This window comes from Mobula hypostoma, chromosome 12, assembly GCF_963921235.1.
Source record: "Mobula hypostoma chromosome 12, sMobHyp1.1, whole genome shotgun sequence".
NCBI classification, from domain to species: domain Eukaryota; kingdom Metazoa; phylum Chordata; class Chondrichthyes; order Myliobatiformes; family Myliobatidae; genus Mobula; species Mobula hypostoma.
Window position 1 is genome coordinate 82237453 of NC_086108.1, and position 103244 is coordinate 82340696.

Consider the following 103244-nt stretch of genomic DNA (forward strand, 5'->3'; position numbering starts at 1 on the left):
GAGATCACCTACCCTATTCTGTACACTGACTGCATTCAGATATGACACCCTCAGTCTTGTATTCATCACCCTTTTTGATTTTGCTCCCACATTACACTTCAGCTCATCCCACTGACTGCAATTTTGCTCTATCACCTACCTGACTATCCTCACAGTCTCACTACACATTGCATCGACTTGTATACCAATTGCCCCATCCTCAGCCCTGTCCCTCAGTTTTCCATCCCCCTGCCAAGTTAGTTTAAACCTTTCCCAACAGCTCTAGCAAATATGCCCGGAAGGATATTCGTCCCCCTTGGGTTCAGATGTAATCCGTTCTTTTTGTACAAGCCAGAAGAGATCCCAATGATCCAGAAAACTGAAACACTGCCCCCTGCACCAATTCCTCAGACATGCATTCATCTGCCAAATCATTCTTTTCTCACCATCACTGGTGCATGGCACAGGCAGCAATCTAGAGATTACTACCCTGGAGGTCCTGCTTTTCAGCTTTCTCCCTATCTCCCTATATTCTCTCTTTAGGACCTCCTCCCTTTTGCTACCTATGTCCTTGGTAACAATATGTACCATGACTTCTGGCTGCTCACTCTGCCCTTTTACAGTGCTGTAGACCCAGTATGAGACATCCCTGACCCCGACAGCTGGGAGGCAATACACCATCCATGTGCTTCTTTCGGAGCTTGTCTGTTCCTCTAACGATGGAATCCACTACCATTACTGCACTCCTCTTCACCCTTTCCTTTTGAGCCACAGAGCCAAGCTCAGTGCCAGAGATCCGGCCACTGGGGCTTCCCCCTGGCAGCTCTTCCCCTCCAACAGTATCCAAAGTGGTGTCCTTATTATTGATGGGAATGACCACAGGAGCACTCTGCACTGGCTACCTGTTCCCTTTCCCTCTCCTGATAGTCACCCGGGTACCTGTCTCCTGTGACTTAGAGGTAACTATCTCCCAGTAGCTGCTATCTATTCCCTCCTCATTCTCCCATATCAGGTAAAGGTCACCCAGGTATAATTGCAGTTCCTTAACACAATCTGCAAGGAGCTACAGCTCGGTGCACTTCATACAGATGTAGTTATCAGGAAGACTGGACGTCTCCCAGAGTTTCCACGTCTCGCATGAACATACCACTAACCTATTATTACAAACTAGTTATGCATTAATAGACAAAGACAGAAAGAAAATGTAATAGAAACTTGCTTGGAGCCTCTTCCTGTTGAGCCAATGCCTAACCACTCCAACAATGGCCGGTCCACTTACGCCTCACTTCTTTATGTTGGCCTTTGCTGAATACCTAAAAATTGTTATGATTGCAGACCGCCAAAAATCTCGAATAGCTCCAAGCTATATTTAAACCTCGCACTGCCTCAGCCAAACAAGACATTGCTCACGATTGTTGTAGCCCACCAAAACCCTTGCAAATTTCTATAGATTTATGGTGGAGAACATTCTGACTGGTTGCATCACTGCCTGATATAGTCATAGTCATAGTCGTAGTCATACTTTATTGATCCCGGGGGAAATTAGTTTTCGTTACAGTTGCACCATAAATAATTAAATACTAATAAAACCATAAATAGTTAAATAGTAATATGTAAATTATGCCAGGAAATAAGTCCAGGACCAGCCTATTGGCTCAGGGTGTCTGACCCTCCAAGGGAGGAGTTGTAAAGTTTGATGGCCACAGGCAGGAATGACTTCCTATGACGCTCTGTGTTGCATCTCAGTGGAATGAGTCTCTGGCTGAATGTACTCCTGTACCCACTCAGTACATTATGTAGTGGATGAGAGACATTGTCCAAGATGGCATGCAACTTGGACAGCATCCTCTTTTCAGACACCACCGTCAGAGAGTCCAGTTCCATCCCCACAACATCACTGGCCTTACGAATGAGTTTGTTGATTCTGTTGGTGTCTGCTACCCTCAGCCTGCTGCCCCAGCACACAACAGCAAACATGATCACACTGGCCACCACAGACTCGTAGAACATCCTCAGCATCGTCCGGCAGATGTTAAAGGACCTCAGTCTCCTCAGGAAATAGAGACGGCTCTGACCCTTCTTGTAGACAGCCTCAGTGTTCTTTGACCAGTCCAGTTTATTGTCAATTCGTATCCCCAGGTATTTGTAATCCTCCACCATGTCCACACTGACCCCCTGGATGGAAACAGGGGTCACCGGTACCTTAGCTCTCCTCAGGACTACACCAACTCCTTAGTCTTTTTCACATTAAGCTGCAGATAATTCTGCTCACACCATGTGACAAAGTTTCCTACTGTAGCCCTGTACTCAGCCTCATCTCCCTTGCTGATAAATCCAACGATGGCAGAATCATCAGAAAACTTCTGAAGATGACAAGACTGTGCAGTAGTTGAAGTCCGAGGTGTAAATGGTGAAGCGAACGGGAGACAAGACAGTCCCCTGTGGAGTCCCAGTGCTGCTGATCACTCTGTCGGACACACAGTGTTGCAAGCACACGTACTGTGGTCTGCCAGTCAGGTAATCAAGAATTCATGACACCAGGAAAGCATCCACTTGCATCGCTGTCAGCTTCTCCCCCAGCAGAGCAGGGGGGATGGTGTTGAACGCACTGGAGAAGTCAAAAAACATGACCTTCACAGTGCTCGCTGGCTTGTCCAGGTGGGCGTAGACACGGTTCAGCAGGTAGACAATGGCATCCTCAATTCCTAGTCGGGGCTGGTAGGTGAACTGGAGGGGATCTAAGTGCGGCCTGACCATAGGCTGGAGCAGCTCCAGAACAAGTCTCTCCAGGGTCTTCATGATGTGGGAGGTGAATGCCACTGGTCTGTAGTCATTGGGGCCGCTGGGGCGTGGCATCTTCGGCACAGGAACGAGGCAGGACATCTTCCACAGTACAGGAACCCTCCGGAGCCTCAGGCTCAGGTTGAAGACATGGCGAAGTACTTCACATAGCTAAGGGGCACAGGCTTTGAGCACCCTGGTACTGACACCATCCGGTCCTGCAGCCTTGAGATGTTTCAGCTGTCTCCTCACCTGTTCCGCTGTGAAGCCCACCGTGGTGGTTTTGTGTGGGGAAGGGGTATAGTCATGAGAGCAGGGTGGGGGATTGTGAGGAGGGGTAGGAGGGGAGAGTGGAATATGTGTTGGTTGGGGGCCGACAACAGATGACTCGTGGGGTTAGGACAGGGGCCACAATGTCAAATCTGTTAAAGAACAGGTTAAGTTCGTTGGCCCTGTCCACACTGCCTTCATCTCCCCTGTAGCTAGTTTGCCGGAACCCAGTGATGGTCCTCATCCCACTCCAGACCTCTCTCATGTTGTTCTGCTGGATTTTTCACTCAAGCTTCCTCCTGTACCTGTCTTTAGCCTCCCTGATCCTGGCCTTCAGGTCCCTCTGTATTGCCCTCAGCTCCTCCCTATTTCCATCTCTAAATGCCCTCCTTTTAGCGTTCAGGATGTCCTTAATGTGCTTTGTTACCAATGGCTTGTTATTTGAATAACAAAGGACAGTTCTTTTCGGAACATTGCAGTCCACACAGAAGTTGATGTAATCAGTGATGCACTCTGTGAGCCCATCAATATCCTCTCCATGTGGCTCACAGAGTGCCTGCCAGTCTGTCACCTCAAAACAACCCTGGAGCGCCTCATAAGCCTCCTTCGACCATTTTCTCACTATCCTCGAGGTAGCAGGTTTACTCTTCACCAGAGGCACGTAGCAGGGTTTTAGATGCCCCAGGTTGTGATCTGACCTTCCCAATGGCGGGAGGGGAGAGGAGCTGTATGCACCCTTAAAGTTAGCGTACATCAAATCCAGAGTCCTCTCCCCTCTGGTTGTACAGCTCACATACTGCGTGAAGTTGGGCAGTGTTCTAGCCATGGTAACATGGTTGAAGTCACCCGAGATGGTAATGAGGGCACTCGGGTGCTGGGTTTGTAATCTGGCTATGACGGTGTAAATGATGTTACACGCCGACGTAGGGTTGGCAGAGGGAGGGATGTACACAACAACCACAACTGCATGTGAGATTTCCATTGGCAAATAATATGGAGGCTCCAACAGACAGGATCAAAAGAGGGTTATAGACTCAGCCATCTCCATAACAGGCATAACTCTCCCCACCGTCAAGGACATTTTCAAGAGGTGGTGCCTTGATTAGGCAGCATCCATCACTAAAGACTCTCACCATCTGGGCCACGCTGTTTTCTCAGTACTACCATCATCGAGGAGGTACAGCAGCCTTAAGACCACACCCAGCATTGTTATAAGACTTTTAAGTGGTTCCCTAGTGTGAACAAGTAGATTATAGACCTCACAATCTACCTCATTATGATCTTGAATTTTACTGTTTACACTTTATCTATAGCTGAGAAACACCAGACACTTATTGGATGAAGGGTCTCGGAAAGGTCGACTGTTTTATTTGCCTCCATAGATACTGCCTGACCTGCCGAGATCTCCAGCATTGTGTGTGTGTGTTTCTCTGTAGTTGTCACAGTTTATTCTGCATTGTTTTACCTTGTTCTAACCCCATACATTGTGTAATGATTTGATCTGTATGAACATTATGCAGGACACGCATTTAACTGTATCTTGGTACATGCGATACTGATAAACCAATTCCAACTTATTTACTTTATAACAGTTCGTAAATTGTCATTACTATTCTTTAGCGCTACGCGGAGTTTACGGTGTTAATTTGCACACTGTAGTCGGTTCTATTAAAGGAGTGTCACACATTTCACACCATCACGTACTGTACTTGCCCAGCGATACGTTACTAATCATTAGCGTTGTTGCGGGTCGGAACTGGAGTCCGGGGCCACGGGGAACGAGATACGGGACGGTGCAACCGGAAGCACGCTTTCCTGAATGGGACCAACTGCCTAATCTCCAGTGTATTATCTGTGGACGTCCTGCTGGGGCCGCGATGGCTTCTGCGACTGTTCCAGAGGAAGAGGATGGCATGGACGAGTTCATCGAACAGTTCAAGGGGAAGAAGTACAAAGATGGTTTCAATGAGGATAATTGGGAAGAGGTGGGATTTGGAGAACTGGCCAGGAATATGTGAGGATGTGATTTTTTTTTCAACGATCATCATACTGAATGGTGTGGTAGAAACGAGGGGCCGAATAGCGTTTCAAACAATGCAGAATTTCATGTTTAGAAATACTGGTACAAAAGGGTTTGAAATACTACTGTAAAATCATCAGCGATGGCTTGTAACTTGTTAGCGTTTTGTAGATGGCCTGACTTCAGGATTATAACAAGTTACTCTGATAACAGTGATTGCATGTTCTGCAAATAGTGGCAGTTTTTGATTTTCAGTATTGTCGGAATTCTTTGAGATGAAACGTTACCAAGGTCCAAAACTTCCTGACAACCAAGCCATAGAGCCGCTTAGGTATCTAAATGCCTGTGATTGTAGCCGGATAAGACTTGATCCGTGTCGGCCTCAGCATCCTTGCGCATAACCTGATAGAGTGTTCAGGTCACTCTTCCGCTGCCCCTCCGAGACGCAACTAAATCTCAGCTGGTGGAAGATGTGACCCAGCTTCACTGTTTCACATTGTCTCTGATTTTCAGAGAATAATTAGTCGTCAGCAACGATACCACAGATCTCCCTGATGGACTGTTGAGAATAACTTGACTTGATTAGATTCAACTTAATTTGTCATTGTGCCGAGTACAGATACAAAGCCAATGAAATGCAATTAGCATCTGACCAGAAGTGCAAAAGAATAGTGTTATTTACAAAATAACTGCGAATAAAAAGTAAGCGCTACAGCATACAAATATAAAAGTACTGAGACAGTACAATATGGGTGCAATACTGCTTAGCGCTGTGATGTGAGGTTCAGCAGGGTCACAGCCTCAGGGAAGAAGCTCTTCCTGTGCCTGCTGGTGCAGGAGCGGAGGCTCCTGTAGCCCCTACCGGATGGGAGGAGAGTTAAAAAGTCCATGGTTAGGGTGAGATGCATCCTTGATAATGCTTTTCACCCTGTCCAGGCAGCGTTTATGGTAGATGTTCTCAATGGTGGGCAATTGGGTGCCGATAATCCGCTGGGCAGTTTTCAGCTTTGCGGTCCGATAGGGGACAATTGCCATACCACACTGAGATATAGTTGGTGAGTATGCTCTCAATGGTACAGCGGTAAAAGTCTGTCAGTATCCTGGGACAGAGGTGAGCTTTCTTGATGCTCCACAGGAAATAAAGGCACTGTTGCGCCTTTTTGATCAGGATGGAGGAGTTCAGGGACCAGGTGAGATTATCAGAAATATGGACACCAAGGAATTTGAAGCTTGAATAATTTAAAAATGATCAGAGAAAGGAATAGTAATGTTTAAGAGCACATTTAGTTGGTAGAAAATAAGTTAACATGAAAACAACACAATACTTAATATTGCTTACCTTCCGATAGCAACAAAATTCAAGTGAATGACATGGGCTGTTGTGAAACTGAAAAATCACCTGGAAGGAATCCAGTTTAAAGTAAATTTATTATCAAAATACATAGATGTTACCATATACAACCCTGAGATTCATTCTCTTGTGGACAATCACAGTAAACATAAGAAATACAATAGGATCAATGAAAGACTGCCCCCAGTAGTACGGACAGCAACTCATGTGCAAGAGACAACAAATGGCAAATACAAAACAAAAAAAAAACACTGGTCTTGCAACTGATTGTTCTGTTTCCAAATTTCTTTCCCTATTGGTTGTTGAACATACTATTTAGATCAAAATCCATGGCCACTACCTTTCCCATCACTCCAGATCCAAATTTCTCCAATCAGTTTTCTACTGCTTTAACAGCACAATCCTAATCAAAATCACAAATTAGATCATCTGCATCTTAACTGTATTTTTTAAACTTCTCTATGACATTTCTGCCTACTTTTATAAAGCAGTTGAAAACTCTTTATTGAATATAGAGTTCATTGGAACTAACTTTGTTACTTCCGGTCTTGCCTGTATAATTGAGTCCAGAAGATCTCCAGCCATTGCCTCTGGAATATCTTTGTCACTATGAATTATCTGCTGACAGCTTCCACAGGATTACTGGTAGTTCTAACCTTCAACCACCTCATGATCCTTTCCATTCTTTATTAGTGACACCTTGGGATATTGAGAGAGCCAAACACCAATTTTTTTTTTAACCAGAGAATCGGTCTTCATATTAAATTTCAGTTTAAAATAAAATACTGCACTTCCTTCATTGTTAAAATACCCATCTTTATACTACTTCCGATTAAGTATGGAAATCTTACCTTGTTGATAAAAGTGAAAAGGTTTCCGTTTGCCGTGAGAATAGAGCTAACTTTGCATATTATATGCAAATTGTGATCAAAAATAGGAGACCCCTTTCATCTCAGTTTCTCCATGTAGCAACCTGGATCAAGGAAAGAATATCAGTAGCAGGAAACTAAGGGCTTGGTTTTAATCATATCCGTATAATTTTTCCCATCAAGGAGTTTGACAAAATTCCAATGTTTATGAAAAAGGCACCAGAAGAACTTGATCCTATGGAGCATCCAGAACTTGCCTGCATCCAAACTATATTGTACGATGAGGATCAATCTCCAGAAGGTACGTGCAAAATATACAAAATTCTAAATTTCCTCAGTGAAGAACAATGACACATTAGTTCCTCACAGAAAATGTTATACCCTGAATAAAGTTTTTCTATCAATGACAAGTTATTCTGTATTCTACACAAAGCCGGTAAAATGATAAATTTTCTAAGCTGTACTCTTTCAACTATATTCAATGTATCTTTTCCAAATAATAGAAAGCAGGTAATCACCTTAGCTTCAATTTAATTACATTTCTTTAATGTCGATAATGTTAGAACCATAAAACTCATGCAGAAATATTGAGAGGACTCTCAGGCCAACCCTTGAAATGAACGAGATTGCTGGGGTCTTAACAGAGATCCTTGTATTCTCTTTAATCATGGACAAGGTACCAGTAGACTGGAGAATAGCCAATGTTGTTGCTTTAAGAAGGGCAATGGGGACCGTCCAGGAAATAAGAGGCCTAGTGGGAGGGAAATTATTGAAGAAAATTCTGAGAAAGAGGATTTAGTTGCATTTAGAAAAGCATAAACTTACTTGGGATAGTCAGCATGGCTTTGCGCAGGGGAGTTGTTGTCTTTCAAACTTAATTGAGTTTTGTTTGAGGAAGTGTCAAAGTTGATTGAGGTAGGGTAGTGACTTGTTTACCTGAACTTCAGTAAATCATTTCTCAAGGTCAAGAATATTAAGTAACATGAGATCCCTAGTGGCTTGGTCTTATAAAACAGAGGGATGTTTCTCTTTCAGGAGGTTTGTGACAGATCCCTGATCTGTGTTTGTGATTCAGGGATCATAAGACCATAAGATATAGGGGCAGAGGCAGGCCATTCGGCCCGTCAAGTCTGACTGCCATTCAATCATGGGCTGATCTAATTCTTCCAGTCATCCCCACTCCCCTGCCTTCTCCCCATACCCTTTGATGGCCTGGCTAATCAAGAACCTATCTATCTCTGCCTTAACTGCACCCAATGGCTTGGCCTCCACAGCCGCTCGTGGCAACAAATTCCATAGATTTACCACCCTCTGACTAAAGGAATTTCTCTGCATCTCTGTTCTAAATGGACATTCTTTAATCCTGAAGTCATGCCCTCTTGTCTTGGACTCCCCTACCATGGGAAATAACTTTGCCATATCTAATCTGTTCAGGCCTTCTAACATTCGGAATGTTCCTATGAGATCCCTCCTCATTCTCCTGAGCTCCAGGGAATACAGCCCAAGAGCTGCCAGACGTCCCTCATACGGTAACCCTTTCATTCCTGGAATCATTCTTGTGAATCTTCTCTGAACCCTCTCTAATGCCAGTATATCCTTTCTAAAATAAGGAGCCCAAAACTGCACACAGTACCCTAAGTGTGGTCTCACGGGTGCCTTATAGAGCCTCAACATCACATCCCTGCTCTTATATTTTATACCTCCAGAAATGAATGCCAACATTGCATTTGCCTTCTTCACCAACGACTAAACCTGGAGGTTAACCTTTATGGTATCCTGCACAAGGACTCCCAAGTCCCTTTGCATCTCTGCATTTTGAATTCTCTCCCCATCTAAATAATAGTCTGCCCGTTTATTTCCTCCACCAAAGTGCATGACCATACACTTTCCAACATTGTATTTCATTTGCCACTTCTTTGCCCATTCCCCTAAACTTCTCTGCAGGCTCTCTGTTTCCTCAACACTACCCGCTCCTCCTCCTATCTTTGTATCATCGGCAAATTTAGCCGCAAATCCATTAGTCCCATAGTCCAAATCATTGACATATCATAAAAAGCAGCGGTCCAAACACTGACCCCTGTAGAACTCCACTGGTAACCGGCAGCCAGCCAGAACAGGATCCCTTTATTCCCACTCTCTGTTTTCTGCCGATCAGTCAAAGCTCCACCCATGCTGGTAACTCCCCTGTAATTCCATGGGCTCTTATCTTGTTAAGCAGCTTCATGCGGCACCTTGTCAAGTGTCTTCTGAAAATCCAAGTACACCACATCCACTGCATCTCCTTTGTCTACCCTGCTTGTAATTTCCTCAAGAAATTGCAGTAGGTTAGTGAGGCAGGATTTTCCTTTCAGGAAACCATGCTGGCTTTGACCTATCTTGTCATGTGCCTCCAGGTACTCCGGAATCTTATCCCTAACAGTCGATTCCAACAACTTCCCAACCACTAATGTCAGGCTAACAAGTCTATAGTTTCCTTTCTGCTGCCTCCCACCCTTCTTAAATAGCAGAGTAACATTTGCAGTTTTCCAGTCATCCAGTACAATGCCAGAATCTATCGATTCTTGAAAGATCATTGTTATTGCCTCCTCAATCTCTCCAGCTACTTCCTTCAGAACCCGAGAGTGCATTCCATCAGGTCCAGGAGATTTATCCACCCTCAGACCATTACGCTTCCTGAGCACCTTCTCAGTCGTAATTTTCACTGCACATACTTCACTTCCCTGACAGTCTTGAATGTCCAGTATACTGCAGATATCTTCCACTGTGAAGTAAGGGACTTCTATTATATAAATAATCTGTTCAAAAGTACTGATCGGCTGATTAAAGCTTTACAGATGACACAAGAGTTGGCAAGTTGTGGATATTGAGAAGATTCAGTTGGATATAGACGGGTTACAATTGTGGTAAGAGAAATAGTGGATAGAGTTTAATACTGGCAAGTGTGAGATAATGCATTTTGGGAATTCAGATATAAGAGTAAAGACAACAGCAGGACCCTTGGGACCGTGAATGATGGGATCTTGGGGTACATGTCCACTGAAAGTGGGAACAGGGATGGTGGTAGAAATATTGGCATTCTAGTCACTTTCATTGAGGAATTTAGTATAAAACTGGCATTCATCTTTCAGCTGCTTTAAACATTGGGAGTATAGTTGTACAGTTCTGGTTACCATTGCAATAAGAAGAATTTGGGTGCATTTGAACGGTGGCAGAAGATGTTCACAGGATGTTGCCTGGATTGCAGATTATTGGCTACAAAGAAAGGTTGGACACAGTTGGACTGTCTACTCTGGAGAGTTGGAAACTGAGAGTGACCTGATAGAAATATAAAACCTTTTAAGATTCATAGATGGGGTAGAATGTTCTAGGCTGGAAATATCAAACAGTAGAGGGCATAGGTTTAAGATGAGAGGGAGGAAAATTGAAAGGAGATTTGCAGGGCAAGATTTTTTTTTTACTTAGTGTGGTAGTTGTCTGAAATGCACTGCCTGACCAGCAGATAAGATAGCAATGTTTAAGAGGCAGATGAGATTAGTTTGGATTGATACCATGAGTGGCGCAGATGTCATAGGGCAAAGGGCCACGTTCCTGTGCTGTACTGTTCTCTGTTCTTTGAAACTGTTTGTTGTTCTTGCAAAATTAATCAATTGATCAGATTTGTCTATAATGGGTCTGAATGATGATTTTACTATATTTACATAGTGTAACGCGTTCCTAAATGATGTTTTACAGAACTTGCAAAAACATACAAGAATGAAGGAAACCAGTACTTCAAGGAAAAGAATTATAAAAAAGCAGTCGTCTCTTACACAGAGGGTCTGAAGAGGAAATGCTCTGACACAGAGCTAAATGTTATACTTTATACAAACAGAGCCGCAGCACAATTTTACTTGGGTATGACTTGTTGGTACTTTGCAAGTCTGTGGAGGGAACATGACTAGGATGAATGATTTATTTAGAAGCTCAACACAGAGGATTTAGATTTAGAATTGATTGGGATTAGAGTAATGTGATTCAAGTTTTGAGTGTTGATGGGTTTTGGGCTGAATTTTATTTCTTCATGAACAAATGTTTGCAGACTAAATTAATGATTTGTTATTAAAACCATAAAAATGAGAAAGAAGTTGCAACACAAACAGACCATTAAAATCCCTGACAGTCTGTTCATAAAGCTAGTAATCTTACTTGGAGTAGAAGCAATAATACTTGTGTTTAATAGAATTCTTTTATAATGCAGTTGAGTAAGGTGAGGCAATACATTTTAAGCATTACTCTACTACAAAATTAGCTCTCAAAATAATAACAAGGCATAAATTAGAAGGCTCAGCTAAGAAGATGATAGCTGGTTATGTAGTTTTTTCTTCGAGAGAATTCACCCACTACTGGCTGCTAGTTGGTAAGGAGAAAACAAAGTGAAAAATAATACTAGATTTGATATTCTGTCTCCAGGTAATAATCGATCAGCATTAAATGACGTGATTGCAGCTCGGAAACTGAAACCAAATCATTTGAAAGCAATAATCAGAGGTAGGATTGTAGTAATCGTTTTGTTTTATTTTTCTTCCCATCCCTTCCAAGGAGAAGTATGGCCTATAACCTAACACGAGGAATTCTGCAGATGCTGGAAATTCAAGCAACACACATCAAAGTAGCTGGTGAACGCAGCAGGTCAGGCAGCATCTCTAGGAAGAGGTACAGTCGACGTTTCAGGCCGAGACCCTTCGTCAGGACTAACTGAAGGAAGAGCTAGTAAGAGATTTGAAAGTGGGAGGAGGAGGGGGAGATCCAAAATGATAGGAGAAGACCGGAGGGGGAGGGATGGAGCCAAGAGCTGGACAGGTGATTGGCAAAAGGGATATGAGAGGATCATGGGACAGGAGGCCCAGGGAGAAGGAAAAGGGGTGGGGGGAACCCAGAAGATGGGCAAGGGGTATAGTCAGAGGGACAGAGGGAGAAAAAGGAGAGTGAGAGTAAGAATGTGTATGTATAAATAACGGACGGGATATGAGGGGGAGGTGGGGCATTAGCAGAAGTTAGAGAAGTCAATGTTCATGCCATCAGGTCGGAGGCTACCCAGACAGAATGTAAGGTGTTGTTCCTCCAACCTGAGTGTGGCTTCATCTTTACAGTAGAGGAGGCCGTGGATAGACATGTCAGAATGGGATTGGGATGTGGAATTAAAATGTGTGGCCACTGGGAGATCCTGCTTTCTCTGGCGGACAGAGCGTAGGTGTTCAGCAGAACGATCTCCTAGTCTGCGTTGGGTCTCGCCAATATATAGAAGGCCAATAGGGAGCACCGGACGCAGTATATCACCCCAGCCGACTCACAGGTGAAGTGTCGCCTCGCCTGGAAGGACTGTGGGGCCCTGAATGGTGGTAAGGGAGGAAGTGTAAGGGCATGTGTAGCACTTGTTCCGCTTACAAGTACCAGGAGGGAGATCAGTGGGGAGGGATGGGGGACAAATGGACAAGGGAGTCGCGTAGGGAGCGATCCTTGCGGAAAGCGGGGCGGGGGGAGGGAAAGATGTGCTTAGCGGTGGGATCCCGTTGGAGGTGGCAGAAGTTACAGGGAATAATATGTTGGACCCGGAGGCTGGTGGGGTGGTAGGTGAGGACCAGGGGAACCCTATTCCTAGTGGGGTGGCGGGAGGATGGAGTGAGAGCAGATGTGCATGAAATGGGGGAGATGCGTTTGAGAGCAGAGTTGATGGTGGAGGAAGGGAAGCCCCTTTCTTTAAAAAAGGAGGACATCTCCCTCGTCCTGGAATGAAAAGCCTCATCCTGAGAGCAGATGCGGCGGAGACGGAGGAATTGCGAGAAGGGTATGGCATTTTTGCAAGAGACAGGGTGAGAAGAGGATTAGTCCAGATAGCTGTGAGAGTCAGTAGGCTTATAGTAGACATCAGTAGATAAACTGTCTCCAGAGACAGAGACAGAAAGATCTAGAAAGGGGAGGGAGATGTCGGAAATGGACCAGGTAAACTTGAGGGCAGGGTGAAAGTTGGAGGCAAAGTTAATAATGTCAACTGCTACCAACCTTATAGTTCCCACACCTCGCACTTCCCGTTTCTACCTCCTACCCAAGATTCACAAACCTGCCTGTCCTGGCAGACCTATTGTCTCAGCTTGCTCCTGCCCCACCGAACTCGTTTCTGCATACCTCGACACGGTTTTATCCCCCCTTGTTCAATCCCTTCCTACCTATGTTCATGACACTTCTCACGCTCTTAAACTTCTCAATGATTTTAAGTTCCCTGGCCCCCACCGCTTTATTTTCACCATGGATGTCCAGTCCCTATATATTTGCATCCCCCCATCAGGAAGGTCTCAAAGCTCTCCACTTCTTTTTGGATTCCAGACCTAATCAGTTCCCCTCTACTACCACTCTGCTCCGTCTAGCGGAATTAGTCCTTACTCTTAATAATTTCTCCTTTGGCTCCTCCCACTTCCTCCAAACTAAAGGTGTAGCTATGGGCACCCGCATGGGTCCGAGCTATGCCTGCCTTTTTGTTGGCTTTGTGGAACAATCTATGTTCCGTACCTATTCTGGTATCTGTCCCCCACTTTTCCTTCGCTACATCGACGACTGCATTGGCACTGCTTCCTGCACACATGCTGAGCTCGTTGACTTTATTAACTTTGCCTCCAACTTTCACCCTGCCCTCAAGTTTACCTGGTCCATTTCCGACACCTCCCTCCCCCTTCTAGATCTTTCTGTCTCTATCTCTGGAGACAGCTTATCTTGTTATGTCTATTATAAGCCTACTGACACTCACTGCTATCTGGACTATTCCTCTTCTCACCCTGTCTCTTGCGAAAATGCCATCCCCTTCTCGCAATTCCTCCATTTCCGCCGCATCTGCTCTCAGGATGAGGCTTTTCATTCCAGGACGAGGGAGATGTCCTCCTTTTTTTAAAGAAAGGGGCTTCCCTTCCTCCACCATCAACTCTGCTCTCAAACGCATCTCCCCCATTTCACGCACATCTGCTCTCACTCCATCCTCCCGCCACCCCACTAGGAATAGGGTTCCCCTGGTCCTCACCTACCACCTCACCAGCCCCCGGGTCCAACATTATTATTCTCCGTAACTTCCGCCACCTCCAACGGGATCCCACCACTAAGCACATCTTTCCCTCCCCCCCACCCGCTTTCCGCAAGGATCGCTCCATACGTGACTCCCTTGTCCATTCGTCCCCCCCATCCCTCCCCACTGATCTCCCTCCTGGCACTTATCCGTGTAAGCGGAACAAGTGCTACACATGCCCTTACACTTCCTCCCTTACCACCATTCAGGGCCCCAGACAGTCCTTCCAGGTGAGGCGACACTTCGCCTGTGAGTCGGCTGTGTCCAGTGCTCCCGATGTGGCCTTCTATATATTGGCGAGATCCGATGCATACTGGGAGATCGTTTTGCTGAACACCTACGCTCTGTCCGCCAGAGAAAGCAGGATCTCCCAGTGGCCACATATTTTAATTCCACATCCCGTTCCCATTCTGACATGTCTATCCACGGCCTCCTCTACTGTAAAGATGAAGCCACACTCAGGTTGGAGGAACAACACCTTGTATTCCGTCTGGGTAGCCTCCAACCTGATGGCATGAACATTGACTTCTCTAACTTCTGCTAATGCCCCACCTCCCCCTCATACCCCATCCGTTATTTATATACACACATTCTTTCTCTCACTCCTTTTTCTCCCTCTGTCCCTCTCACTATACCCCTTGCCCATCCTCTGGGTCCCCCCCCCTTTCTTTCTCCCCGGACCTCCTGTCCCATGATCCTCTCGTATCCCTTTTGCCTATCACCCGTCCAGCTCTTGGCTCTATCCCTCCTCCTCCTGTCTTCTCCTATCATTTTGGATCTTCCCCTCCCCCTCCAGCCTTCAAATCCCTTACTCACTCTTCCTTCAGTTAGTCCTGACGAAGGGTCTCGGCCTGAAACGTCGACTGCACCTCTTCCTACAGATGCTGCCTGACCTGCTGTGTTCACCAGCAACTTTGATGTGTGTGGCCTATAACCTAGTTTTTTTTTACTAGTATTGTCTTGGTTATCTGCTAGGAGCTGCAAAAGCTTCTAAAACAGGTTTTGTGTTCTTTTTGTCCCTTCCCTTTAGTCTTTAAGTCCACAATGACTGCTTGGAAGCATTTTTACAGTTTCTTTTTCCACTCTAGTAAAAACAGGAATATTATTGAGAACTCCGTAAGCGGTGAACCAGAAGAGTGAACACAAATTCCACAATGGCACAGTACAGCTCCAAAAATCTGTAGTGCCCTGAAATATTGACTGGTAATTACTTATGTGGCAGTGTTTTATTCCACAGTTTGTTTTAGATTCAGAGAGTTATTCAGCACCGAAACAAGCTCTTTGGCCCAAGTCATCCACAGTGACCCCGGTCTATCAAAGCCAATCCCACTTGCCTGTGTTTGACCCATATGCTTCGAAACCTTTCATATCTGTGAACATGTTGAAATGATTTTTAAGTTTTGTAACTGTACATGCCTCTGCCACCTCCTATGGAGGTTAATTCTACATTTGTATGTACCCACCACCCTTCTTTCAGTCAGGGCATTCAGTATAGGAGTTGTAGTTTCATAATATGTTGGTGAAGCCACACTTAGAACATTGTGTACAGTTTTGGTTATACTGTTATAGGAAAGGTGTTACTAAACTAAAAAAGAGTGCAGCAAATATTTACCAGGATATTGCCTGGATTTTTGGGGAGGGAGGATTGTGTATAGACTGGGATTTTGTTCCCTAGAGTGGAGGAGATTGGGATGTGATTTCATAGAGGAACGTAAGATCATGAGGTGCATAGACAAGATGAAAGCATGTAGTTTTTTTTTCCCCCCGGGGAGAAGGTGTTAAAAACAAGAAGGCATAGGTTTCAGATCAGACACAAGAGATTTAAAAGGGACTTCAGGGGCAGCTTTATCACACAATGGGTGGTGCTTATTTGGAATGGGCTGTCTGAAATAGGGTTTGAGGCGGGCACCTTATTCAGATAGTTTTTAAATGCTGCTAAGTGTATAGATAGGAGAGATTTAGAGGGCTATAGGACAAACACAGGCAGATGGGATTAGCTCACTGGGCAACACAAACAGTAGGGATGAGTTGGACAGAAAGGCTTGTTTCCATGCTGTTTGTCTCTATAATTCAAATCCCTTAAAAATGTGTCCACTCTCACCTATGTCCTCTTACTTTAGACTCACCTACCCTGGGAAAATAATATGACTATCTACCCTCATAATTTATGTAAGTCTATACGGTCACTTCTCGGCTGCCTTTGCTCTAGGAAAGACAGTCCCAGTGTATCCAATCTCTCCTTGGAACTCAAGCCCTCCATTTCAGCAACCTCCCTTTTAATCTTCTCTGCACCTGCTCTAGTTTAATCATATCCTCCTTATTTGTTTCTACAAAATGTTATAATTTAAAAAAAGTGAACAAGGCTTCAATCAGAAATATTTGGATAAAGTGGTGCCGCACAAAACCTACCAGGACTGTGCTGGCTGATTCTCATTCCTTCCCCTTTTCAATTGTCATTCATTGTTTCACCTGAACAATACTAAAAATTGCTTTTTGTTCGAGAACCATTTATTTTGGTGAATATCTGTGAGACTGCACGTTGATAATTAAAAGTAGTGCAACTTGTTTTGATTTCATAATGTTTCAAAATGATTTTCTGATTGGTAATAATCTTTTACACAATGATTTTGTTATTTATTCTAAAGCCTTAAATTTTGATTCTTATTTTGACAGGAGTTCTTTGCTACACTGAACTTAAAAATTACAGTAGTGTAATAGCTTGGTGTGATGAAGGCCTCCAGCTTGAGCCAAAAGAAAAACAACTTATTGAACTGAGGGCCAAAGCTGATAAACAGAAGGTATGTGTTAGACATTGACTATAAGAAGTACTGTTATTAAGTGGTTCTGAATGCAGGAGATATCGTCAATTCAACATACTATCTCTGGTAACTAGAATGTACACTCACTGGCCACTTTATTAGGTACTATACACCTGCTCATTAATGCAAACATCTAATCAGCCAATCATGTGGTAGCAAGTCAATACATAAAACCATGCAAACATGGTCAAGGGGTTCAGTTGCTGTTTAGACCAAACATCAGAGTGGAGAAGAAATTGACTTTGACAGTGGAATGATTGTTGGTGCCAGACAGGGTGGTTTGAGTATCTCAGAAACTGTTGATCTCCTGTGATTTTCACAGATAACAGTCTTTAAAGTTTATAGAGAATGGTGTGAAATCAAAAAAAAATCCAGTGAACAGCAGTTCTGTGGGCAGCAAATGCCTTGTTAATGAGAAAGGTCAGAGTAGAATGGCCAAACTGGTTGACAGTATGGCGACAGTAACTCAAGTATCCACCTGTTACAATGGAGCAGTGCAAAATGGCATCTCTGAGAACACAACATGTTGATCCTTGAAGTGGATGGGCTAAAGCAGCAGAAGACCATCAATATATACTCAGTGGCCTACTAAATGTATGTAGTTCTGCAGGGCAGCAATGACCTTGCTGACTTGGAACATGCTAGCTGATAACATTTGTGAAGTTCTTGCATGACTTTATAATATCAGAGTGGTTTGTTCTGCAATACTTTGCTCAGCAGGAAACTCGTGCAGATTCTAAACATGCAAAAATCCTAAAAAAAAATTGTAGGTGCCGGTTGAATTTAAGCCACCATTTTTTAATTGATGTTAAACCCAAAGGTCAGATTATTTTCTGACTGATTATGCCATCTAGTGTTAAATTACTGATGCGATTTATTTTGATAGCGTGTTGAAGAGCGTAATCTAAGGAAGGCAAAGTTGAAGGAGAAAAAGGAACGAGTGCAAGCAGAGGCTTTACTGAAAGCCATCCAGGTAGGAAACTTGGAAAAATGAATAGGCAATATGTTTAAAATTAAATGCAAGTTTCACATTGTACATGTCTTAAGTATCTGATCTTTTGATATACTTCCTGATAAATGATGTAATTATGCATTTCCATACTTTGCTTTGTTTTAATTGCCTTTTTAATGCCCTATAGGAAAGAAATATCAAATTATTTCAGCCTTCAGAGCTGTTAAGTCAAAACTCTGACGATGAAGGTGATGAAAAGGAGGGTGACAGCATATTAAGGACACTGCACAATGGAGTAAGTGCTGAGTGCGGCCAGGTAGTGCACCTGGATGAAAATGGCAGCTTACATTGGCCTGTACTGTTCCTATATCCAGAGTATGAACAAATGGATTTCATCTCAGCTTTTCACGAAGATGCCCGGTAAGTATTAAAGATAAGCTCCCTTTTCATTTTTAAGGAGTGATGCCATTAACCTTTTGAGAGTAGAGTTATCTGTTGTGATTTAAGTATGATAGTGGTGGTGGGGGTGTGGAATTAATTTGGTATGTAGTCACCCATTCACATTTTATAAGGACTGCACACTGACAACTCTTGTGTGAATGAGCAACACCTACTTGCAAATTATTTTCCTCCTTATTGAGTATATTGTGTGCACACAGCTGTGTTAGTTCTTGTGTGTTGGGGCAATAGGGAGCCTTGTTTTCTTTTGTGGGAGCTCTCACTTGGATCTCTTCTATAATCCTGCACTTCTGCCCTCATCCCATGCCCTCCCTCAGGCATAACAGGGATGGTGTTCCCCTAGTTTTTTTCCTGTCACCCCACCAGTGTATGCATCCAATTTAACATTCTTTGCAACTTCAGCCTTCTCCAGCAGGATACCACCACCAAGCACAGCTTCCCCTCTTTGCTTTCTGCAGGGATCACTCTGTGACTCCCTTGTCCAGTTGTTTCTCCCAAGGCACTCGTCCCTGTAGTTGTAGGAAGTGCCCTTATACTTCCTCCCTCGCCATTATCCAGGGTTTTAAATAGCCCTTCCAGGTGAGGCAGTTTCTTACGTGTGAATCCCCTCAGTCCATTTATATTAGGGAGACTGGATACAGATATGGGGAACCTCTTCATTGAGCACCTTTGCACCATCTGCTTTGCCAGCCATGCTCTGATGGCCAGCATTTTCATTCTACTTCCCACTCCCACAACTACGTGTGTGTCTGTGGCCATGGCCTTCTCCACTGCAAGCCAAGGCTAAATGCAAATTAAAGGAGCAGCGCCTCCTACCTTCTAGGTAATTTCCAACCTGCATGAACATTGTTATGTAACCGGCAACAATGAATATCAATCGAGACAGGTTAGATAAAAACAACCAAACATTTATTAAACACGTATAAACAATAAAGGAAAAAAAAAGGAAAACTTTAACCGGAGGTTAACAGGTACGCAGCTGTTCACCAACTCCACTCGGCTCTGGTTCTTAAAGCGTTAAATGCGAAAACAGTTCTTAAAGCGATACAGTCAGATATAGTTCTTAAAGCGATAACTTCGAAAATCCAACAGTTTTACACATTCAATTGGGAGAGACTTCTCTGGAGAAGGATTTCTTCACAGATGCACTTTTACCGCTGGTTCTGTCCACAGGATTCCCGATGCCGAAAATAAACAGTTTAAATCGACTGACCTTAAATTCCTTTAGAGAGAGAGAGCACCTTTTTGCATGAACTCATTGCCCTTTTGCAAGAGTTATCTCGATGCAGGTTCTCTCCAACGAAGACTCAATAAGGTCGATTCTTTATTAAACTGCCAAACGATGCCGACTTCTCTCAATCCTTCACTTCGATGAATTCTTCACTCTCCCTTCAAAACTGTCGGAATTGAGTAAATTGGCACTTCCAGCCACAAATTCCCAGTCCAATAATACAATAGCTTGTAAGAGAACACCTTCCTTTTTAAAAATGAAACTGCCTCACAAAAACAAACACGCAACAGAAACGGAGGCACAACACATTCTACCTGGAAATCTACAAACTCAAAAACTAACTGCGTCACCTGGGTCGACCCTTATATAGTCACGGGGTACATGTCATCACGTGACCTCACATCGGCGGGAAAATCACATCAGGTGACTTCCAAAAGACCATTACATCATTCTCAAAAAAAAACCGGATCTCCTTGAGCATTTAACAACATCCAATTCTCAAATTTCTGTTAACTGCTGCCTTTTGCTTTTCTTTCTCCCAATCCACCTGACTCGTCAATGTCTTTCCACTCCCTCCGCCCATCCCACCACTCACTCCTCTCGTTGGTTCCCCCTCCCCACCTCTATCCCTTTGTTCCACGCTCAACTGCCCTCTCTTGTCAGATTCCATCTTTATTCACTTGTCATCTCCTAGCTTGACACCATTCCCACTCTCCTCACTCCCTAATCTGCCTTTCCCTACCTCCCCCAACCCCACCCCCAGACCCGGATCCACCTATCACCTGAGTTTTTGCTGCACCTTTTTATACTAGCTGTCTTTGCTCTTTCTTTCCAGTCCAGTTGGAGTGTCTTAACCCAAAGCATTGACTGTCCATCCCCTTCCACAGATGATACCAGCCCCTTTGTGCATTGCTGCAGATGTCCAGCATATGTGGTATTTCCTGTGTCGTAACATCAATTTATCTTGGTTATTGTCTCTATTGGAATGACTTGAGTTGTGTTGCTACATTAGAAGTAGTATATCCCTGGCAGTTGTTGACAACCATTAAGTATTTTTGAAATAATGTGAACTGAGACCACAAGAGATGGATCAACAGTGAATACTGAGTGATCATGTCATTTGGCACCCTTCACACAATTATCTTTTTGTGAAGTTTGAGGGTGAATTTTTATGCCTTAATGTATTACAGGTGCACATTCCTTTATCCAAAAAGCTCGGAAAACCTAAGTTTTTCTCTCCAACAGCTGACGTCACTCAGGTGTGACGTGGCGGCACTAGCAGAGGCCGCCAGACGTCAGTTGTGGCTCAGCGCTCGTACTGGTTACACGTGCATTTGCTGTTCGCTGACATTTTGTGTTCACTGTTGACTTCGTGTTTAATTTCACTGTGAAAATGTCAAAAAAAGCTGCAGATACCCCTATGGGTAACAATGAGAAAAAGAGAAGGAATCTTCTCTATCAGTAATGCAGAAAGTGGAGTTATTGCAGAAGCTTGATCGTGGTGTGTCTGTGCGGCATCTTACTGAAGAAAATAGTGTCGGAACTACCACTGTATATGATTTAAATAAACAGAAAGACAAGTTACTGAAGCTTGATAGTGACGTTCTACATTTATTCCAATAAGTCATTTACCATGTGTTTGATTCGGTTTGTTTGAAGCTGTATATTTTTATGTTTTATTGAATGTTTTTGTTGGAAGTAAAATTACTTGTCATTATTCCCTAAACAATACACTATAACAATTATTTACATAGCATTTACACTGTATTAGGTATTATAAGTAATCGAGAGATGATTTAAAGTATATGGGAGGATGTGCATAGGTTTTGGTGTGCCGCTGGGTCTTTAGAGTCCACCGCACTGAGACAGGTTAAATAAGGGACTTGAGCATACGTGATTTTTGGTATCGGGCGTGGGGTGGTCTGAAATCCAAAAAAATTCTGAATTCCGAAATGCAACTGGCCCCAAGGATTTCGGATAAGGGATTGTGGACCTGTATTAACATTAGTTATTCCTTTTCAGGTTTATTGATCATTTATCGGTAATGTTTGGTGAGAACTTGCCGCCTTGGGATACTGAAAAAAAATATGAGCCAAATAATTTGGAGGTATGACTTAAATAGTGTTTAGTAATTTGTCCAGATGAGAGAGTAGTACTGGATCTAATTGGAGTAGGACTGTATAAAATTGCCAGTCTGGACTTTTGACTTTCTTGCACTAGGTGGCTTGCAATCAATTTATCTTTGCTTTTAATTGCTGAATTAGAAAGGAAAACTTTTACTTCTGATTAAACTGTAATCCACTTCATCAGCAAATTTTAATAACAGGAATTCTAGACCCCTACAGAGCTCCCACTGTTGCCATATTATGTTTGAAGCAGGAAATGTCTTAAAACAGGCAGTGTGGGATAGAAAGTAAAGAAAAATTCAAGTTGAAGGGGCAAAAATGATTTGCATATCTGTAAATGTAGCCTCAGAACATGCATTTAGTAAAGAACTGCAAGTCTAAAATATGTTTTAACACTGGCTCTCATAATCCTTGCTGCCAAGGAAACCACTGTACCATGTGAGCTTGTAGATACATACATGCTGCTTGGCTAAAATCACATAATATTTGTCTGTCTTTGAAATGAATTGGTACATAAGGCAGGCATGTCTTCAGCAAAATATGAGGTAGATGGTATCATTCTCATATACAATTATTTTGGAGTGAAATAATGTAAAAGATTCATATCCTTTGCTACTTGGCAGAACTAAAGGACAAAACTTGTAATATATTTTTAATGAAACAGTTTTATTTCAATTTTTGGAGGCTAACCACATTCTGAAAAAGGTAGCACACAATAGTCTTTGTACTTCGGGATCTTGGGATGGTCTTTGAGTCAATAATGATCCATTTTGGTAATACATGTTTACACATAAATGAGTTCAAATTCTGTCACAAGTTCCAGAGAACCAAGACTGCAGGGCATGCATGAGCTTGTAGTGACCTGTAAGCTGTAGAAAGGAATGCTTGATTGTAAGTTCTGTAACCTAATTCCTTACAGTGCTGTAAAATCAAGGAAGGGATAATATTAATGTATAATTGAAGTTATGTTATTAATTTAATGTGCTTGGAATATTTGTGGCTATAGCTGTATTTTGAAGATGAGCAGTCTGGAGATCTTTTCTTGGTGGACCCAGTGTGCACCCTGCGCCAGGTGTTAAGTCATCCCAGGTGAGTAGAACGATGATCTTCCAACCACATATACTGCTTTGCTGACACTTTTGCCTTAAATAGTTATGTTGTATGAAATAGTTTTTACCGGCTTTAAAGCATTTGAATATTCTGTGAAATGTGTATTTCAAATCTGAAAGAGCTAGGGAGTAGTGTAATGGATTAGATCATTGTCTGTTGGACTTAGGCCCCTTTGAATTTTGATTTAAAACTTCAAACATTATTGCCAAAAGGGCTTATTCAAGCTAAGTTCATGGTAGGAAACTGGGGCTGAGAGAGATAATAAATCAGCCACAATTGAATGGTAGAGCAGACTTGATGGGCCAAAAATGGCCCAATCCTACTTTTGTGTCTCACGTATAAAGAAAGTTCACCAGGCATCTTGGCTCTTAAATTCGACAGATGTAAATATCTATTGAGACTTACTGTATTTAAAATGTTGGTAAAGATGGTGGTTTTGGCATTAATCCATACTTCTCACTATCGTTGTCTCTAGATATGTTGTGAAGGCTGGCAATCCACAAATTATCATTCTGGCTCGAGGTTCATCGTTCTGTGAAGACTTTCTATCAGGGAAAAATCTTCAAAATTAAATTGTGTAAATTTGTATTTAAATCAAGTCTGCAACGGGAACTGACTACTTGCAGAAAATAAAGAAATGGTCCTAAAACAGTCCTTCATGCTGAAGCAGTGATTCACTGTTTACACTGTGTCCTCTTGTACAGTGGAGAGATTAAATGCAGACTGGGTGTTTACTGTGTGGAGCACCTGCAAGGACACCCAAAAACTGGTTTAATTTATCTCCCATTCCCACACTGAACTGTCTGGTCTGCATTTATAGGATGCTGCTATACACCTCTGGAACAGTACCTCTCTATCCGGGTACATTATTGCCAAAAGGACTCAAAATCAAATTCTACAACTTTTAGGTAATTTGCTCTGTCTGTTCCAAAACTGGCTACTTCTGTATGTCATCTTTGGCGACAGGGGTCAATTTTATTTTACTCTCCATTAGCACTTAGAGCTCTGCATTTCAGATTCAGTTGTGTGTATTCTCACTAACTGTCCCATTAACTAGTGTCTCCTCCCTGTGCCAATTGTAGCCTTAGCCTATGAGAGATATTCCCTCTGCCCTATTCATTCCCCTCTTCCCTCTGTTTATTGTCTCATTGTTTATCTTTCCACAGATACTACCTGACCTACTGAGTGTTTGCTGCAATTTTCAGTATCTGCAGTTTTCTTTTCATTAAGTGCTCATTACTGCACACAGGTATCTATGGAATTTGACTCGGGAGACAACTATTCACCAAGGATGTAGTCCTGCAAGTATCCTTGCACATATTAATTAAATATGGGTGTTTTTTTTTCCTACCATCTTTTGCAGTGTTTCAAATACTCGCTCCTCTAATTGTGGGGAAAATAAATCCTCATTTCCTCCCCCATCCCATATAACTGTTTCCTATTCTTTTGAACCCTCTGTCAAGGGAAATGTATCCTTCGTATTTTCTCAATCTGGGCCCTTTATACAGTTCCCGGAATAAATTGAAAATAATTACCATTGTTCTATTACAAAAGTGATTTACCGCAGGTGCTGGAAATAGGCTTCAGGTGAGATATTACCTCTGGAGAGAAAAAAAAAAGCAATGCTAACATTAAGTTTGATAATAGTATATTGTGTCATAACAGTTCTAATGTAAGGTTACCTGGCTGGACATTGAATAGTGAGTTTGATGAATATTTAAATTGCAAGGAGGCAACTAGCAGAATTTATCTTCAAAAATGGGATGAAAAGCCTATTTTTGTGCTGCACCATCCTCCAAATCTGACTCCTACCTTTGCAGTGTTACCAAAAAAGATAAACCTCATTCATAGACCTGCTGTATAAACCAATCTGCCACACTTGTGTAACTGAAGCAATATCAAAATTATATATCATGTGGGTAAACAATGTAAAATATGTACAACAGTAAATCTTTCCATGCACCACACCTTATAACTGAATTTTTATTCAAATAAACAGAAAAACAGGTAAATTGTATTCATTATACATAATTTTAAATGATTTAAAAACTGTACAAGTTGACCTATGCAGAACATGTGGAATAGATAATTGTACAGTACATTTTTCAAATTGTAGCTACCACATAGTGCTGATGCCAATGTCAATAGCCAACAATGTTTTATTAAGGCCTAACCAGATGGACCACTGTAGTTTCTTCCAGTACCATATTACATATGAACTATTCTAATCAAATAGTCTAACTTTCTATTTGAAAATTTCCAGCTTTATATATTGGTCACCAGTGTACATAGACACTTATAACAGTTCATGAGAAAGTTCTAACATATAGTGAAGGAATTCTCTAGCATGGCCCAAGTGGGTTTATCACTGCTTGCCTAGTCCCATTAAATTGAAAGTAGGAAGAATTAAAGTCAATATGTATTAGCCAAGCAAGGATAAAGATGGACAGAAGTTCCACCACCTCAAATAATCCTAACTGTCCTATAACCAGTAAGATATATGGAGATAAAAAAATGTCGATTTCTTTAATTTGTGTGATTACCTACTCTAGGTGGTGCTGTTGACACTTACTCCATAAGTGTGCAAAAGGTGCATTTGGTTTACTGCTCACCAAGCAACAATACGAAGTGTCTTACACCTCACATTCTGGTTCAAAAATAACCTTTATATGACATCATTTCAATTATTTTATTCTTACCATCTTTATAATGTGGATAAATTGGTTGCTATGTAGTACAAACTTATCCCATTACAAATGAGACAGCACAGGTTACATAAAGAGGAGGCATTGTGATACATTGCAAGTTGCTTTGCAAGTTCCTTGTATTTGGGTTTACTCTCTTTCAACTGGTTATAGGCCTCTCTGTTGGTAGACAATCCAATATCCTGTCCGAGCCCACAGCTCCTTTCAATCAGATGCATGTCAGTCATGATTTCAGAAGTTATCTGCCCAAACCATTGAGCATTGAGTGCAGCAAAAGTAACACAAATGAATAAAGTTATAATCTGCAAAAAATACATAAATGTTTTGAATCAGCACTGCTGAAAATCTTACTCAAGATTGTTCCTACACTGCTGTCAATTTAGTGAAGGGCATTTTCTACTGTGGGTTAATGGTTATTACAAATTCATGAAATTAGCAAAGGCATCTCACTTAAAGTTACATTAGCAAGGATGGTGAATTAAATAGCACCTCCAACTAACTATGCCAGCTAATATCCACTTTTTAGGTTATTACATCTTTTTCAAAATAGACCAAGAACGTGCCAGGCATCTGCATAGCTTGAGTTCATATAACAAGCACCTGTGCAAGTGAACAGCCATTATAGTTAACAGTTCATATTATGATTATTGCAGTTGACATAAAAACAAACCATCCACTTATTGTTTAAGGAAGCACAATGTCTCAAAACCTAGGCTAGAATGACAGCCTGTACATCCTTTCCTAGTCCTCTCAAGTCAACTGCAGAAAAGGATTCTGCAGAAGATCTAGGGAAAAAAGTTATAAATGACGTGCTGACCTCTGGTCAAGAAATTCAACAGAAATCTTCCAATTTGAACTTGCGCATCCCAACTCGACTTTGTGATACAATTAGATACAGGAGAGCTTTGCAACTACAGCAAGTTGTGTTAAAACAATTGCCTGTGACTGAGGTCATCTCAGTTAAATGCATACAGGGGAGGATCATTTCCATATGTGCAAGAAAATGAGCTTCAATCCTTTAACACCCACATATGGTTCAATGTTACACAGCCTGTATAAAAGATGTTATATGCCTTTATGTACAATTCAAATTCAGAAAAAAGGACAGAATGCAAGCACCATCTCTACAAGATCAGAAGGTGTCCCTGTCGACACTTTCCCTATTACTAGCTGTCTTTACTTCAGTTCATTCCAAATTTCTTATGCAATGATTATCACTGTGCATGGTACCTGAAATGTCTCCTCTGGATTTAACTGCTCACTGGGATGATGGATTGCAAAGATCATTAAGTTAAAGAAAGCACAGGCAGATCCGAGATGAAAGTAGGATGGAAAGAGTTTGCTCTGGATGAAGCCAAATGTGTGTCTGGTGAGATTGCTGCCCATGATAAAACCTGCAAAACAAAAACAATGATACTGATGTTGAGGAGAATTTTACAAAATAAACTATTGCTTATAGAGGAAGGGGAGTCCCCATTCCCTCCTCTAAAGAGAAAAAAAGTAAAAATCTATTGCAAATGTAAACAGAATACATTACACCCATAAAGCACAAATACCCTCCACCTTCAATACTAATGAACTAACAAAAATTCAATTATGCATGTCAACTAGGACAGCTTTGCAATAACAACCAAAAATTAATTTAGCTTAGCACCATGGGTTTGTTTTGATGTCAATATTAAACTGGTTGTGGGGTAGTTATTTCTAGATGGGAAATAACCACATCAAGGCACCACATTCCTCGAGTTGAATTCTAAACAGAGTGTAGCCATTTTAATATGGTGTGCAATCAAGTCAGCAGATGCAAACTCATTTAGTTTGGAGAAAGGATAGTCTTTGCAACAGAACCAGCACAAACCCCTCTTTCTGCTGGCCTTAAAACACACAATAACCAATATTGAATGAATTCTGGTAGATTCCTGAATCATTTCTTCCCCATTTCAAAAGCTTACCCATGGCCCAACCTGCCCTGCTACTATTAACATAGTAATAATGGGAAACACTGAGTTAGCTGGTTTGATATGTCGGCTTGGTTGCACATGCAATGCAGTGAGCTGACCTGGGCTTTCTTTCCCACACAAAAGACAGATTTCCCCCCTCCCCATTTTAAAATCAGCTACAAGTGCATGAGAAATATTTTGGCCTGGAATCAACAAAAGACGATAAGAACAAATTACAAGAGAACTCAGGGGCTCTTAGTAATAATTAAAATGTAAATTATAGGGCTACGCACTTGAGGGGGTGCTGGAGACTGGAGGGAATTCCAGACAGGAAGATATGTTAATGTTAGAAATTTTGGCCAGATATGGAGGACCACAAATTGCAGGCAAATGAAACTTTGCTGGGCCATAAGGAACTCAAAGTAAGTCAAAGGTGATACCTCAATACAGTTAAAATGTTAATGATTGATTTACTGCAAGTATAACATGTAATTGTGATGGTGTGGCAGCTAGATCCAGATTTGGGGAAAAGAAGCATATTCCTGGATCTTTGAGATTAAAGAACAGATATGCTGTTTTCAAACAGAGTTTTTTTTTCCCCCTCTGAGAAGCAGTTGTTGAATGTTCTACTGAAAGGGAGGGGATTTTACATTATAGTTGTGGTTAACTTGTGAATGGTTTCTTCTAATCTGGTAAACTTATTTGAATAAAAATTAAAACAAAATGCAGATGCTGAAAATGTGCAACTAAACCAAGAAAAGATGCTAGAGAAAAAAAAACTGTCAGGCAGCATCTATGGAAAGAGATCACTGATCCTTTGTCAGAACTAGTAAAAAGGCAACAAATAATTTTCAATAAAAAGAACCTTATTAACATCAAGTGAACAAGTACATACAAGGGCAATTTTCTTAATGTCTGCATTTAAATTCCATTTCTTTATATCCATTTCTGTTTAAATCTGATTTATATAGAATAATTGTTTCCACAGGAGTTAGTAGTAAGGCAAAGCTTTATATCAAAGTGCATCAGATAATTACTTTAAGCATCCAGTGATTACCAAGTTACAGTAGATATTGAAGCTATTCTGATCAAATGGCAATGAATATGAGGCTTTAGACACCAATGTCAGACTTGCAGGTCTTGCCATAGTGGTCACAGTTGTTTTCAAAAAAAATTCCTTTGGTCAGGTTTCTGTTCAGGCTTAAGTACTCATGTTGGACACCAATATGTCCAAGGTGAGCAGAAACTTTTTTATTTCACCATTTAGACTTTGTGCAGGTTTGGTAATTTCCAGAAGTCTGATTTCTTCCAGCATATACTTTTGAAAGTACCTTTTTTGTCATTTAAACAGTACATCCTCTCAAATACAAACAGAAAATACTAGAAACATTCAGCAGGTCAGGCAGCGTTGTGGAAAGAGGAACAGAATTACCATTTTAGGTCAAAGACTCTTCATCATTTTGATTCTGACACCTTCCCCTTGTCTGGATAAGAACAGTCCCACAGAACTTAATAAATTCAGCACCATTCAAGACAAAACAGTCCACTTGATTGGTATCCCATTAAAAACTCAAGCTTTGATTGGAACATAGTGGATGTAGTGTACACTGTCTACAAAATACACTGCAGTATCTCACATTGGCGATTCTGACAGCTTCTACAAAGAAAGATAAGACCATAAGACATAGGAGCAGAATTAGGCCATTTGGTCCATCGAATCTGCTCTGCAGTTCAATCATAGCTGATCCTTTTATCTCCTCCTCAGCTCCACTCCCAGGCCTTCTCACCACAACCTTTTATGCCGTGTCCAATCAAGAACCAATCAATCTCTGCCTTAAATACACCCACCTCCACAGCTGTGGCAACAAATTCAACAAATCCACCACCCTCTGACTAAAGAAATTTGTCCACATCTCTGTCTTAAATGGATGCCCCTCTATCCTGAGGCTGTGCCCTCTCATCCTAGACTCCCCCACCAGGGGAAACATGCTTTCCACATCTACCCTGTCTAGGCCTTTCAATATTCGAGAGTTTTCAATGAGATTCTCCCCCCCCCCCATCCTTCTAAATTCCAGTGAGTAAAGGCCTAAAGCCATCAAACGTTCCTCATGATAACCCTTTCATTCCCGAAATCATCCTTGTGAACCTCCTCTGAACCCTCTCCAATGCCAGCACATCTTTTAGATAAGGAGCCCAAAACTGTTTACAATACTCAAGGCAAGGCCTCATCAGTGCCTTATAAAGCCTCAGCATCACATCCCTGCTCTTGTATTCTAGACCTCTTGAAATGAATGCTAAAATTGCATTTGCCTTCCTCACCACACTTCCTGCAAGTTAACCTTTAGGGTGTTCTACACAAAGACTCCCAAGTCTCTTTACATCTCAGATTTTAGATTTTCTCCCTGTTAAGAAAAAAGTCTGCACATTTATTTCTTCTACCAAAGTGCATGACCATGCATTTTCCAACATCTTATTTCATTTGCCATTTTCTTGCCCATTCTCCAAATCTGTTCAAGTCCTTCTGTGGCCTATCTGTTTCCTCAACACTACCTGCCCCTCCACCAATCTTGATATCATCTGCAAACTTGGCAACAAAGCTATCTATTCCATCATCTAAATCATTGATATACAGCATAAAAAGCTGTCCCAACACTGACCCCTGGGGAACACCACTAGTCACTGGCAGCCAACCAGAAAAGGAATTTTTTATTCCCACTCACTGCCTCCTATCAATCAGCCAATGATCTAATCATGCCAGTGGTTTTCCTGTAATACCATGGGCTCTTAACTTGGCAAGCAGCTTCACATGTGGCACCTTGTCAAAGGCCTTTGGAATAAATATACAATATCCACTGCATCTCCTTTATCTATCCTACCTGTAATCTCCTCAAAGAATTCCATCAGGTTGTCAGGCAAGATTTTCCCTTTAGAAAACCATGCTGACTTTGTCCTATCTTGTTTTCAGTCACCAAGTACTCCACAACCTCATTCTTAACAATTGACTCCAACATCTTGCCAACCACTTAAGTCAGGCTAACTGGTCTATAATTTCCTTTCTGCTGCCTTCCTCCTTTGTTAAAGAGTGGTGTGACATTTGCAATTTTCCAGTCCTCTGGCATCATATCGGAGTCTAATTATTTTTGAAAGATCATTACGAATGCCTCTACAATCTCTACCGCTACCTCTTTCAGAATCCTAGGGTGCAGTTCATCTGGTCTGGGTGACTTATGTACCTTTGGGTCTTTCAGCTTTTTGAGCAACCTCTCCCTTGTAATAGTAACTGCACTTCTCTTCCCTCACACCCTTCATCATCTGGCACACTGCTAGTATAGTAAAGACTGATGCAAAACACTCATTTAGTTCATCTGCCATCTACTTGTCCCCCGTTATTATTTCTCCAGTCTCATTTTCTATGATCCTATATCTACTCTCATCTCTTTTAGTTTTTACATTCTTGAAAAAATCTTTTGTGATCCAATTTGCTATTGTTTGCCAGTTTGCTTTCATATTTCATCTTTTCCCTCCTAATGATTCTTTTAGTTGCTTTCTACAGGTTTTTAAAGGCTTCACAATCCTCCATCTTCCTGCTAATTTTTGCTTTGTTGTATGCCCTCTCTTTTGCTTTTACATTAGCGTTGACTTTCCTCGTCAGCCGCAGTTGTACTATTTTGTTATTTGAATATTTTTTCATTTTTGGAATACATCTATCCTGCACCTTCATCATTTTTCTCAGAAACTCACACCAATACTGCTCTGCTGTCATCCCTGTCAGCATCTCCTTCCAATTTACTTGGGCCAACTCCCCTCTCATACCACTGTATTTTCCTTTACTCCACTGAAATACTGCCTTGTCAGACTTTACTTTCTCCCCATCAAATTTCAAGTTGAACTCAATCATATTGTAATCAGTGCCTCCTAAGGGTTCTTTTACCTTAAGCTCCCTGATCACCCCCGGTTCATTACATAACACCCAATCCAGTATAGTCGATCCCCGAGTAGGCTCAACAACAAACTGCTCTAAAAAGCCATCTCATAGGCATTCAACAAACCCCCTCTGCCTAGCTTCCTATCTCTCCCATACAATGTGTAATCTAGGACATTCAGCTCCTAACTACAAACATCCTTCAGCCATGATTCAGTAATGGCTACATCATACCTGACGATCTGTAATAGTGCAACAATTCACTTTATTTCTTATACTCCGTGCATTGAGATATAACACTGAGTGCTGTGCAATGACCCAAGAACTCATCATCTTTGCACCTTCCGTCAGGTTACACACTGTCCTAAAGTTATTTTGCTGTTCCTTCTTCGCTGAACCAAAATACACCAGCATAGTAGGAATGTCTACACCTGAACAATAACAGAGAAGTTCACCACCATCTTCAAGTAGCTAGGTATGGGTAGTTAATGGAAATAGAGCTAGTAGAACCCTGATCCTGAAAAGTGAATGGAAAAAAGTTCCTGAGAAGATGATGGTGAACTGTTTTCTTTTACACTTGGACCCTCTGTAGTGAAGGTTCTCACACAGTATTATTGATGATAGGTCTCGTGTCATCTAAACCTTTCCTGTTGCTGGAAATCTGCCTGTTAATGGCAACAGTTCTAGAAAAGAGTTAGCATGGCAAAGAGGAAAGAGACCTACCAGATACAAATGTCACCCAAATCTGCATCCCCCAGAACGTGGCCAGGAAGATCAGGTGCAGAAGTTTTGCAAGTGTTGTAGCCTCTCCATTGGTAGCCATGGCGATTGGCACAGTTGACATCAAAAGGCAGAGCTGAGCGAAATCTACATTGAGTTCCAAAAGAAATATCTGGAAAAGCCTTGTAGAAAGAAAACCAAATTGTGCGCAAGATAATGATCTCTAATAAACTATGTTTAGCAGAAGGCAGAATACACATTTGCTAGGGGAGTCATTCAGGCATTGGCAACTGCCCTGAACTATAGCAGTGGGATTGACCCCAGTTCCATTTCAGTTGAGGACAAATAGTTTGGTTTCACAAAGCAAGACTGGTCTCCAAGTCCAAGGTTGTTCACAACTATGGCATTTTTTTTCACCCTAAACTCAGTTACAAACTTTTCATACTATCCCAATCTTGACAGTCTGAATTCACTGCAGCATGACATAGCTATCTCTGTCCTACTTCCACCCAGGATTCATGAAACTTCCTTCCACACTTAGTATGCACCAAGGACAATAATGTCCAAAACTCCATGCCACAAATTCCAATTGACTACATTCTGCCCTTAAAAAAACTTGCTGAGAAGCCAGATCTAAAACTCTCCTTCCCTCAGACAGTGCCCAATTTAAATATTGCCAGTTGTTTCCTGGCTTTAAACTTTGATTACTTTTAACAGTTTATTTGCAAGAGTATTAAACATTGCTGCATTATGCTTTCTTCATATTTGTATTAAGCCTTTTTATTCAATCCAGCTCAGTAATCTTTCAATTTTGAAATTAGGATAGCCAAATACACCCATTTTAGTTTTTCAGATTCTGTTAAATCTACATGGGTGAAACCTAAAGATGTTCAGCTTCTATGTAATAGAAGCTCTTGTGTTTCAAAATAGATATATGGCACCCAGACACGTTTGTGTGGAAAATCACAGTGCATACCTACCATAGTAATAAGTGTTTATATGTAGTGAACAGCACAGTACACAAAGCAAGTTGAATTGATGCCATTTCCGTCATTGTTCACTCAATGTGACTTTAGTGAGGTGACCATAGCAATTTGGAATCAAAGTGATAAGTAACTACATACTGGTTAGTTGCAATTACATTTCTTTCAGCTATTAGTGTAATTATACATGTGTTTAGTGTTTTCCAACAATGCAAAGATCAACAGGAGAGAGGTAATTGCAATATTTGCTAGTTTGCTATTCTTTTACGAAAGGTTCATTGGTCAATGGTTCAATGGTTCCATTTACAGTGGCTTGCAAAGGTTTGGGCACCCCGGTCAAAATTTCTGTTACTGTGAATAGCTAAATGAGTAAAAGATGAACTGATTTCCAAAAGGCATAAAGTTAAAGATGACACATTTCTTTAACATTTTAAGCAAGATTACTTTTTTATTTCCATCTTTTACAGTTTCAAAATAACAAAAAAGGAAAAGGACCCGAAGCAAAATTTTGGGCACCCTGCATGGTCAGTACTTAGTAACACCCCCTTTGGCAGGTATCACAGCTTGTAAACGCTTTTTGTAGCCAGCTAAGAGTCTTTCAATTCTTGTTTGGGGGATTTTCGCCCATTCTTCCTTGCAAAAACCTTCTGGTTCTGTGAGATTCTTGAGCCGTCTTGCATGCTCTGCTCTTTTGAGGTCTGTCCACAGATTTTTGATGATGTTTAGGTCGGGGGACTGTGAGGGCCATGGCAAAACCTTCAGCTTGCGCCTCTTGAGGTAGTCCATTGTGGATTTTGAGGTGTGTTTATTATTATCCTTTTGTAGAAGCCATCCTCTTTTCATCTTCAGCTTTTTTTATATATATACAGACTGTGTGATGTTTGCTTCCAGAATTTGCTGGTATTTAATTGAATTAATTCTTCCCTCTACCTGTAAAATATTCCCTGTGCCACTGGCTGCAACACAAGCCCAAAGCATGATCGATCCACCCCCGTGCTTAACAGTTGGAGAGGGGTTCTTTTCATGAAGTTCTGCACCTTTTTTCTCCAAACATACCTTTGCTCATTGCGGCCCAAAAGTTCAATTTTAACTTCATCAGTCCACAGGACTTGTTTCCAAAATGCATCAGGCTTGTTTAGGTGTTCCTTTGCAAACTTCTGATGCTGAATTTTGTGGTGAGGACACAGGAAACATTTCCTTCTGATGACTCTTCCATGAAGGTCATATTTGTGCAGGTGTCATTGCACAGTAGAACCGTACTCCAGAGTCTAATAAATCTTCCTGAAAGTCTTTTGCAGTCAAACGGGGGTTTTGATTTGCCTTTCTAGCAATCCTATGAGCAGTTCTCTGGGAAAGTTTTTTTGGTCTTCCAGAACTCAACTTGACACCCACCGTTCCTGTTAACTGCCATTTCTTAATTACATTACGAACTGAGGAAACGGCTACCTGAAAACACTTTGCTATCTTCTTATAGCCTTCTCCTGCTTTGTGGGCATCAACTATTTTAATTCTCAGAGTGCTAGGCAGCTGCTTAGAGGAGCCCATGCTGCTGATTGTTGGGACAAGGTTTGAGGAGTCAGGGTATTTATAAAGCTTTGAAATTTGCATCACCTGGCCTTTCCTAACAATGATTGTGAATAAGCCATAGCCCTAACAAGCTAATTAAGGTCTGAGACCTTGGTAAAAGTTATCTGAGAGCTCAAATCTCTTGGGGTGCCCAACTTTTGCACGGTGCTCCTTTTCTTTTTTCATAATATCTAATCTTGCTTAAAATGTTGAAAAGAATGTTTTATCTTTAACTTCATGACTTTTGGAGATCAGTTCATCTTCTACTCACTTAACTTTTCACAGTAACAGAAATTTTGACCAGGGGTGCCCAAACCTTTGCATACCACTGTAAAACCAGAGAATGTGTATGGTATACAACCTGAAATTCTTACTCTTCACAGACATCCATGAAAACAGAAGAAAACACCAGAGAATGAATGACAAAAAAATGTTAGAAACTCAAAGCCCCACAACAAGCAGCAGCAAAGCATCAACCCTCCCTGCCCCCCTCTTGCTCCATCAGGAAGTATCAGAACTCCCTCCCCCACCAAGGACCGTGAACTATAATCCATCAAAAACTACAGTCCATAACCCAGCACTTCGACATGCCACAGAGAGAGATCACTGGAGTGCAGAGGCCTCCAACAGTGATTCATGAGAACGACATTTCATTCACTGTTATTTAAGAGTTTGGGGGTGGAGAGGGCTCACGATTTTGCCGGGATTGCAGGCTTTGCTATGGAGCAGAGGGTCTCTGCATGCAGATGCAGCACTGCAGTCACTGCACAGTGCAAGCTGTAATGTGAGCACCATGGCACCTCACCCATAACACGGCTACTAACACTGGCCCACAGTTCAGACTCAACTGCATACAATGAAAATCTCACTACCATATAAATATGAAAGCGCAGACCATTAGCATGCTGAAACACTTCTTTCCCCGTACCGTTCTGAAAGAGACCCAAAGTAATCACTCGAATGGATGACCAGATTTATGGTAGATGGCTTCACAACCTGCCATGATACAGGCATAGATCTTACTACCTGCCGTAGAGTCACAGCGACATAATGGAGGAAATGCAAACTAGAAAAGCTTTCTCTCACAAAGGAGTCATTCAAGTGTGATATTAGTAACAGCTATCACAATTCCCCATTCGATAACATCCCACATCTGACCTGCCAAGTGTGGTGCAATGTTTGGATGATGCTAGTTATTGCTACTATGATGATTGACTGGCTGGCAGGGCACAGATGCGAAATGTGCAAGCGTGACTGAACGATTGTTTAGTAAGTGAGTCTATTCTTCTCCTTGCGAATAATGAACAGCTGTTTAAAGTTATATATGAATACTGTGGACTTAATGGTTTCGGGATAAACCAGTAGACAACGACAATAATTCGGAATGAGATTCGTGGTCACAAATACAGCTGGGGCCATGTTGTTTGACAAGTGATTGCAATTTTCTTAAATAGTTTAATGTTGACTACATTGCGCAAAGATTGAATTGCACAGCTTCCACACTCCGGTTTTGCCTGATACTGCTACAGTTAACCACGTGACGTGGCACTGATCAGAGGGCTAACCTTGTCCCTTAAGAGTATAGTGTGTTTTGGTGCCATTATGGTAAGCAGTTATGAATTTATTCTTATAATCGTCCTTAGGTATCTACTAGCCAAGGAATTACTGCGTGGTCTAGCAGGGCTTTGACCAGGACACTCAAAACCACACATTGAACAAGTTCGAAACTCTGGTAAAGTTGGCGAGCACTGCAGAGCACAAGTCAGAATACGTGTGGAGGAGACAGAGAGGATCAATTTTTCGTGGCAGTTGTTGAAGCATAAAGATTGATACTCACAGGCCCCGTTAACAAAAGTGTAAACTTTAACAAAACTAATACGTTTGCTATGGGTCTATTTACATACAAAGCAAAGCAGACATTTCCAAAGCCACCCTAATAGGCAAACAGTTGAAATATAGTTTCAGATTAAATATAGTTTTCTGCCAGAATTCATAAATCAGAATTTTAAGACGAAGAATGCATGGAAAAATTGTTGTCATTTAAGGAAAATGATTTTGGGGAATTCCTAAACCACACTCATTAATTTAAATTGATCAAGTTTTTAAAGTTGCATTTGCCCATAATCTTCAAGCATTTAGTGAAGCTTCTGAGAATGCAAAATAAAGCAACTTACTTACCCACTGAATTCTCCCGTCCCCAGCAGCGAACCCCCCACTACAGTCAAACACCCTTTAGTGCCATTCTATACAACGCCGCTGATTGGTCCAAAACATCGGCGAGATTAATGACGTTCCCCAAGGCGGAGCCAAGCCGCTGTCAAACGGAATTTAACCCGATTTAGAATCTGAGCTCGCGACCCGACAAGCAGCATCTTTGGACGTAGCCTCCTGTGGCAATTACGTCAGGAATCGCGTCGGCAGTTTTATTTTAAAGACTAAAGAGCACAAGTGTGCAGTAAATTATAATCGCTAAATGGGTTACAATGGGACCTTGTGGTTATAATAAATAAGGGTCACGGCACTGATCGAGTATCGAACTCGGAACGGGCCCAGCTCGGCGTCGGGCGCGCGCTTCACGGACACGTCAATCAAACAATGGGCGGAGCCTGCGGCTCGGTCAGCCCTTGCACCTGCGCCGTGGGCCCGGAAGTTGAAGGACGAGGTGGTCACTGGGGAGTGGAGTGCTGAGGGGCAGCGAGAGTCGGCATGGAGAGACTCCGGAGCAGTTTCTTCCGGGCCCGGCGGTCCGCTGCTTCGGAGCCGGTCAAGTTGAGAAAAAGGAAATCGACGCTCTATAGTAAAGAATGCCCTAACGTGGAGCGGGGAACAGGTACAGGCTGTGCAGCCAGTTCAGAGCTATTCGCCTCGCATATCTCTTTGCAATTCGTTCCTGTTGATAAAATGGAGATCGATTGTTGTGCACAGATTGTTCATAGATTCGTTGTGCGATGCTGTTTCAAATATAGTTGTATTGTTCTACTTTTTTTATGAACGAAAACACACAAGTGCTGGGAAAACGCAGCAGATCTGGAAACAAGCAAAGTAAAAAATCAAGTTTATTGTCATATGAACAAGTACAATGTTCATACTGCTATGCAATGGAAAAACTTATTTGTAGTAGCATTACCACACAATGCATCAGATAAGCAGAAGACAAACAGAAATATAAATCCTGCACATTTTTACACTACAAGAATGAGTTAGAATAAAACGAAAACGTTCTAGTGCAAAGTGATCAAAGTCAGTCCAGGTTCTTCGTCTCATCAGGAAAAGAAAGAGTTACTTGAAAATAGAAAGCACCAGGGGTGAAGAAGGTGAAGGAAATCTTTCTGGAGAATGGGGGAGAACTCCAAGGTTGACATTCCTAGAAGAAAGCGCAGTTAACTCAAGAGTAAACCATAATCAAAAAATCTGCAGATGCTAGAAATCTGAAATAAAACAAAATATTGCTGGAAACACTCAGCAGCTTTAATACTGTTGCTTCTCTTGAAGAAGGTCTTGGATAGAATTCTTTTTCTTTTGTTTTGCTGATCCTTATTTCCTGCCTCCTTTCCAGTCAGTAATTCCCTTTGCTCAATCTATCCTTCCTACCACATTCTTTTTCCATCTTCTGATGAAGGAATTTCTGCTGGAAATTCTGCTGGTAACTCTGTTTCTCTTTCCCCATATGAGCACTTTCAGTGTTTTCTGCATCAGCAGTTTTTTTTAACATTTTCTTTTTGTCCCTTTTTTTTGTTTAAAGGGGAATACTTTTGCTGATCAGTAGGACATTAGAGTTATACAGCATGAAAATGGTCCACCAGTTCCACACTGACCAGTGGACATCCTTTGTTATTAATCCATAAGACGTAGGAGGGGAATTAGGCCATTTGGCCCATCGAGTCTGCTCTGCTATTCAATCATGGCTGATCCTTCTCCCCCTCTTCTTCGGCCCCACTCCTCAGTCTTCTCCCTGTAACCTTTGATGCCCTGTCCAATCAAGAACTGATCAAGTTCTGCGTTAATTACACCCATTGACCTGGCCTCCACAGCTGTCTTTGGTAATAAATTTCACAAATTCCCCATCTTCTGGCATTTTCCATCACTGGGTTCATAGCTTTCTGTAGGCAATTCATCTGCTCACCTGGTGTTGTCAGTGACTCATTCTCATGAAGTGCATTCAGGGTACACAGTACCTGTGTGGAATGTGTGTGCCTACAAGTCTTACTGTATAGTCCCAAACCAAAGGCCGTGGATGAACCAGGAGGTATATTGTCTGCTGAAGGCTAGATCTGGCGACCCAACCCTGTACCAGAACACCCGGTATGATTTGCGGAGGGCTACTTCAAGGGCGAAGAGACAATTTCGAACGAGGTTGGAGGCGACATCAGATGTACGGCAACTCTGGCAGGGTCTGCAAGACATTACTTGCTACAAAGCGAAACCCAATAGCATGAATGGCAGCGATGCTTCACTACCAGATTAACTCGACACTTTCTGTGCACACTTTGAAAGGGAGAACACAACTACAGCTGTGAAGATCCCTGCTGCACCTGATGACCCTGTGATCTCCGTCTCAGAGACCTATGTTAGGCTGTCTTTAAACAGAGTGAACCCTTGTAAGGCGGAAGGTCCCGGTGGAGTACCTGGTAAGGCTCTGAATACCTGTGCCAACCAACTAGCAGGAGTATTCAAGGACATTTTCAACCTCTCACTGCTACGGGCAGAAGTTCCCACTTGCTTCAAAAAGGCAACAATTATACCAGTGCCTAAGAAGAATAACGTGAACTGCCTTAATGACTATCGCCCGGTAGCACTCACATCGACAGTGTTGAAATGCTTTGAGAGGTCGATCATGACTAGACTGAACTCCTGCCTCAGTAAGGATCTGGACCCATTGCAATTTACCTATGGCTACAGTAGGTCAACTGTAGACGCAATCTCAATGGCTCTCCACACGGCTTTAGACCACCTGGATGACATAAACACCTACATCAGGATGCTGTTCATCAACTTTAGCTCTGCATTTAATACCATCATTCCCACAATCCTGATTGAGAAGTTACAGAACCTGGACCTCTGTACTTCCCTCTGCAATTGGATCCTTGACTTCCTAACCAGAAGACCACAATCTGTGCAGATTGGTGATAACATCTCCTCCTCACTGACGATCAACACTGGTGCATCTCAGGGGTGTGTGCTTAGCCCACTGCTCTACTCTCTACATACCCATGACTGTGGGGCTAGGCATAGCTCAAATACCATCTATAAATTTGCTGACAATACAACCATTGTTGGTAGAATCTAAGGTGGTGATGAGAGGGTGTACAGGAGTGAGATATGCCAACTAGTGGAATGTTGCCGCAGCATCTACCTGGCACTCAACGTCAGTAAGATGAAAGAGCTGATTGTGGACTTCAGGAAGGGTAAGACAAAGGAACACATACCAATCCTCATAGAGGGATCAGAAGTGGAGAGAGTGAGCAGTTTCAAGTCCCTGGGTGTCACGATCTCTGAGTATCTAACCTGGTCCCAACATATCAATGTAGTTATAAAGAAGGCAAGACAGTGACTATACTTTATTAGGAGTTTGAAGAGATTTGGCATGTCAACAAATACATCAAAAACTTCTATAGTTGTACCGTGGAGAGCATTCTGACAGGCTGCATCACTGTCTGGTATGGAGGGGCTACTGCACAGGATCGAAAGAAGCTGCAGAAGGTTGTAAATCTAATCAGCTCCATCTTGGGCACTAGCCTACAAAGTACCCAGGACATCTTTAGGGAGTGGTGTCTCGGAAAGTCAGTGTCCATTATTAAAGACCTCCAGCACCCAGTGCATGCCCTTTTCTCACTGTTACCATCAGGTAGGAGGTACAGAAGCCTGAAGGCACACACTCAGAGATTCAGGAACAGCTTCTTCCCCTCTACCATCTGATTCCTAAATGGACATTGAAGCTTTGGATACTTCCTCACTTTTTTTAATATACAGTATTTCTGTTTTTGCACTTTTAAAAAATCTATTCAATATATATAATTGATTTACTTGTTTATTATTATGTTTTGTTTTTATTTTTTTTCTCTCTGCTAGATTTTGTGTTGCATTGAACTGCTGCTGCTAATTTAACAAATTTCACGTCACATGTTGGTGATAATTAACCTGATTCTGATTCTCTGGATGAAAAGGTCCCGTGCCCTTCCAGATCCTCTTTAAATGTCTTCCTTGGAAAACTGCATCTGGACTTGGATTGACTTAATTATTTTGCTATTTTGTAATGTTGTGTAATTGTTATTTTATTTCCCGCACAGGATTATTGGGTCCAAACACTTATTTAATGATGTTGTCTATAGCTCTGCGATCTGCGGACTGCCTTCTGGTGCAGACTAGCTTTGTTGCTGATGAGTATTGGCAGTCACTCGAAGTTGCTCACAATATGGTCTTCAAATATCCTTTGTATTTACAAACTATAAATACATAATGTAAAAAAAGTAACTTTTTATGTTTTGTTCTCACTGTTCTTTCGGATACAAGATATTTGGTATAACGTTTCAGCACAGTACAGGCCCTTCAGCCCATGATATGTTGACCTTTTAACCTACTCTTGACCCCTCCCTCCGACATAGCCCTCCATTTTTCTATTATCCATGTGCGTATCTGAGAATTTCTTAAATGCCGCAAATACACTTGCCTCTACGACTACCCCTGGCAGAGTGTTCCATGTACCCACCACTATGTAAAGAACTTATGCCAATCTCCCTGCAGTTTCCTCTAATCATCTAAAATTATGCCCCCTTGTGTTAGCCATTTCTGCCTGGGACGAACTCTTTGGTTATCCACTCAGTCTACAGTATGCCTCTCATCACTTCTATCAAGTTACTTCTCATCCTCTTGCTCCAAAGAGAAAAGCCCTAGTTCGCTCAATCTATCTTTGTAAGACATGTCCTGTAGTCTCAGCAGCATCCTGGTAAATCTCCTTTGTGCCCTTTCTAAAACTTTCTCATCCTTTCTATAATGATGTGACCAGAAATTAATACAATATTCCAATTTTTTGGTCTGGTTAGGCTGTGTTTTGTCCATCCATGCTTGTTTTATAAGATTAAAAACTACACCATGCACACTATTTTGTTGGATGTAGTTTCTTTCTGTCAATTTAAACATATAAATTAGAAGTGGGAATTGGGTATTTGGCTTCTCAAACATGCTTGGCCATTTAAAATATGAATACTGATATGAAAGTAACCTCAAGTCCATGTTTACACCTAGCTACACTAGCTTTTCACCCTCTTGTTTGTCAAGTATCTATCTGTCACTGCCGTAAATACAAGTAAAGACTCTGCTTTGAAGGCTCTCCATAGCCCTCTGAGGAAAGTAGTTCCAAATTCATGAATCTCAGAGATGAGGTTATTTTTTCTCTCTGTCTTAATCAGCAATCATTTATTTTTATTCAGTAACCACCTAATTCTAGGAGTTTCCCACAAGAGAAAATATTTTTCTTATTTTCTCTCTACATTTAAACCATAAGACCATAAGATATAGGAGCAGAAGTAAGCCATTTGGCCCATCGAGTCTGCCCACCATTCAATCATGGGCTGATCCAATTCTTCCAGTCATCCCCACTCCCCTGCCTTCTCCCCATGTCAATCAAGAACCTATCTATCTCAGCCTTAAATGCACCCAATAACTTGGCCTCCACAGCCACTAGTGGCAACAAATTCCACAGATTTACCACCCTCTGACTAAAGTAATTTCTCCGCATCTCTGTTCTAAATGGACGTCCTTCAATCCTGAAATGTTACCATCAAAATCCCATAGAATCTTAAAGGTTTTATTCGGGCTCTCTTTTGCTCTTCCATACTCAATGGATAGAAGCTTAGACTACCCAATCTTTCCTAAGACGATTATAGGGTGGATGTGGATGGGATGTTTCTATAGTGGGGGAGTCTAGGAGCAGAGGGCACAGTGTCAGAATAGAAATTCATCCCGTCAGAACAGAGATGAGGAGGAATTTCTTTAGCCAGAGGCTGGTGAATTTTGAGTTCATTGTCACAGGCAGCTGTGGAGGCCAAGTCATTGTGTATAATTAAAGTGGAGGTTGATAGGTTCTCGATTGGTAAGGGCATCAGAGGTTATGGGGAGAAGGCAGGACAGTGAGGTCGAGATGGATAATAAATAAGTCATGATGGATTGAATTCTGCTCCTATGTTTTATGGTCATACTTTCTTTCAGTAAATATTCTTTAAATTGCCTCCAAAATATTGACATTCTTCTGTGAATAAAGATTTCAAAACTCTGCTAGCTACTTCGGATGTGGTGTTTCCAAAACCCAAATAACCTCCATACTCTTGCGTAATTTCCTCTTGTAATAAATAATGCTTGTTAGCACTCCCAACTACTCCTTGTACGTGCATTGTAGTCTTTTGTAAATTGTGCACCAGTTCCCTCTCTGCCTTTTTGCCCTGCAGTCATTCACTATTGAAATGACGTTCTTTGTTTTTCCTGTCAAAATGGACATTTCACATGTTCTTAGCCAGATCTTTGCTAGTCATCTGTCCTATCTAAATCATTACATCCTCTTTGTCTTTCATATCTAGCTTTTGTAATGCATGCAGATTTAGTAATCATAATTTCAGTGCCGTCAAAGAAATTTAAACGAATGGTGAAAAGTTGAGGCTGCTGTGGTGCACTGCTCATTTCTATCTTACCAACCATAAAAAATGTACTGTTTTCTGTTAAGTTGGTCAAACTTGATTTCCCTTCTGCAAAACCAAGCTTCTTGAAAATAAGGGGTCACCCATTTAAGAGAGGTGAGACAACATTTTCTGTCTGAGAGTCATGAATTTTAGAAACCATCTTCATAAAAAAGATAAGGGAGAAACAGAATATTAGAACATTTTAAATCAAATGTAGATAGCTACCTTCAAAAACAGAGGTGAAAGGTTAACATGGGCTGATGGGAATGTGGATTTGTGTTAACAATCAAACCTTATTAATGGCAGTCCAGGCTTGAAGGGTTGAGTGGCCTGTGCTGCCCCGAATTAATTTTGTATAACTCACATTTTGGTGATTATTGTTTTGAGAGATATTCTTAACTTTCTCAAGTATGGTTATTTAACATGGGAATGGAAAGAAAGGCTACGAGGCTACACCTACCCTTTGATTTTTGCAATCTTCTATAAGTTGTTGCAAATATTCAAGAAGGACACAGTACAACTGCTGGTAAGAATAAAAGAAAATCATTAATTATTGATCAAACTTGTCTCAATTGACATTTTTATTATTGAAATACAAGAAAAGTTATTAATCTTTTGGATTGCTTTTCCATTCAAACCAAGAGTATCAATACTATTGGATGCTTGGAGTGATATAGCATGAGAGAAGGCCACTTGCCCCATCACTTTTGTAGAACTATGCAATTCAACCCACTCTTACTCATTGCTTCTGATTCTTTCTCTTCTTGAAAGTATTTATCCAGTCATTGTTGTAAATTGATGTTTAGTTATCTTCCACCATCTATTCAACTTAATAGGATTAGTTTGGAAAAGCAATTCTTTTGTGTGATTTCTAGATTTTGGAGTTTTCTTTTGTGTTACTTTCTATTTCTATATCAGAACCATATTCTGCTTGTATCTGATAATATTATGAAACTTGCATTCTAACCATCCTTGTTAGGTTATTCACATATACAGTTACAAGAAAAAGTTTGTGAACCCTTTGCAATTACCTGGTTTTCTGCGTTAATTACTCAAAGGTGGTTTGATTTTCTTCTAAGTCACAATAATATACAAACCCAACACACAGACAATTGTACTCCTTCTTGTCAAAATTGAGTACAGCATTTAAACAACCACAGTCTAGGTTCAAAAATGTATGTGAACCTCTGGCATAATGCCTTCAACAAAAGCTATTTGGAGTTGCGTGTTCCAATCAATGAGATGAGATTGGAGGTGTGGGTTGTAGAGGTGCCCTACCCTATAAAAAAGGCACACAATGTCAGATTACTGACAGAGCCTGCTCTTCTAAAGAAAGCAAACAACAGGAATTCTGCAGTTGCTGGAAATTCAAGCAACACACATCAAAGTTGCTGGTGAACGCAGCAGGCCAGGCAGCATCTCTAGGAAGAGGTACAGTCGACATTTCAGGCCGAGACCCTTCGTCAGTCCTTTGTATTTACTAAAGACATGAAAAGTACAATTGTTTGTACTTAGTTTTGGCAGATTGTGTTTGTCTGTTATTGTGACTTAGATCTTCGACTCATAGGGAGAATGAGGCAGTCATAGATGAGAGCTACAGGGAGGTAGTCACACCTAGGCTGTCGGAAGTAGGTCGTTGGGTGACAGTCAGAGGGGGGAAAGCGAAGGTGAGCAGACAGGTAGTGCAGAGCACCCCTGTAGCCATTCCCCTGAATAATAAGTTTACCATCCTGGATACTGTTGGCGGGGACGACCGACCAGGTGTGAGCCACGGTGGCAGGGCCTCCGGCACTGAGTCTGACCCATTGGTGCAGAAGGGTGGGACGGAGAAGAGGAGAGCTGTCGTCATTGGAGACTCTATAGTCAGGGGAGCAGACAGGAGATTTTGTGGACGTGAGAAGGACACCCGCATGGTTTGTTGCCTCCTGGGTGCCAGGGTCCGGGATGTCTCTGACCGGGTGCACGACATCCTGGTACGAGAGGGAAAGCAACCAGAAGTCGTGATACATGTTGGGACCAACGACATAGGCAGGAAGAGGGATGAAGTCCTGAAGTGTGAGTTTCGGGAATTAGGCAGAAGGCTGAAGAACAGGACCTCAAGGGTGACGTTCTCAGGATTGCTGCCAGTGCTACGTGACAGTGATGGTAAGAATTGGAGGAGATGGCAGTTGAATGCGTGGCTGAGGAGTTGGTGCAGGGAGCAGGGTTTTAGATTTTTAGATCACTGGGATCTCTTCTGGGGAAGGTGAGACCTGTACAGATTGGATGGGTTGCACCTGAACTCGAGGGGGAGAAATATCCTTGCAGGTAGGTTTGCTAGCATGGTTCGGGAGGGTTTAAACTAATTTGCGAGGGGGATGGGACCCAGAGCGATAGAGCAGTGAAAGAAGTGCATGGAGTAAAGCCAGATCTAACATACAGAGAGGCTTTGAGGAAAGAGAAGCAGAATAAACGGTGTAAAGACAGTGAGGTAGAAGGGCTAAAATGTGTGTACCTCAATGCAAGAAGCATCAGGAACAAAGGTGATGAACTGACAGCTTGGATACATACATGGAATTATGATGTAGTGGCCATTACAGGGACTTGGCTGGCACCAGGGCAGGAATGGATTCTCAATATTCCTGGATTTCAGTGCTTTAAAAGGGATAGAGAGGGCGGAAAAAGGGGAGGGGGTGGCGTTACTGGTCAGGGATACTATTACAGCTACAGAAAGGGTGGGTAATGTAGCAGGATCCTCTTTTGAGTCAATCTGGGTGGAAGTCAGGAACAGGAAGGGAGCAGTTACTCTACTTGGGGGTATTCTATAGGCCCCCTGGTAGCAGCAGAGATACAGAGGAGCAGATTGGGAGGCAGATTTTGGAAAGGTGCAAAAATATCAGGGTTGTTATCATGGATGACTTTAACTTCCCTAATATTGATTGGCACCTGATTAGTTCCAAGGGTTTAGATGGGGCAGAATTTGTTAAGTGTGTCCAGGATGGATTCATGTCACAGTATGTGGACAGGCCGACCAGGGGCTATGCCATACTAGATCTAGTTCTAGGTAATGAACCGGGTCAGGTCACAGATCTCTCAGTGAGTGAGCATCTGGGGGACAGTGACCACCGCTCCCTGGCCTTTATAATTATCATGGAAAAGGATAGAATCAAAGAGGACAGGAAAATTTTTAATTGGGGAAAGGCAAATTATGAGGCTATAAGGCTAGAACTTGCGGGTGTGAATTGGGATGATGTTTTTGCAGGGAAATGTACTATGGACATGTGGTCGATGTTTAGAGATCTCTTGCGGGATGTAAGGGATAAATTTGTCCCGGTGAGGAAGATAAAGAATGGTAGGGTGAAGGAACCATGGGTGACAAGTGAGGTGGAAAATCTAGTCAGGTGGAAGAAGGCAGCATACATGAGGTTTAAGAAGCAAGGATCAGATGGGTCTATTGAGGAATATAGGGAAGAAAGAAAGGAGCTTAAGAAGGGGCTGAGAAGAGCAAGAAGGGGGCATGAGAAGGCCTTGGCGAGTCGGGTAAAGGAAAACCCCAAGGCATTCTTCAATTATGTGAAGAAAAAAAGGATGACAGGAGTGAAGGTAGGACCGATTAGAGATAAAGGTGGGAAGATGTGCCTGGAGGCTGTGGAAGTGAGCGAGGTCCTCAATGAATACTTCTCTTCGGTATTCACCAATGAGAGGGAACTTGATGATGGTGAGGACAATATGAGTGAGGTTGATGTTCTGGAGCATGTTGATATTAAGGGAGAGGAGGTGTTGGAGTTGTTAAAATACATTAGGACAGATAAGTCCCCGGGCCCTGATGGAATATTCCCCAGGATGCTCCATGAGGCGAGAGAAGAGATTGCTGAGCCTCTGGCTAGGATCTTTATGTTCTCGTTGTCCATGGGAATGGTACTGGAGGATTGGAGGGAGGCGAATGTTGTTCCTTTGTTCAAAAAAGGTAGTAGAGATAGCCCGGGTAATTATAGACCAGTGAGCCTTACGTCTGTGGTGGGAAAGCTGTAGGAAAAGATTCTTAGAGATAGGATCTATAGGCATTTAGAGAATAATGGTCTGATCAGGGACAGTCAGCATGGCTTTGTGAAGGGCAGATCGTGTCTAACAAGCCTGATAGAGTTCTTTGAGGAGGTGACCAGGCATATAGATGAGGGTAGTGCAGTGGATGTGATCTATATGGATTTTAGTAAGGCATTTGACAAGGTTCCACACGGTAGGCTTATTCAGAAAGTTAGAAGGCATGGGATCCAGGGAAGTTTGGCCAGGTGGATTCAGAATTGGCTTGCCTGCAGAAGGCAGAGGGTGGTGGTGGAGGGAGTACATTCAGATTGGAGGATTGTGACTAGTGGTGTCCCACAAGGATCTGTTCTGGGACCTCTACTTTTCGTGATTTTTATTAACGACCTGGATGTTGGGGTAGAAGGGTGGGTTGGCAAGTTTGTAGATGACACAAAGGTTGGTGGTGTTGTAGATAGTGTAGAGGATTGTCAAAGATTGCAGAGAGACATTGATAAGATGCAGAAGTGGGCTGAGAAGTGGCAGATGGAGTTCAACCCGGATAAGTGTGAGGTGGTACACTTTGGAAGGACAAACGCCAAGGCAGAGTACAAAGTAAATGGCAGGATACTTGGTAGTGTGGAGGAGCAGAGAGATCTCGGAGTACATGTCCACAGATCCTTGAAAGTTGCCTCACAGATGGATAGGGTAGTTAAGAAAGCTTATGGGGTGTTAGCTTTCATAAGTCAAGGGATAGAGTTTAAGAGTCACGATGTAATGATGCAGCTCTATAAAACTCTGGTTAGGCCATACTTGGAGTACTGTGTCCAGTTCTGGTCACCTCACTATAGGAAGGATGTGGAAGCATTGGAAAGGGTACAGAGGAGATTTACCAGGATGCTGCCTGGCTTAGAAAGTATGCATTATGATCAGAGATTAAGGGAGCTAGGGCTTTACTCTTTGGAGAGAAGGAGGATGAGAGGAGACATGATAGAGGTGTACAAAATAATAAGAGGAATAGATAGAGTGGATAGCCAGCGCCTCTTCCCCAGGGCACCACTGCTCAATACAAGAGGACATGGCTTTAAGGTAAGCGGTGGGAAGTTCAAGGGGGATATTTGAGGAAGGTTTTTTAATCAGAGAATGGTTGGTGCGTGGAATGCACTGCCTGAGTCAGTGGTGGAGGCAGATACACTAGTGAAGTTTAAGAAACTACTAGACAGGTATACGGAGGAATCTAAGGTGGGGGCTTATATGGGAGGCAGGGTTTGAGGGTTGGCGCAACATTGTGGGCCGAGTGGCCTGTACTGTGCTGTACTATTCTATGTTCTATGTTCTAAGATCAGACCACATTCTATGAATAACAAATGCAGAAAACCAGGCAACTGCAAAGGACTGGCAAACTTTTTCCTGCAACTGTATGTTTGAATGAATCTTGGAAAGCTGTCATATAAAATGCAGTGATTGACAATTGTTTGTTAAGCTCCTGTATATTAAAGCGATTAAGCTTTGTTTTCTTTAATCCCTGTTCTAAGAAAAGAGAATCTGTTTCGGGACTGGTGGTGGGCATGCAAGCAAGGTGACATCCTCTTTAAATCTAGTCGGCTGATGGAATATAATTAGGGCCTCAGTTTGGGAGAGGTGCTAATATTGAATCGCTAATCCTGGCAGGATTTTGTGGAAATGTTTAAAAAAAAGTAGAAGCAGGTATTGGAAGCAAGTTTGGGGACTTACCCCTTGTGCCCGCTTTGCCGTTCAGTAATGTTATTGATGATCCTCTACCTTAGTGCCAGTTTTTCTGCACCAACCCCCATAGCTCATGATCCTTTTTACATCTAAAAATTCTGTCAATCTCGATAGGAGTCTCCACTGCCCTCTTGGATAGTAAATTCCAAATAGAGACACGAGATTGCAGATGTTGGAATTTGGAGGAACGGACAATCTGCTGGAGGAAGTCAGTGCTTGAGCAGCATCTGTGGGAGGAAAGAAATTGTTGATGTTTTGTGTTGCGTCGGGGCTGAGAATGCAGAGCCAGGATGGCCGGCACAGGGGACTGGCGTGAAAGAATTCTGAGGCAATTGGCAGACAGAGATAACAAGATAAGATAACATAATAAGATAACAAGCAGGTGGCGGGGTGAAGTCCGAAGGGTATAGCAGGTGAGTGATGGAGGCGGGCAAAGAGAGAGAAGAGAAAAGATTTTAAAAACCAGCAAATGGAGCAAAAAGGTGAGAGTGGAGCGTGAGGATGGGAGGCGACTGCTATCTACAGCCCCACTTATCTCTACCTTGCACTACCTTCCTACCATACTGAAGATTTTATGTTCTGCTGTTGACTTCTCTCTTCTTGAGCTTCATAGTTTAAGCATGTGCCATAGTCAGGGTACTCTTTGATTTCAGACTATTTTTAAGTCTTGAGTCTGACACTGTGGCTTGATACATTAAGAATTAGGAAGTAACATAATGAATGTATTCCTCAAGCCATGAAATGGACCACATTCTGCAAGATACTGGAGACAGTCAATTCAGAGTTTTACGCAAACTATTCCCGTTGCATCTCTATACAGAAGAACATGGTGTGGTCACACTTCCTGAGCAATGATTCAGACAGAAGTTTGCCCTCCAGTGTAAACTGTTTTACTGTCTGTTAACCTGCTGCAGTTGTTTTTGTTCTGTTTTACAGATTTGGATTCCTCGACTGGTCCAGTCCTTTTTGGCAGCACTGGCAGATGTAAAACTATATTCCATTGTGAAGAAACAGGCCAATGCAGAGATTGCAAAGTGGGTGGTAAGCTGCTTATCTTTTGTCTTTTCGCATTTATTTTCTTTTGGGTGTATATTGTTGCCCATTAATTGAGCTCTGAAAAATCACATTCATTCCTCAATTCTGAACTGAACTGCTCTGAAGTTAGTGCAGAATTGTCTGTTTTTATAGTTAACCTTTATGAAACAATTAATTCCATCATTTGCAAATATAACTACCAATCATAATTATTATGTATGATACACTTCGGGTGTTAACAAACAATTAAATCTACGTGTTAGGAGCCAATAATACTTAAGAAATAGTAAAATAATTGACCAATAGTTAATAAGCTTTTGTTAGCATCCTTATCTTGTTTGGGTATGTCTAGTGGCCTTGGTTCCCAGTATTTGAACAAAGAATTGTGTGAGGAGCAGCTAGGTTCTCAGTATTTGAGTTTTGCCTGGCAGTCTTGTCAGCTAGCACAGGGGTCCCCAACCTTTTTTGTACTGCGGACCGGTTTATTATTGACAATATTCTTGTGGACCGGCCGACCTGGGGGTGGGGGGGTAGGGGTGGCCAGCAGACAAGAGTAGCAGTCAAATATGTCGTGTTTATCCGGAAAGACTACCATGACCATGAAGCTTTTTGCGGGCACCTGTGTGCGCATGTGTGACTTGTGCATGCGTGTACGTGCCGATTTGTTTTTTTCTACAAATCATTTTTGACGATTCTGTTTTGGGGGGGGTGCGGGGGAGGTATTAATCACAACCGGAATTTAGGTGATAAGTGGCTAATACACTCAATTTCATTTCTGAAAGGGTTTATCTAACAAATTTAATATTAAACACAGCGCATATTTTCCTCACATGAATATAGTGATGTCAATTATCAGGGGAGGACAGAGGAGCTTGAAGTAAGTGTTGAACGAACTTCCAGTAGAAGTGGGAGAGTCGGGTTCGATATTATCGCTTAAAGAAGAATTGGATAGGTATATGGACAGGAAAGGAATGGAGGGTTATGGGCTGAGTGCAGGTAGGTGGGACTAGGTGAGAGTAGTGTTTGGCACGGACTAGAAGGGCAGAGATGGCCTGTTTCCATGCTGTAATTGTTATATGGTTATATAAGTCACTTATAAGGCAACAGCATCATAACATTTTAAGTAACATTTGGATATTAAACACACAGCACATATCTTCCCCGTATGAACATATAAAATCATTGCAACACACCAATATCACTGAATCAGTGGGAGCCCTGGGCTTGTTTCCCTGCAACAAGACGGTGCTATCGAAGGGTGATGGGAGACAGCGATACTCGAAGGGGCTTCCTTATGTCCAGTCTATTCTGCAATTTAGTTTTCGTTGCATTCATTGCAGAGATATGTTGGAAATGGAAGCAACGTTTTCAGTGCTTTCGTGGCTATCTCAGGATATTTAGCCTTGACTTTGATCCAGAATGCCGGCAGAGATGTTATGTCAAACATGTATTTCAGCCCGCCGTCATTTGCAAGCTCGAGGTGTTGATCTCCTTCCCGCGCTGACATGGACGACGCGCAGGTAATGACCTCGCGTGCGTTCAAGCTCAACAGTGGGCGTGACAGGGAATGAGGAAAGGTGCAGCTGACTCATATCGCCAAATCATATCGTTTCCTTGCAGCCCGGTAGCACATGCTTTGCGGCCCAGTATCGGTCCGTGGCCCGGTGGTTGGGGACTGCTGAGCTAGGGTGACAGTACAATGTCTGTACACTGTATCTTGTCAGTACACTATTTTAACCCTTGACTTGCTGCATCTTCCACATGTATGAAACTTGCTGATGTATGACCATTCCAGCTTGAAAATGAAATTTAGAAGTGACGCACTAGGCAGACATTTCATGGAACAAGCATTTAAAGGCACAGTATTTGCCTGTGACATATAAAGGGACCTTTCGTATTCTTGCTCTCAGTGGTGCCATTTATTTCTCTGTGACCTTTTCAAATATACCCTGCCCCACATCCACCTGTCATCCATCTAAACTAATTTCGAGTTATCAATTAACCTGCAGCACTTGGGGGAAACCCACATGGTCAGTGGGAGTACATGCAAACTGCACATGGACAGTATGTAAGTTCAGAATTGAACCAGGGTGGCTGGAAAAATGCACCAGCATCGCCTGATGGAACAGTATCTGTACATTATAACACATCAATAGATCCATAATGTGAGGGGACTCATTCCTCTGGGCAAAGTGACCAACTTATTGAACCACATATAAGAAAAGAGAAGCTAATTTTAATTCTAACTGATTGTATGGTGCCATTATCAAGCCAAAAGTTGGACAGAGAAGCTTGAATTCATGTTAAATGAATTATGTAAGAAGAGCGTATTTTTAGATGCACTTGTTAGTGCTGTTCCTATCAACTTTTTCTGTGCTACCTCATAATCTATGCCAGCTGTTAGTCCGCCTTATGATTAGCCTATAAATAAGGACAAAGTTGCATTTACAAATGAACAATATTTATTCTAGAAGTTGATTGCAATGTAAAAATAAGGAAAAATTCTGCATTAAGATAACTACTAATGAATCAACATTTTACAATGGACTATGAAATCAAAGGTGGGAGGGAGGAAGGAACAGATATGATATCAAATTTCCTAGTTTCAGCTGTCATTAAATAATTCACCCTGTTTAACAACAGTCAGGTGTAAATCCCAGATGAATGGCTGGCAGTTTATAATGTGTGCATTCTTAAGTTCTAAAGCTGACACGAGGGGACTTAACCTCAAATGAAACCAAAGTATTTGTGTGTGCCTGTATTGGTTTTGGTTTGGAATTAGTTTATTATTATTGTCACATGTACTGAGGTACAGCAGAAAAAAGTTGCCTTGCATAATGTTCTTACAGATTAGATAAAGCGTAACTGCTACAGCAAAGTGCAGTGCAGGTAAACAGTAAGATGTAAGACCAAAATAGAGTAGCATTATGAAGTTAAGAGTCCCATGTATTGTGTCAGGGAACTATTTAATAGCTTTATAACAGTGGGATAGAAGCTGTCCTTGAACCTGATGGTATGTGCTTTCAGGCTTCTGTATCTTCTGTCCGTTGGAAGAGGGGAGATTAGAGAAAGTCAAGGATGGGGCGGGGGGGGGGGTCTTTGATTTTGCTGGCTGTTTCACCAATGCAGTGATAAGTATAGACAGAGTACATAGAGGGTAGGCTGGTTTGCTGTAATGTGCTGAGCTGTGTCCACAACTGTCTTCAGTTTCTTGTGGGCATGTGCAGAGCAGTTCCCATATCAAGTTGCTGACATCCAGATAGGATGCTTTTAGGGTACATCGATGAAAATTGGTAAGGGTCAATGGAGACATTTCAAATTTCTTTAACCCCCTGAGGAAATAGAGAAGATCATGGGATTTTTAGGCTGTTGAAAGTAATATCAATGAATATTCATACAAATTAAATTTGAGATATTTGTTTTGTTTTATTTCTTTCAGTACTTCTCTCAGTTGTGCTCCTGGTTCACATGGTATTGTAGTACCCGAACTATTACCAACAGCATGGAAGCTGTTCTAACCAGCTTTATACTTTATTACTACCCTCTTCAGGGAACAAAGACTGGAAGCAGGTCAGGAAAATGTTTGATTATTCTAAACCTTTTAAAAATGCCATTGTGTAACTTAGCACATTATGTTGATGTGACAAAATGAAAGATTTGTACTTTGAACTTCCCAGAGAGTATCCTGCTTGTAGCTTTACTCTTGGCCAAGTTCACTTCCTAACTTCCTTTTTAAATAGAAGGATGTTATTGCTCAAAGCCATTGAAAACATCACATGGAGTTTCAGTCCTCAAAAAAGCATGTTTTGTGCACAGGAATGTGAGAAATTTATAAAGGTTATGGAAAGAAAGGAATGTAGCCTGGACAATTTAGGCAGTCCCATTCCACCCTGTTTCCATCTTTTTCTCCCCAGGCAGAAACATGTAGTTACTTTCTGTGCAGTAAGTAAAAGCTGCAGATCTGGTGTTGAATTTGGCTCCGTATAAAAGAGTATCACTAGCAAAGTAGGTTGTTCTATGTAGAAAAATACTTAATTTATCATTTTTGAATCAGAGATGATGGCATTGAGATATTTTAATGCATTCATTTATGTTCCCAATGCAGCTGCCACTTACTCATTAAGTCCTTGAACCCAGAAGCCAGTGGTTCTGGAAGTTGCATTTAAGACAGAGTAGGGAAGGATTTATAGACATAAGAGACTACAGATAGTGGAATCCAGAGCAAAAGGCAACTACTGGACAGGCTCAGTGCATTAAGCAGTAAATGTGGAGGGAAGTGGACTGTTGACATGAATCTGAAAAGCTGGTGGTCATGTCCAAGCAGACTGTGTAGGATGAACCAGGAACAGGGATGGATGGAGTGAAAGGGTGACTAACCAAGAAATACAAAACAGTAATTGGCTGCTAGATGAACCAGGGAAAAGAGGATGTTGGAGGTGGACTGGGCAGTGTGAAGACGTGCAACGCACTGGGTAGGGGGACATGAACAAGCTGAGAAGGCAGAGAGAACCATGCGAGGCACAGGGGTAAAGAGAATGGCAGAGGCAGCAGGATGATCTGCAGTCGATCTGGCAAACTGAGCCTGAACCTAGTGGGTTGAATGGAGCCTAACTGGACCTGACAGGGAGATGTCCTAGTGGACCACGTAGGGTGAGTCAGGAGTAGGTTAGATAATGAAGGGACAAATGATCAAGCAATGCACAGTCGTAATCAGCCGCAGGGTGAACCATAGATGATTGGTGGTGGATGGCAGAATATGGGGGGTGGGGGGTGGGAATGAGGAGGGTGATGCAGAAAGGATGTGGGTAAATGGTACAGGGATGGTATGACTCTGACATTTTGGGTTGAGACTCTTAGAGCAGGTGAAATTAAAGACTTAGATTTGTTTTTACATCTAGATAAGGATTTAATTTTCTTTCTTGAAATGTGAAGTGAGCCAGTTGATTTTTTGCACTCTCTGCAGTTTCATGGTTACCATTACTTACACCAGCTCTTTAAATCTAGATTTACTGACTACATGAATTTCAGTTCCTCAGCTGCCAATGGTATCCTTTAAATTTATGTACACAAATCAGAGAATATTAGGCAAGTAACTTAATGAACTACCCCACCTCTAAACGGAGTTTACTCTGATAATTCTCTCCTGAAAAGAATAACTTTACTGACAATTTTTGTTGTATTTTGATCCATGCATTTCTTTTGAAACTGCACAATATGTAGCAAAGCTACATATTATTGTTGTTGTATTCGTGTGAGCAGAACTTCTGACTGTTATGTCTTTGGGATAAGAGATTAACATTATTTGTATTTTCCTGAAAAGAAGTTTATTATTGACTTGTTATTTGATAATGCCGGTGGGGATTTCCTGACAGTTTTTAGTCTTTTCTATAAAAATCTGTACATGCATAACGATTGGAAAATGGAAGAAGTAAAAAGGAGAAACATTAATATAGTCTGTAATCAGAATCAGGTTTAATATCACTGGCATATGTCATGAAATTTGTTATTTTGCGGCCGCATTACATTGCCATAAAAACTGTAAATAACGATAAGTATATATAAAAAAGAAAATAAAATAAGTAGTGCAAAAAGAGAGGGAAAAATACTGAGGTATTGTCCATTCAGAAATCTGATGGCAGAGGGGTAGAAGCTGTTATTCACAGTTATTTTGTAAACAACACTATTCTTTGCATTTCTGGTCAGATGCTAAATGCGTTTCATTGGCTTTGTATCTGTACTCGGCACAATGACAATAAAGTTGAATCTGATCTAATCTAAAAACATTGAGTGTGTGTCTTCAGGCTCCTGTACCTCCTCATTTCTGCCCATCTGTAGCGACTAATGTAAATAGGAAGGCAGTGGGAAATTAGGGAAATAAAATGACAAGATTATGTGGAAGTGGAAACCATGGAATGAGGACAGGACAGGACCTGTAGAAATTATCACTTTAATATGGAAGTAACATCTGTTGGAAAGGATGGGATAAGGTTAATATAGTACTTTTTATAGTTATGGGGGCAACTGTGAAGCATAGTGGAAGGAGCATAATGATTTGGGGCTGCTTTGCTGTCTCAGGTTCTGGACAGCTGGCAATCGTTGAGGAAACAATGAATTCAAAATTGTATTAAGACATTTTACAGGAGAATGTCAGGGTAGTGGTCCGTCACCTGAAGCTTAGTTGGATGATGCAATAAGACAATGATCTGAAACGCAAAAGTAAATCAGCATAAGAATAGTTTAAAAGGAAGAAAATTCGTGTTATGGAATGGCCAAATCAGAGTCCGGATGCAAACCCAGTTGAGTTGCTGTGGCTGATTGCGTATGTTCTATTCACAGTTCAAAATATCTCGCTTTGACTGCATTTGCATTTACTGTGCGTCCCACTGCTATTATTCTTTGGCTGCCGCTGGTATTTACTCATTTCTGGCAAGAAATGAAGAAACTGGATCTTCTCTTACACAAATGTCTACCAGTTGGGTAAGTAAAGAGTGTGCTTCATATCTGCCTGGACAATTTCAGGCACATCCATTTAAAGAGCCAATGCTTTAATTTTTGCTTTTAAATATTATAGAACAACTAAATTATTTGACTGCTGAGACTGTATATGTTCATTCATAAAAAGATAAATGTTTTTATTCTGGAACAGAAAAATGCAAAAATTAAAACTATGTCATTGATAAACTATTACAGTAAATTCTTAAATCAACAGAAGCTTGGCACCAATTTAAGGATTATCTGGAAAGTTGTGACTTGTCCCCAGTAAAACCCATTGTGACACACCAATTGTTTGCCTGTCTCATTTCCACACTAACTTGGTATAACTTGGAAAAACAGAATAACTTTTCATTGTGTTGATAGAAAGTTTCTTTTTTCTTATTTATTGGAAATGGGTGGCACAGGCTATAATTTGTTGCCCAGTACCAATTATCCTTGAAGGTGGTGAGCCACCTGCTGGACTGCTGAATTCTTTCTGGTGCTCCTGTGGTGTTGCTGGATAAAAAGTGTCAGTGATAATGGAGGAAGAAAGGACTTTTGACAATAACTTCCCAAGCAACTCTTCACTATTTCAGATTGTGTCTTTTTCACAGTTGTGTGGGAGAATATTACCCTCAGCTTGAATACTTGGGGACTTGATTCCATATAATCATGACTCGTATGAGGATTTAATTGTTGGTTTCATGGAAATTATTCACTCCACTGACATTTTTTTGGCTTCATCCCTCACCACCTATGTGGTTTATCCAAATTACACTTGGCTAGAGTTGTGCCCAGCTGTGCATTAGGCTCATCCTAAGAGCTCTTATAATCTCAGAAATCATTAGAAATAGAGCTTGACCTGGACATGTCTGTTGTTTTACACACACAGAACAGAAAATTCTCAACACAGGTCTAAGGTCTTTCATCCTCCTGGTCATGAGTCTGGAAGGCTGGTTACCTGGGGTAGAAAATTGCATTTCACCAGCGGTAACAGAAATAGTAATAGCACTTCAGATTGTTCTGTGGAGTTTTCTCACTTTTAAACATCTTGAGAAAGGAATGGGTCCAATAAAACGAAAACATGTTATTACACATTATATTGGTGGACACCTGTCACCAATCATCCGGAAATATTATTCTGCAAGTATCTCAGCAACTGGTTAGAATGAGCTAACATAACATGTTCTGTTAATGGCATCACATCTGGGTTGTGAATTTGTAGGGTAGAAATGTATGCCTTGCTTTGGGTTGATGTGTCCATTAGTTTTAAGAATAGTGTAATGAATGTTTCCCTTCCCCTACCCCGGAATGTGATTTTTTTTTTCCCATTGTAAATGTGTTCATTTTGCAGATGCTTATCACTTGGGATTTCACTGATCATTGACCGAATATTTTATGGTGAGGTGGGCATTTTTCATGGTTTTGAAAGATCAATCAGAGTTCTTGTTTTGTATTTGAATACAGAGTAATCAACCAATCATAAATTTATTTGCCTGGCTTCCTTTGAAAATAAAATTATTGCATTGCAATCTATTGGTTTTGCATACCTACATTTAGTGTTTTTGTTATCTTCAGGTGTATGTTATTCTTGCATTTCTTGAAATATTACAGTGTTAAGTCCTAAGATTTAACCAACCTAAAGAAATATGTGTTTCTTTAATCCTGCCAGGAGTACTTTTAATCTGTCTGAATACACTGGCTAATTATAGAAAGGATTATTGTCCATTTGTGTCACTAATTTATAAATTCCAGCTATATTCACTTAAGTCTTTAAAACAGAGCTCTGCACCATTCCATAGATTTTATAAATCTTAAAAGGTGTGAATTCAGCTTCTTGGATTCAGAAACTACTGAGGCATTCCAATAATTGAATAGAAAATACACTATGGCAGGCTTCATAGGACATTTGCTGATAGCTATCATCCTGTTCCATTTATAAGCATGCAATAGCAATTAATTCTTTTCTCTCTTTGATGTTTTTCCCCCACCCTCATTTCAGTGGGTAATGGTTCAGTGGAATTTTCTCAGATTCAATGTGATTGAGAACATGGGGTCATTCTATGGCTCCCATCCCTGGTACTGGTACTTCACTCAAGGATTTCCTGTTATCATGGGAACACATTTGCCATTCTTCATCCATGGATGTCTTTTGGCACCCAAGAGGAACAGAATTTTACTACTGGCAGTTCTTTGGACAATTATTGTATACAGGTGTGTACCAATATATAACCATATAACAATTACAGCACGGAAAAAGGCCATCTCGGCCCTTCTAGACCGTGCCCAAGGCTTACTCTCACCTAGTCCCATCGACCTGCACTCAGCCCATAATCCTCCATTCCTTTCCTGTCCATATACCTATCCAATTTTTCTTTAAATGACAATATCGAACCTGCCTCTACCACTTCTACTGGAAGCTCATTCCACACAGCCACCACTCTCTGAGTAAAGAAGTTAGTCATACTTTATTGATCCCGGGGGAAATTGGTTAAGTTCCCCCTCATGTTACCCCTAAGCTTTTGCCCCCTAACTCTCAACTCATGTCCTCTTGTTTGAATCTCCCCTACTCTCAATGGAAAAAGCCTATCCATGTCAACTCTATCTATCCCCCTCATAATTTTAAATTGCTCTATCAAGTCCCCCCCTCAACCTTCTGTGCTCCAAAGAATAAAGACCTAACTTGTTCAGCCTTTCTCTGTAACTAAGGTGTTGAAACCCAGGTAACATTCTAGTAAATCTTCTCTGTATTCTCTCTATTTTGTTGACACCTTTCCTATAATTCGATGACAGAACTGTACACAATATTCCAAATTTGGCCTTACCAATGCCTTGTACAATTTTAACATTACATCCCAACTCCTATACTCAGTGCTCTGATTTATAAAGGCCAGCATACCAAAAGCATTCTTCATCACCCTATCCACATGAGATTCCACCTTCAGGGAACTATGCACCCTTATTCCTAGATCACTCTGTTCTACTTGATTCTTCAATGCCCTACCATTTACCATGTATGTCCTATTTTTGATTAGTCCTACCAAAATGTAGCACCTCACACTTATCAGCATTAAACTCCATCTGCCATCTTTCAGCCCACTCTTCTAACTGGCCCAAATCTCTTTGCAAGCTCCCTGCTTCATTATCCACAACGCCACCTATCTTAGTATCATCTTCATACTTACTAATCCAATTTACCACCCCGTCATCCAGATCATTAATGTATATGACAAACAACATTGGACCTGGTACAGATCCCTGAGGCACACCACTAGTCGCTGGCCTCCAACCTGACAAACAGTTATCCACCACTACTCTCTGGCATCTCCCATCCAGCCACTGTTGAATCCATTTTACTACTTCAATATTAATACCTAACGAGTGAGCCTTCCTAACTAACCTTCCGTGTGGAACCTTGTCAAAGACCTTACTGAAGTCCATATAGACAACATCCACTTCTTTACCCTCGTCAACTTTCCTAGTAACCTCTTCAAAAAATTCAATAGGATTTGTCAAACGTGACCTTCCACTCACAAATCCATGTTGACTGTTCATAATCAGATCATGTCTATCCAGATAATTATATATACCATCTCTAAGAATACTTTCCATTAATTTACCCACGACTGACGTCAAACTCACAGGGCAGTAATTGCTAGGTTTACTTTTAGAACCCTTTTTAAACAATGGAACAACATGAGCAATTCACAATCCTCTGGCACCATTCCCGTTTCTAATGATATTTGAAATATTTCTGTCAGAGCCCCTGCTATGTCTACAGTAACTTCCCTCAAGGTGCTAGGGAATATCCTGTCAGGACCCGGAGACTTATCCACTTTTGTATTCCTTAAAAGCACCAATACTTCCTCTTCTTTAATCATCATAGTTTCTATAACTTCCCTACTTGTTTCCCTTACCTTACACAATTCAATATCCTTCTCCTTAGTAAATACTGAAAAAAAAGAAATTGTTTAAAATCTCCCCTATCTCTTTTGGCTCCACACGTAGCTGTCCACTCTGATTCTTTAAGGGACCAATTTTTGTCCCTCACTATCTTTTTGCTATTAATATAACTGTAGAAACACTTTGGACTTATTTTCACCTCACTTGCCAAAACAACCTCGTATCTTCTTTTAGCTTTTCTAATTTCTTTCTTAAGATTCTTTTACATTCTTTATATTCCTCAAGCACCTCACTTACTCCATGCTGCCTATATTTATTGTAGATATCTCTGTTTTTCTGAACCAAGTTTCCAATATCCCTTGAAAACCATAGCTCTCTCAAACTTTTAACCTTTCCTTTCAACCTAACAGGAACATAAAGATTCTGTACCATCAAAATTTCATCTTTAAATGACCTCCATTTCTCTATTACACCCTTCCCATAAAACAAACTGTCCCAATCCACTCCTTCTAAATCTTTCGCATCTCCTCAAAGTTAGCCTTTCTCCAATGAAAAATCTCAACCCCAGGTCCAGGCCTATCCTTCTCCATAATTATATTGAAACTAATGGCATTTTGATCACCGGACCCGAAGTGCTCCCCACCACATACCTCCGTCACCTGACCTATCTCGTTCCCTAACAGGAGATCCAACACTGCCCCTTCTCTGGTTGGTACCTCTATGTACTGCTGCAAAAAACTACCCTGCACACATTTTACAAACTCCAAACCAACCAGCCCTTTTACAGTATGGGCTTCCCAGTCTATGTGTGGAAAATTAAAATCTCCCACAATCACAACCTTATGCTTACTACAAATATCTGCTATCTCCTTACAAATTTGCTCCTCCAATTCTCGCTCTCCATTAGGTGGGCTATAATACACCCCTTTAAATGTTACTACACCTTTCCCATTCTTCAATTCCACCCAAATAGCCTCCCTAGATGAGCCCTGTAATCTATCCTGCCAGAGCACCGCTGTTATATTTTCTCTGACAAGCAATGCAACACCTCCCCGTCTTGTCCCTCCGATTCTATCACACCTGAAGCAACAAAATCCAGGAATATTTAGTTGCCAATCACGCCCCTCCTGCAACCATGTTTCACTAATAGCTACATCATCATATTTCCAGGTATCAATCCATGCTCTAAGCTCATCCACCTTTCTTACATGCTCCTAGCATTAAAATAAATGCATTAAAGAAATTCTCCACCTCTGACTCTCTGTTTATCACTAATGGTGCAAACAACTTTACAAGCTTTTTCTTCTCCCCTACATCTGTTCCTATACTCTTGTTCCCCTCCCCCCTTGTATCTAGTTTTAATCCACTGGAGCCTCTCTAGCAAACCTACTTGCAAGAATATCTGTCCCCCTCCAGTTCAGATGTAAACCGTCCCGCTGGAACAGTTCCCACCTTCCTTGGAAAACTCTCTAATTTACTAATAATCTGAAGCCCTCCCTCCTGCACCATGTCTTCAGCCACGTGTTGATCTGCAGTATCTTACTATTTCTAAACCCGCCTGCATGTGGCACTGGTAGCAATCCTGAGAATGCTATCCTGGAGGTCCTGTCCTTTAACTTGTCGCCTAACTCCCTAAACCCATCTTTCACTCACTCTTCCTACCCATGCCATTGGTCCCTACATGGACCACGACATCTGGCTGCTCACCCTCCCTCTTGAGAATACTGGGAACTCGATCCGAGATATCGCAGACCTTGGCACCAGGGAGGCAACAGACCATCCGGGATTCTCGATCTCTTCCACAGAACCTCTTATCTGTCCCCCTAACTATCGAATCCCCTATCACTACTGCCCTCCTCTTTTCCCTCCTTCCCTTCTGAGCTGAGGGTCTGGTCTCAGTGCCAAAGACGCAGCCACTGCAACTTGTCCTGGTAGGTCACCCCATCAACAGTACCCAAAATGGTATACTTATTATTGGTAGGAATGGCCACAGGGGTGCTCTGCTCATTCTGTCTATTCCCCTTCCCTCTCCCGACATTCACCCAGCTACCTGCCTCCTGACTTTTAGGGGTGACTATCTCCCTGTAACTTCTGTTTATTTCTGCCACTGCCTTACGAATGACCCGAAGTTCATCCTGCTCCAGCTGCAGTTCCCTAACTTGGTTTGTCAGGAGCTGCAGCTGGATGCACCTTTTACAGGTGTAGTCATCAGGGACAATTGTACTCGCCCTGACTTCCCACATCCTGCAAACGGAGCACTCAACTCCCTAACTGCTGCCTCCATTACCTACTCCTAAGTTAATTAGAGTAATTAAAGGAACTTACCCAGCCTTACCTCATGGGAGCAGGCTCGTCCTCTGCCTCTGCTTGCCGAAGCCTCTCGAGCCAAAGCCTTCCTACTCTGTCTCCCACTACTCCGTCGCCTGCTCTGTTAATCTGCTCGCTTTTTTAAACTCTCCCGCTGTCTCAAGGGCCGACTTTCACGCGCTTGCGCAGTCGTGCCCCGTTCAGCTGCCGAAGAAATATGTGTAAAGAACAGTGGCTATGTGGGATTGAAGACAGGACCAGAATCCCTTATAGGTTTAAAACTTGGGGTTTTTGTGTGTCTATATATATTGAAGTAATGAATTAAGATCGCACCTTAAAACACACTCTGATCTCTTCAGTGTAATTCTGTAGCCACTTTCATGGGGGGGGGGAATCTAATAAAAGTTTCTTGAACATTAAGAGCAAGGCAATGTAGTCTCTTTGAGATGTTATTAGAAAATTCAACAAACTTCATTTTTAAAGAATCTTAAAGCTTTAATAATTAAAAATTACAGAATATTGGTCAGTGCAATATATATGTTGAAGTCAAACTACTATCTTAGTCATGGCTGTGCCAACTACTTAACCCCAACTGCTCACATCAGGTTTTGCTGGAGCAATCCGTTAATTATATTTGCTAGCTTTGCTGTATGTTCCCATTATTCTGCTTTGATTTTTTTCTTTAGAATAAGTACTTATGTGGAATAATTTCTTGCTTTGGATTTTAATATAGAAATTTAAAGTGGGAAATAGACTCACTACCACATCTTATTTTTCACATACAAGTCTCCTTTTTTCCCCCAAGGGAAAATGAAGGCTTCTGTTAATTACAAAAGATTCTGTGAATGCTGGAAATCCAAAGTACTACACAAAGTGCTGGAGGAACTGTAAATCAGGCAGCATCTTTGAAAGGCTCTATATAGTTGATGTTTCTGGCCAAGTCCCTTTATCAGAAGGTCTCAAAATGTTGACTGTTTACTCCCCTCCATTGATGCTGCCTGACTTGCTGCATTCCACCAGCATTTTGTATTTTTTTTTTAAATTAAAACTTTTATGACCTTAGGTTGCCTGAAAGGGCTTTGGTACCAATAATGAACTGTGATACCAAAAAAAGCACGAGAATATAGTCACTGTTATAATATAGGAAATGTGGCAGTGAAATTCCACAAACAGCAGCTAACTGGCCAAATTTCGTTGTTTAAGGTAATTTTTGAGGGATTAATGTAGGCTGGGATATTAAGAGATGTCTGTCTGGTGCACTGATACACAGCGTAATTAGCTTCATCTACATTTCATGTTCATTTTCTGTCTCCAGAATGCTTGTAGTTTTGTAACCTTGTAAATTTTTTTTTATTACAGCTTCTTAAGCCACAAAGAGTTTAGATTTATTTATCCAATAATGCCCATCTGCATGGTATTTTGTGGTAGGTATCCTCTTGATAATTTTAGCTCAAATATTAGCCAACATTTGCTGTTATTTAAAAAAAAAATAAAAGATCTTAAAAGTTTTCTACATGGTGTACTTGGTTTGGAAAGTAGAGAATGGATGAACAATTTCAATATTAAATGAATAATTAGTTCAGGTATCAATCACTAAAGAAGTGGTTTTGAATGCTGACTTTAAAAAGCATTCAAAAAGATCACTGTTGTGTGAATATCAACACTGCTGCCTTTGATTCCTATAGGGCATCAGTACTTAGGAACAGTGTTGTGGCTGAGTAAGTTCTAAGTTCACATTTGAAGAATTCAAGTAGGCACCAAACTAGGTGAAACATTTCAGAGAATGCAAAATTATGATTTGAATACAATTCAGGTTAAGGTAAAATCTAAATATTTCTAAACAAGTCTTTATTTTGAAATGTGTTAGATTTTGAAATTAGGGAATCACAGTACACAAATTTAAAATGAACTTTATGGAGTCAGCTAATTTAAGTGATAGTTACATTTCAATAAACTATTTAAAAACTTTTTTACATCATTCTCACTGTTACTAAATGCAGGAATATTCTGTGAGAACATGAATTCCTCTGACCACTGATCTCTGGAGGTGACATAGGTGAAATTTAGCCTGCAGAAATGAGTAATGGAGGATGTGTAATAGTGCATGGAAATAATGACAACAATTACTAATTTTCTGTGTTTAACTCATGTGTACTCTGATGTTGCTCTCAGATTTACTCCATTAGAATAGTATATTCTAAGTGTCTTTGGGGGTAATAGTCCTAATTGTTCTCAATGCAAATCCCCATCCCATGTCTCTGATTCTAGCCTGTTTACTTCTAGAGGAGGGGTTCCCAAGCTTTTTTATGCCACGGACCAATACCACTCAGCAAGGGGTCATGGACCCCAGGTTGGGCACCCCTGTTCTAGAGGATGTTTGATGACACATTTTGTTGTGTTATTAGAAATAAGTTTGTGTTTTACTTGTTTTATCCTTTAATCTTACATTTTATAAAATATTGAAAAACTCTTAAGCAATTTATTCCTGAAAATTGAGAGTAAATTTGGTAAACTGCATAATTTGTTTAGATTATTAGTTTAACTGGTTGCTGAGCCATTATACTTTGTCCTCTTGTTTGTGTACAGAATTTTTTTAAGATTCTGTACAGTCATATTAATTCAAATAGAACTATGTACTAAGCGTTTTTTCTTGCTCTTCTCCCCCCATAATGAACCTGCCAACTTCTATTTGCAGGGTATTCACTGGCTAATTTGAAAGCTTGGAAGAAACCAGCAGTCATTTTCCTGTTTCTTTCCAATTTGTGTTTAATTCTGTATACTGGATTAATTCACCAGCGTGGAACACTGGATGTAATGCACTATGTTCAGAAACTCTGTAAGGGCACCATGCTGGAGAAGGAAGAGCCCTCTGTGTTCTTTCTGATGCCTTGTCATTCAACTCCATTCTACAGGTATGTTGAGTACATAAAACTGCTAATATCGAACTTGAAATGACCACAACTGTGTGGAGTTTGACATCCTTGTGCATGTTTTGTATAATTGTGTGCTGGCAAAAACAGATTTGGAGGGAATAGTTCATTTACTGGCCAAGTCTATGAGAACTAAACATGGAAAGGTTTCCAGGTAGCAAAGGTTCTAATTTGTGATAAAGGCTCTATATATTCTTTCCAGATAGATGAAATGAGTTATGGAAAATTGAATTAACTTCTAAATTTATCGTAAGTTCAGAGTGACATGGCTTAAAACAACATTTCTTCAAATAGCCATCACTTTGTGTGCTGAAAATGCAAATTGGTAATGAGTAGTGGTTTAAAAAGGTATGTTTTAAAGTTAACAGTATCTGATAATTCAACTGATAAATTTACTATAATGATACTTGTAATATTGGCAATATGCTCACTGCTAATTATAATCATGTTAGTGCTTGATCATTTCTAAAGAACTATGAGATGAACTTTATTCTTCCTTTCTTCTCTCCTTCTGACCAAAAAAAATTATAATTCTTACATTTTTTTGTAAGTTGTGTGGTTTGTATAAAAATACATGGACAGGAGAAAAATATAGTTCATATTTCATGAGAACTGTGTGTAACTTGTATTTGAATCTAAATTTTAAAATGCAAAAATTATTATTAGGGTTATTGCAATTTGCCTATCCCAACAATAGGTCAACGGCAGATGCAATCTCAATAGCTCTTCACACAACTTTAGACCACATGGACAACACAAACACCTATGTCAGGATGCTGTTCATCGACTATTGCTCAGCATTTAATACCATCATTCCCACAATCTTGTTAGAGAAGTTGCAGAACTTGAGCCTCTGTACGTTCCTCTGCAATTGTATCCTCAACTTCCTAACCGGAAGACCACAATTTCTGTGGATTGGTGATAATATCTCCTCCTCACTGATGATCAACACTGTTGCAACTCAGGGCTGTGCGTTTAGCCCAATGCTCTACTCTCTTTATACCCATAACTTTGTAGCTAGGCATAGCTCAAATACCATCGATTAAATTTGCTGATGATACAGCCACGGTTAGTAGGATCTCAGGTGGTGACGAGAGGGTGTACAGGAGTGAGATATGCCAACTAGTGGAGTGGTGCCGCAGCAACAACCTGGCACTCAACGTCAGTAAGACAAAAGAGCTGATTGTGGTCTTCTGGAAGGGTAAGATGAAGGAGCACATGCCAATCCTCATAGGGATCAGAAGTGGAGAGAGTGGGCAGTTTCAAGTTCCTGGATGTCAAGATCTCTGAGGGTCTAACCTGGTTCCAACATATCGATGCAGTTATAAAGAAGGCAAGACAGAGACTATACCTCATTAGGAGTTTGAAGAGATTTGGTATGTCAACAAATAAATGCAAAAACTCCTATAGTTATACCATGGAGAGCATTGTGACAGGTTGCATCACTGTCTGGTATGGAGGGGTGGGGGCTACTGCACAGGACCGAAAAGAAGCTGCAGAGGGTTGTAAGTTTAGATGGCTCCATCTTGGGTACTAGCCTACAAAGTATCCAAGACATCTTCATAGAGTGGTGTTTCAGAAAGGCAGCATCCATTATTAAGGACCCCCAGCACCCAGGATATGCCCTTTATTCACCGTTACCATCAAGTAGGAGGTACAGAAGCCTGAAGGCACAAACTCAGTGACTCAGGAACAGCTTCTTCACTCTGCCATCCGATTCCTGAATGGACATTGAACCTGTGAACACTACCTCATTTTTTTAACATATATTACAGGTGTCCCCCGCTTTTCGAACGTTCGCTTTACGAAACCTCACTGTTACGAAAGACCTACATTAGTACCCTGTTTTCGCTTTCAGAAGGTGTTTTCATTGTTACAAAGAAAGGCAGCGCATGCCCCGAGCAGCCACTCTTTCACGGATTCGGAACAGCGTTGCTTAAACACGTTGCATTGAACAGCCATTAGCAAGATGAGTTCTAAGGTGTCGGAAAAGCCTGAAAGAGTAAGGGTGTTACACTTAGTGTTAAACTAGACATAATTAAGCGTTTCAATCGTGGTGAACGAAGCAAGGACGAAGTGAGTTTGGCTTGTGGAAGTTGACGAAGATGATGTTGAAGAGGTTTTGGCATCCCATGACCAAGAACTGATAGATGAAGAGCTGATGCAATTGGAAGAGGAAAGGATAACAATTGAAACCGAATGCAACCGAATGCAGAAAGTGAAGCAACTGCGTGAGATTTTCACTGCAATGATAAAGTACGACTTTAATTTTGAAAGGGTACGTAGGTTTAGGGGATATTTGCAGGATGGTTTGAGTGCTTACAAACAAGTGTATGATAGAAAAGTGCGCGAGGCTCAGCAGTCAAGCAAGCCTTCCACATCAGCCACAGCCGACGATGAACCTCGACCTTCGACATCGAGGCGGGCAGTCATAGGAGAAGATGAGCTGCCTGCCCTGATCAACGATGAGATGACACCCCCGTGTCCCACCACCCCAACCCCCGGGCCCCGGACAGATACTGTACCGATTCGTGAAGAACGCAGCGGTAGCCGGGAGGCACACAGCACATCGTTAAGAAAAAAGCTGAAATAAACATGCTAATTAATTAGGTACTGCCTAGCACGTAATTGTCGGCCCAGATCAGAAGCGATGCAATCGGAAATCGCCTCTGATCTGCGCCGACATTTACGTGCCAGGCAGCACCTAATTAATTAGCATGTTTACTTCAGCTTTTTTCTTAACGATGTGCTGTGTGCCTCCCGGCTACCGCTGCGTTCTTCACGGCAATGTATCGGGTCGGCTGCCCAGAGGGTAGGGGCCACTGCACCACCCAGCCTGCAACGGCTCAGTCTAACACACCATCATCAGTGTGCTCGGCGCTGTTTTCCCAATTCCGGTAAGTGATACTACACTGTACATACATTATTTCTACTTTATATAGGCTGTGTATTTTTACGTGTTATTTGGTAGATTCGGCAGCTTCATAGTTTAAAGGTTACTGGAGAGCACGTTTATGCCAACAGCGCTTGCATGAGATTTTCTGCCAAAAGCGCTTGCGTGAGATTTTCACTACGGAGATCTGTGCAGGCAATCGTTGTAGAGAAGTATTTCTACTTTATATAGGCTGTGTATTTATCATATCATTCCTGCTTTTGCTAAATGTTACTGTTATTTTAGGTTTTATGTGTTATTTGGCATGATTTGGTAGGTTATTTTTGGGTCTGCAAGCGCTCACAAAATTTTCCCATATAAATAAATGGTAATTGCTTCTTCGCTTTACAACATTTCGGCTTACGAACCGTTTCATAGGAACGTTCTACCTTCAGATGGCAGGGGAAACCTGTATTTCTGTTTTTGCATGATTTTAAATCTATTCAATATACATACACTGTAATTGATTTATTTATTGTTTATTTTTTCTTCTATATTATGTATTGCATTGAACTGCTGCTGCTAAGTTAACAAATTTCACGACACGTGCCAGTGATAATAAACCTGATTCTGAGAAAACTTGCTTCAAATTTGGTAGGCTCTGAATTGAAATATTTTTCCAGAAGTTTAAGTGCAGCAACAATGTTGCAAGTTTAGGGCAACATTGAGGCATATCTTTAAGAGGAGTCATTAAAGTGAATCCTAGTCTACCCTCTAAAGTAGCTATGTGAAGATGGACATTGTTGTACTCTGGCTAATATTTGTCCAAGTACCGACATTGACACATGTGTAGGATCTTGTCATATGCAGCTTAACTGTTGAACTGCCCTGTATCACATTTGTGACCTTCAAGCAAAATATTTCATTAGCCATGAAGTGCTTTGATATATCCTAAGGTACTACATAAGTAAAATGTATTTAATTCTTTATTGCAATATTAGAAATAGAATGAATACCTTGCCACTAAACTAATTGGCATGCATGCAGTCATTTTCTTATTTAGTCACATGTTCAATACCAAAGTTAGTGTATAGAAAAGACAGTATTCTGTTTGTTCACAGTGACATCTTGAATAAAAAAATAAATCTAGATATAAAATGATGCTTGTGTGACTTGTTCTGTCCTACTTAATTTTAGTATTAGTAGTAGAAAAGGAATGGACTTTCTACAAGTGCTGCAACGTAAAAAGCAGTAGTCAAGGGATCTGTGAAACGTCTGAAGCTGTCATCCTTCCAATACAACTGCATACAACTAAAGTAATAATATCAAAAAAAAAGGACTATTGTGACTCAAAAGCATGAGTTTGGATCTTTTGTGAAGATCTTTTTAAAAAAAAACAAATACTTCTACTACATCACAGAAATGGACAAATATTGCAAGGTTGTTCTGCAGAGCTTTAGTAAAGATCTTGGAGTAGAGTCATAGAGTAGGACAATTTGCCCGTGATTGGTTCATATCCCTTTAATCTATGTACTTGTCCAAGTGAGTAGGTCTTTAAGCAATTCTCACCTCTGGGAAAAGTCATTAAGAGGAATTATGCTTTGGATTTCTGCATGCAGTTTAAATATTCTTTCTTGTTGTTTCATCAGCTATGTTCATTGCCCAATAAAAATGGACTTTCTGGAATGCCCTCCTGACCTGAGTAGAAATATTTCCTATGTTGATGAAGCTGACTTGTTTTTCAAGGAGTCCCTTACGTGGTTGAACACAAGATTTTATAATCAAGCCTCCCTTCCCACTCATCTAGTCTTGTACAATGTATTGGAACAGGTATGCATACAATTGTTCTATTTTTGTTCCCTTATATAATTGATTAGTTTTATAGATGGTGGAATTGCCTTGATTTTTACTGCATTTCTTTTTGTGTATTGTAGGCTTTCATAATAATGAAGTGTCAGTATAGAATCCTGTCAGTTCAGAGAGTTCTTTGCTTTTTTTCAAATATAAGGGTTGGGAATAGATGAGTCTTGATTCTTTTCATGGGAAATGGGAAATTAATTTGAGAAACTCAGGCCTGACCCCAGAATCCTTCAGAAGTAGTTTTTAAATTTAAGAATTTCCTTTTTCCTCCCTCACATCTCATTTAAAGTGAAGATATTGTGACTGTTACCAAATGAGGGCAAAGCAATTCTGGCAGTACGATAATGGAGATTAAAGATTTGAGATGCAGCTAGTCCTGTAGTTTAAACTAAAATGTGGGAGCATGGAAGCAATGCATTCAAAGAGGGTAATCACTTCATCGGGGTCTCTCTTCCCGCTATTACAGACATTTACAACCACACGCTGCATCCGTAAAACTAACAGCATTGTGAAGGACCCCACACACCCCTTATACAAACTCTTCTCCCTCCTGCCATCTGGCAAAAGGTACTGAAGCATTGGGGCTCTCACGACCAGACTGAGGAGTCCCGTGTAGGTCTGAAGTCTAATGTAGTTTCGTGTTGTTTCACTTAGTCTAGTGTAGTTTTGTGTTGTTTCACGTAGTCTAGTGTAGTTTTGTGTTGTTTCATGTAGCATCATGGTCCTGGAGGAACGTTATTTTGTTTTTACTGTGTACTGTACCAGCAGTTATGGTTGAAATGACAATGAAAGTGACTTGACTTCGAGATTTCACTAAACCATAAAGCCAAGCAGCTTTGTTATTAGAGTTATGCTATGATAATAGAATCATACAGCATTCAGTTTGTCGACACTGACCAGTGAGCACCCTCCTGTATTAACCCCATCACCAATACTTGGTCTCTCGCCCTCCATGTCTACGTGGTCCAGATGCTCATCTGGACACTTTGGACACTTCTTAAATGCTGTCAGTGACACAATTTCAACCACTCTCTCAGATAGCATGTTCCAGGTATTTGCTACTCTCTGGGTGAAAAAGTTCTCCTCATATCCCCTCCGAATCTTTTCCCCTCTTACCCTAAACCCTAGTCCTCTAGTTTTATCTATCTCTGATATAGGTAAAAGGTTTCCTGCAGTCTACTGTCTTTACCCCTCATAACTTTATACATTATCATGTCACCTCTTAACCTCTTCTGCTCCAGACAGAACAGAACGAGCATCTCCAATCCCTTCTCATAACTGAGCTGCTCCTTTCCAGGCAGCATCCTGGTGAATCTTCTCTGCACCCTTTGCAGCACTGTCACATCATTTTCTTTGCCTTTGTAACCACAACTGCACACACAATTGTGGTTGAGGTTCACAGTGCCTCTAAAGTTGGATCAAAGCTCTTTACATTATTGATTGTCCTTACTAACGAGGGCCAGTATCCCATTAGTCTTGATCATTTTGTCTACCCGCAAAACACACAAAATGCTGGAGGAAGTCAACAAGTCAGGCAGCATCCATGGAGGGGAATAAACAGTTGATGTTTCAGACCGAGGTCCTTCATAAGGACCAGTCCCAATGTAGTGTCTCAGCCTGAAACATCCCAGTCTGTTTATTCCCCTCCATAGATGTTGCCTGACTTACTGATTTCTGCAGCATTTTGTATGGGTTGCTTGAGATTTTCAGCATCTGTGGAATCTCCTGTATCTACGTTATCTACCTGCTGAGCTATCATCATGGACTTAAGGATCTCAAAGTTTCTGAATATTCCACAGTTGCGTCTAGAGCTTTCGTCGGTCAGAGTTGACCATGGATATTGCGTCCCAGCTGTCTAGATACGCAAGCCCAGGCAGTACCCATTTAGCAGGCTCCCCCTCGATGAATGAACCCAAAGGATTGGTAGAGACCGATACAGTTTGGTACCAGAAGCGTCACAGGAGTTTCCAGTCAGCATTGAAATCAATGTAGGACTGCCTTAGGGACTCAAGATCCAGATTTTTCCCTTGGAGGGGTTTACTCCAGAAGCCTTCCCCATGAGTGGATATAGCTGCAAGGCAGTGGAGGTTTGAGATCAGAGTTTTTCTCCTCCTAGATGGGTTGCCAACCATGGCTGACAAGCCCCATCTGCCCAAGGCGATTGGTTTTAAGGTGCCAATAACTTGCCTTTGCTTCTTCTCCTGTTAATAGATCGGTTCTGCCGGGCTTAAAAGCTGAGCCACATGTGGAGGCCAGGAGCTGGACTTGGTAATCAAAGGCTATTTGAGGCACATGGCATTGGGAGCATTTAATAGGTAGTGGGAGCTTGTCCCCATTACCACCCCTGCTATAACAACCTTAAGGAACCACAAGACCTTGCCATTACTGTATACAGTATGTCCTAACCTCAATAGTGCTCCAAAAATGCACCACCTCTCATTGTTTGAATAAAATCCCATCTCCTAGTTTTCAGCCCATTTCACTAATGCATTGATACCTCTTTGCAGCCTAAAATTACTTTCCATTCCATCACTCACCTCTGAGTGGGTGAGCATCTGGGGCACAATGACCACCATTCCCTGGCCTTTAACATTATCATGGAAAAGGATAGAATCAGAGAGAACAGAAAAATTTTTAATTGGGAAAGGGCAAATTATGAGGCTACAAGGCTAGAACTTGCAGGTGTGAATTGGGATGATGTTTTTGCAGGGAAATGTACTATGGATATGTGGTCGATGTTTAGAGATCTCTTGCGGGATGTTAGGGATAAATTTGTCCCGGTGAGGAAGATAAAGAATGGGAGGGTGAAGGAACCATGGGTGACAAGTGAGGTGGAAAATCTAGTCAGGTGGAAGAAGGCAGCATACATGAGGTTTAAGAAGCAAGGATGAGGTGGGTCTATTGAGGAACATAGGGAAGCAAGAAAGGAGCTTAAGAAGGGGCTGAGAAGAGCAAGAAGGGGGGGCATGAGAAGGCCTTGGTGAGTAGGGTAAAGGAAAATCCCAAGGCATTCTTCAATTATGTGAATCAAGAAAGGATGACAGGAGTGAAGGTAGGACCGATTAGAGATAAAGGTGGGAAGATGTGCCTGGAGGCTGTGGAAGTGAGCAAGGTCCTCAATGAATACTTCTCTTTGGTATTCACCAATGAGAGGGAACTTGATGATGGTGAGGACAATATGAGTGAGGTTGATGTTCTGGAGCATGTTGATATTAAGGGAGAGGAGTTGTTGGAGTTGTTAAAATACATTAGGACAGTTAAGTTCCCGGGGCCTGACGGAATATTCCCCAGGCTGCTCCACGAGGCAAGGGAAGAGATTGCTGAGCCTCTGGCTAGGATCTTTATGTCCTTGTTGTCCACGGGAATGGTACCAGAGGATTGGAGGGAGGTGAATGTTGTCCCCTTGTTCAAAAAAGATAGTAGGGATAGTCCAGGTAATTATAGACCAGTGAGCCTTACATCTGTGGTGGGAAAGCTGTTGGAAAAGATTCTTCGAGATAGGATCTATGGGCATTTTGAGAATCGTGGTCTGATCAGGGACAGTCAGCATAGCTTTGTGAAGGGCAGATCGTGTCTACCAAGCCTGATAGAGTTCTTTGAGGAGGTGACCAGGCATATAGATGAGGGTAGTGCAGTGGATGTGATCTATATGAATTTTAGTAAGGCATTTGACAAGGTTCCACACGGTAGGCTTATTCAGAAAGTCAGAAGGCATGGGATCCAGGGAAGTTTGGCCAGGTGGATTCAGAATTGGCTTGCCTGCAGAAGGCAGAGGGTGGTGGTGGAGGGAGTACATTCAGATTGGAGGATTGTGACTAGTGGTGTCCCACAAGGATCTGTTCTGGGACCTCTACTTTTTGTGATTTTTACTAACGACCTGGATGTTGGGGTAGAAGGGTGGGTTGGCAAGTTTGCAGATGACACAAAGGTTGGTGGTGTTGTAGATAGTGTAGAGGATTGTCAAAGATTGCAGAGAGACATTGATAGCATGCAGAAATGGGCTGAGAAGTGGCAGATGGAGTTCAACCTGGAGAAGTGTGAGGTGGTACACGTTGGAAGGACAAACTCCAAGGCAGAGTACAAAGTAAATGGCAGGATACTTGGTAGTGTGGAGGAGCAGATGGATCTCTGGGTACACGTCCACAGATCCGTGAAAGTTGCCTCACAGGTGGATAGGGTAGTTAAGAAAGCTTATGGGGTGTTAGCTTTCACAAGTCGAGGGATAGAGTTTAAGAGTCGCGATGTAATGATGCAGCTCTATAAAACTCTGGTTAGGCCACACTTGGACTATTGTGTCCATTTCTGGTCACCTCACTACAGGAAGGATGTGGAAGCATTGGAAAGGGTACAGAGGAGATTTACCAGGATGCTGCCTGGTTTAGAAAGTATGCATTATGATCAGAGATTAAGGGAGCTAGGGCTTTACTCTATGGAGAGGAGGAGGATGAGAGGAGACATGATAGAGGTGTACAAGATAATAAGAGGAATAGATAGAGTGGATAGCCAGCGCCTCTTCCCCAGGGCACCACTGCTCAATACAAGAGGACATGGCTTTAAGGTAAGCGGTGGGAAGTTCAAGGGGGATATTAAAGGAAGGTTTTTTAACTCAGAGGGTGGTTGGTGTGTGGAATGCACTGCCTGAGTCAGTGGTGGAGGCAGATACACCAGTGAAATTTAAGAGACTACTAGACAGGTATATGGAGGAATTTAAGGTGGGGGGGGTGATATGGGGGGGGCAGGGTTTAAGGGTCAGCACAACATTGTGGGCTGAAGGGCCATACTGTTCTACGTTCTATGTTCTGCACTCCTCCAATCTTTGTCATTTTCCAACTTATTGATCTTGCCTTCCATAGCGACATCCATGTTATTACAAGCAGCAAGGAGCCCTGCCGTGAGGGGCACCACTAGTCATAGACATTATTTGCAAAAGCAAACCTCTTGTCACCCCTGTCTGTCTTCTATAGCAAAGTCAATTTAGTGAGAATCAGGTGTATTATCACTGTCTTATATGACATGAAAGCTGTTGTTCTGCAGCAGCAGCAAGTGCAAAGACAGAAAACCATTATAAATTACAAAACGAATAGTGCAAAAAAAAGGGAAAAAGGGAATAAAAAAAAGGGAATATTCATTGAATATTCAGAAGTCTAATGGCAAAGGAGAAACAGATGTTTCTGAATTGTTAAGTGTAGGTCTTCAGGCTCCTGTACCTCCCAGATGGTAGTACTGAGAAGAGGGCATGTCCCAAATGGCGATGGTCCTTAATCTTCTGGAGGCACTGCCTCTTTAAGATATACTCGTTGGTGAGGAGGGTTGTGTTTTGATGGTACTGGCTGGGCCTGAGACCCTGTGCAGCTTCTTGCAATCCTATGCATTGCACCCTCCATATGAGGCTGTGATGCAACCAGTGAGAATGTTCTCTTGTTCAAGATTATTGTCATCTGAATGTACATATATATAACGAAACGAAACTATGTTCTTCTGGACCACAGTGCGTGTACAATACATATCACACAGCACATAAACCAAAATATTACCCAAAATAAGTTAATAAAATATAATTCAAAATGCATGTAGTGTGCAGCTCAGGGAAACGGTAAGCAGTACAGTAAACAGCTCACTGCCCTAGTGACGAGACCTCAGTGTTGGAGGAGTTTTCATTAGTCTCAGTGCCTGAGGGAAGAAGCTGTATCCAGACTGGCAGTCGAGGTCCTTATGCTTATGTACTTCCTTCCTGATGGTAGTGGGTTAAAGAGGTTCTTGGATGGGTGGCAAGGATCCTCAACAATGCCCTTCGTCTATAACACTCCCGGTAGATGTCAGGAATAGGGGGAAAGGGAGATATCGGTGATCCTCTTAGCGCTTTTTCCTATCTTCTGTAAGATCTTGCAGTCCCGTGCCTTGCAGCTTCTGTATCACACAATGACGCAGCCAGACAAGACACTCTCGATGGTGCTCCTGTAGAAAGCTTATACAAGAAGGGAACTACATTTGCTGCCTTCCAGTCATCTGATACCTCATTTGTGTTTAATGACGATTTAAATATCTCAACCAAAGCCCAAATAATCTGTTACTTATCCTCCAGAGACATCCTGAAACAAATTGCGTCGGTCCTGGGGATTTATCCAAATTCAAGCCAATTAAGGCATTAAATAACTTCTCTGTATTTATAGGAAAATACCAATTAATATCATTGTAAATTTGAAAAAGGTGTTACATTACTGCAATTTTATACATCTTCTAACATTGGATTTTTTTTTATTTCTTTGTCTTCAAAGAACATTGAACCCTTCCTAAGGATTAAAAACTACGTGAAAGTGGCGACATTTTTTCATACTCATGTACCCGAAGGTCGAGTAGGAAGCCATATTCATGTATTTGAAAGGAAAAACATGGATAATAGGTGATAAGACTATTCAGATGTGTATGTGAATGTATTTACTGTTGTTTGTTTTTATAAAACAGTTTCTCTTCTTCAAACTTGTCTTTATTTTTGGGTATTCTAAGTTGATGTCTAGGGCATGTATTTACTCAAAGACAGATAATACTTAGAAAACACCCTGCTAATAGCATATGATGTGTTAACACAACTCATTGGGATCAGTAGTTAGCATGAATCTTGGGAAATGTAGCTTGTTAAACCATCAAGATATTTATTAGAATATTACCCTATTGCACTGGTAGGCAAGATGAGGATTGAGCTTATAAATGTTTCACTAAAATACAAAATGAAAATACTTTTTTGACAAGTTAAAATGAGACCTGATATGCCAGAATTAATGTCATATTATTGTTGTTCCACAATTTCATGATTGTAGGTAATTATTCTTCTGCTGAATCTGTTCAGCAGATTAGTCAATTGAATGGAATGAGTTTTTTCTTGGAATTTAGGGTGTGAGAAGACAACCTTAGAGATTCTTTTTGATATTATCAAACTTCAGTAATAATCTTTGTCCAATGATTTCTTTATTGTACTTTTATGTGCAAGTTACATTTAGAACTGCATAGTTTGTCATTAAAGTCAAATTGTATGGATGGATGGATGTGTCTATTGCAGTGTTAATTGGTTGTAGATTTGAACTTGAGGAATATGAGAGTTAAAACAGCTTGCTCAGCTAAAGTTGTTATTGTGCAAGGTAATATATTAGAGTACAAGATCTTAGTGGAATGAATTTTGCCTGCATCAGCTTGATGTTCTGCAGGCTAATAATACGGTGCCAGGGAATGAAAGAACAATCTGACCTTGTAGAGACATTATTATGAAAGCTCAACAGTTATTGTTTATAACCAATATACAAGCTGTAATCGATTCAGTGGACTGGTTTTGTGATTATACTAAGTCGTCAACTGTAACATAGAAATTTAATAACTCAGAAGGAGCCCATTCACCCCAGTGTGAACAGTTGGTTTAATGCCATCTCCAGCATAAGTAGTGTAACTGTCAGGTTACAGATCCTTTAAGAAAATCAGCTGTATCAAACATTGATTGTGTAATATCCTAATTATTTGCTTAAATTAATGCAAAAAAAAAAGCTACATAATATTCTGCAAATGCCAGAAATCCAGAGTAACACACACAATGCTGGAGGAACTCAGCAAGTCAAATAGCATCTATGGAGGGGAATAAATAGTCGAGGTTTTGGTCTGAGAGCCTTGATCTGAAAAAATGCAAAGAAAATTCATTTGAAAAAGTAATCTAGGAATTAGAATATGATTAAATAATTTTATTAATACATTATAAATGTGTATTTATGAAATCTTTGTCTCAGAATGCCCGAAGTGTTTAATTGCCAAATGTTGAAAACCAGACTCAGCATTTATGGGCCTATAAAATTTAAAACTATAATAGAGATCAATTTCCAAGAGTGGTGAAAATGGGTAAAGTTAATTTTGCATTAATACAACTTGCACTGAAGAGGAGGAGGAGGAGGGGAAGATTTACACAGATGTTCTCAGGGTTGGCTAGAAAGAAGGGTTACATAACCTATGGCTGATTATTATTTTTTTTATATAAAAGAAGCAGCTGAAGGAGTCAAAAATCAGTCACACAGCAGTGATGGAGGCTATTTTTGACAATGCCCATAATCATCAGTAATCTGTTCACCAAAGCCCGGTTTTAACTTTCTTGGACCGGTAGGCTTCTGGTTTCATTCAGCCCTTGGTCCAAATATGGATCAAAGACATGAATTCTACAGGTAAGTTATGGGTACAATAACTTATGGGTACAATAGCCCTTCAGCTACCTGACTATTGTATCTTGGTGCCCTGGTAAAACACAAATCAATGGACACCCAAGGAAATACACTCCAATCATGGGGCCTGTACCTTGCTCATAGGAAGATAGTTGCAATAACTAGAGTTCAATCATCTGAGCCCTTGGAAAATCACAGTAGTAGTTCCTTAGGGTAATATCCTGGGCCCAACTATCTTCATCTGCTTCATTAAAAACCTTCCTCCCATCCCATTTGCTGCTACAGTACCTAGAAGAGTTCCTCTTTGTCACCTGATTATTTTCTGTCAGTCACCTTATTTTCAGGTACTCCTGCATCACATTATGTACATACACTGTATATAGGCTAATTTGATGTATATATAGATACTCAACAGTAACTTGTAATTGTTTTATAGGATTCCTTTTATGTTGCTATTTATTGTTTTTATGCTAATTCAGATCCAGATTAACAATTATTGTTATCCTTTACACGTGTACTGAAGAATAACAATAAGCTAGTAAATCTTGAATCTCAACAAATGATGCAATCCATGGCTGCATGAAGCAAGAGCTAGACAATGTTCAGATACAGACAGTTAAGTGGCAGGTAACAACTATAATCATAAAACTGACAGGCAATAGCTTGCTTCGCTATAAGACAGGCTAAATACCCGTCCTTGACATTCAATATTAGGACCACGGCTAAATCCTCTACTCTTTACATCCAGAAGGTGGCATCCTGTAGATACCAAGGCTCCAAAGCCTTTATACCATCTGCAAGGAGCAAGTCTGGAATGTGGTAGATTACTCTGCACTTGCCTGGATGTATGGAGTGCCAACAACTATCAAGGTACTACCACTGAGGACTAGGCAGTCCACTTGATTGGCTGTCAATCAACCCCCTAAATTTCATTTCTACTACTGATGAATTTGCAATTGCACTCTGTACCATCTTACAAAATATACTGAAAAAATAGCTGGTGTTACTTATTACCTTAGGGCAACGGTGTTTTAGTTGCGTCAAAAATCAATCTTACAAAAAAAGTGAAAAGAAAAAATTTGAATATTTATAAAACGATTGACAAGCAAGGACAATAATAGCTCCATACTTATTCTTGTCCAATATGAACTCCTCCCTTACTGAGGGGGGAGGAGCTCCTTTTTCAGGCACCTTTAATCACCAACAAAGTTAACATGAATTAGAATATGATGCACCCCACAATGTAGTTACAATTAATTACAATATAAACCAGAAGTATCTACCTCAAAAAAAAGGATACAAACACCATATACACATCCCTATTACTAAAGAACTTGAATATTCCTCTGTGTATGGCAGAAAGGTATCATAAAGCCGACTTAAGCATATTAACTTGATTTAGAATTAAACTGAACTTTGGTGTCTGACTCTGAATGTATGTAGCAATGTGGAGGGAAAACAGTAGGTAGTGCCTACAAACAGTATTCACCCCCACCCCCAGAAGTTTACATTTATTGTTGTACAACATTGAATAACAGTGGATTTAATTTGGCTTTTGATGCTGAGCAACAAAAAAAAAATTTCATGTCAAAGTGAAAGCAAATTTCTACAAGTTGGTCTACATTTATTACAATTATTAAACAATAATTGCATAATTATACTCACTCTCTTCAAGTCAGTATTTAGTAGATGCACCTTTGGTAGCAATTACAGCCTTGAGTCTGTATGGAGAGACATCTGGACACTGCAATTTTTCCCCATTCTTTACAAAACTACTCAAGCTCTGTCAAGATTGCATGGGGATTGTGAGTGAACAGCTCCTTTCAAGTCCAGCCACAAGTTCTCAATTGGATTGAGGTCAGGACATTAACTTTGTTGTTTTATGCTTGCAGTCATTGTCTTGCTGGAAAATAAATGTTCTCCCAAGTCACAGTTCTCTTGCAGACTGCAGCAGGTTTCCTGCAGGATTTGCCTGTATTTTGCTACATTCCTTTTACAAGTCTTCCACGGTCTGCTGCAGTGAGGGATCCCTACAGCATGAAGCACCCGCCACACAGTAGAGATGGTGTGTTTTTGATGATGTGCAGTGTTTGCCTTATGCCAAACATAGTGTTTACTCAGATAGCCAAAAAGCTGAATTTTGGTTTCATCAGACCACAGAGCCTTCTTTCAGCTGACTTCAGAGTCTCCCATATGCCTTCTGGCAAACTCTAGCAGAGATTCCAGTTGTTTTTTTTTCCCCCAACAATGTCCTTCTCTTTGCCACTCTCCCATAAAGCTGCGGCTGGCAAAGCACCTGAGCAACAGTTGTTGTATGCGCAGTCTCTCCCATCCCAGCCACAGAAGCTTGTAACTCCCCTAAAAGTTGCCATAGGTCTCTTGGTGGCCTTGCTCATTAGTTTCCTTCATACCCAGTCACTCAGTTTTTGAGGACAGCCTGCTCTAGGCCAATCTACAACTGTGCCATATAGTTTCCATTTCCTGATGGAGCTTAACCATACACCAAGGGATATCCAGTGACTTGGAAATGTTATTGTTTCCATCTCCTGACTTGTACATTTCAATAACCTTTTTGTGGAGTTGCCTGGAGTGTTTTCTTGTCTTCATAGTGTCCAGGATACTGACTCACCAGGAGTTGGACCTTCCAGATGCAGGTGTATTTTTACCACAATCAATTGAAACACCTTGATGGTACACGGGTGATCTCCATTCAACTAATTATGTGACTTCCAAAATCAATTGGCTGCACCAGTGATGATTTGGTGTGTCATATTAAAGGGGGTGAATACTTATGCAATCAATTATTTGTGCTTTATATTTGTAATTTAAATTTAGATAACTTTGTAAAGATCTGTCTTCACTTTGACATGAAAGAGTCTTTTTCTGTTGATCAGTGTCAAAAAAGCCAAATTAAATCCACTGTGATTCAATGTTGTAAAACAATAAAACATGAAAATTTTTTTGGGGGGGTGGCAAATACTTTTTATAGGCACTGTATACCGGGGAAGGCATTGGAAGTGCGTAAACTCACCACAATGACAGCAGAATGACAAGGCAGCGTTTGTGAGTGTGTTTACCAAGTGCTCTCTGTCACAGTGAGGCAAAATGTTTTCCTTGTATAAAGAATATTAGGTGCCAGAGGAAGGAGTAAAAGCAGATATGATAACAACATTTGAGAAGCATGTGGACAAATAAATGAACAAGAAGAGATATAGACCATGTGCAGACACAGTGGGCCAATGAACCTGTGCCTGTGTTGTAGTGTTCAAGGCCCGTGATACTCACACAGCACTTCCACATGACTTCTATTAACAAGAATAACAAAGTTCAAACTAAATGGCACATTATATTGACATGGAATGATATCACAGCTAGATTTAAATTATGGAATGTCCCTTCAAGTAGCATTGTGCAAGTACCTTCACCAGAAAGTCTACAGTGTTCAAGAAGGCAGCTCAACACAACCTAGTCTCCCTGGGCACTACATCTGTGAGAAGTGCATCCAGCTGCAGCTTCTTGAAGACCGTGTTAGGATATCTGGAGCAGCAACTGGATGACCTTCGGCTTGTACGGGAGAGTGAGGATATGATTGATCAAAGTTACAGGGAAGTAGTCATCCCGAAGTTGCAGGAGGCGAGTGGCTGAGTGACTGTCAGGAGAAATTGAAATAAGGCAGTTAGGGCAGAGCACGCCTGTGGCCATTCCCCTCAAAAACAAGTATACCGCTTTGGGTACTTTTGTGGGGATGACCTCCCGGGACAATGCCATGGTGATGGGGTTAAAGGCATTGAGCATGGGTCCGTGGTGCAGAAGGGAAAGAGAGGGAAGAAGGGAGTGGTAGTGATAGGGGACTCGATAGTGAGGGGAACGGACAGGAGATTCTGTGGATGTGAATAGGACACTCGGATGGCATGTTGCCTCCCAGGTGCCAGGGTCAGGGATGTCTCAGATCGTGTCCACAACATTTTGGAGAGGGAGGGGAAGCAGCCAGATGTCTTGGTATGTCTTGGTACCAATGACATAGGAAGGAAAAGCAATGAGGTCCTGAAAAGAGAATTTAGGGAGCTAGGTAGAAAGCTGAGAAGCAAGACCTCCTGGGTAGTAATTTCTGGATTGCTGCCAGCGCCAGTGAGGGTAGAAACAGGATGATCTGGCCGATAATGTGTGGCTGAGAAGCTGGTGCACGGGGCAGGGCTTCAAGTTCTTGGATAACTGGGATCTCTTCTGGGGGAGGTATGACCTGTTCAAAAGTGATGGATTGCACCTGAACCCGAGGGGGACCAATATTCTTGTGGGCAGGTTTGTTACAGCTGTTGAGGAGGGTTTAAACTAACTTGGCAGGGGGATGGGAACCAGAGTGAAGGAACCCAGGATAGGATGGAAAAAAGTAAAGATAGCATGCAATCAAATTGTCAGGAAGGGCAGGCAGGTGATAGGATTTAGTTGCAGCCAATAGGCTGAGTATCAAATCACTAAGGGTGCAGAATCAGAAAGGATAGCAAATACGGCACTCAAGATGTTGTATCTAAATGCGCGTAGTATAAGAAATAAGGTGAAAGATCTTGTTGCAATATTACAGATTGCTAGGTATGATGTGGCCATCACTGAATTGTGGCTGAAGGAAGGTTGTAGTTGGGAGCTGAATATCCAAGGTTACACCTTATATCAGAGGGATGAGAAGGTAGGCAGAGGGGGGTGGTGTGGCTCTACTGGTAAAGAATGGCATCAAATCAGTAGAACGATGTGACATGGGATCGGAAGATGTTGAATCCTTATGGGTTGAGTTAAGAAACTGCAAGGGTAAAAGGACATTGAGGGCAGTTATATACAGACCTTCCAACAGTGGCTGGGAGGTGGGCCACGGGTTAAAATGGCAAATGTTTCTGGGGAAAATGAGGAAGATGAGGGCATGTGTATTCCAAAAATGAAGAAATACACAAATGGTAAAATAGTACAACTGTGGCTGACAAGGGAAGTCAAAGCTATTATAAAAGCAAAAGAAAGGGCATACAACGAAGCAAAAATGACTGGGAAGATAGAGGATTGGGAAGTTTTTTTAAAAAACCTATAGAGAGCAACTTAAAAAGTCATTAAGAGGGAAAAACTGAAATATGAGAGCAAACTCACAAATAATATCAAAATGGATAATAAAAGTTTTTTCAAGTATGTTAAAAATAAAAGAAAAATGAGAGTGGATATAGGTCTGCTGGGAAATGAGGCAGGAGAAATAATAACAGGGGACAAGGAGATGGCTGATAAACCAAATGAGTATTTCACTTCAGTCTTCATTGTGGAAAACACTAGCAGAATGCCTGATGTTGTAGTATGTGAAGGAAGAGAACTGGGTGCAGTTACTGTTTCAAGAGAGAAGGTGCTCAAAAAGCTGAAGGACCTAAAGGTACATAAGTCACCTGGACCAAAGGAACTGTACCCTGGGGTTCTGAAAGAGGTAGTGTTAGAGATTGTGGTAGCATTAGAAATGACCTTTCAAAAATCTTTGGACTCCGGCATGGTGCCAGAGGATTGGAAAATTGCAAATGTTACTCCTCTCTTTAAGAAAGGAGGAAGGCAGCAGAAAGGAAATTATAGACCAGTTAGTCTGACCTCAGTGGTTGGGAAGATGTTAGAGTCAATTGTTAAGGATGAGGTGATGGAGTACTTGGTGACACAGGACAATATAGTACAAAGTCAGCATGGTTTCCTTTAGGGAAAATCCTGCCTGATGAACCTGTTGGAATTCTTTGAGGAGATTACAAGTAGGATAGATAAAGGGGATGCAGTGGATGTTGTATATTTGGACTTTCAGACAGCCTTTGACAAGGTGCCACACATGAGGCTGCTTACCAAGTTAAGATCCCATGGAATTACAGGAAAGTTACTAACATGGTTAGAGCTTTGGCTGATTGGTAGGAGGCAGCGAGTGGGAATAAAAGGATCCTTTTCTGGTTGGCTGTCAGTGACTAGTGGTGTTCCGCAGGGGTCGGTGTTGGGACCACTTCTTTTTATGCTGTATATAAATGATTTAGATGATGGAATAGATGGCTTTGTTGCCAAGTTTGCAGACAATATGAAGATTGGTGGAGGGGCAGGTAGTGTTGAGGAAGCAGGTAAGATGCAGAAGGGCTTAGACAGATTAGGAGAATGGGCAAGAAAGTGGCAAATGAAATAGATTGTTGGAAAATGCATGGTCATGCACTTTGGTAGTAGAGTAAGTGTGTGGACTATTTTCTAAATGGGGAGAAAATCCAGGAATCTGAGATGCAGAGGGACTTGGGAGTCCTTGTGCAGAACACCCTGAAGGTTAACTTGCAGGTTGAGTCAGTGGTGAGGAAGGCAAATGCCATGTTAGCATTCACTTCCAGAGGTCCAGAATACAAGAGCAAGGAGGTGATGCTGAGGCTTTATGAGGCACTGGTGAGGTCTCACCTTGAGTATTGTGAGCAGTTTTGGGCCCCTCATCTTAGGAAAGATGTGCTGGCATTGGAGATGATCCAGAGGATGTTCACGAGGATGATTCCAGGAATGAAAGGGTTATCATATGAGGAATGTTTGATGGCTCTGGGTCTGTACTTGCTGGAATTCAGAAGGATGAGGGGGTACCTCATTGAAACCTTTCGAATGTTGAAAGGCCTAGACCAAGTAGATATGGAAAAGATGTTTCCTATGGTGGGAGAGTCTAAGACAAGAGGGCACAACCTCAGGATAGAGGGGCACCTTTTCAATACAGAAATGCAGAGAAATTTCTTCAGCCAAACGGTGGTGAGTTTGTGGAATTTGTTGCCACATGCAGCTGTGGAGGCCAGGTCGCTGGGTGTATTTCAGGCAGATGGGTTCTTGATTGGACATGGCATCAAAGGTTACGGGGAGAAGGCTAGGAACTGGGGTTGAGGAGGAGGTTTTAAAAAAGGATCAGCAATAATTGAGTGGTGGAGCAGAATCGATGGGCCGGGTGGCCTAATTCTGCTGCTAGGTCTTATGGTCTTATATACAAGTATGAACAAGAAACAGTGGTCTTGCTAAAGACATCCAGATCCTGAAAATGAAAGGTACAATAAACAGGAAGGTCTTGCCAGAGGTGTTCAAAAACTTGGGATAGATTAGGAGAATGGGCAATGAAGTAGAAGACGGAATACAGTGTGGGGAAGTGTATGGTCATGCACTATGGTAGAAAGAATAAAAGCGTAGATTATTTTCTAAATGAGTTGTGAATTCAGGCAGTTAGGATTACCTGAAGGTTAATTTATAGGATGAGTTAGTAGTAAGGAAGGCTAATGCAATGTTAGCATTCATTTCCAGAGGAATAGAATATAAAAGTAAGGATGTAATGCTGAGGATTTATAAGGTATTTCATGTATTGTGAGCAGATTGGGGCCCAAAATTTAAGAATGTGCAGGCATTGAAGATGATCCACAAGTCCAGAAGAGGTTCATGAGAATGATCCCGGGAATGAATGGGTTAATGTAAGGAGCCTGGCCCTGTACTCGCTGGAGGAGGGATCCCGTTGAAACGTACGTAATATTGAAAGGTCTAGATACAGTGGACGTGCAGACAATATTTGCATAATAGGATAGCCTAGGACCAGAGGGCACAGGCTCAAAATAGAAGAATGCCCTTTTAGAACAGAGATGAGGATTTTCTTTTGCCAGAGAGTGGTGAATCTGGAACTTATTGCCAGGGACGGCTGAGAAAGCCAAGTTATTGGGTATGCAGTATTTAAAGCAGAGGTTGATAGTTTCTTGATATGGCGTTAAAGGTTATAGGGAGAAGGCAAGACAGTGGGGTTGAGAGAGAAAATAAATCCGTCATGATCTATAATGGCGGATAGACTCGATGGGCCGCATGGCCTAAATCTGCTCCTTAAAAACTAGGAGCATAGATTTAAATTAATTAGTAGAAGGATTACGTCTTTTAAGAGGTCTCTGGGACTCAGTGTCTTAAAGAGTGACACAAATCATAAACAGAGATTCTGTAGATGCCTCCCCTCCCAACTTTCTAATTGAACTCTGGCATCTTCCGCCCCCCGCCTTCCCACTGTTGATGAAGGGTCTCGACTGTTTATTCATTTCCATAGATGCTGCCCGACCTGCTGAGTTCCTGTTGGTGTTTTGACGTAGACAGAATTCCCTTTTCTGCTTACATACTTGTTTCATTTACAAAATTTAACTCATTCACTGCGGATTCTGTTCCGTAAAGCACGTTCACGCAGCATTTCCTCATAGTGACAATCCGCTAGAGGTCGTGCCGCCATCCGGGTGTTTAACGTGGGCGGCTCTGCTGCGGTCTGGGTGCCGGCTCTCTCCCTCTCTCGCTGCTGCTAGTTGGTACCATGGGTGTAGAGGACGAGGAGGTGTCCCATACCGGAGAGCCTGAGGTGAGTGTAACTGCTTGAGAATGGGGAGGAAAGTGGAGCAAGGAGGGGGGATACGGAGACAGAGGATATAAAGGTGGCGTCTGCTCTAAAAGTAGTTGTGACCCTAAATTTGGGCCCGGGCCGGGAGCCAAGGGCAAACCAAGGCCGAGGATTCGGCGCCGTGGCGGGGTGAGCCAGAGGACACACTGGTCACGGGCCGGTTGAGCTGTGAAGTGTGGGGAGCCCTGGGTAAAAAGAAGATGCGAGTGTGACAGGGTTTAATCTGACCTGATGCGTATTTCATTTCTGGATCCCACTACTCACTTGCAGTGCAACTGTTCCTCCCCACCCCGCGCCATTATGCTGAATGGTCTCCTGTTTCCAGCACTGAACGCTGGAGTTTCTAGCTCCAAAGGGAGTGTATTTTTGTGTGTATTTGGTGAGGATGTGTCTTGATGCCACTTTTGGTGTTGCTTTTCAGCAACATTTTCAAATTATGCCTTAATTTTATTTGCTGTAGTCTACTACTTTAATGTGAGCAAGTCAATATAAGTTAGTGGGTACCATCGTAAAACAATTTTAAAAGATGGATAAATCTGTAACGTTAAGTGAAAGGGATGTGGCTGATTAAGAATAGGTTAAAAAACTGACGGAATCTTGGGTCTTATGATAGAGGCATGGAATGTAAGAGCAGAGCAATAAAATAAAACTTTATTAAGCACTATCTTGGCCCGACTGCAGTCTCTTTTTCTGAGATGTAGCGCTTTTGAAAGGATGTATGGACTTTAGAAGAGACTAAATGAGTGCAAGGTTAAAGGACTTTAGTTGTGTGAATAGATTAGAGAAGCTACAGTTTCCTTGGAATAAAGGTTCCAACATTTAAAGCCATAAAGGCAATGAGGATACAGTGAAGCTATTCCCAGTGGAAATATGAAGAACCAGGTGATTTAGAACAATGGTGATTGTTGAAAGAACTAAGTGACATGAGTGGCATTACTTGTGTACAATTGCCACTCTCAGGGGCAATAGTGAGAGCAGATTGTTATCTCGTACATGGCTATTTGTAGAGGATAGGGTAGTGTGGAGCTCATTGAATTTCTCTTATGTTGACACACTATGGACTTAGCAGGTCAACCGGCCTCCAGTACTGTAATCATTTTGTGAAGCTGAAACTAGAATATTGTTACCATTTTTCTTAATTGAACTGCTATGCAGATTTGTCATTATTCCATCCTATGTGTGGTTACTGTGAGAAGACCTTTACCCTTCAAGAGATTCTGCAGATGCTGGAAATCCAGACCAACACTGTGGTCCACTGTGGATGGAACCGGAGGAGATAGCAGAGGTACTTAATGAGTACTTCAGTATTAACTACAGAAAAGGATCTTGGCGATTGTAGGGATGACTTACAGCGGACTGAAAAGCTTGAACATGTAGATATTAAGAAATAGGATGTGCTGGAGCTTTTGGAAAGCATCAAGTTGGATAAGTCAACGGGACTGGACAAGATGTACCCAAGGCTACTGTGGGAGCCAAGGGAGGAAATTGCTGAGCCTCTGGAGATGATCCTTGCATCATCAATGGGGACAGGAAAGGTTCTGGAGGATTGAAGGGTTGCGGATGTTCTTCCACTATTCAAGAAAGAGAGTAGAGATAGCCCAGGAAATTATAGACCAATGAGTCTTACTTCAGTGGTTGGTAAGTTGATGGAGAAGATCCTGAGAGGCAGGATTTATGAACATTTGGAGAGGCATAATATGATTAGGAATAGTCAGCATGGCTTTGTGAAAGGCAGGCCTTATGAGCCTGGTTGAATTCTTAGAGGATATGACTAAACACGTTGAAGGTAGAGCAGTAGATGTAGTTTATATGGATTTTAGTGAGGCATTTGACAAGGTACCCCATGCAAGGCTTATTGAGAAAGTAAGGAGGCATGGGATCCAAGGGGACGTTGTTTTGTAGATCCAGAATTGGCTTGCCCACAGAAAGCAAAGAGTGGTTGTAGACGGGTCGTATTCTGCATGGAGGTCGGTGACCAGTGGTGTTCTGGGACCCTTACTCTTTGTGATTTTTATAAATGACCTGGATGAGGAAGTGGAGGGATGGGTTAGTAAGTTTGATGACATAAAGGTTGGAGGTGTTGTGGATAGTGTGGAGGGCTGTCAGAGGTTATAGCGGGACATTGATAGGATGCAAAACTGGGCTGAGAAGAGGCAGATGGAGTTCAACCCAGATAAGTGTGACATGGTTCACTTTGGTAGGTCAAATATGACGACAGAATATAGTATTAATGGTAAGAATCTTGACAGTGTGGAGGATCAGAGGGATCTTGGGGTCTGAGTCCATAGGACACTCAAAGCTGCTGCGCAGGTTGACTCTGTAATTAAGAAAGCATACAGCGCATTGGCCTTCATCAATCTTGGGATTGAGTTTAGGAGCTGAGAGGTAATGTTGCAGCTGTATAGGACCCTGGTCAGACCGCACTTGGAGTACTGTGTTCAGTTCTGGTTGCCTCACTACAGGAAGGATGTGGAAACCATAGAATGGGTGCAGGAGAGATTTACAAGGATGTTGCCCGGATTGGGGAGCATGCCTTATGAGAATAGGTTGAGTGAACTCGGCCTTTTCTCCTTGGAATGACAGAATTGAACCAAGGGGTTAAAATGGAGTTGCGGTGTGCAGACACGAGTAAGGCTGGAACAGGCAGAAACATTTGGCCTACCCAGATAATCAGGTTTGTGGATGTTGGGAAGTATCAAGAGAGGTTCTTCTGCATCAATCTCAACTTCACCATCAAACACGTACACAGAGGTGTACTGTTGTTGTCTGGTGGACTAACCTCTACTCTGCTGAAGCCAGGCTGCAATGGTTGGACACTTCCCTTGAAAAGGACCCCACTCAAGACTGTTAAGACATTGTATCCAATACCATCACCAACTCATCAACTCAGATCCACTGCCATTAACTTCATAGTTCCCTTACCTTGCACTGTTCTTTTCCATCCCCTACCAAAGATCCTTGGCCCTGGCCATCTCATTTTCACCATGGATGTCTAGTCCCAATATACTTCTGTTCCCCATCAAGAAGGCCTTAAAGCTCTCTGCTTCTTTCGTGACAACAAATTCAACCGGTTTCTCTCCTCCATCTGGTGGACTGGTCCTCACACTTAACAGTTTCTCTGTTGGCACCCCCATTTTCTCCAAACTCAGGTGTAGCCATGGGCACCCACATGGACTCCCAGCTATGCCTACTTTTTCATTGACTAGGTGAAACAGCCTATGTACCAAGCCTTCCCTGGTTATCATCCACCAACTCTTTCTGTGCTACATTGATGACTGCATTAGTGCTGCTTCATGTACCCATGCTGAGTTCGTCAATTTTATCAACTTTGCCACTAACTTCCACCCTGCCATTGTTTAACATTACTTCTAATTATCACCTGTTACCCGATGCAGGAACACACAGTACTACGGGAGATAAAGCAACTGCTTCTTTATTAGTAGCTCGCTACTGGAAAGAGAACGCACTTCGCGGACACACATGGGATCCGTACCAGTGGTCTCTCTCCCTTAAAGTACAGAGACAGAGTTTTTATATCATTTATGTCATGTAACAGGAAACAAGTTTTAGCTAACCCCATAGTCACATGCCCAGCAACAGTGGTATTTTAAAACAAAGACCCTTTGGTTACCTTAAAAGGCAAAAGCCATCAAACTGAGATTGTGCACAATGAGGTAGTTCTTCACTTTCCAACCCTAGTTCCACATTTTTCTAGACAGAAATATAATTCCTAGTTTACAGGTGCACAAGCCAGCAGAGCTTAGCTTGAAGTCTAATTTTTACATGTCAGCAGAACCAATTAACCCTTTACTGTCTTACCATTAAATTTACTTGGTCCATTCCTGACAACTTCCTTTCCTTTTTCAATCTGTCTCCGTCTCAGGAGACAAACTGTCCATTGATATCTTTTATAAACCCACCAACTCCTATGACCATCTTGATTATACTTCTTCCCACCCTGTTCTCCTGTAAAAATGCTATTCCCTTTTCTCAGTTCCTTCGTCTCTACCACATCTGATCCCAGTTTGAGGTATTCCTTTCTAGGACATCGGAGATGTCCTCTTCTAAGAACAGGGTTTCCCTTCCTCTACCATTGATGCTGCCCCTACCCAATCTTCATTTCCCGTGCATCTCAGTCCACCTTCCTGCCACCCTGTGAGCCTCTGCATCCAGCACATCATTCTCCAAAACATCAGCCACATTCAGTGGGATCCTGTCACTCCCTCCATGATTTACTTCCCCATTTGTACCTTCCCACTAATCTCGCTTCTGGCATTTATTCCTGCAAGTGGAAGAAGTGCTACACCTGTCCATTCACTTCCTCCTTCCATCACCTTCATTCAGGGCCCCAAACAGTCCTTCCAGGTGAAGCAACACTTCACATGTGAATCTGCTGGGGTCACCTACTGTATTCTGTGTTCCTGATGCAGCTTCTGCATTGGTGGACCCGGCGTAGAGTGGGGAGCCGCTTTATTGTGCACCTTCACTCTGTCCACAAAAAGCAGGATTTCCCAGTAGCCAAACATTTTAATTACAATCCCCCATTCCCATTCTGAGATGTTGTCCATGGCCTCCTCTACTGCTATGATGAGGCCACTCTCAGGTTGGAGGAGCAACACCTCATTCCATCTGGGTAGCCTCTAACCAGATGACAATGAAGATAGATTTCTCCAACATCTGTTTTTTTCTCTTCCTCTTTTCCTCTTCAATTCCTCACTCTGGCTCCTCTCTCACCACTTCTCACCAGCCTATAACTCCCTTTGGTGCCCCTCCTCCTTTGCTTTCTCCCATGGTCCACTCACGTTTCCTATCAGATTCCTTCTCCAGTCCATTACTTTTCCACCGTTCAGTTCCCAGCTCCTTACTTCAATCCCCCCTCCCCCACACACCTGGCATCACCTATCACCTTCTACCTTTTACTACTTCCCCTCCTCCCACCTTACTCTGGCTTTCCAGTCCTGATGAGTGGTCTCAGCCCAAAATGTCAACTGTTTATTCATTTCCATAGATGCTATGTGATCCGCTGGGTTCTTCTAGCATTTTATGTATGTTACCCTTCTGGTTAGGTGCAGTCCTTTAATATGACAGTAAAGCAAAAAGGGTCAGATCTTAAAATTTCAACAAATCTCAGTAAATTTGGCATTTCCCATCATGATAATGTGAAATTAACAGGTACCACTGGAGTATGTATATGCACATTTAAATTTGTTGTTACTGTCAATGTTTTCCCTTTTTCTTGAGGAACTTTATTTTGATGTGGTTTCTAGTGTTCAGTTGGTGGGAATTTCTGCTATTTCCATGAAATTTTAAAGGTTCCATGTAATGAGTTTTTAAATGGTGTACTAAATTATTAAGTAAACCTTTTATAAAACAAAATCTTTGGCCAAATACTATTAATAGTAGGTTGGAAGTTCTTTGTTGTCCTGGTGTAGTAAGTGATTGTCCAATGTGCATTCATGAATAAGCTGTCAAACTTTGCAAAGACTGAAACCATCTTTGATTCCCTCTCATGGACTTCTCATCTTTGACACAGATTTGATGACTACCATGAACTCAAATCTTTGCCACAGATTCCATCCTGTCTACCAACCACAGACTTGTAGTTTGACTGTTCATAGGAACATAGAAAATAGGTGCAGGAGTAGGCCATTCAGCCCTTCGAGCCTGCACTGCCATTCAGTACGATCATGGCTGATCATCCAACTCAGAACCCTATACCTGCCTTCTCTCCATACCCCCTGATCCCTTTAGCCACAAGGGCCTTATCTAACTCCCTCTTAAGTATAGCCAATGAACTGGCCTCAACTGTTTCCTGTGGCAGAGAATTCCACAGATTCACCACTCTCTGTGCGAAGTAGTTTTTCCTCATCTCGGTCCTAAAAGGCTTCCCCTTTATCCTCAAACTGTGACCCCTCATCTGGACTTCCCCAACATCGGCAACAATCTTCCTGCATCTAGCCTGTCCAATCCCTTTAGAATTTTATACGTTTCAATCAGATCCCCCCTCAGTCTTCTAAATTCCAGAGAGTATAAGCCTAGTCAATCCAGTCTTTCATCATATGAAAGTCCTGCCATCCCAGGAATCAATCTGGTGAACCTTCTTTGTACACCCTCTATGGCAAGGATGTCTTTCCTCAGATTAGGGGACCAAAACTGCACACAATACTCCAGGTGTGGTCTCACCAAGGCCTTGTACAACTGCAGTAGTACCTCCCTGCTCCTGTACTCGAATCCTCTCGCTATAAATGCCAGCATACCATTCGCCTTTTTCACCGCCTGCTGTACCTGCATGCCCACTTTCAATGACTGGTGTATAATGACACCCAGGTCTCGTTGCACCTCCCCTTTTCCTAATCGGCCACCATTCAGATAATCTGTATTCCTGTTCTTGCCACCAAAGTGGATAACCTCACATTTATCCACAGTAAATTGCATCTGCCATGAATTTGCCCACTCACCCAACCTACCCAAGTCACCCTGCATCCTCTTAGCATCCTCCTCACAGCTAATACTGCCACCCAGCTTCATGTCATCCGCACACTTAGAGATGCTGCATTTAATTCCCTCGTCTAAGTCATTAATATATATTGTAAATAACTGGGGTCCCAGCACTGAGCCTTGTGGTACCCCACTAGTCACCGCCTGCCATTCTGAAAAGGTCCCGGTTATTCTCACTGTTTGCTTCCTGTCTGCCAACCAGTTCACTATCCACATCAATACCATACCCCCAATACAGTGTGCTTTAAGTTTGCACACCAATCTCCTGTGTGGGACCTTGTCAAAAGCCTTTTGAAAATCCAAATATACCACATCTACTGGTTCTCTCCTATCCACTCTACTAGTTACATCCTCAAAAAATTCTATGAGATTCATCAGACATGATTTTCCTTTCACAAATCCATGCTGACTTTGTCCGATGATTTCACCGCTTTCCAAATGTGCTGTTATCACATCTTTGATAACTGACTCTAGCATTTTCCCCACCACCGATGTCAGGCTTACCAGTCTATAATTCCCTGGTTTCTCTTTCCCTCTTTTTTTTAAAAAGCGGGGTTACATTAGCCACCCTCCAATCCTCAGGAACTAAACCAGAATGTGAGGAGTTTTGAAAAATTATCACTAATGCGTCCACTATTTCTTGGGCTACTTCCTTAAGCACTCTGGGATGCAGACCATCTGGCCCTGGGGATTTATCTGCCTTCAATCCCTTCAATTTACCTAACACCACTTCCCTACTAACATGTATTTCCCTCAGTTCCTCCATCTCACTAGAGACCCTCTGTCCCCTACTATTTCCGGAAGATTATTTATGTCCTCCTTAGTGAAGACAGAATCAAAGTAGTTATTCAATTGGTCTGCCATGTCTTTGTTCCCCATAATCAATTCACCTGTTTCTGTCTGTAGGGGACCTACATTTGTCTTAACCAATCTTTTTCTTTTCACATATCTATGAAAGCTTTTACAGTCAGTTTTTATGTTTCCTGCCAGCTTTCTCTCATAATCCTTTTTCCCTTTCCTAATTAAGCTCTTTGTCCTCCTCTGCTGAACTCTGAATTTCTCCCAGTCCTCAGGTGAGCCACTTTTTCTGGCTAATTTGTATGTTTCTTCTTTGGAATTGATACTATCCCTAATTTCCCTTGTCAGCCATGGGTGCACTACCTTCCCTGGTTTATTCTTTTGCCAAACTGGGATGAACAATTGTTGTAGTTCATCCATGCGATTTTTAAATGCTTGCCATTGCATATCCATCGTCAACCCTTTAAGTATCATTTGCCAGTCTATCTTAGCTAATTCACGTCTCATACCTTCAAAGTTACCCTTCTTTAAGTTCAGAACCTTTGTTTCTGAATTAACTATATGACTCTCCATCTTAATTAAGAATTCCACTGTATTGTGGTCACTCTTACCCAAAGGGCCTCGCATGACAAGATTGCTAACTAACCCTTCCTCATTGCTCAATACCCCGTCCAGAATGGCCTGCTCTCTAGTTGGTTCCTCGACATGTTGGTTCAGAAAACTATCCCGCATACATTCCAAGAAATCCGCTTCCTCAGCACCCTTACCAACTTGGTTCACCCAATCTATATGTAGATTGAAGTCACCCATTATAACTGCTGTTCCTTTATTGCACGCATTTCTAATTTCCTGTTGCCATCTCCAACCTCACTACTACTGTTAGGTGGCATGTATACAACTCCCACCAGCGTTTTCATTGTGGTTCATTGAGTGAAGTGTTGAAGATTTCCAACTGTATTGTAGAGTTGCTGTTTTTCTCTTTTTCATCTCCTTTGGGCTTAATTGCTTCAATACTTAGCTATTTAGAACCCCAGCTTTCATTTTCACCTTTCCATGTTTCTAGAGCTCCTTGGTAAAACTTGCTATGTGAATGCAAATAACTGTAGTAGATCAATTTGTTTCATTTCATTTCCTGTTATACTTTTTTTCTCCTTAGGATGAAGAGGAAGAAGAAGAATTAGTGGTAAGGCATTTGCATAAATTCTAGATACATGAACCTCTAATTTGAGGGTTAGTCTGAAATCTCAGACAATCTTTTTTATTGAACATTGCTTTTTGCTTCCTGTACACACAGATGTTACTTCTACCAATACTATTCCCAACATAGGTTGGGAATTCCTGTATATTGATATTGTCTATTAAGGGAGAAACGGATTTTGTCCATGTCAAGATGTTGAGAGATTTGGCAGACATGGTCTTTACAAAAGAGTTTCTTGTCCATTTGACTGGTACATGTTACAGGGCAGGAAAGAGTATGAGTTAGTCTTAGCGGATTACAGCAATGTTCAAAGTACATTTTCAGGGTATGTATACCGTATACAACCTTGTGATTTATCTTCTTGCAGCAGCCACAAAACAAAGAAATACATTAGAATCCACAAAATGCCCACACAGCCAAGACTGTCAAAGACATTGTGTGCAAAGAAAAGAACAGATTGTGCAAACAATAAAAAAGTAAACAAATACAGAAAACATGAACTCCAGATTCCCTGAAAGTGAGTCCACAACCATAGAACCAGTTCAGTACCGAGGCAAAAACAGCTTGTCCAAGAGCCCAGTGGCTCCAGGGTAGCAATGTACCTTCTGTCTGATGGTAGCAATGAGAAGAGAGGAAGACGGTCAAATGCAGGCAGCAGGGTGGGCTCTGCTGGGGACTTGGATGACACGGAGTTTCATTTTATTTCATTTCAATTACATTTGATTCTGATTGCTGCATTATAGGAAGGATACAGAGGCCTTGCAGGTATTTACCAGGATGCCTGGATTTGTGTGCTGTGCTATAAGGAGAAGTTGGTCAAAATGGGGTTGTTTTCTCTGTTATGTTGGGGTAATTATAGAAGTTTATATTATGAATGGCATAGATACAGTAGACAATTGGCATCTTTTTCCCAGGGTCAAATGCCTAAGCAGGTAGTTTAAGGTGCTAGGGGTAAATTTAAAGGAGAATTTGAAGTAAATTTACAAGGCAGTTTCTTTTGAATGGTGGGTCCTTGAATGTACTGCTGGGATGGTGGAAGTGGAGCAGTTAGTGCAACACTATTACAGCTCAAGGTGTGTTCCAGAGGTTAGAGTTCAATTCTGGTGCAGTTCTCTGAACAGTCTCTATATGTCCTCTCTGTGGAATGTGTGAATTTTCTCTGGGTCCTCCCTTCCTCCCACAGTATGAAGATGTACTGGGTAGGTTAATTGGTCATTATAAATTGTGGGGTTAATCTGGCGGGCAGTGTGGCTTGAAGGGCCAGAAGGACCTACTCCGTACTGTGTCACTGGGGAGTAGTGAGCTGCACATCGTGTTCACATGTCTGGATTATACATATTGCGGGCAGAGCATATCCCAATAATATGCTGATTATATTAATTGACCAATAATCCTAATAAGTTCAAATCCCACAACACTCAGAAATTTAAATGTGATTAATTTAGTTAATTGAAATGTATACCATAGCATATGCTAAGGAGAACGTGGTAACCTGCCCCAATGACTATCGTCGAGCTTTGAGAAGTGGATCAACTCCTGCCTGGGAAGTGACTTGGATCCACGCCAATTTGCCTAGTTTCACAAAAGGTTCTCAGCAGATGCATTTCATTGGCTCTTCACTGAACCCTGGAACATCTGGGCAGTAAAGAATCAAACATCAGGACTATGAGGCAAAGCACAGCTCCAATGCCATATTCAAGTTTGCTGATGACAGCACTGTTGTTGGCCAGATTAAAGGTGGTGATGAATCAGCATTTAGGAGACAGATTGAAAATCTGACTAGTGCCAAAACAACAGCCTCTCACTGAATGTCATCACGACCAAGGAACTGATTATTGACTTCAGGAAGCGGAAACTGGATGCCCTGGATCAGAGGTTGAGAAGATCAGCAACTTTAAATTCCTTAGTGTTATTATTTCAGCGTACCTCACCTGCACCCAGCACCTAACTGTAATTATGAAGAAAGCACAGTAACACCTCTACTTCCTTAGAAGTTTGTGAAGATTCTGCATGGCGTCTAGTACTTTGACAAACTTCTGTAGATGCGTGACGAAGAGTATATTGACTAATTGCATCACAGTCTGGTATAAAAGCACCAATGCCCTTGAATGGAAATTTGTATTAAAAGTAGTGGTTTTGGCCCAGCCCATCACGGGTAAAGTCCTCCCCATCATTGAACACATCTACATAGAGCACTGTCGCAGGAAAACAACATCCATCCTAAACAACCTCCACCATTCAGGCCATGATCTTCTCAATGCTGCCATCAGGAAGAATATTCGGGAGCCTTAAGAACCACACCACTACCTTCATGGACAGTGTTATCCCTCAATCATCAGGCTCTTAAACCAGTGGGTATAACTTCACTTGCCCCAACACTGAACTGCTCCTTCAACCTATGGACTCACTTTAAAGGTGCAAATACTTGCTCTCTGTAGAATCATCGAGGAAGTCAAGAAGAACAACCTACCAGCCGTGCGTACTTACATTGATTTTCGCAAAGCTTTTGACTCCATTCACCGAGGTAAAATGCTGAAGATCCTGAAAGCTTACGGAGTGCCAGACCGTCTACTGAGAGCAATAGAGTCCAGCTATACCAAAACCATGGCGAAAGTTGTATCAGTGTTCGAGCTCCTAGCTGGTGTGCTGCAAGGAGATACTCTGGCACCCTACATCTTTATAATCATCCTTGATTATGCTCTACGTCAAGCTACCAAAGATCATGACAAGCTTGGTTTTACCATAAAACCAGGCGGAACCAAAGGGGTCAGACCAGTTACACTCTCAGATCTCGATTTTGCAGATGACATAGTCCTGCTGTCTGGCCAGATGGAGGAAGCACAGCAGCTACTGACAAAAGTGGAAATTGAGTGCAATAAAGTTGGACTTCACCTAAACGCTGAAAAGACAGAGTACATGGCGTTTAACTGCAACGAAGGTACTGTCAAGACAGTAGAGAATGATAACATTAAGAAAGTCTTTGACTGCAAGTACCTCGGGTCAAGAATGATGAGTTCGGAGAAGGACATAAAGATACGGAAGGCGCTGGCGTGGAGGGCTATGAACGACATGAAGGAAATCTGGAAATCAAACCTGACCAAAGGGCTTAAAAAGAGGATCTTCATAGCAGTCATAGAGTCCATTCTCACGTACGGTTGCGAGACGTGGACACTCACCAAGACTATGTGAAAGTCTCTAGATGGTTGCTATACACGAATGCTCCGGATGGCTCTTGACGTGAGTTGGCAACAGCACATGATGAACGTCGAGCTCTATGACGACCTACCGATGCTCACCACTAAAATCGAGGGGAGAAGACTGCAACTAGCGGGACACTGTCTACGCCACCCTGAGCTACCTGCCAGCCTAGTCATCATATGGGAGCCCAAGCATGGTAGGATGAACCCTGGGCGGCCTCCCAAGACTATGGTCCACGCGCTCCTAGAAGACAGCGGCGTGGCTAATGTAGATGAACTGAACACACTGATGAGGGAGGGGGAGAAGAGGAGAGTCCATCATCGTGCCCGACGCCGGCCCCCTAGGCCTGAGTTGACATAGTCTAGTCTAGTTAAAGGTCTCTTCATTACATTTTCTTGTTATTTATTGTTCATTATTTTCTTTTGTATTTGCAGTTTATCTTTTACACATTGGTTGTTTGTCCATCCTGATGGGTATGGTCTTTCATGGATTCTATTGCATTTCTTGGATTTACTGTACGCCCAGAAGAAAATGAATCTCGGGGTTGTATATGGTGACATATATGTACTTTGCTAATAAATTTACTTTGAACCTTGAGGCAATAGTGACCATGAAAATGATAATTGTCATGAAAAACCACTATCATTGAGTAATGTAATTTAACAGAGAAAATTAATCTTTTTGGCCAGTCTGGTCTGCACTTGACTGACTGCAAACCAACTGTAGCTAGGATGATTCAACACTGCATTTGATAAAGTAATTTGTGATGGACAATAAGTGTTCTTCTCACTAGTATTGGCAATGTGCCACGAATGAAGTACAACAGATGCAAGTACACATATTAACCTTGGTGTTTTGTCTGGAAATTGTCTGTCCGGATGGCGTTGAACATTAAGACGGCTTAGCCACCCAGGTCAAGGGTGGTGCATACTGAGCCTTCTTGAAATGAGGAATTGGGAGGTTCACTAGATTTTGCTAAGTTCCCAATCTCTGCCATATTTTTCAAATGTGGAGCTAATATGCCTGACCCAGTTATTCCTCAACACTGGTGGTGATTTTAGATGTGATAGCAGAGGATTTGACCTGATTGTTTCATCATGTATTATAGGATATGTTAGTATTCCTGCAACAGATGAGGTAAGCGTAAAATGCTGTATCTCTTTTTGCCAGTTTTTGGTTTTCATTCTTTTGATTGAAATTGTCTGCTATGCTGCAGTAAGGCTAATAATAACTGCTTGCAAAACATTCATTCTTGTATTTCTGTCATCAAGGTATTTTCATTTTTCTGCTTGATCTCACAAAGGCAAATTTAAGAATATTATTGAGCAATGACAAGCCTATTAGTAATGTAACATAATTATTTAAAATTGCAACATGCGTAATTGAGAATTAAGTAATTACCATAGGTATGAGGTACTGTAGACAATTGGAGAATGTAGATTTGACATTGCAATCTGATTCTGGTTTAGTAGTTTTGTATTAAACCCTGCTGTCTTTTGCTATTCTTGCAAATTTTAGAAATCTCAGAATCAGGTTTATTATCACCAGCATGTGATGTGAAATTTGTTAACTTAGCAGCAGCAGTTCAATGCAATACATAATAGAGAAGAAGAAAAAATAATGGGTGGCTGTCTCTCGGGGTCCGAGGAAGACTAAACGTCGTGCAGTCATCTGTGGATACGCATGTGGCTTTGTAGGCTGAAGCACACATGTGGTTGCAGGTTGGACATGGAATGGCGGTTGTAATTATGTATAATTACACTATACATATATCGACTAGATTAAAAGTCATGCAAGAACAGAAAATAAAATATATATTAAAAAAAGTGAGGTAGTGTTCACGGGTTCAATGTCCCTATGGGAATTGGATGGCAGAGGGGAAGACGCTGTTCCTGAATCGCTGAGTGTGTAACAGTGAGAAAAGGACATGCCCTGGGTTCTGGGGGTCCTTAATAATGGACACTGCCTTTCTGAGATGCCACTCCTTGAAGATGTCCTGGATACATTGTAGGCTAGTACCCAAGATGGTGACGACTATATTTACAACCCTCTGCAGCTTCTTTTGGTCCTGTGCAGAAGCCACCCCCCCACCCCCCCCCCATACCAGACAGTGATGCAATCTGCTATCCAGCTATCCATGCATACAAGAAAGATTGTCATGTCTTTTGCAAGTATCTCACACTCAAATTGAGTGTAAAATCCAATGATTAAATAGGGAAATATGCTTGTATGCTGTTAACATGTATTTGGTTTACTTAAAATATTTGATTTTTCTTAGGATCCCATAATAAACATCAGGGAGCAATGCGAGCAGCTTGAAAAGTGTGTGCAACTGCGGTCACGCCTGGACACATGCACAGATCGAGTGAACTCTAGATCACAAACAACAGAGACGTGCACAGAGGAGCTTTTTGATTTCCTGCATGCCCGTGACCACTGTGTAAGTACTTCTTCATCATTCTGAGAGGGAAATAAATACTTGCATTGTCATCTTGTCCTTTAGGGAGGAGTTCTAATTTACTCATTAGGTGTTGCTCATCCTCTTGTGTTTTTGATATAGTGTCCTGGTAACACAGTTCTGATGTTACCACTTGAAGTATTATTTAGTACTGTCTTCATAAATAAATACCTGAATACATTTTGGAATTCATCAAAGAAAAGTTGTTTTATTGAACCAGTTACTATAAACACCTGACTTTTGATGCTTGTTAACATCCACTGCTTACGTTGGAGGACTAAATAGGACTAAATACTAATTTTAGAGATTAGAACTGAACATTTGAGAAATTAAGTGGTCTAAATAAATTTTAAATACTATCATCATTTGTTTTCTAGTTCTGGTATTAAGTTTCCTACAATAGAAAGGGTGATAATTTGTCACGTGTCGGTTCTTGAAAGCCTTGTCCAGGTTGTCTAACTAGGTTGCCTTTTTCCCTTAATTGAACAATTATTTCTGTTGAAGTCTATTTTTAAAGATCAAGATAGGAAATGTACTTTGTTATTTGCTCTCCTTGTCAGTTTGAAAGCCATAAATCCACCTGGCAATAGGATGCCCTTCTTAGAGGCATTTCCTAAATAGTTCATTGAATTTTCATATGACAGCACAATAAAGAGGCTGGAAATAAAAATTAATTCTTTTCTTCCAGGTGGCTGAGCAGATCTTCAGTAGGTTGAAGTGAAGTCCAATTCTGGAAGAAAAGTACTCGAATTCCATGTCCAATTCTGAAGAAGGTATATGACACATGAATCTTCGTGGTCCACTGCACAATGATTCGGGTATTACTGTGTCTGTAACTGAGTTTGGTGCCAGCAATTGTCATTAATAAATTTATTGAACTTAAACACCTGTAATTTGCTTTTTATTTCATACAGACTGCTTACAGTTGAATGGATAGTCCCTTTGCAAGTAGATTTTTTATTTCTGTCCTTTTAAGTGTCAATTTAGGCAAATTCAGGATATACATTCGGACTATGACTATCTTGTATCTTGACTGTCTTCTCTACATTCTGTTTTTAACATGAAAATTATTTAGATTTACAATTCACAAAACCATTTTATCCACGCAAGTTAAACAAGTTCTGGGTAAATTGTAAGATGTAGATCAAACATGATCCAGAAGCTGTTGCCAATCGTGTCTTTTCTGAAGCTGCAACAGTTGTCACTTGACGTTTCTGAAGGGCGTACTGAAAAACTGCTGAAGGTGCTTGTCCAGCCAATATTATTTGGTAAACAACAGGAACTTTGATGTAATATTATTTGGTATCTGCCCTAAGTTTTACAGCGTTTAAATTGGCCCCAGTGACAATTTTCTTGATTTCATCTTCAAGACACAGATTTGAATCCTGCCCCGTATCTTGATTACATATTGTAGGCTGTTATCTTGTGCTTCCTTGTGTCGTGATTTCGAAGAGATTGGATTGAACTTTCCTGAGCTGAAGGATACTGTACTTTTGCACCCTCTAAATTACTTCAGGATAGTGTGAAATGTGCTACTACACTTGCAAAGTCTTTACAGTATAAAGTCTGAATTGTTGGAAGTAGTTGGCTAGATGAGACTTAAAGCAGGCCATCCTTTATTTCCAACCCCAACATATTCTAAATTCAGAGCTGTACCAAATGAAATTTCTGAATCAAATGGAAGACAATTAAAAAAAACCTATTAAAACTATAGTGATGTATTCACAAATGCATTAAAACACAGCATACGCATCCAAATAGGTATGGTCATTATTTATTTATAGCATAGCATTTTTAAACATGGCAAATC

At 41.5% G+C, this 103244-nt stretch overlaps 4 protein-coding genes across 7 annotated transcripts; 3 read left to right on the forward strand and 1 right to left on the reverse strand.

Annotated features, from left to right (window-relative positions):
* Window positions 1–4832: 4832 nt before the first annotated feature.
* ttc4 (tetratricopeptide repeat domain 4) lies at window positions 4833–24653 on the forward strand. 2 transcript variants are annotated; one of them, XM_063064515.1, is made up of 10 exons: window positions 4833–5015; window positions 7454–7571; window positions 11003–11164; window positions 11720–11797; window positions 17031–17155; window positions 18063–18149; window positions 18316–18548; window positions 21841–21925; window positions 22951–23033; window positions 23530–24653. In XM_063064515.1, the coding sequence occupies exons 1-10, from the start codon at window positions 4908–4910 to the stop codon at window positions 23624–23626; spliced, it is 1176 nt and encodes a 391-aa protein (XP_062920585.1). In that variant the 5' UTR covers window positions 4833–4907; the 3' UTR covers window positions 23627–24653. The 2 variants fall into 2 exon arrangements, with proteins under 2 accessions (XP_062920585.1, XP_062920586.1); XM_063064516.1 differs by having other exon boundaries at window positions 4913–5044.
* An 8-nt stretch (window positions 24654–24661) lies between these two features.
* si:ch211-121a2.4 (transmembrane protein 205) lies at window positions 24662–37131 on the reverse strand. 3 transcript variants are annotated; one of them, XM_063064520.1, is made up of 4 exons: window positions 37065–37131; window positions 32345–32488; window positions 26990–27153; window positions 24662–26061 (listed from the first exon to the last, which is right to left on the reverse strand). In XM_063064520.1, exons 2-4 carry the CDS (start codon window positions 32463–32465, stop codon window positions 25759–25761), a joined length of 588 nt encoding a protein of 195 aa, XP_062920590.1. In that variant the 5' UTR covers window positions 32466–32488; window positions 37065–37131; the 3' UTR covers window positions 24662–25758. The 3 variants fall into 3 exon arrangements, with proteins under 3 accessions (XP_062920590.1, XP_062920588.1, XP_062920589.1); XM_063064518.1 differs by having other exon boundaries at window positions 37069–37130; XM_063064519.1 differs by having other exon boundaries at window positions 32345–32523; window positions 37069–37111.
* Window positions 37132–37255: 124 nt separating this feature from the next.
* Window positions 37256–78239, forward strand: pigb (phosphatidylinositol glycan anchor biosynthesis, class B). Its single transcript, XM_063064514.1, has 12 exons — window positions 37256–37720; window positions 41178–41309; window positions 43964–44085; window positions 50241–50345; window positions 53779–53909; window positions 56676–56816; window positions 58168–58219; window positions 58816–59027; window positions 64383–64447; window positions 65719–65935; window positions 70475–70655; window positions 76961–78239. The coding sequence occupies exons 1-12, from the start codon at window positions 37597–37599 to the stop codon at window positions 77087–77089; spliced, it is 1611 nt and encodes a 536-aa protein (XP_062920584.1). The 5' UTR covers window positions 37256–37596; the 3' UTR covers window positions 77090–78239.
* Window positions 78240–87108: 8869 nt separating this feature from the next.
* LOC134354964 (cytochrome b-c1 complex subunit 6, mitochondrial) lies at window positions 87109–102318 on the forward strand. The gene is made up of 4 exons (XM_063064521.1): window positions 87109–87245; window positions 95737–95763; window positions 101255–101416; window positions 102123–102318. The coding sequence occupies exons 1-4, from the start codon at window positions 87201–87203 to the stop codon at window positions 102153–102155; spliced, it is 267 nt and encodes an 88-aa protein (XP_062920591.1). The 5' UTR covers window positions 87109–87200; the 3' UTR covers window positions 102156–102318.
* The last annotated feature ends 926 nt before the right edge of the window (window positions 102319–103244 follow it).

Bases quoted from the DNA above. Each gene is read 5' to 3' on its own strand.
- si:ch211-121a2.4 (XM_063064520.1), bottom strand. From the start codon at position 32,465: ATGTCAACTGTGCCAATCGCCATGGCTACCAATGGAGAGGCTACAACA. The intron at 27,154-32,344 runs GTAGGTCTCTTT...TTTGTTTTGCAG, and splicing joins TTGGGTGACATTTGTATCTG to GTTTTATCATGGGCAGCAAT. The intron at 26,062-26,989 runs GTACCATGCACA...TATTTTTTGCAG, and splicing joins ATCCAGAGGAGACATTTCAG to ATTATAACTTTATTCATTTG.
- ttc4 (XM_063064515.1), top strand. From the start codon at position 4,908: ATGGCTTCTGCGACTGTTCCAGAGGAAGAGGATGGCATGGACGAGTTC. The intron at 7,572-11,002 runs GTACGTGCAAAA...GATGTTTTACAG, and splicing joins TGAGGATCAATCTCCAGAAG to AACTTGCAAAAACATACAAG. The intron at 21,926-22,950 runs GTATGACTTAAA...TTGTGGCTATAG, and splicing joins ATGAGCCAAATAATTTGGAG to CTGTATTTTGAAGATGAGCA.
- LOC134354964 (XM_063064521.1), top strand. From the start codon at position 87,201: ATGGGTGTAGAGGACGAGGAGGTGTCCCATACCGGAGAGCCTGAG. The intron at 87,246-95,736 runs GTGAGTGTAACT...TTTTCTCCTTAG, and splicing joins CCCATACCGGAGAGCCTGAG to GATGAAGAGGAAGAAGAAGA. The intron at 101,417-102,122 runs GTAAGTACTTCT...CTTTTCTTCCAG, and splicing joins TGCATGCCCGTGACCACTGT to GTGGCTGAGCAGATCTTCAG.
- pigb (XM_063064514.1), top strand. From the start codon at position 37,597: ATGGAGAGACTCCGGAGCAGTTTCTTCCGGGCCCGGCGGTCCGCTGCT. The intron at 41,310-43,963 runs TCAAATATCCTT...TTCTTAACTTTC, and splicing joins AGTTGCTCACAATATGGTCT to TCAAGTATGGTTATTTAACA. The intron at 50,346-53,778 runs GTAAGCTGCTTA...TATTTCTTTCAG, and splicing joins CAGAGATTGCAAAGTGGGTG to TACTTCTCTCAGTTGTGCTC.